This window comes from Heteronotia binoei, chromosome 4, assembly GCF_032191835.1.
Source record: "Heteronotia binoei isolate CCM8104 ecotype False Entrance Well chromosome 4, APGP_CSIRO_Hbin_v1, whole genome shotgun sequence".
NCBI lineage: Eukaryota > Metazoa > Chordata > Lepidosauria > Squamata > Gekkonidae > Heteronotia > Heteronotia binoei.
In genome coordinates this window covers 24,694,262-24,838,440 of record NC_083226.1, presented here as the reverse complement: position 1 = coordinate 24,838,440, position 144,179 = coordinate 24,694,262, and the positions used below count along the sequence as shown (strand labels likewise).

General features: G+C 45.0%; 2 protein-coding genes and 1 non-coding gene across 5 annotated transcripts; all 3 read left to right on the top strand.

Annotated features, from left to right (window-relative positions):
- The first annotated feature begins 30,060 nt into the window (after nucleotides 1-30,060).
- Nucleotides 30,061-98,877, top strand: MFHAS1 (multifunctional ROCO family signaling regulator 1). Of its 3 annotated transcripts, none has more exons than XR_009555316.1 (4): nucleotides 30,061-33,331; nucleotides 86,189-86,472; nucleotides 88,404-88,797; nucleotides 95,965-98,877. XR_009555316.1 is itself a non-coding variant. In XM_060236960.1 (2 exons), exons 1-2 carry the CDS (start codon nucleotides 30,073-30,075, stop codon nucleotides 86,317-86,319), a joined length of 3,390 nt encoding a protein of 1,129 aa, XP_060092943.1. In that variant the 5' UTR covers nucleotides 30,061-30,072; the 3' UTR covers nucleotides 86,320-86,491. The 3 variants fall into 3 exon arrangements, 1 of the variants encoding a protein (XP_060092943.1); XR_009555317.1 differs by having other exon boundaries at nucleotides 86,189-86,486; nucleotides 88,415-88,797; XM_060236960.1 differs by lacking the exons at nucleotides 88,404-88,797; nucleotides 95,965-98,877 and having other exon boundaries at nucleotides 86,189-86,491.
- TRNAV-GAC (transfer RNA valine (anticodon GAC)) lies at nucleotides 37,014-37,088 on the top strand. Its single transcript has one exon. It is a non-coding gene; the product is annotated as a tRNA-Val (tRNA).
- Nucleotides 98,878-110,624: 11,747 nt separating the features above from the next.
- On the top strand, nucleotides 110,625-120,346 carry ERI1 (exoribonuclease 1). Its single transcript, XM_060236961.1, has 7 exons — nucleotides 110,625-110,889; nucleotides 113,913-114,088; nucleotides 115,632-115,842; nucleotides 116,340-116,423; nucleotides 116,970-117,079; nucleotides 117,850-117,964; nucleotides 120,020-120,346. Exons 1-7 carry the CDS (start codon nucleotides 110,806-110,808, stop codon nucleotides 120,257-120,259), a joined length of 1,020 nt encoding a protein of 339 aa, XP_060092944.1. The 5' UTR covers nucleotides 110,625-110,805; the 3' UTR covers nucleotides 120,260-120,346.
- The last annotated feature ends 23,833 nt before the right edge of the window (nucleotides 120,347-144,179 follow it).

Here is a 144,179-nt window from a genome sequence, read left to right as displayed (position 1 = left end):
AAATGGATGTGCTCGTGGCCAGAAGCATCCTTGACACGCACACTCATAATGCCGCCATGCTTTTAAAAAATGGCAGTTGAGATGTTGCCATAGTGGTTAGAAAGGGCTGTCAGGTTACAGCTGGCTTAGGGTTTTCATGGCAAGAGGTGAACAGAGGCGGTTTGCTGTTGCCTGCTTCTGCATAGCGACCCTGGACTTCCATGGTGGACTCCCATCCAAGTACCAACCAGTACCGACCCTGCTTGGCTTCTGAGATCTCATGCAGTCAATCTAGCCTGGGCTATTCCAGGCAGGGTGACACATTCTATCACTTGACACTACAGGGTGGGTTTTCTTTTTTACGATTTTTTTTTTAGCCTGAAAAAGCCCTCCAGTGGCATGGAGGTTCTGGACCTGGTAAAGGCAGGGGGGGAAACAACTGTGTAAGTGCTCTGTTCCTCAGTGGCGTTCTCAGGAACAACACAGGGATCACTGAAAAACAGTTTCCTTTCAGAGATAGGCCTCCATAGTGGATAGTAAGGGCTGGAATGAGTGGTGGCAGGACCAGATTAACAATTAGGCCAAGTAGACACTGGCCTATGGGCCCCCACACCTTTAGGGGCCCTGGGCTGGTTCCCCCCGACACCCAGTTTCCTCCCTGCTTGCAGCCCTCCCAGCCTGCATACACAGCCAGCAACTGAGCTGCTCTTTGCCCAACTTGCCTGGTGCAGCTGCTGCTGGCGTCATCACCAAGTTTGCCTCTCTCCTGCTGCTTAGTAAAATGGTCTTTTAAGAAGGTGCCTGCAGGTCGCAGCAGGAGCCATGGGTGGTAGGGTGGGCTCTCTGATTGAGATAATTTGTGAGGGGGCCCCTGAGATTTCAACTGCCTAGGGGCCTCCACGGGGTTTAATCTGGCACTGAGTGGCGGAGATAGAGGGGGGAGGCTGGAACTCCCCATTTTTCTCTTTTCCTCCCTCTTTGGCCACTGGTTTGAGAGCAGGCTTTATGTTGCAGGTTGTCATGGATGCTGTCCAGGGCTGATCTGATCCCACTCACCAGGATGAAAGGGAGTGCTTTTAAATTTAGGCTCTTTATAATGTGTAGAATGCGTTGGCTTCTGCTGAAGAACGTTTTGGCTCCTGCTGAAGACTTCCCCATTCTCCCCTTTATGAATTATGCATTACTTAATGTATACAACCAGTTGGAAAACAGTGCAATACGAAAGCCGCACTGGAACCATGGGTACCGTTCCCTAGCGTGATTCCTCCCCCCCAACCCCCCTGCCATTTGATGGCTTTGTTTTCTTAGGTCAGTGCTTGACAAAGACTGCAGCAGCTGAATCATTATACTGGTGAATCTGCAATTTCAGCAGCAAGGCAATACCAATAATAACTGCTATTATAACACCCTGGGATGCTTCTATGCAGGAATGATTCTCCATGTAGCTCTCAATGCCACTGAGAATGCAGAGGCATTCAGAGTGGCGGCAGGGCAGTCACATGGACATTATCTCTTGCACTTCCTTTGTTTCAGCCCTCCATTTCCCCCGGTGCTAGTAAAAGCGCTTTAGAAAAATTGGCAATTACCTAGATTGCTTATAGCATTATAGCAGCCTGTTGCAATGACGTAACAGTCTCCAGTCTTTCTTTCTGTCTGCCTGTCTGTCTCTCCTCCCTTCCTTCCTAGCACTATTTTTAGTAGAGTTGTAAGAAAAAATATACAGCCAATACCTTTCCCCTTATAACTCTACAACAAAAAGAGCTAGAGATTTACTTTTTAAAAACTAAACGCTGGAGACTTGTACATTGTAGCAATAGATTATTAAATTTTGCACTGATCTAGCAATTCCTGATTTTTTAAAAAAGACCAACAATAGCCTACCAATGTGTAAGGACAACATGGTGACAGAAGCCAAGGCAACAAAAGAACACCAACATGGGCAGGAATTGCGATAACACACATATTCCTAATACACCCTGTCCAAAGGCACTTTTGACTGCAGTCTTTCCCAAAAAAGATTATACCAAACTAGGTTTGGGAGAGCTTGTAATGAAAGCAGGAAAACCTGGCTGCAGGACAAGCAGAGTATATCATCGTGTGGATGCTCCAGAAAGCAGCACAGTAAAACACAGTGAAGCCAAAGCACAGTAAAACATCTATCTGCATGGAAACAGACCTGGACAAAGTCTAGATGAGAAAGACTGAGAGCTGTAAGAATTAGATCTTTTGAAGTCCCAACCAGATGATGGCACCTGGTTTTTGATCACTGTGGTTTTTGGCCACCGTGTGACAGAGGGTGTTGGACTGGATGGGCCATTGGTCTGATCCATCCTAAGTGGTTTGCATAGGCAAAGGGGATGGGGTCTGGCTCAGGGGCAATGTAGGTCCTAAATTCAATCCTTGACATCTCCAGTTGAAAAGACCAGGTAGTAGGTGATGGGAAGGATCTCTGCCTGATGCCCCAGAAAGCAGCTGCCAGTCTAAGTAGACAGTAGTGACCTTGATGGACCAATGGTCTGATTCAGTATTAGACAGCTTAATGTGTAATGAGGGTTTGTGAAGTTCATGTAGTTTTGCTTTTAGATCCTAGGTCAAGTGAGGCCTCCAGGTTCCAGGGAAGCCTGTATTAAAGTAGCTACAGGACCTATATTTCCCAAGAGCCCTTCTGTCCCTCTGATTGGACAGGCAGCAGTTTTGGAGGGAAAGCTTGCCCAGAGGGGTGGGACTGAATGGAAAGAAATAAAAGGCCCAGCTAGAGAGGGATGGTGGTTCTCTCTGGAAAGGCTGGGTTGTGACACTCTCGGTCCCATTTTAAGAACATAAGAGAAGCCATGTTGGATCAGGCCAATGGCCCATCCCATCCAACACTCTGTGTCACACAGTGGCCAAAAAACCCAGGTGCCATCAGGAGGTCCATCAGTGGGGCCAGGATACTAGAAGCCCTCTCACTGTGCCCCCCAAGTGCCAAGAATACAGAACATCACTGCCCCAGACAGAGCGTTCCAACAATACGCTGTGGCTAATAGCCTCTGATGGACCTCTGCATTTTGTCAGGTCCCATGAATAAGATTGAGTGAAGAAGAAAATAGCTTATGTCAATCTTACATTGCACATTGTTGTTGGGATTTCTTTTGCATTTACATAATGCAATTGCATAATTTGTGCTGTAATGCATTATTGAGGAGAAGTTAAGTATCAGCAAAAAGGTGGACTTCAAATGAACTACATATATAAATGCACTGGGATGTCTTCAGCGAGCCGGAAATAGAATTGGGATGGCTCTGTAGTCCATATGCAAACTATTTGGGAAACTGGTCTAAGTCTTATAGCTTCCTCTTTGATGACTGTGGGCATTATCATTTTAGAGGGGGCTCAGAAAACTTTGAGAACACCCTTAAGACCCTTTGCCAAACAATCATCTGCAGGGCTCCTGTTGGACTTGGGAACTGTGCTAATTAAACTAGTCAGAAACTAGCTCAGGTTTATAGTGTAGATATGCCCCTGGATACTTTGCCAGAAACTCGTTTTGCTGAATATCTAGTGGCCCTGATGTGGACAGCCCAGTCTCATAAAACCTTGGATAGGAGGAAGCTAAGCAGGATCAGCTCTGGTTAGCATTTGGATGGGGGACAACCATGGAAGTCCTGGGTTGCTATGCAGAGGCAGGCAAGGGGAAACCACCTCTGTTCATGTCTTGTCTTGAAAACCCCACTAGGTCACCATAAATCAGCTGATGCTTGATGGCACTTCCACCACCAAATATCTAGTTGGCACTGATGTCCACTAGAGCTGGTTATGGGTCTTGGGATGGAATTCTAAGGGGCTGCAGCTGAGGTATCACCTCAAGGTCTCAGACAGCTACCTGGACCAGCCAACCTAGAGGTACCTTAAAGCAGGGCTTTTTTTGTAGCAGGAACTCCTTTGCATATTAGGCCACATACTCCAAGAGTTTACAGGGCTCTTAGTACAGGGCCTACTTACTGTAAGCTCCAGAAGAATTGGCTACATTGGGGTGTGTGGTCTAATATGCAAAGCAGTTCCTGCTAAAAAAAAAGGTCCTGTCTTAAAGAATATCAGGAGTAAGGCTGTGCATAGTTACACAGGAGTAAATTTTTTGAAAGTTTTTTTTTTGTATTTGTGTGTGTGTGCATGCCTGGAAGTCATGGCAACTTCTGGCAACCCCTACTGGGGCATGGAGGACACTCAGAGCAGTGGCTTGATACAGCCTACCCCTACCTCCTAGCTCTGGTATTCCAAGGAGGTCTCCCATTCAAGTACTTCCCAGAGTTGACCCTGCTTAGCTTCCAAGATCTGATGAGACTGAGCCTTCCTGAGTTATCCAGGTCAGGGCACACAGGAGTAAATTCCATTGGACAAGTTCATGCCAAGGCTAAGGATGAAACCCTTGTGCACTCTCCCTTGGGATTAATTTTACAATATCAAACTCCACCCCACCCCCACCCCCTGCTTTCTCCCCCTCCTAGTTTCATTGGCACTGCTGGGGCTTTAGCTTCTAGTCATCAATCAGCAACCGGTTGCATGGGAGGAGAAACCAGGCATTCCTCGCTTGCGGCAACAAAATACCTTGGACCCTGTCAGGCAAAGTAGAAGGAACTAGGGGTGCCAGCCTCCAGGTGGGACCTGGGGATCCTCCAGAATTACAGCTCATCTTAATACTACAAGGATCAGTTTGCTTGGAAAAAATTGGTGGACTCTGTGGTACTGTACCCCACTGAGGTCCCTATCCTTCCCAGTCTCCATTCTAGGTTTACCAGTCCCTGCATGGGGGATTCCCTACTTTTCTGGGCTTTGGGGATAAGCCTGGTGAATTGACAAATCTTGCCCAATAAAGCTTCTGAAAAGTGAGGGAAAAAGCATTCCCTTGTTTTTCAGGACCTGGAGGTCATGGAGATAAGTCAGGTTTGAAGGATGCTTGGCCTTGTTCTCTGCCCTGCTCAGGGTTGCCAGCTGTGGACTGGGAAATACCTGGGGGTGGAGCCTGAAGAGGATGGGCTTTGAGGAGGAGAGGGACTTCAATGAAGTACAATGCCATAAAGTCCACCATCCAAAGCAGCCATTTTCTCCAGGTAAATTGATCTCACCTGGAGATGTTGTAACCCCAGGTGATCTCCAGCCACCATCTGGAGGTTGGCAGCTCTACCTGAGGTGGTGGCCTCCTTGGCAGATGGGAGGTCACAAGGACTGGGCCTCTCCACCCTTCCATCCGCTCTTCTCAAAACTGGTGGGATTTCAGAGATGGAGCAATACAATTCAATACAGACTTCTTCAGACCTTTAGTTCGATCCTGGTTTTAAACAGGCAGAGTTCTGCTTATATTTGTTGGGCAAAGCTTGTCTGGCTTCAGTGGTGGAAAGTTCTCATCTTCCATCTTCAAGACCTGGGATTCCATCGCAGAGCCTATAACTCCATCACCCCAATCAATTCCTTTTCTATCCTCTCTTGCACACAAATTGCATTTTACAAAGCATGATGCCGCACTTTGCTGGAGGTTGGGTTTGCATTTTCACATTTCATAATTCATTTCAATATTTTATTAAAAACACTCCTGCCTAAGTGTTTTGACACGGCGCCAAGTCCATCCTTTCTTAGGCCTTCATTAATATCGAATTGGTTCTGGGAACAAACATTTCCATCTTCTGGATTGCCAAAGAGGATAACTGTCCTCGAACCATTGAACTGGTTTGCCAGAGACTGGTGGTGAGCACTAGGTGAAAAAACTCCATTCAAGATGCCTTGGTAAAATGGCTGGAATTCCCTGTATGTGAATGTTCAGGACTCTGAAGAGAGAGGAGGGACACAAATAGAAGCACAAACTGCAATTTGTGCTAAAGATGGCCAATTCGTGATGTTACAGATCAGTTTGGCAAATGGTGCTGCACACTAAAAACGAAAAGGCTTTTGGGGGCGGTTTGTGTCGTTATCAGCAGGGGATTCTCCTCACGTGCTACAATGTGCCTGGTACAATGATGTCATCTGGAAGTGATATTATCAGCCAGGCACATTGCCAGAGGATGCTCTATAACTTGGGGGGAAACTCCATGGTTATCATAGAGTTTCCCCCTGAGTTATAGAGCACCCCCCAGCAACGTGCCCGGTGCAATAACATCACTTCCAAGTAACATCACCAGACTGGGCACATTGTGGCACGCCTGTGCTTTCTAGCCCTCTTGGGGGCCGTTCCATGCCTTACCGAACTGAACAAACCAACAAACCACAAATTGTTTGGGAATTTTTTTTTTTAAACCATGAACCAAACCAAACCATCCCTATGGACCCCATGGGCATAGTAAGGGAATGGCTTAGTGGCAGAACATCTGCTTTGCATGCAGAAGGTCATAAGTTCCAATCGTGGCATCTCCATTTGAAAGAACATAAGTTATGTTGATTCAGGCCAATGGCCCATCCAGTCCAACACTCTGTGTCAGACAGTGGCCAAAACCCAGGTCCCATCAGGAAGCCCACTAGCAAGGCCAGAACTCCAGAAGCCCTCCCAAGCACCAAGAATACAGACCATCAGTGCTCCAGCCAGAGATTTCCAACAATACACTGGGGCTTATAGCCACTGACAGACCTCTGCTCCATATGTTTATCCAATCCCCCCTTGAAGCTGTCTGTGCTTGTAGCTGTCACCCCTTCCTGTGGCAGTAAATTCCACATGTCAATTGTTAATTATTCTTTGGGTGAAGAAGCAGGTGAATTAGGTAGTAGGTGATGCGAGAAATCCACTGAGATCCACTGAGAAATCCTGAGATGCTAGAAATCCACTGCTAGTCTGTGTAGGCAATACCAGCATTGACAGACCAATGGTCTGCTTTAGCAGAAGGCAGCTTCCTTAGTTCATGTATGTGTTGCACCATCAGCAGCCCCACCAATGACTGGTGCCTACACCATATAAGACAGTGTTAACATTTGCTTCTGGGAACTGGGCTGGCAGGTTGAGACTGATGGATTTCTCAAATCACACTGGAAACCAATGGGAAACAACAGTTATTCTAGTACCGTGATCCCCAACATTTTGAACCTGTGGACACCTTTGGAATTCTGACATCGGGGGGGGGGGGATGTGCAATCACAAAATGGCTGCCTTGGGAGGTGGAGCCAACCACAAAATGGCTGCAATGGGAGGTGAAAGGTGTTCCATCCACTCTTCAAGGAGGTACCACCTCGGTAGACTCGAATCCTATGCAGTCTCATCAGCCCTTTTGATTTAAGTGGGCTGAGGCTAGAGTAACTTTGCATAGGGGTTCATCTGCTAGTCTGTTAAAGAAGAACAACACACAAAAAAGGAGACATAAGGTAAGGGCCAAAGGATTTCGTGTGGCATGCACTTTGGTGGACAAGGGCTTGCTTCGTTATATATGTCTTTCTTCATTGAAGAAGATCAGCAGGCCACCCAGTGAGATTTTGAAGAGGCGGGCAGGCGTGGTTGCACCAATGCTTTCCAGGCTATCTGTTAATCTTTATGAAGATGTACAGCTGAACTATCAAGATCTCTCTCACCTCCCATTTTTGTTCCCCCACCCCCACCCCCTTCCCTTAAGGAAGTTTGTCAAGAATGCATATGAACCCATGAAGCTGCCTTATACTGAATCAGACCCTTGTCCATCAAGGTCAGTATAGTCTACTCAGACCAGCAGCAGATCTCCAGGGTTTCAGGCTGAGGTGATTCACACCACCTCCTACCCGATCCTTTCAACTGGAGATTCCAGGGATTGAACTTGGGACTTTCTGCATGCCAAAGAAGCTCTGCCAGTGAGGCACAGCTCTATCAAATAATCAAGTCCATGACAGGGCCTAAACCTAAAGCGTTTGATTCCCCACTTGTGCCGTGGCAGCTCGATAGATACCAGTCATACCCTCTCAGCTAATCTCACAGGGTTGCTGTGAGGATAAAATGGAAAAGAGAAAGATACGAGCTGGTTTGGGGATAAAGGCAGGGTACAAATGGAGGAAATACATAAATTAGAGCTGTGGTTCACAAAATTCTTGGTACTGGAAATCTACTGCCTTGAGCTCCATGGGATAAAAAAATGCTACCTCAGCAAATGTCCACTACTCAGGAGTAAGTCCTGTTGAAATGAGTTGATTTACCTTTGAGCAAATAGATCCAGGTGGGTACTGTGTTGGTCCGAAGCAGCAGAACTAAAGTTTGAGTCCTGTGGCACCTTTAAGACCAACAAAGTTTTATTCAAGGTGTAAGACATGAAAGCTTATGCCCTGAATAAAACTTGGTTAGTCTTAAAGGTGTCACTGGACTCAAACTTTGTTTTGAATAAGAAAGCATGGAATTAGGCTATATATGAGCTATACTTTATGGAGGTTGCAGAGAGAGGGGGGGGGAGAGGCTGTGTGTGTAGGGAGGAGCCCTTCCCAACTGTGAGAATCAAACGGCAATCTTGTCTGCCTCTAGCCCCAGGACAGGATTTAGGTGCCCTGTTCCCTAGTGATCCTTGTCAGCTGGCTTTGGACAGATCTCAGCTTGCCTTGGCTCCCGGCTATATCACCTTCCTGATACCCATGGCTTGGGCTGCAACTGCAATTCCCAACACCACGTGCCCACATGAAAATCCACGCCAATGCATTTCCTTTGTTGCTTGTTAGCATATGTGAGAAAATGCAATGCTCACCATAGACCTATGTGTACAAAATGGAATTATGACAGTAATTTTAAAAAGGTTAAGCAGGAGAGCAAAGATGTTCAAGGGTGAGGCGTGGAAACAGCAGTGAAACCAAACTTTTCATTTTGGTTACGGCGTTCAAAGGACAGAGGAAAGAAAACTGGGGAGCAATCCTAAAGCAGGTCTCTCTTAGATGGAAGTCCCATATTATTCAAAGGAACTGACTCTTAAGAAATTGTCCTTCAGAATGCAGATTTAGGCTGGTTCCACACAGAGAACTTTTTCACACAGCCTATGTATTCCGGTATGGAAGCTGGTCAGTTACTGAACAGTAACGGGTTTCTGCTGGCATTTCAGACAGACCCAACTCAGTAACTGGCTGCTACCGGAATACTGTCACCTTTTCACACAGTCCCACGGCTGTCCCGGTAGTGAGGCATGCCTGAGTCGTTACTAACAAAGAGCAGCTTCTTCCAGTTTTCAACCCCTCCTTCCAGGTTGAAATCGGTATGGGGCGCTGTGTGAAATGTCCAGTATCTAATCCGGGAGCAGTTTTCGCGCCCTTTTTTGCCTGCTAGTGTGCGATCGCTGGCTTTTTTTTTTCCTGGAATGTCGGGCTAAGATTGCTATAGCGCTATAGCGACGTATCACAACAGCATCACCATAGGGATGCCTGGGTTCCATTAAGATGCCAGAGATCGCCGCTGTTGAAACTTGGTAACTTACCTCAATGGAGCCTAGCCATCTCTATGGTGGTGCTGTTGTGATACGTTGCTATAGCGCTATAGCAATCTTTGCCCGACATTCCAAAAAAAGCGCTGGAGATCGCGCGCCAGCAGGCAAAAACGACTGGCGCTGGTGGAAATGAGATAAAAGCGGAACAGTGTGAAATGGCTTGCTTCAATCACGGAACCCTACCGGGAAAAAAAACATGTGTCTGAAAACTCCCATCCCTGTCTCGGATAACTGCAAGGCGGCACAATACCGACTCCCTTCCGGTTTCCACCGGTAAGTGTGAAAAGGCCCAGATTCTCTGTGTCTGGGTTTCCCAAACTTTTCTTTCCTGTGGCCTGGTTATTTTTACACTTCTCCTTCGTGGCCCACTAAAATTTGGGGGTGGAAATGAAAGACAGGAATTAAGTCATTCCTGCGGTGACAAGGGCCAAGTGATGTCACTTCCAGGGCACAGTGAACCAAACTCCACCTTTTCCTGTGATGTCATTTCCAGGGCAGTCCCCCAAACCTGCCTCTTCTTCTGAAGTAACTTCATTTTCAGAAAAATCTCTCTGAAACTCATGCTGAGCCAAAATGGGGGTGGAAAGTGGGCGGTCCTCTCTTTCCACTCCCACACCTGCATGCACCTATCATTCTTTGCTGGGGATGGGGCTAGCTTTGGCTTTTCTTGTGACCCAGTAGTGAGGCTTCCATGGCCCAGTACCGGGTCACAACCCTGCAAATGGGACACGCTGCTCTATGTGGTTTCCAGCCCTGGAATACTGTGAGTGCATGCGCATTGGTGATGGAGCTTCCACACAGGACCTTTTGGCATACCTTCATCCATTAAAAAACAAAACCACTTTTCCTTCTACACATACTCCACAATGGCTCTGAATTTGCTCAAATGGCATGGGCATAATGGCTGCTGTGATGTGCTACTTCACGCATGCGCTATAGTGCTGTATTGACATACCATTACTATCCCCATCAGCTGTCTTATAGCTTCCCCTCCCCTTTCCTCTCCAGGCACATAGGAGGAAAGAGCCTGCATCTTTCCCCTTATATCTCTGCAGAAAAAAGACATGACTTTTAAAAAAGGATAGAGACATTTGGAACAATGAAAACTTGGGATTCAAATGAACTCAAATTTGAAATTCTGATAGTTTGCCATAGCGCAACAGCAAGTATTTGTAAACAATTGCTCCTGTAAAAAAAAAGCCCTTTTGATGCCATGGCAGGGGGGAAAAGATGCCGTAATTGGCTGACAGGAAGGAAACGGCACTGATATTAGCGGAACTGTTGTAGCAGGAAAATGTACAACATTCCTTCCACATAGCATGTTAGTAGTCTTGGAGTGTGTTCTTTCTTAAAAATGTCAGAGTAAAGGCACATGTGGGAAAAAAACATACTGAGGACTGGGAAAACCTGGAAAGACGATGATATTAGAGCATAGTGTTATGTTGACATCCCCCCCCCCCCCACAAAAAAGCACCCCTCCAGCTTTCATTAGTTACTGCTCACTTCTTCAGGTATTTGATGAAGGTATCTGAAGAAGTCAACAGTGACTAATGAAAGCTCTTTCCCTGCCACAAATTTAAGTCACTACTGGACTCTTGCTCTTTGCTAGACCAGTGATCCGACTGAGCATAAGGCAGTTTTATATGTTCCATTGTAATGGTGCTTCAATAGCCATGAATGGTTCCTACAATAAGCAGAGAAATTTCTGTTTTCTTCCCTGCAAATGAGAATCTGTGAATTATGTTCATACTACCAACGCCGCCTTATTTCATTTTTATTTAATGGTTTCAACTGTTTAATTTTTAACTGTTTTAATGTTCAATTTTAACTGTTCTAATGTGTTGCAATCTGCCCTGAGCCCATCATGGGAAAGGGCGGGCTATAAATTTGCAAAATAAAAAAAATATATGTTGCCTACTGTAGGAGTGCCTGTTTGCCTTTGCTTATGCCAGGGTGGCCAAACTGCAGCCCAGGAGCCACATGTGGCTCTTTCACACGTATTGTGCGGCACTCAAAGCTCCCACCACCTTGTCAGCTGACTTGGAGAAGTCATTTCTCTTTAAAATCACTTCTTCAAGCTCTATCTGCTTATGGACGGCCGACCGGTCTGCGCCCCAGAAAATCTAGACCGGGCGTTACAGGCTGTGGCTGGGTGGCTCAGACTGAGCGGGCTGAGGCTAAATCCAGCAAAGACAGAGGTCCTTTGCTTGGGTTGTCGGGGGCCGGGGAGGGAAATCCCCCTGCCAGTTTTTGACGGTGCGCCGTTGATAGCGGCGAACAGGGTCAAAAGCCTGGGGGTGCTATTGGAGCCCTCCTTAACGATGGAGGCTCAGATAGCAGCCACTGCCAAGTCCGCATTTTTTAATCTTAGGCGGGCAAGGCAGTTGGCTCCCTTCCTGGAGCGCGACGATCTAGCAACAGTGATCCATGCCACGGTCACCTCGAGGTTGGACTACTGCAATGCTCTCTACATGGGGCTGCCTTTGTGTCGAACTCGGAAGTTGCAGCTAGTGCAGAATGCTGCGGCCCGGCTGCTGTTAGGGCTCCCAAGAAGGGAGCACATCCGGCCGGGGCTCCGGGATCTGCACTGGCTGCCAATAAGTCACCAAGTCCGGTACAAGGTGCTGGTTATTACCTTTAAAGCCCTATATGGCCTAGGACCTGCCTACCTGAAGGACCGTCTCTCCCCACATGTTCCCCAGAGAGTACTGAGATCGGGAACTCAAAACCTCCTTGTTATCCCTGGGCCAAAAGAAGCCCGTCTAAAGTCTACCAGGGACCGGGCCTTTTCTGTTATGGCCCCTTCCTGGTGGAACCAGCTGCTGGAAGAGGTGAGGGCCCTGCGGGACCTTGCTCAGTTCCGCAGGGCCTGTAAGACAACCCTCTTCCGGCTGGCCTATAACTAACCGGCACAAGAAACTAAGTGTGGTTCTACTAGACTTCTGCTGCTTTTAATGTCTTATTGTTTTAAATGTTTAATTATTTTAATTGTTTAAATGCTTAAACCCTATTTATGTGGGATCCTATGTTGTAAGCCGCCCTGAGCCGCTTGGTGGGAAGGGCGGGATAGAAATCATAAAATAAATAAATAAATAAGTCAGTTGACAGTTTGGAGAATGCATTTAAAGTTGCTTTCTTTCCATTGCTCCCTCCCTCCTCCCATCTATTTGCCTCCCTCCCTGTCATGTGGCTTTCAAAGATCTGACATTTATTCTATGTGGTTCTTACATTAAGCAAGATTGGCCGCCCCTGGCTAATGCATTGCTTGTCTATTTGCAACTAAAATGTTTGCAAAGACACTGTCAGCCCCCACTCATCCTAAAGAAACAAACTAGCTGGAAATAACTGGAACTTCTTGCCAGGCTGCGGAAGTGCATAACATGATTATTAACAACACCCCGAACTATTACAAGCATGATTTGAATTCTAAATGCCATAAGTGTGGTCACTGACTCAGTCCTGTAACTGGTGTTCTACAGATTAAATAAGAAACAAAAACCAGGTCTCTGCCCCAACAAACTTGCAGCCTAGATTTGAGCAACCATGGAGGCCGTAGAGCAGGGGCAGAGGAAAGAGCCAAGTGTGCAAGTGTAACAAGGGAGGGAGGTGACTGAATACAGCAATATGGGCTTTGTTTTAGCTGGAAACGAGCTCCAAAGGATTAAGATTATAAACTCTGCTGCTGCAGACAGTGAAGCATAAACTGCTGTCCAGGCACTTCCCAAAATCTCTTCCATTCTTGCCTGCACAAAACAGGAATGCTTGCTGCATATGGGTTTTCTTTTGCCACAAACACTACCCCCTCCCGCCTTTGTGTTTCACAGAGGCATGAATAATAGATCCCTGACTGTCTCCTGTTCGACAGACTCCCAAAGGAGGGGGGAGAAAGAGAGGAAATCCGACTGGTGTGTTGGGAGCAAACTGTTGGCTCATTAAAAGAAAAAAAGGATAGAGAAATCCCCTTACTGCTGTCGAGATATCAGCTTATATTAGCACGTGGGCCATTTATTGTCACAACTCTTGGATGCGTTGGCAAGCTCCTGTAACACCGATGCTTATTTACTTTGGAGTTGTTACGGAGACAGCTGTTGTCAGTCCACGATGCCAAATCCATCATCGCTTGGGAGTAAGTGAACCAGTTGCTGAAGTCATCAAAGCTACTCCCAGCCAGAACTCAAGTAGGGAATATCTCCTTGCATCTTCTGGATGAAGTCTATTCACCTGCGGGCCGAAGGGGAGGTATAGCTGATCTCTTAGGTCCCAGTTTAAATCGTAACTGTGCTATGAATTCTTTAGCGGATGGTCTCATAGTGCAATCCTAAACAGAGTTCAGCCCTTCTGAGCCCACTGACTTCAGTGAACTCAGAATGGTGTTACTCTGTGTCATGGGTCACTCAGAATGCTCGCCCTCCAGGGTCATTGAATGCAGTCTAGGGTTGCCAGGTCCTACCTGGCTGTTGGCGAGGGGAGTTACCAGAGTTTTATACCAAAATACTAGAGCGCCCCCCGCATGATGTGCTCGACACGATTACATCACTTCTGGGTGACATCATTGCGCTGGGCTTGTCGGGTGCCATTGGAACTCTTTGGGGGGTGGGGCTCCCCCCCTGGCCAATCCTGTGCCAGCAAGTAGGAGGCCCTGAGATCGTGGGAAACGCCACCCCCAGTGGGAGCTTAGGAACCCTAATGCAGTCATTTAACATAGGACACCTGGTACATTTGGGTGACTATCCATATAGTGCATCCCCATAGGATAGTCTCCTCCCATAACATGAATGCATCCAAGCTCACATGTCCCTTCGGGGATTCCTGTCTCCCTTGGTTTGATGAGTCTTCATTGTCCATTCTTTGGTGGTTTTGACTAGCTCATCTTCATCCCACTCTGGTTGGTTTTTTTCCATGCCAGCCCCTGTTCTGTCTGTCTGCCTTGCTTAAATCTGATTTTCCCTCACGACTACCTCCTCTTCGAGGTACCATGTGTTTTGCCACCTTCTGTTTAGGACTGTGCTGTGTGTTCTCCTTTCCCAGATATGTAATATAAGAACCTAGAGACGTGAGAGTGCATATCAAAGGTGTAACTCAGGCATCCCCACTCCAAAATGGCTGCTGCAGAAGGCAAAGCCAAACCCAAAATGGCTGCTGCAGGAGGCGGAGCCAAATGAAATATCTCCCTCCTCACTTTCCAAAAGAGATGAAGGGAAGTCTGAGTGGAGGGAGGGAGAAAGAAAAGGGGGAATAAAAACGAAAGCCTGAAGAAAGAATAGAGCCATCCACAGACTAAGGAAACCTAGGTGCTTACCAATCCTCTTGATCCTTCAGTAGTCGCCTGCAGCAGCTACTGCATCTGTAGGAAACCCTTTCTTTTGAATGAAGGCGGCCAGTAGCAAGCCCCAGTTAACAATTAACCCAACTACTTCCTGAAAAGCTTGGTAAAAATACTGGCAGGTGCTATGGTACCCATAGGCCCTCTGTTGGGGAACCCTAGTCTAACTTGTCCAGCATCCTATTAGCATCACGGTCCTTTTAGTCCACTTTTCTCACTGGGACCCAAGGTGCATTATGAGTATGATAAAAAAAAAAAGTCTCAGTCAATCAGTAGGCAAGTTACACAATATGATAACACCAGGCAATCAGTAACAAGGTATAATAACATTTGAAACATGCAACAAATATTCCTTGTAAGACAAAATAATACAGTTGGGCTGGGACTGTAGAAACACAGAATGCATGCAAATATATATATTTAAGGTAACAAGATAATCAGTGCAGGAAAGACTTTAGCCCAAATAAAAGTCATCTTCTGAGCTGAAGTCTTACCTCTCAGCTTTGCTTCTTCTACAAGAATGCTCTCTGAACAATTCTGCTTTGCACATCTGAGTCAGTGGTTTCATTGTGCTGTTTACCATGATCTCAGGAGCTCCTTCCAGGTTAGTCACTAGGATGATTATCAGCTCCTATCAGTATGAAGTCAGGTTGTTGTGTCTCACTTTACATTTATCTCACTGAACCTCACTCACCCAGTTTGGAGAGTTCATCTTGGAACTCTTCACAATCAGCTTTGTTTTCACCATTCTGAAAAAAGCTGATGCTACCCACAAACCTGGACCCTTCATAACCAACCCACCCTCAATTCCAAATGATTTATGAAATATACTGATACAGATCTCTGCAGGACTCTACTGATCATTTCCTTCCATTGTGGGAACTGTCCATTTACTTCCAACCTCCTCTTCCTTGTTGTTTAGCTGGTTGCTAATTCATGAGAAGACCCATCCTTTTATCTCATGTCTGCTAAGCATATTTATGACTATAAGCCCTTAGTAAAGGATACTGTTGAGAAGCCCAAGAATAATGTCTACTGGATCAGCCTAATCTGCCAATTTATTTAAAGTCTTGATGAATTCCAAAAGGTAGAACTTCCTTCTGCAGAAGGCATGCTAATTCTTTCTCACCAGGGCTTGTTCCTCTATATACTAATATTACATAAGATGTCAGGCTATCTAATTTGTAATTTCCCCAGTCCTTTTTTCTAGATGACATTTGTTTGCTTTTTCCCCAATCCTCTGCTAAAGAAGCTGAAAACAGCATATTTTTGTTAGGAGCGCCACAATTCCATATTTGGGTTTGGGTGCATGCCATCCAACCCTGGTGACTTCTAATATATCAGTTAGCCATTAATCTGTTTTCCTCTTTACTTGATTTAATATTTTTAAACTCCCTGGAGTTTGTCCAACATTTTTCACAGTGAAGATCAGTGTCAATTAATCCATTACGTCTGCTATCTCCCTATCCTCCTTTACAAATCCTTTCTCACCTTTTTTGTCTGCTGATCCTGGCAGGTTTCCTACTGTTTATTGTTCCTGTTTTTAGCAATACGCTCCCTGCACTCCTGTTTCACTTGCCTTATTGTCGCATTGCATTTGTTTTGCCAGAGCCTGTTATCCTTCCTGTTGTTATCATTGGGGAAAGGAAGTCTTTGTTTCCTTGGTTTTGCTGCTCTGCTTCTTTGACTTTGTTAACCTCAATGACATCCTCTTTGACCCAAATGTCACAGGCAGAGGTGACAGAAACCTGATGTGGCAGAAAGGAACTGTGCCACTTCAGACTACGGGTGAAATGTTGTGAAGGTTCATATCTTGGGATGCTCTCTTTTTAATATAAATTTCCTGGAAACAGATGATTAGTACAGCTTTCAAAGAAAAGGGACAGAACCTTTCCTCCCACTGTGCTTTTCTTTTTGCAGTGGATTATCTAATGCAAGGAACATTCAAACCTAGAATTCCTGACCTACAGTCTGAAGTACAATTTGTTCTTTGGCATCAGCATTCCAGCACTTTAATGGTATTATTAGGTCTCAAAATGGATAGAACAGTTCCTAATCCATAATATACATCACTATAGCCTATTCTGAACAACAGTTTTAGAGATTGGATCAAATAATCAGCACAATAGGGCCATGTACAGATAGGGTGTATTTCTGTATAACCCTAGACTGAGCCGCAGGATTGCAAGAAAAAAAATAGGAAATATTTAGAAAAATGAATAATATAGTTTTAACCTAAAGTTTAAAAAAGCTAAATAGATGTAATATCTATTCCTTCGCATAGTGAAGGGGGGGGGGGGTATAAATTCAATCTCTTTTCTTCTTCTCTTTTATAAAAGTATGCCATGAGCAATGTTCCCTCTAAGCTACAGCAAAAAATCTACTTTGTGAACTACTAGCATTAAAGTTGTGAGTGAGCAATTTGGCTACTGCATAAATTAGTCTCCTCTGGGGCCATCCTTCCTGAGCCATGACAAAAATCTGTGAGCTGGAGGCTAAAAATCTGTGAGCTAGCTCACACTAACTCAGCTTAGAGGGAACACTGGAAAGGAATGATATACACCGAATGCCATCAATGATTTGACTGTATTTTAAGGGTTTTATTCTATAAAATTAATGTATACTATTTTATGTTTTTATGATGTACACTGACTCAAGCCCTCTGGGGGAAAGCAATTTATAAATCAAAAAGACAAACCAATTGATCAGTTCTGTTTACAAGAAGAATAAGAATAAGAAGAATTGCAGATTATACCCTGTCCTCTCTGAATCAGAGACTCAGAGTGGCTTACAATCTCGTTTATCTCTTTCCCCCACAACAGACACCCTGTGAAGTGGGTGGGGTTGAGTGAGCTCTCCCAGAGGCTGCCCTTTCAAGGACAACTCCTACGAGAACTATGGCCAGTGCCGGCCTGAGTGTGCATAGTGCCCCAGGCAGGCTTCCTGCCCACCCCGCCACCCCCCACTGGCCCTCCGACTGACAAGGCTTGGCTCCCCTGCACTGCCCCCCCTGCTGCTGCCACCTGCCTTCCCGGAGCTGCAATGCAGCTCTGCGCTCCATCGGCCCCGCCATCAGAGTGCACCGTGCCTGGGCCCTACCAGCTTCAATGCAGCCGGAACACCATGTAATGCTTCGAAGCCCGCGTGGGAGAATGCTTCTCCCCCCTCCTTCTTGTGTTAACCAAATTTATTAAATTTTTGCAATATATTGAAATGTATTTCAAATAATAAAAAAGAAAAAAAAACAATATTTCAATCCTTATCAATACATTACACATTTTCTTTTTTTTCTCTCACTTCCCTCACCTCTTTTCTTTGACCTCCGTTGGTGCTTCAAGCTATTGAGAAAAAACAATTAAGGTACCATCCGTTTTAGAATCTTGCAGTATAAAACTTACATAAAATCTAATAACATCTCTATATCTCCATTTATAATTCAGTCTTCTAGCTTTCCTTCAGGACATTGTTAGCACATCCTGAACTTATTTATCTCAATATACTAAATCATATCACCTTAACCTTTTAGTTCACCCATAGTATTACACTTATCTTTCATCTATTATCACACCAGTTATAACTATTTAATTCTTTTTAAGTATTACACTTATCTTTCATCAATCTATTATCACATCAATTATAACTTTGTTGTAATTATCACAATATTTTCTAACTGCTAATAAAAGGAGCTATCGTATATTGATTCAGAAAATTCTTTCTAATCATCTGTCTCCCCCATTTCTTCCAATTTCAAGTTATACTTTCAAAAACCACCAAATGTCTCTTAACTCTCCATTGCTTTTCAATACAGTCTTGAAACTTCTTCCATTCATCTTTAAATTTTTCTGCATCACTGTCTTTCAAGATTCTAGTAAGTCTATCCATTTCACTCCAATGTAAAGTTTTTAAAATCCAGTCCCATTTATCTGGTATATCAGCTTGCTTCCACCTTTGTGCAAACGATGTTCTTGCAGCTGACAATATATACCACACCAAAGTCCTGACTTGCTTCGGAAAACTTTCCATTTGTAATCCTACCAGAAAGGTATCTGGTGCCCTTTTAACTGCATATCCCAAAATCTTCGACATCTCTTGTTGAATCATTTGCCAAAATTGTCTCGCTTTTTCACATGTCCACCACATATGGTAAAAAGAGCCTTCATGCTTTTTACATTCCCAACATCGATCAGATGCCTGCTTGTTCATTTTTGCTAGCTTCTTAAGTGTAATATACCACCTGTATTGCATTTTCAAACAGTTTTCTTTTATATTATTACATGTCAATATTTTCATAGAGTTCTTCCATAGATGTTCCCATGTCTCCATTGAAATTCCTTTATTCATATTTATTGCCCATTTAATCATTTGAGATTTTACTACTTCATCTTCTATAGACCATTTCAATAACAATTTATACATCTTTGCAATCAACTTTTCATCTTCCCCTAATAGTACTTTTTCCATTTCTGTCTGATCTTGCCTTATACCTGTAGTCCTGATATCTTTATCCACTAAACTTTTAATTTGTAGCATCTGGAACCAATTAAATTTGTCTTGCAGTTCTTCCTCCGCTTTTAATTCTACTTTGCCACCCTTAATTTTTAGCAATTGTTTGTATGTAACCCATTTGTCTTCCTGTGGGTCAGAAATCCATTTTATAACTTCCATTGGTACAATCCACAGTGGTTTCCTCTCATCACCATATTTAAAATATTTTTCCAAGTATTCAACAAACTTCTTCTTATAAAATGATGCCGGAAGAAACCATCCATCTTCTCCTTCCCATAATACAAATATGCATGCCAACCAAATAGATTTCCATGACCTTCTAACACCAATAACTTCTGCTTGAATAAGGTTATCCAGTCCTTGAGCCATACTAAACATACTGCTTCATTATATAATTAGTATTTTCCTTTTGTTTCTTGGTTTTTTTCCCGCCCATACAAATTCAGAAATCTTTTTTTGCCATCTATTGAATTGTTTAACATCTTTCACAATTGGAATTGTTTGGAAGAGGAACAACATTCTTGGTAAGACATTCATTTTTATGGCAGCTATCCCGCCCAAAAGAGACAAGTTCAGTTTATTCCATTTCAACATATCGGCTTCAATTTTACGCCAAAGTTTATCATAGTTATTTTTAAACAGATCTATATTTTTCATTGTGATCTCTACACCCAAATATCTTACTTTTGAGGTGACCACATCCAGTTGCATTTTGAAGTTCTTTCTGTTTGCACAATAATAAATTTTTACTTAAAATTTGCGATTTTTCTTTTTTTTATGTAAAACCCAGCAAGGTCACCATATTCTCTAATTTTTCCCAATAACAATGGTAATACTTGTATTGGATTTTCAGTAATAAACATCACATCATTTGCAAAGGCTCTATATTTATAAGTCCATTCTTTCAATTTTAGCCCCTCTATTTCCTTATCTTCTGTTATTTGCAACAACAAAATCTCATTATAAATAGCAATGGGGATAGAGGGCAACCTTGTCATACCTTTGCTGATAACCATTTGCTCCATTAAATCTGAATTAACACATAGCTTAGCTCGCTGTTCAGTGTATATAGTCTTTTCCCAACTCTACTTTTTCCATCACAGCAAACAAAAAGTCCCAATTAAGATTGTCAAAGGCTTTCTCCGCATCAGCAAAAAAGAGTGCCACATCTTTTTTTGGATGTTTTTCATAATACTCTACAATGTCCACCACTATTCTGATATTGTCTCTAATTTGCTTCTTCAGGAGAAAGCCTGCTTGCTCCTCACAGATAAACCTATGCAGGTTTTAGCCTTTCCGCCAAGATTTTTGCAAAGATTTTGTAGTCATTGTTAAGCAGTGAAATCGGTCTATAATTTTTCACATTTGTAGCATCTCTGTCTTCTTTTGGTAACAATGAAATAATTGCTTCTTTCCAAGTATTTGGCACTTGCCCATCCAAACAGATATTATTCATCAATTTTTGGAGCATTAGAACTAATATATTTATAAGAACGTTGTAAAATTTTATTGAAAAGCCATCCGGTCCCGGTGCTTTCCCTATTTTCATTGAACTGATTGCAGCTTCTATTTCACCTTTTTCAATTGGATCATTCAATGTTTCTTTCATCATTTCTGTTGTTGGATTTAGCTTCACATTTTGTAAATAAGCTTCTATTCTTTCTTTATCAACTCGCTGGCCTTTAAATAAGTTAGCATAGTACTTGTAGAATTCCCTTTAGATGCCTTCCTTATAGAATTCCCTTTTGATGTCTACAATTTCTTTGCCACCGGTTTTAGTCTTGTTTATGTATTTATTTTCCCTTCTTTTCTTCATTTGCCACGCCAAATACTTTCCAGGTTTGTTTGCCCCTTCAAAAGATTTTTGTTGGAGTCTTTTCAAATTCCACTCCACCTCTTTATTCAGTAAATGACTTAACTGACTCTGTAAAATTGTAATTTCTCACAAAATTTTCTTTTCCCCTGGTCTCTTTCTTAATTCAATTTCTTTTCTACTTATTTCCTTTTGTAAGTCCAACAATTGCTTTTCATTTGCCCTTCTGTCATTATTCAATGTAATTAATGTTCCTCTCATCACAGCCTTATAAGCATCCCAAACCGTTTGAAATTGTACCTCTTGGTTGTCATTTATTTGGAAAAAAGCTTAAGTTTATTTTTCTAGAGATGCCACTACCTCCACTTTCTGTAATAAGTCATCATTTATCCTCCACCTCCTCTCTTTTTTCCTCCCTTTAGCCAACCACATCAACGAGTTATGGTCTGCACCTATTTTCGGAAGAATCTCTACTTTTTTTGTGGTCAACCCCAGCTCTTTTGTAGCCCATAACATATCAATCCTAGAAAAGGTATTATGTCTGGCTGAAAAAAAAGTATAGTCTCGTACCCTGGGGTTGAATTTTCTTCACACATCTTCTAAGCTCTCTTGTTTGATTAGTTCAAAAAATGCTTTAGGTAGTTTCCCATCTGTATTTTTCCCCCCAGATCTATCTAAGGAGTTCTGGATAGTTCCATTAAAGTCACCCATAAGCATTATCTGATTGTATGTTACTTGATCCAGTTGTTTCATAATATCATTGAAAAAGTCACTCTTAGCCCCATTAGGAGCATAAAGTCCCAACAACAGAGTCTTTTTGCCATACATCAAAACTTCTACTGCCAAATATCTACCTTCATTATCTTTAAAAATCAATTTTGGCTCCAGCTCCTTCTTTATGTAAAAAATCACTCCCCTTTTTTTTTCTTTAGCCAATGAACCAAATTCTTCCCCTAAAAATTTGTTACGTAAAAATTTGTAATCCAATTGTCTAATGTGTACTTCTTGTAAACAAATTATATTACATTTTTGTTTTGTAATCCAATGAAATGTCGCTCTTCGTTTCTGCGGCGAATTTAGGCCATTAACATTCCAAGAAATTAATTTGTAATCCATAATGATTCTTCAATTAAGCTGTGTCCCCAAAATCCTTATTGTCCGCCAAAAACCATTCCATGCCTTGAATGTCTATTATGGAATACTTCAGCCCTTTATACTCAAAAAGTAAGTCCAGCTGGTAAAATCCATCTATATCTTGTACCTTTTACCCTTAATTTATCCGTCAAAGGTTTAAATTGTCTTCTGTCACTGGTGAACTTCCTTGGTAGTTCCTTCATTATTCTGACTCTGCTCTCCTCCACCACCAATTCTTTTGCAAACTGTTGGCTCAAGAGCCTTCCCACTATATCTCTAGTGGTAAATTTAATTACTGTGTCTCTTGGCAATTTACGCCTTCTGGCAAGATCTGAATTGACCCTGTACACGTAATCACATTGATCTTCAGTCTTCTCTGGATCTTCACCCAAATATTCAGCAATAATAGTCATGATATATTTCTTTAAGTCCTCTTGATTGTTTTCTGGCACCCCCCCTCAGACATACAAAGTTCTCCATCAGCTTACAGTCTTGTAATAGAACTTTTTCCTGAATCTTCTTTATTGTAACATCTTGATTTGTAACTCTGTTTTCCACCTCTTGCATCTTCTGTGTTGTTGCTTGTGACTCCTTCCTCAGATCTTCAATTTCTTTCTTGATCTCTTTCTTTACAGCTTCAGCACTGGAATTTTTTTCTTTTGTTAGTTCCTTAGTTATCTCTTTTGTTATTTCTTTAGTCGACTTTTTCTCACTTGTAGTTATCAAATCTTTCATTGCCTTTGTTAATGTGGCCTCCATAGTATCCAGCTGTTCTTGGGCAATCTTAGACATTTTGCCCTCTACTGAGCCAGCTCTTCCACGCGTTCTTAGTTCGTATTTTGGATCAGACAGCAGATGTCAGTCTTCCCATAGCCTATAATAAAACCCAAGTTGACCTCACCAAACTACAAACCAATAACAGGGTTCAATAGATTAGAGCATGCCCTCTTCAGCAAGTCCAAAATTGCTGTCCTCAGAGCTTCCTGGGCCAGGATATTAATATTTAAAGTTTTGTAAACATTCAAAATGGCGACTGCAACTTTTTCAGGCCCGAACTCTATGATTTTTTGGGCTAGAGTAGGCCTGGAGGTCTAGGATGTGTCCCTCTTCTCCCAGTGCTGTTTCCTGGCTCTCTGGAAATGAAGTCCCATTCTCAATGGTTTCCACTCTCGCGATAGTTCGATTGTCACTTCCTATTTCCCAGTTGCAAGCTGAGGCTTTGTTATGATGGGGGGATTTTTTTTGCAGAAGCCACAAAGGTAAACAAATCTTGTTTTTTTTAAGTTTACAGTGCCGATTAAAGTCCCAAAGTCACGATTTCACCCCCAGCCTCTGTAACACAGCTTTACTTCTTTGCAAATAGTTCCAAATCTTTGTTTCTTTGGGAGGGTAGGCAGCAGGTGATAAAAGCACCTTTTATGCCCAGAACAAAGGCATTGGTCCACTCCACGAAAGGGAGATGCATCAGTTCCCCATCTTTCCAACCCTGGAAGCCCTCCCCCCTCCTTCCTGGAGGGGGAGCTAAGCCTTCTCCCACGCGGGCTTCAAAGCATTAGATGGTGTGCCAGCCATATCGAAGCTGGTAGGACCCAGCCTCGGCACACTCTGATGGGGGGGCAATGGAATGCAGAGCTGCATTGCAGCACCGGGGAGGGAGGGAAGGCAGGCAGTGGCGGGGGGCTGCATTGGGGGAGGGGAGGCAGGCAGGCAAACTAGGTAGTTGTCGTGGGCACCGGGAGAGGAGAGCCCAGTTTGGTGCCCCCTCCTCCCAGCACCCTAGGCGACTGCCTAGTTTGCCTAGTGGGTGAGCCGGCCCTGGCTATGGCTAACCCAAGACCATTTCAGCAGCTGCAAGTGGAGGAGTGGGGAATCAAACCCAGTTCTCCCAGATAAGAGTCCACACACTTAACCACTACACCAAACTGGCTCTACAAGACTTCTAGGCTACCTTGGTGGCCAGTCAGGGTCACCAAGGTGATGGTATTCAGGTCTGGCATTTCTGCCCAAAGTTACTCAGTGGCAATTTTCATGCTTCACCAGTTTTCTGTTTAATTGGACTCTCTGCCCTCTTTGTGATACACAGCAACTCTGTCACCAGCAATACATCTTCCTTGCCCTCACTGTGGTATTCCTATAACCACATCCTGATTTTCCCCATTCCACTAAGTTTCTGAAAAACTCATTGTATCTGTGTTGTCATTTAGCACAAAGGTTTCCAATTCCTCTGTCCTGACTCAGACGCTTCTAGCATTTGCATATAACCCCCCTTGCCTTGTTTCCCTTGGCAGAGGCATTTCCCCTGTATTGTTTTTGTGTCCTTAAATGGCTGTCATATCCTTCCCCACAATCCTGGTCAAGTTCAGGCCTGTCCCCATTTAGATCACCTGAAACAACTGCATTATGAAACCCTCTGAACTGTCTTGAACCAAGTGGTTCTCCAGCTTCTCCTTGAGAGTCTGAAAAGCTGCTCTGCCATCCTGTTGATTAAATGCCAGCAAGAAGTTCCAATGAGGTTCCAAGATAAGGAGGCCCTTCTCTTTGCTACCAGATAGGGTTGCCTCAGGACATCCCCTAGGGTGGGTCTAACGAAGCTAAACCTTTCCTTCCAACGCCACCATTTCATCCATTCACTGAGACCCTTGCTGTGCTATCCTAAAAAGAACGATGCCCTTCCAAGCCCACTGAAGTAATCTCTGGCTGTCTAGCTGGCCCTGTGAGTAGGACCCAGAACTAATCTACCTTACAAAGATACCTCGGGTTAGAAATGTCTGTTTCCCTGTGGTTTGGAACAGAACAAGCTCTTTAGGCAGTGTGATGATGAGCATGTAGTAAACTGGGATCTGGCCCTGACCTTGATAGCCCAGGCTAGCTCGATCTTCTCAGATTTTGGAAGCTAAGGGTAGGCCTTGGCTCAGGACTGGTGTGTCCCAGTACGCCAGGTAGTTGGCTGCCTAGTGGAAAGCGGCTGCCAGTCTGAGCAGGCAATACTGGCCTTGAGGGACCAGTGGTCTGATTTCAGTTTAAGGCAAATTGATGTGACTATAGGGTTGCTTTCACACAAGGATTTCCCCCCTATATGTATCAAGTGTCCAGCTGGAGGCTCCCCCCATAGCTGCTAAGTGCCACCTTCAAAGTGAGAGTTAGTATGATTTAATGGTTAGTGTCAGATTAGAACTGTGGGAAACCAGGTTCGACTCTGCCGTGGAAACTCACTGGCAATCTTGGATCAGTCACACTCTCTCAGCCTAACCTACCTCACAGGTTGTGAAGATGTTGTGAACTCTCTGTCTGAGGCAGTGATGCTCTGTATTCTTGGTGCTTGGGGGGGAGCACAGTGGGAGGGCTTCTATTGTCCTGGCCTCACTGATGGACCTCCTGGTGATGCCTGGTTGTTGTTTTTCCCCACTGTGTAACACAGAGCGTTGGACAGGATGGGCCATTGGTCTGATCCAACATGGCTTCTCTTATGTTCTTAAGATAGAATGGAGAAGAGGAGGATGCGAACCATTCTGGTTCTCTTTGGGGGAAAAATTGGGGTGTAGATGAATTAAATCTTTAAAAAATACAATGGCAGAGCTAAGCTATCCTCCAGGTTCCAGCCCTTTGAAGGGCTTTTCCGTTTCTTTACTGTAGTGCTACTGAGTGGCTAAGAAAAAGAAAGAAATCCCTTCAAGGGAAGGAGTGGGCTGCTGTTATGGTGGGTGGGTACTGTGTAATGTGCCAACATGCCAGCCAAAAAAGCAATACCAGAACAGAGCATCCAGATGTTGTTCCTATCCATCCCTCTCTGTTGCTGTGACAGGGGCACACTTTTACACATGCCCCACCCCACCCCTGGAACCAGCTGAGGAGAAAACTCACAACTGGATTGGACACCGGAGTATTGTACTGCTAGATACTTCCAATTGGACTGGTTTTGAGTCTCCCTTTTCAGGACCAGTTCCGCTAAGGAAGGTCAATCACACCAGTTCTGAAGTTACTTATTCCGGACTAACTCCACCCACTCCCACCCCCATCCCAGATTTCTATTGATGCCTTTTTAGTTGCTGGCTGCCTTGAGGTCTCTACTAGGGTGGAGAGACGGAATTAAAAAAATGTTAAGTGCATACAAATCAAATTAATCAATGGTTGGATGATCCCATCTGAACTACAGCTCAGGTTTGAAACTGGTGCACTGTGATGACTGAGTGCAAAGAAAGACGAAACTCTTGAACTTGTTGTCAAGAGTATTTATCATTACTTTACTTCGATCTTCAAAAAACTGTTGGACTTTATGGATTACTCATATATATTTTAAAAGTTATCAAGGAGAGAGAGTTTCAGCACTGGCACCCCTTGTCAAAAAAGGAAATGCCGATCCTGCCCACTAACAGTCCCATCTTTTTACTGCAACATTCACAGCTCTCTCTGATGGCTCAAAATAGACAGGTCTAGTTTAAACCTACTCCTAGTCAGCATAACCTGAACTGCAGTCAGATCTTAAAGCAAAAGAAGAGATTGCTCCTATAAAGGTCTGCATCTCAGCACTATATATATAGTCAAGACTTGCAGTTTCATCATGTCTAAATAGGCTCTTTTAGCCGTCGGAGTGCTTAATGATTCACACAGCATTTTGCTGTACCCAGAGTAAGCCTGAACTCTCCCCCAAAAGATAAAATGACTAAGAGTCCCTGGAAAAGACGAAAATGCTAGGAAGAGTTAAAGACAGCAAGAAAAGAGGAAGACCCGCTTTGAGATGGATTCACCCAGTCAAGGAATCAACGGTCCTCCGTTTGCAAGACCTGAGCAAGGCTGTCGAAGATGGATTGTTCCAGAGGTCACTAATTCCTAGAGCTGTCATAAACTGGAAACCTTTTGACAGCACTTAACACACACAAAAGTAGGTGTGCTAATACAGGAGGAGGACAGAGGAGGGAAAAAGAGAATTCTAGCAGGAGCTCCTTTGCATATTAGGCCACACACCCCTGATGTAGCCAATTCTCCGAGAGCTTACAGGGCTCTTCTTTAAGGGCCTACTGTACGCTCTTGGAGGACTGGCTACATCAGCGTGGTGTGGCCTAATATGCAAAGGAGCTCCTGCTAGAATTCCACCCCTGTACATAGCTACTCTAAATCCTTGATTAGGATTTCCCCTTCAGATCAGAGGGAGTTCCTTGTTACCAAATGCTTCAGTTCCTGACTCCAGGTTATTTAAAGTGAGGATTTCCAATGCTGTGACCGCTTCCAAGATCAAGGTTACGACGACCTTTCCCATGGAAGCCCCTTTAAGCCTGGGGGAAGGAAAGGCACTCCACATATTCCCAGAGCTTCACATAAGCACTTGTTGGCCTTAAGGTGCTTTCTTTGTATTTCTCCCATGAGATCCATGGAACTGGACAAAGGAAGCTCTGGCACTTTTCTTCCTTCCGCAGGTGACCAGGAGGGGGAGGAGTCTCAGCCAATAGAAGGAAGAGAGGCTTGGCTCAGTAGCTCTGCTGTGAGATTGAGAGAGCCTGGCAAAGCAAGCGCTGCCTCCCCTCTTCCTCCCCAAGGGACGAGCCTCAGCCAATGGAGAAAATAGAGGCTTTGCTCTGTAGTTCTTGAGCAACTGAGTAAGCCTTGCAAAGCAAGCTGTTATGCAGAAGGAAGCAAGAGAGAGGGAGAACGAAGCAGATGACAGCCAGTTGCTCAGGGGCCTAATAGGAGCCCTCCGGGGGCCTGATTCGGCCCCCAGGCTACATGTTTGACACCTTTGCCATAGAGTTTTCAAGGCAAAAGACATTCAGAGACAGTTTGCCATTGCCTGCCTTCGAGAGAGCCAGGTTCAAATCCCCAGTTGCCATGAAACTTCCTAGGGTGATCATGGGCCAGCCATTCACTGTCTGCTGAAACTTCACCTACCTTAGAGGATTGTTGCCACAATAAAAGGAAGCTGGCCAAACTGTGCAATGGGTGGTTTAAAAAATTGAACAAATAATATAATTTATCTACTGTGGTTTGTCATTGCTTGCCTCCACGTCACACAACCCTGGCATTCTTTGGTGGTCTCCCATTCCAAATACTAGCCAAGGCTGAGCATGCTTAGCTTCTGAAAATCTGATGAGATCAGGCTATCCTGTTTAGGTTTTGGGAATAATAAATTCACCCTCTCACAATGGCAACTACTGTCATCTTCTTTTCAGCTGATGATTCAAGTGGTGATGGAAAGTGCTGACAAGCTGCAGACGGCTTATGGCGACCTTGTAATGTATCAAAGGCAACTGATGTTTCAGAGCTGGCTTGCCACCGACTACCTCTGCATAGCAAACTTGATGTTCTTTGGTGGTCTCCCATCCAAATACTAGCCATGGCTGACCGTGCTAGCTTCTGAGATCTGATGAGATCAGGCTAGCCTGGACTCTTCTGGTCAAGATGTAAAGAGGCCTACTTGCCCTGATCCTTTTCCATTCTGAAGTGGCAACCCTAGTTTAAGAGACCCTGGCTTTGGGGGATACAGAGGGGTAAGCTGCAGTACTGTAGTCCAAGCTCTGCTCATGACCTGAGTTCGATCCTGGAGGGAGCTGGGCTCAGGTAGCCGGCTCAAGGTTGACTCATCCTTTCATTCTTCTGAGGTCGGTAAAAGGAGCACTCAGATTGCTGGGGGTAAAGCATAGATGGCTGGGGAAGGCAATGGCAAACCACCCCATAGAAACTGCCACGAAAACATCCTTATGTGACGTCACCCCATGGATTGGTAACCCAGTGCTTGCACAGGGGACTACCTTTACCTTTTACCAATTTAAGGGGAGGGGCAATTAAGACAAAAGAGATGCCAGCCTCCAGGTTGTACCTGGGGATTCCCCCCCCCCCATTACAGCTACTCTCCAAACAAGAGAAAATAGAGTTCCCTTGGAGCAAACTGATGTTTTGGAGGGTGGACTCTATGCTTTTGTACCCCACTGAGGTCCCTGTCCTCCCCAGGCTCTATTCCCAGATCTCTAGGAGTTTCCTAACATGGATCTGGCAAGCCTCCTCCCTCTCCCCCCCCCCCCCATGGTGACTGGTCAGAAGAGACCTGGCAACCTTAAGAGAAACCTCCTGGTGAGCCGCTCCCATTCATTTCAATAGCTCTTGAGTTGTGCCTGACCATTTCCTCAGCTCTTGAAGAGCCAGCTCGTTTACGCAGGTGCATTCCACACCCACCCACCCCACAGCCACCGAAAAGACCAAGTTCTAAAGAAGCTTCGCTGCGGCCGGAGGATCGCGCCCCCCAGAAGGCTCCCTTCCTCTACGAGCGCGGTGCCGCAGAGCTTCCCCTCCCGCCGCATCGAAGCCAGTCTAGCCAGCACACCGCTATTCCCAATCCTTTCCCAAGCGCAAGGAAATGGAGACTGCGAGCATGCCGGCGCGGGGGTGGGCTGGCCTGGGGTGGGGTTTCCAGCGGCCGCCCTAGGCGGGAGACGCTTGTTGGGGCCGCGAGGAAGCGAAGCGGCCTTGGCGCGGCTCCAGCCTCGTCGGCGCGCCCTTTCTTCCTCCAAGGGCGGCTCCTCCAGCCAAAAGCGCGGTTACGTGCCGAGGGGGGCGGTGTCGCGGCCGCCGCCTCCGCCTCCTCGGCTCCTCCCAGCCCCTGCTCGGGAGAGCGCCGGCGCCGCCTCCGCCTGCTGGGAGCAACTGCCCAGGAGGAGAGGGAGAGGGAGAGAGAGAAGGGAGGATGCTCTGCCGGGCGCGGCGGCGGCGGCGAAGGCGCAGAAGACGGGACCTGCCTGCAGCGGCCATGCCTTCCTCCAGCGTCGCCGCCTAGCAGAAACAGCAGCAGCCGCCGCCCGCAGCTCCCTCCATGGCGAGCGAGGCGGCCGAGCCCCTCGCTAAGTTCGCGCGGCCCGGCGGCCCGGCTGGCAGGGGCAAGGCCGGCGGCGGTGCCCGGGCCCCTGCGGCTTCTTCTGCAGCCCGCGCGTCCTAGGGGCGGCGGCGGCGGCGGCAGCACCATGGCCGAGACGGAGCGTCCAGAAGAGGCGGCCCGGTTGTGGCGAGACGCCGCCCTGCGCGCCAGGAAGCTGGAGCTGGCCGCCCAGGAGGAGAGCGGCCCCGAGGCTGAGCCCAAATCGCCGCCGGTCGCGCCGCTGGAGACGCTGAACCTGAGCGGACGCGGCCTGGAAGAGGTGCCCGAGGGGCTGTGCGCCGCGGTGGGCGGCAGCCTGCGCCGCCTCTCGGTGCGCCGCAACCGGCTGGCTCGGCTGCCCTCGGCCGCCGCCCTCCGCCACCTGGCCCACCTGGCCGAGCTCGACCTGAGCCACAACCGCCTGCGCTGCCTCCGCGACGACGGGCAGGCGCTGGCGCTCCTCCGCGGGCTTCGCAAGCTCAACCTCAGCCACAACCAGCTGGGCGCCGACGGAGGGGGGACGCTCCCTGCCGGCTTGGGCGAACTGCGGCAGCTGGAGGAGCTCGACTTGAGCTTCAACCGCCTGGGCCGCTTGCCCGAGCACCTGGCCGGCCTGCAGCAGCTCCGCGCCCTCGACGTGGACCACAACCAGCTGCCCGCCTTCCCCCCGGGGCTCCTGCAGCTGGGCGCCTTGGAGGAGCTCGACTGCTCGGGGAACCGGCTCCTGCGCGCCGTGCCCGAGGGCATCGCTTCCTTGCAGCGCCTGAAGATCCTCTGGCTTAGCGGCACGGGCCTGACCTCCCTGCCCGAGGGCTTGTGCCAGCTGGGCACCCTGGAGAACCTCATGGTGGACAGCAACGGCCTGCGAGCCCTGCCGGCTGGCTTCGGCAACCTGCAGCGCCTCAAGATGCTGAACCTCTCCTCCAACCTGCTGGCCGACTTCCCTGCCGCCGTGCTGGCCCTGCCCGGCTTGGAAGAGCTCTACCTGAGCCGCAACCAGCTGACCCTGCTGCCCAAAGACCTTTGCCAGCTCGGCCACCTCCGCACCCTCTGGCTGGACAACAATCGCATCCGCTACCTGCCGGACTCCATCGTTCGGCTTTGCCACCTGGAGGAGCTGGTGCTGCAGGGCAACCAGATCGCCATCCTGCCCGAGGGCTTCGGGCAGCTCAGCCGCATCAGCCTCTGGAAGATCAAGGACAATCCGCTGATCCAGCCCCCTTATGAGGTCTGCATGAAGGGCATCCCCTACATCGCGGCCTACCAGCAAGAGCTGGCCCATTCCCAGCCTGCCCTCAAGCCCCGGCTCAAGCTGGTCCTCATGGGACTGAAAAACGCAGGCAAAACTCTGCTAAGAAAGTGCCTCATGGAGGAGGAGGAGGAGGAGGAAGAAGAACTGGGACAGAGAGATTCCTCTTTAACTGCAGCCCGCAAGGATTTTGGGAAGACCCAACTGAAGGGATGCTGCATGCAGCCTCTAAGAGAGTTGTCCCGGCCTCGGTCCCCGAAACCACAGCCAAATCATCTCCCTATCATCGAGCAACCGGAGGCTTCGCCCCTGAAGTGTTCCCGTTTAGGATATAGCTCCAGCGAGCAGCAGGGTATGCTCCTCAGCCTGTCCCCCAAAACTGCTAGGCCAACCCAGCTTGGACGTTCTGCCACTGAGCTGCAGGATGTCGTCCCGCGGCCTCCACCCCCGAAAGCGAACGGGGAGATGCGCTTAGGGTGTTACGCCCTGCCACATGCCGCCATGCTACCGGCTCCAGCTGCTGCAGGGTTGCTGGGCGGCAGCAGAGGCATAGAGGTGACGGATTGGACTGCTGACGTGGAGAGGAGCTTGACTTTTATCGTGTACGAGCTGGCAGGTGACTGCAGCTACGACGTGATCCAGCCTTTCTTCCTTTCTCCTGGAGCCCTCTATGTACTAGTAGTGAACCTGAGCACCTACATGCCGCAATGTTTCTACCCCTCTGTGGGACACTTCCTTCACTGGCTAGGAGCAAAAGTGCCACATGCCGTGGTGTGCATGGTGGGCACCCATGCAGACCTGTGTGCCGAGCGGGAGGTGGAGGAGAAGTGCTTAGACATACACCGGCAGATTGCCTGGCAGGAGAAACGGGACTATGAAGGTCTCCAGAACTTGGCTCAGCAAGTTGACGAAGCCCTGGGGCAAGATTTTGACCTGCGGTGCTCCAGCCCACATGTCGCCTTCTACGGCGTGTCGGACAAGAACCTCCGGCGCAAGAAAGCTCAGTTCCAGTACCTGCTCAACCACCGGCTGCAAATCCTCTCACCGGTCCTGCCGATCGGCTGCTGGGATTGCTGCCAGGTCCGTCGGTTGAGGGAGAAGCTCCTCTCCGTGGCTGAGCACAGAGACATCTTCCCGAACCTGCACCGGGTTCTGCCTAGGTCCTGGCAGGTCTTGGAGGAGTTGCACTTCCAGCCGCAGGCTCGACAGCTGTGGCTCAGCTGGTGGGACTCTGCTCGGCTGGGCCTGCAGGCGGGGCTGACCGAGGACCGTCTCCAGAGCGCCCTTTCCTACTTGCACGAGAGCGGCAAGCTGCTGTACTTTGAGGAGCACCTGACTCTGCGCGAGTACGTTTTCCATAACCTGCCTAGGCTCATTGACATCCTCAATGTCTTCTGCCAACGGGATGTGACCGTCTTGCTCCAGAAACTGCTCGGGAATGGCCCTGCAGATGAGCTGAAGGCCACACAGCTCCATCACTATGTGGAAGGGTTCTTGCTCCATGGGCTCCTCCCCACTCATGTTATCCGGCTGCTCCTCAAACCCCATGTCCAGAGCCGAGAGGACCTGCAGCTCATCCTGGAGCTATTAGAAAAGATGGGACTCTGTTACTGTGTTAATAAGCCCAAATCCAAACCCCTGAACGGGGCCACTGCGTGGTACAAGTTCCCCTGCTACGTGAAGAACGAGATGCCCCATGCAGAGGCCTGGATCAATGGGACCAACTTGGGCGGACAGTCCTTTGTTGCCGAGCAGCTGCAGATAGAGTACAGCTTCCCCTTCATCTTTCCGCCTGGCCTGTTTGCCCGCTACAGCGTCCAGATTAATAGCCACGTGGTCCAGAGATCTGATGGGAAATATCAGATCTATGCCTACCGGGGGAAGGTCCCCGTGGTAATCAGTTACAGGCCTGCCAAAGGTGCCCAGCAACCAGATACTCTGTCCATTGCTAGTCACGCCTCCCTACCAAATATATGGACGGCTTGGCAAGCCATAACCCCGCTAGTGGAAGAACTGAATGTACTGCTTCAAGAATGGCCAGGCCTGTACTACACTGTGCATGTCCTCTGTTCCAAGTGCCTTAAAAGGGGGTCGCCCCACCCGCATACATTTCCAGGTAAGAGATTTTTAATTGAGCATAGTGTTCAAGCGCAAAGTCTGTGTGTGAATGCACATGGCTGCTTATCAAGTGTTAAGGTTAATAATGCAACTGCTTTTTAGTTGAGATTTGTGTTTATTGGCGCAGTAACAGAGTCCCATCTTTTCCAAGAGCTGCAGAATGAGCTGCAGGTCTTCTTGTGGGGATGAACACAGATAATGTGTGTGGGTGAATGCAGATGATGATTTGCCTCGCATCTGCACTTGATGGATGGTGAAATCCTGCTTACTGCTTGGTAGAGCAAAGTGGATAACCAGATTTAATTTAAGAAGGCCCCAAAGTGAGGAGAGCTTGCCCCATGGCAAGGCCAAGCACCTGTGTAGTCCCAGAGAAACATGTCCTCAAATGTGAGAAAACATTAAAACGACCGTCTAGGCTTTGGACAGACAATAGGATTTCCCCCCTTGAGAACCAAAAGTATTTTGAAATGTTCTGTTTTCCTAAGTGATGAGAATATTAGCTCTGCTCTTTCATCTCCCTTGATTTCTGAACAGCAGGCCAAACAATAGGGTTGATAAGCACAGATGAACATTTACCACACATCAACTGATGTGAAGTAAAATTGTCACTTGGCAAGGTGGTACATATGAGTCTGTATATACAACTAGACTACCTCAGGATGAACTTTCTCTTACCTCAGTGTACCTTGAGCATCTATCTCTATTGTTAAGTGGTAAGAAGAAATCTTGCCTTTCAGGTGCAGACACACTAGTGAAATGTGTATTAAGGATGGTTGCCTCTGTGTTCTCTGAATAACCAAAATATCTGAAAATATTTTGGGTTGTCTCCATGGGCACCCTCAGCCAAGTTTGTCACGTGGCTATGTGCACACCATAGCAACTTACCATTTGGGAAACATTTGGCTGTGTTTGCTGTTCTTTAAGCAATGTTTCACTGCTGCACCTCTTTGTAGCCATACGGCACTTGCGTTCTGAGAGAATTCCCTTCTTGATAACATATGTTGTTGATATCCAAGTCAGAATGACCTTTGCTATTCCTGTATGCGTTTGCCTGTGCAGTTAATTTCATTCAGTCCACAAGAGCCCTACTCTCCCCCCGCCTTTTTTCTTCAAACAACCTTCCTTGTGTTTTTGCTAAGGTGTAGTTGCTCTAAATCCAGCTGACATCCTCAGCTTAAGTAGGCCATCAGTGATCTGCTGCAGCTACCTGCGGCCCTTGGTAACTCTCCACTCACACCCCTGTTTACTGTGCACCTGAGATCACCCCCCCCCCCTTTTTAAAAAGGGTGGTGGATTGTGGAGCTACCAGCAGGTCATGATACATAGCAAGCTGTGCGTGCTCAGTTTGGTGTGCTGCAAATTTTGATGAGTCATGCATAAAAGTATTTTTATGCTTTGGAACTGGGTATTCACCAAGGAAAACATCCTTTTAAGTCAAAAGCCCTAAAACTGGTACATAGACTGGAGGCAGACAGTAGGGTTGTTTTCTTCCCCAGAGAACTGGAGGTAAGTTGAAATGAAGACAGCTGCTTGTGGCGTGTACACTTTACCCTACTTTCGCCTCTGATAAACTGATGATGATATTGGATTTATATCCCACCCTCCACTCCGAATCTCAGAGCGGCTCACAATCTCCTTTATCTTCCTCCCCTACAACAGACACCCTGTGAGGTGGGTGGGGCTGAGAGGGCTCTCACAGCAGCTGCCCTTTCAAGGACAATTTCTGCCAGAGCTATGGCTGACCCAAGGCCATTCCAGCAGGTGCAAGTGGGGGAATCAAACCCAGTTCTTCCAGATAAGAGTCTTCACACTTAACCACTACACCAAACTGGCTTGTATGGTGTCGTACCAGTATAGGCCAGAGGTGGCTGCGGGATAGAATAAAGGTGTGTGTGCTACTGATGTGTGTATGTGGGGGGGAGGGCTACATCCATAAATGTTCTTGTTAGCTGTCTTCAGGCTTTGCCTGGCAATCCTCAAACAGTTTATTTGGGTGGAGTCCCAGTGCCTTGAACAGAGAGATGCTGCATTCAAATGGTTTTCGGTACTCAAATGACAAAATGTAGGGTGCCCTTCCCTTCTCACCGAGAGGCAGAGAAAGGTCAGGGTTCTCTGGGCAGAAGCTTCAGGAGGGAGTTTCCCATCCTTTCAGGAGCTGTATTTCAATTCTGACCTAAAAGCTATCCTGAAGCCTGAATAGGTGCAGTGCAGTTAATCAGCTTCAAATTGCTGTGAAGCTGCCCTGGGCCAGTCCCTTTCTGTCCACCTCACCAGGGGGTGGGACAGTCCTGAAAAAGGATCCCTCCAGCTCTCTCTTCCCTGCCCACTAGGGAGGGAGGAAGAGCATGCCCAGCAAGCCTTGACGGGAACATGCCTGGGCAACCTTAACCAGGCCCACGGCAAGGCCAGGGTTGGCCCCTCACTGCACAATTTAAGTCTAAGCTGGCGCCTCCTTTCTGCAGCCCCATCTTGCAGCGGTAGGAACTAGTGCCCAACTCTTTCAGCTGGGAGCCAGGCTGCTGTGAACCTTAGCTATTGGCTCCTAAGGAATTTTCCTGGTGGCCTTAATGGCAGATTCACTGCTGCTTTCTACCCCGCATTGTAAAATGTCTGGAGTGTAAAATGGGGAGTAGAGAGCCACATATGCCACCTTGGGTTCCTTGGGGTGAATGCTGGGATGAAAAAAAAATGATAGCAGAAAGAGGCAGCACACCTTTTCCTTATCCATTTAGCCAAGTTGTCCTGGGCAGCTTGGCTGTCCTACCAGTTAGTAAGTGGGGTTTTTTTCAGGCATAGATACGTGGGGGCAGTGCTCATCTCTGCCAGTGGTACCATGCCAATTAATGCTATCTGCAGCGCTGCCCCAAAGAGTTTCTGTTGTGTCCCCTGCCCCTTGGGAATAAATGACAGCCATTTACCTATATGGGCGAAAGTGTCAAAGAGAAGTGCATTCTGGGATACTGTCAGGTGAAGGCTGAAGTGGTTGTTTGCCCCAGTGGTTCACACAAGCAAGTGAATCAGGTGGTAGAATGGATAGCAGCACAGCTGCCAAGGCTTGATTCAGGTTCTGAGTGTTCTTTCATATAACAAGCTAACAGAAAGCTCTCAAAACAGGGGGAAAGCTTCTACTGCTCTTTTTCTTTTCTTATTGTTCCACTCCTGTGTTTGCAGGGACTTTTTTCACGTAGAAGTGCCTTCCAAAATCCCTACACCTGTAGTCTGAAATGGGGCAGGGCTTTTCATTGTGTTTAAAGTGCTGTCAAGTTGCAGCAAATTTAAGGAGACCCCTTATGGGGTTTTCAAGGTAGAGTAGGAATAGAGGTGTCCTGCCATTGTCTGCCTCTGTGTCATCATGACCCTTGGCAATCTCCCATGTAAGTACTGACCAGGACAGACCTGGTTTTTTCTCCAGGCCGGTTTGGCCAGGGATGCCATCTTCTGGGCATGGAACAGGAGTTACTGTGTGTGTGGGGGGCGGAAAGTAGGTGTTTCTGAATTTCCTGCATCATGCAGGCGATTGGGCTAGATGACCTTGTAGGTCCCTTCCAATTCTGTGACCCTGCTTAGCTTCTCCATAGTTGTTGTGCACATGTAGATTTGAATCTTCATGGAAGCTTCTGAGAAACTTGGCCAGGCTTCTGTGGCACAACCTTGTGATGTTGTGGCTGTTCATTGGGGCTGGAACAGATGTGGCTCAGTGGTAGAGCATCTCCTTGACATGCAGAAGATCCCAGGTTCAATTCCTGGCACCTCCAGTGAGGACCAGGAAGCGTGAAAAACCTCAGCCTGAGAACTTGGAAAACTGCTGTCAGTCTGAGTAGATGATACTGACTTTGATAGACCAAGGGTCTGTCTGATTCAGTCTAAGGCAGTTTCTTGTGTTCAGTCCTGTATGTTCTCAGTGTGATGCTAGGCTGTGGAGCTAGGATTCTGATGAACATTTGGGAACTATTATGGGGTTGCCAGGTCCAACTCAGGAAATATCTGGGGGTAGAGTCAGGAGCAAGGTTGTGACAAGCATGATTGAACTCCAAAGGGAGTTCCGGCCAGCACATTTAAATGGACCACACACCTTTTAAATGCTTTCGCTCCATATGGGAAGAATGGAGGATGGAGGCACCTTCTATTGGGACTCACAGAATTGGACCCCCTGGTCCAATCTTTTTGAAACTTGGGGGATTTTTTGAGGAAAGGCACCAGATGCTATCTGAATGTTTGGTGCGTCTACCTCAAAAAACAGCCCCCTGAGCCCCAGATACCTGTGGATCAATCCTCCATTATGCCCTATGGGAACCAGCAGACATTCAACTCCCTCCCTTCCGCTTTCTGATAACCCTGAAGTTGGGGGGAGGGCCTCCATACCAAGGGATCTCCTGCCCCCAACTGGGATTGGCAACCCTAGAACTATATAAATTTCCAGATGTTCCATATAAAAGGAGGGAGTGTTTTTAAAATACTCAGTGATTAGCTGAATTGTACTGACCTGGTTTCTTCATAACCTCTGAAAAGTCCTCCAATAAATGCAGGCCCTTCTCTGTAATGCTTAAGAATGACTCAGAGTCATGCCAATTTACAGTGGGAAGGAAAGCCCATTTTGTTTCTCCAGAATTTCAGTTGACTGTGAGAGAACAAACCACAAAGTCCAGATGTTGGCTGTGGGGTTTGACTCATTTCAGGGGGATTGCTCAAGACATATTCTGATAATGGTTTATTTTGCATTCTTCGTTGGCCCGCAGCTGCCTGACGCTTTCCCTGCCTTGCTAATGCCGACTTGAGTCAGAGCGCCAGGAGAATATTTTTGGCAAACGGAGCATTAGGCTGGCATAAAATCAAGTCAAAACTCCTGACCTTAATAAGCAATGCATTGCGGGACTTTTCTTCCAGTGATCAAAGTACTTTGGAGTATGTTTATAAAGATGATTGGGGAGGGAGATGGATCTGATTTTTCTTTTGTCTTGGACGGTGTATTGATGCTTGGCTCATGAGAAGTTTTCACAGATGGTGGTCTTCTGCCGGCTGCCACAGCCTGTTTGTGCATCTAACTGCAATCGTAAGTGCATATGCTGGTGGAAAGCGCAGTCAAGTCATAGCTGACTTATGGTAACCCTGTAGGGTTTTCAAGGCAGATATAGATTTCCATTGCCTGCCTCTGTTTAGCAGCTCTGGACGTCCTTGGTGGCCTCCCATCCAGGGCTTCTTTTTTCTTTGCAGAAAAAGCCCAGCAGGAATTCATTTGCATATTAGGCCACACCCTTTTGGCATCACCATTGTTTCACACAGAGCTTTTTTGTAGAAAAGGCCCAGCAGGAATTTGCATATCAGGCCACACCTCCTGACATCACCATTGTTTTGCACAGCCCAGCAGGGACTCATTTGCGTATTAAGCCACACCCCTAACACTAATCCAGCCAGAACTGTGTTCCCGTGCATTGCTGCTCAAAAAATCCTCTGCTCCCATCAAATACTAACCAGGGCTGATTCTGCTTAGCTTCCAAGATCTGATGAAATCAGGCTAGCCTGGGTAGGCTTGCCATTCCCCAGTTGGGTTACAGACCAAGAGACAAGGTGTTCTGTGAAATTGACAAGAGATACTTAAAGAGCCTTACAAGCTTCTAATTCATTACTTTAGAGCAAGTTTACTTTGGAAACTAATCTACACTTTCAAGAAGACATTCAGTATAATTAATAAACCTCATATAAAGAAATGCATAAGAAATTTGTAAAGTAATATGAAAATAGAAAAGTCCGTCATACAAAAGTCCACTAGGACGCACTACTCCAATGTAGTGATGTTGCGATATTGACACGCAGACCTCTCCGAAGAAAATAAATGTTGAAAAAAGCTTTGAAAAGATTCTTATCTCATTTGATGAAAGGATTCAGATGTTAGAGAAGTATTATCGATTACACGACTCCTAGGTAAACTTCGTGTTTCGATTCAGGACTTCTTCTGATCAATATACTTCCTTGTTCTGGAACTAAAAAATATTTCGTGCAAAGATGATATATTGCTGGACAAAAACATAAGTAATTACAGAAATTTATAAACAACATTTTGCTCACCCAATGCTCAAAATAATTTACACACAGCAGTTTCATTTCTTACAGCGGCATTAGCGGTTATCAGAAAGGAAGACGCTCCAACTCGGCTTTATATGCAATCAGGTGATGTTTAACACATTTCTTAAAGGCAGAGTCATAAGCCTTTACAAATGAATATATTACATATGTGCAAATCATAAGAAGGGAGTAAAGTCCAAAGGTGCATTTAAGCCAGAAGGTGCAACTGTATTAAATTTCTGAATAAAATATGTTTCCTTTTGCAGTAACAGTTTATGTAAGTCTTTCACATCATGCATTATTCTGCTGCACCTTGTATATAATGCCACCTCTAAGTTGTTTAGGATCGTGACCACACTCAACCATATGGCTAACCATCAGAGCCTCCATGACTTTCATTTTAACACGAGACAGGTGTTCCAAAAAGCGGACCTTAAAGGGTCTAATTGTAGAGCCTATATAGTAAAGCATATAGCTACAATGCAAATAATAAATAATTCTAGAAGAATCACAATTAGAATAATGTCTTGTATACCATGTGAAATTATTTATACACACCTTATTCGACTGTATAGTGTGTTGACAAATAGTACATTCTTTACGCATTTAAAATGTCCAGAGGGTAAGTTCTTGGAGATGGAGTCTCTCTTAAAAGTCAAGTCCGAGTGCACAAACATATCTTGTAAGTTTCGTCTCCACTTCCAACCCACTACGGGAAAATCCAAGCCTCCTAAAGCCGTCTGCGCTACGTGCCAATGCTTATGCAGGACTTGAATTACCTGCCTGCCTTTTGGAGAATAAATCACAGAAACAATCATATTGTCCTGTTCTTTACTCTTACATTTTAAAAGATCTTTCCTGGAGACACAGTCAGCCCTGCTTTAAGCCTGTTGTATTACCTCAGACAGATAGTCACGACTTCTAAATACATTTGTCAGTTTCATGCTGCTAGTCTGATAGCCATGCACAGAGGTTGAGTTTCTTTTTAAACACAGAAACTGGCTATAGGGTAAGTTTTGCTTTATGTGCTGTGGGTGAAAAGAATCAAAATGTAGTAAAGCATTACTATCTGTTGGTTTTTGAAAGACCTTAACTCCCAAAGTGGTGGAACTGCGGAAAAAGACAGTGGTATCAAGAAAATTTATTTGTGAACCAGTGCTGGAAAAGCTAAATTTAATGGTCCGGTGAAGGGTGTTACACCAATTGACAAAAGGTTCAACTATTGAGGAATCACTCACCAGGTAAAGATATCATCTATGAACCTATAATAAGCCACAATGTGATGAAAAAAAGGATTAACATCCACATGATAAAAATTCTCAATCTCGAATTGCTCCATGAAGAAATTGGCAGTAGAGGGCACTACATGGCTGCTCATCGATACCCCACAGACCTGTACAAAAAAGTCAGCCTGAAATCTAAAATAGTTATGTTCTAGAATAACATCCAAAACATCCATTAAGAAATGAGTCGGTGGCCATTTCTCTGTTCTACAATCCAGATATTTTTCTATGACAAGCCTCGCTTACTCCTGTGGAATGTTAGTATATAACGCACCAACATCCATAGTTAAGAAAATCAAAGAACTGCCTGAGACGGTAAGAGACTCAACGATCTGAATGAAGTGTGCCGTGTCCTTAACATAGGATTTAATTTTAGGAACAAAAGGTCGCAGGAACTGATCCAAATATCTAGATAGTGGTTCCAATAAAGACCCTGAGCCCGAGAGAATAGGCCTGCCAGGTGGATCAGAGGGAGACTTATGAATATTCAGAAGGGCATATAAAACAGGGCATCTTGGAAATTTGTTCATTAAGAAATTAGCAACCTGCATGGTAATATATCCCTGTGTCACGTTCTCAGGGTGCAGACAGGCAGGAGTCTACAGGAGGAGTTTAATTTTGGTGTCAGACAGCTGTTAAAAGCAGGACCAGTAAAATGATGCCAAGTTCATAGAACCATCACTTCCAGTGCTGTTGAGATATACAGCAGTAATCTCCAATAATCTCTTTCTGCCCCACACCTCTAACTCTCACTCACTCACACAGAAATCTCATAGAAAGGCCAGCTGGCTACAACTGGGGGTGCCAGTTTTTCATTGACAGAGCTCCTATGTCTGCAACAACAGTATGATGAACAGAAAAATTTCATCCAGTAAAAATGGAAGGAAAGGAAAAGAAAGGAAAAGTAAGCCATGAAAAGAAAGAACATGAGAAGCCATGTTGGATCAGACCAGTGGACCATCCAGTCCAAAATTCTCTCACACAATGCCCCAAAAGCACCAGAATGTCCACCAGTGGGGCCAAGGCACTAGAAGCCCTCCCACTGTTGCTTCCCCTCACTCCCAGCACCAAGAATACAGACAGAGCATCCCTTGCGTACGGAAAAAGAAAGAAGGGGAGACAAAGGGGATCTAAAGTGGCAGTGGATGCCAGCTTGTCTCTCAAACACTGGGAGAGGGGGAGAAGAAAGGAGAGGCAGCCCAGCTCCTCTCTGCACAACACAGAGATGGGGGAAGGAAGGAAAGCCAAACAGAGCTCAGGCTTTGCAGCCTGTGTCAGTCTTCAAGGCTGACTTTTATTTGCACAACGGAGAGATGGTGGAAGGAAGGAAGTAGAACAGAGGTCACGTTTTGCTGGGAGCATGGCTAGCTTTGGCTTTTCTTGTGACCTGGTAGTGAGGCTTCCATGGCCCGGTACCAGGTCCCGACCCTGCAAATTGGAAACAGTGGTGTAGACGAACAGCCAGCGCCCATCTGGCAAGCCAAGTGTAACCGGTATGAGGAACGGGCCCTGGCCGATAATGTAGAGTTCAGGGGACCTGGCTAGGTGCCCCAAGTCGGGGGGGTCCATTCAGACTTGAGGCTGGTCTTTTACTGGCGGTTGTGGCATGGTACTGGGCTGGGTGTGCTTGGCGGGGCAGCCGGAGGAGATATGCCCTGCCCCTCCACAGTACAGGCAGAGATTCTGTGAGCGGCACTGTGCTTTTTCCTCTGGGGTGAGCCGTGGCCATGCAGCCCCGAGTTGCATGGGCTTGGGGTTGTCAGTCTCGGGACTGGTGTGCATCGGGGTTGTCACCATCGCTAGGCGATGGGGCAGCTGAGAGGGATGGGTGCTGCTTCGCGCTTGGTGGTAGCTTTCCAGATAGCCATTGATGCGGAGACACAGTGTGATTAGGCCTTGCAGCGTGGCCGGTCAATCTACTCATGCCAACTCATCAAGGACTTCGTCAGCCAGCCCCTTCATATACTGGTCCATGAAAGCAGCCTCATTCCAGGCCAGGTCTTGGGCCAGAAACTTGAACTCAGTGGAGTACTGGAAAATAGAGTCTCTACCCTGCTTCAGGGTCCAGATCTTCCGATTGGCAGTGGCTTCTTGCTGGGGGTTAGCAAAAGCTACCGCCATATGATCCAGAAAGCCCTGGTAGTCAGTCAGCAGGGGCGATGGGGCTAGAAGCAAGGGGCTAGCCCATTTAGCTGCCTGCCACTTTAAGAGGCTGACAATGAAGCATACCTTGGTCTTGTCATTGGGGAAGTCTCTGGCACGTAGTTTAATATACAGTTTGCACTGTGCCAGGAATGCAGGAAACTCCTCCACCTTCCCAGCGAACTTCTCTGGGGGAAGCACCGGGCCCTTGGGTGGGGCAGCGACAGTGGCTTGCTGCTGCTGTTGCAGGTGAGCCACCATTTGAGTGAGGTGCTGTACCTGAGTGAGCAAGGCTGCTAGCTGCCCAGAGCCTCTGATTGCCTCCTCATCCATCTTGTGGAGTGAGTGTGTGGGTGGAAACAATTAGTCATGTTCTCAGGGTGCAGGCAGGCAGGAGTCCAAAGCCAGTCCATGGTCAAAGTCCAGGAAGTCAAGCAGGAGCCAAGTCACCAATGCAGAATCACAAACCGGAATCAGAAGTCAATGTCCAAAAGCCAGAAGGTCAGGGTGCCAAGGAAATCAAGCAGGTCAGGATCAGGAATCAGGCAGGAGCATGGATGCAAGCCAAAGAATAGACTTGTTGCTTCCACAAGGTTACCAGGTTCTGGGTGGGAGCTATATGGGAGTTTCAATCAGCCTGCTCCCTAGGTGGCAGTGACTCTGCTAGAACTCAGGGCCGAGAGATCTGAAGCATCGGCATGCCTCATGTCTTCGCTCTGAAAGTTCTTTCCGGAGCCTGCTTCAAACTCTTGAGATGGGAGGAGGAGAGGTTGGAGGAGATTGATTGTCAACAGCTGACACTGGTGCCTGGAGAGTGATTGATTGGCCAGCTGCTGTTTGTTCAGCTGAGGAACTGGCTGGCAACTCTTCCAGGTCTGTTAACCCTTCCAGCTCCTCCTCATCAGAACTCATGACATCCTGCATCTCCGCTTCTGTCACCATTATTTAAATAATATTCAAAATATGTTGAGTCAGGTCTAAAGGAATCTTTTTATAATGCTCTTCAATGCTTAGCAAGTTAAAGACCATTTCAATATATTTAGATGAATCCATAATTACAATGGAGCCACTATCAGGAGGCTAAATTACTATTTCATTATTTGACATCAGGCTTTTTAAGGCACCGTTTTGTGCTCGAGTTAAATTATGTCTGTGAGTAGACCCAGTCCTCTCCAACTTCTCAATATTTCATAGTACCAGGTTTTCATAACTCAATAAGAGGGGTTCAAAAACATTTGGCATGAAGGAGGATTTACTTTTAAATATATCCACATGTTTTTCAAAATCCTTACCAAACATGAATCTTAATTTCACGTTCCTAAAAAACTGAAATAAATCAACCCTGGTATCAAAAGAATTATACTGAGTTACCGGGACAAAGCCTAAACCGAGATTGAGAACTTCAATTGATGATAAAACCTTACTAGATAAATTTACTACTATATTTTTCCTCTGCTCTTTTTGCTGCCTTGTTGATTGTCTGTATTCATGGGACGTTTCTTGGCACCTCTGTCTAAAAAAGGAAGTCCCTTGTTATTACCAGAGGGACCCTCATCTCCAAAATGATAATTTGTTTCATCTGTCTCACCCTCTGAGTTGCTTACTGTCAGGTCTGCCCAGGGGACACGTTTCTTATTTTGGAACCGTGTCAATATCGCAGCATCGCTACGTTGGAATAGCACGTCCTAGTAGACTTTTGTATGATGGACTTTTCTATTTTCATATTACTTTATAAATTTCTTATGTCTTCCTTTATATGAGGTTTATTAATTATACTGAATGTCTTCTTGAAAGTGTGGATTGGTTTCCAAAGTAAACTTGCTCTGTAGTAATGAATTAGAAGCGTGTAAGGCTCTTTAAGTATTTCTTGTCAATTTCACAGAATACATTGTCTCTTGGTCTGTTATCCTCCAGTGTTCTTCCCTGTTTGGTTTGCATTCCCCAGTTGGGTGCAGGGGATCCCCTGGTTTTCTGGGCTCCTGCTCACTTCTGGCCAGCTGGCTGGTGGAAGGAAATCCCCCCCTCAATAGCAACATCACAAAATGTGCCTATGTCACCCAGAAGCGATAAAGGCACTCTGGTTTTGGGACAAAACACTATGGTTTGAGGGTGATTTTACCATAGAGTTTTGCCCGAAGACCACAGTGCAGCACCCAACATGCCTATGTCACTTCCAGGTGATGCAGAGACAATGTGTGATGTCACTTCCAGTGATGGTACATCAGAGGCAGTGCTTCCGGTTCCTGGAATGTCCCCACCCTCATTGGAATCTCAGATGTACCTGGCAACCCTAAGTCTGGGGCATCCAGTAAATCCATTGAATTCAGTAGAGCTTACTTCTAGGAATGTGTTTTTAGGATTGCACTGGAAATTAATGAAACTGTGAGTGGCTGCACAAGATATAAGACTACTGGGGAGAGGGGCAGTCATAGTAGGCAGAAAGGTGGTATATTATTTGCCCTTCTGTCAACTACACTGGAATGAAATCTTCTGTGGTGTTTTCTGCTGTAGATGTAAATGGTATAATTTCTTGAGGATTGCTGATATGTCTGGTTCTGTAGATGCAGAGATTTTCCCTTGTTGTGGATATGTCCCATTTGATCAAAGGAAATCCTTCTGAATGGTAGTTGCATAAAGTGGAGTTAAGGGTTTGTAATTTTTGGTATGAAATGAAGGGTGGAATTGGGCTGCTTCCTATTTCCCATAACTGTATAGCAGTTTTACTGCTAGGGCACAATAAAAATTTATTTTACTTCGTTTATACTCCATGTTTCTCCCCAACGGGTACTCAAGCTGGCTGTGGGCCTCTCCTCTATTTTACTTTCTCTCCTCTATTTTACCTTCTCACAACCCTATGAGGTAGGTTAGGTTGAGACTCTGTGACCAAGGTTACCCAGCAGGCTTATATGGCAGAATGAGGATTCAAACCCAGTTCTCCCTGATCCTATTCACTTTAAGTCTGCATCACAAAGAAAAATGAAGTATAAATGAAGCAAATAATAAGTGCTGAATTGCCTTAATGTCTGTATCTAAATTACAAACTGTTGTTTTTAAGAAAGAAATCACTGCAGAGGTGGTATGGGAGAGAGCTCCCAGTGCCTGTGGAGTTAACTTGCTTTTCTAAGGGCCTTTCATTGTAAGAATTAGTATCTGTTCATTAGTGTCAAGCATCATCCACATTACACTTTGCAGCATAACACGAAAAAAAAGAAAAAAAGAACAGTCCTTTCCTCCAAGGAGCTTGCAGTGAAGAAGACAAAAAAAAAAAGGAAAGGAAAGGAGGGGGGCAAGGATAACAAGGGAAAGGATCAGATGTGAGAAAAAATGCAGTTGGGTGTATATGCAGTTCCATGCTTTAGCATCTTCTCAGAGAGGTCTTTGCATCCTGATGCTAGCTGCTCCTTAGAGCTGTCAGTTTTCAGATCGCTTGTCCTCAAAAAGCTGTTCGTCATTGGTTTGTCTGTTGAGTAAAAGTGCGTGCGTGTGTGTGTGTGTGAGAGAGAGAGAGAGACCCATGTAATTCCAGCCCAAGTTGCAAAGATGTCTGGGACAAGTTCTGGGGTCTACTTCCCATTATGGAGGGCTCTTCCGTTGAGCAGGTGTGTTCTCTGACCCATTGTCTCTGAGAGTATGTAGAATACATCCATCGTTTCCCAGCAGTTGCACATTGCAAAGGAAGAGTTAGAAATAATGAGCAAGATATCCAGTTGCCATTTCCCACTGTTTCTAGTCTTCTATCCAAAGAACACTGATAAATTTGAGGATCCCTTGTGGTGGTCTTAGGGGTGTTTCTCCCCTAACGTTAAAACCCCACTATTTTAAAGAGCTGTTGTTGTTTCTTTTTGTGCATTATTTTGATGATGCTGGGACATTTTATTCCCTTTGATTGCGCCTTTTCATTGTGACCAGTAAAGCAAAACATGACTCGTGATGCTGAGATGTTCTGCTGCTACTGAAACCAATGCCGGAGGTGATGTGAAAAAGAGACTTGTGCAAGGAGTCCTTGTATACCATTTTATTTAATTTGCTTTTATTTTATGCAATACTGGGGGGTTTTTTGGGCCATCAAAACAGGAGATCCTTTGCTCAGATGATTAGTTCCATTCATGAGTTTGCTTTCTCTGCCGCAAGAAAAACTGCTGGAGGGAGTGAGAGTCTGGAGCTTATTCCTGGGAAGAAAACTTCAGAGGAAAATTTTACTTTCTTGGTTTGTTGAATTTGTGTTTTCTTCCATCCTCCAGAGTGCTCAAAGTGAGCTTTTCTCAGTTCCAGGCCCAGCACTGTGATCGCTGTTGTGCAGTGGTACTCAGTGGCTCGAAAACCATGTATAGCTCTTCTGAGCACTACTCCCAATATGGCAGTGGCCCCAGGTTTCAGGAAAGTGGACAAGGCCCAGTGGGGCTCGTAGTTAACAGGTGTTCCCACCTTGAAACAGCCACTGCTGGAGGCATGAGTAATCTGCAAGTCTCTCTGGGGTGCAGGTCTCCACATGTCAGGGCTGGAGGTAAATGTGGCTCTTCTGGGGTGATGGTAATTGCGAATGTGATTGTCTGTAAACCACAGAATGAGTATCACTGTTATAGTGGCTTTCTGTTGTGCATTAGCTGAACTGGCACTCTCATTTGATTGCCCATCTGTGGCCAGTGGGTAATTGGTTTAGATCATGTTCACATAAAGGAGTTCAATTTCCCGGTCCAGGCTTTTGATCTCATTTATTTAGGTGCCTTGCCACCTTCATTTGGATTTTTTTCTTTAATGTACGTAGCCTGAAGATTATTGTAGCCAGAGTACTTTTTGCTCCTTTATACTTTGGACTCTTTTATGAAGAATCACATTCAAACCCCATGATGTCCTTTCAAGCTATAGCAAATTAGTTATCATCAGGTAACAAACGAGATCTTGGGAGGAAGCTGCTTATGACTCCTCAGATGTCCTGAGAACAGACACGTTCTGGGAGGTCTGTGCCTGGAACTTAATTCCTAGGTATGTGGGGATATGACTGAGATCAGGACTGTACCAAATGGAAAAAGGGGCCAGCCTTCATCTTCTCCCCATCTGAAAAAGACCCAGGAAGGTGTTATTTCCCCTCCCCCATTCCCCAGCAGGGCAAATAGGGCTGTTCCATATGGGGAAATGGCATAGGAGTCACAGTCCCATTCCAGATCTTCCTCCTGTGAACCTGGGAATTAAGTTCTGCACCAGCAACTTCCAGAGCACAGCTGAGCAACATGACCAGGATAGACATGTGGACATTGTGTGTGAATTGGTCTTGAGTCAGCATAGTCTTCCAAGGCTTTGAGATCTTTCTTCAGAGCCACTAGCTTAACATCCTTTTTTAAATTCTGGAAGCTGATGCTAAGATCTTATGCACACAAAGTGTGCTGTGGCTTTTCTCCTCTAATAGCACCCCCTTCTTTTCCCTAAGCTGCACATGTCTTGGACTTGGACTTGGGATTTCTGGCACCTTAAGCGCAAATCACATCGCTGTCCTTGCAAGCCAGGGTTGAAAGCACCAAGGCAATAAATTAAGGCACTGATGGAGTGCTTGGGGTTTTAGAGGATGCTGCAGTTACCCTTTGGCCGCAATTTATTTTTTAATGGAAAAAAATCTTCAAAGTGTGTGTGCGTGCATACACGTACTGATGTGTGTATTTGAGCAATAAAGCAGATATACATATGCATGAGTCTTCCAGAGAACAGCTTAGGTGAACTCCAGTTCCTAGCAATATAACAATAAGCTTTTATCATTGTTGTAATTGTTTGAAAGGCATCTGCAGATGTTATTTCAGTAATCCTCCGAAAGGCAGGCAGGCAGGCATGTGGGGCTGGTTGGGCACATTAAGCTGGCCTGTACTGAATCCAACTGTTGGTCCATCAAGATCCATATTGTCTACAGTCTGGTAGTGGCTCTCCAAGGTCTCTGGTTGGGGTCTTTCACATCCCCTCCTACCTGATCCTATAACTGGAGATGCTGGGGATTGAACCATGGACCTTCTGCATGCAAAGCAGATGATCTCCCACTGAACCAAAGGGCCTCTAGTGAGAGTTGCACCAGTGAGGATTTTCCTGCCTTTCAGCTCATTCCAGGACTCTTTTCACCAGATACACCATTGCGCATGTGTACCCTTACAGGTTGCATCCGTCTGGCTAGATCTGTTGCCATGGCAGCATGTGTATACACCACCGCTTTAGAACCCGAAGGGTGAAGTGGTGCCACTGCTGTTACCATGGCCATCAGCTGCCTCCCCTTCCCACCATGTATGCTATGAGGTGACCTTCAGGGCCAAGCAGCCCAAGTGCCCTCATTCCTTCTCTTTTCTTCTCAGCATGGTGGCAGGGTCTGGGCTGCTTATCTGGGAGGGGTGGGGAAAGGATGACCATGGCAACTGAGGACAGACTTTGTGAAGGGGGGGAGCCACATTTTACATTCTCATCTCTTAATTGAGGAAAAATGCATGGTCCATAGGAGCAACAGGTCCAGGACTCATCAACCGGATAGGACACTTGTGATAAACTTGTGAAATTGCGCCTGGTTAGCTTCATAGTGACCAGTACTGCTTAGCGCACTTTTATCTTACCCTTGCTTCAAAAAAAAGTCCAAGTGACACATGTGGTTCTCTTTTCCCTATTCTAGCTGTCATAGTGGAGTATGAAAATGGGCCTTCCGGATCGTCTCTTTTTTTGGGGGGGGGGGGTGTATTTTGTGTGTGCGCACCTGGAAGTCATGGTGACCTCTGGTGATTGACCCCTGCTGGGGGCCTGGAGGATATTCAGAGAGGTGGATGAATAAAGCCTGCCCCTGCCTTCTGGCTCTGGTATTCCAAGGAGCTCTCCCATCCGATACTTGCCAAAGTCAGCCATGCTTAGCTTCCAAGATCTGATGATACTGGGCTTGCCTGGGCTATCCAGATCAGAGCAGCCTTCCAGATCTTGATGCTTCCCCCACAACCACTCTGAAATCACCATACCAGTTCCTGGAAACAGCTCACTCTTTGCCATGGATGCAACTGCAGAGATGCATGTCTGCTTCAGGGAATGAATTTGCAGGAGCATGTTAATGTTTTAATGAGGGATTTTCAGTGTTAATCTGTGCAGAAGATGGCAAGAGGAAGAAAGTGGAAAGGAATGGCCGGGTGAGGTAGTTGACAGATAGCCCTGCTGAAATCCTTTTTCCTGTTCGATAGCACGTTGTCCCATAATGCTTCCAGTGTTTGCATTCCTTATGAAGACAAATAAGAGGGAAGGTTGAAGTCTAAAGTTGTATATGAGCCAGGAAATCCCTTGTTCAGAGCTGAGCTCTACCATGATGTGGCCTTGACTCTGAGCCTTTCCCACAGAAGGAGCCCTGCTGGATCAGACCAGTGGTCCACCTAGTCCAGCATCCTGTCTCACACAGTGGCCAACCAATTCTTCTGGAGGACCAACAATAGGGCATAGAAGCTGAGACTTTCCCTTCATGTTGCCTCCTGGGACTGGTATTTGAAGATTTTTGCTGCTGCTTGTGGAGGTTCCTTTTAGTCACTGTGGCCAACATACGTACAAGGGTAAATAGTACAGGGATAGCACAGTCAAAGTTTGTAGATACTTTATATTTGCATTGGCTGAACAATGTTGAGCAGATAATCATTTGTATCAGCTTTCAAAGCTCACAGTACTGAGGTGACCATAGCAGCTCAATCCCAAACACTTACAATTAAGAAAAAAGATCAGGTAGGTGACATCCTGACCTGGATAGCCCAGGCTAGCCCGATCCCGGAAGCTAAGCAGGGGCAGCTCTGGCTACTATTTAGATGGGAGACCTCTAAGGAATACCAGGCTTGTAACACAGAGACAGGCAATGGTGAACCACTTCTGAACATCTCTTGCCTTGAAAACCCCATGCGGGGTTGCTATAAGTGAGCTACGACTTGACAGCACTTTCCGAAACTGCCAGTAGGTGATATATCTGTACCTAAAGCCCTGGAGAGTTGATGCTGGTCAGAAGAAACCATGGTACTTGAAGATCACCTTGATCAACTAACAATCTGATTCTATATAAAGGAGCTTTGTGAATCTAGTTATAACCCAGCAGGGATTTAACTGTATTCTGTTCAAGGCATCAGCTAAAAGGAAGCGAAGAACTGTTAGTAAGCAAAGCTGCTTGTCCTCTTTAAGTCAATGGTGGGAATTGAGTCCTTGTCTTGTTTATTTTGCATTTGTTCTGTTTAAAATCTGAATTTGGGTCATTCTTGTTTAGCGGCAGGCTTATCTGGCCAGCAGGTTTGGGGAGGATGTTTAATATAGATAAATTGCCTGGGGGTGGGAATGCAGAAAGGATGTGGAGTCAAAGATGTGGAATCTTTCAAAGTCAAAGTAAACCCACTGGAAGACAGTGCTGTGTTCAGGCTGCCATCATGACTGGATTATAGAAAGAGGGAATTCCTTGCTAGTAAGAGATTAGCAGAGTCTTTCAAAAATCATTATGGGTGTGTTGTAGCCCAGGACTGAATGGCTTTGCTAGTGAGCACTGTAAACAGATAAGAGAAGGGAATGGGTTTTGAGGTATGCTAAAGGGCATGCCACGTGGTACAGCAGTGGCTGTGTAATAAACCTTACACTAGCTGTTTTGTTTTAAAAGTGTCACTTTGGTACTTGGGGCAATTTGGAAAGGCAGCGGGTTGTGGGTAGTTAACACTTTTGTGGCTGTCATTTTGTTGTTAACACACAAACACCCTGTTTCCCACCCACATGGTTCCATCTGTGTTTTTCAAAAACACAACTGAAACCCTGAACAAGGAGTTTTCAGAAGCGTTCTGACTGCTGACAGTAAGCACATAAAGTTAGTTGCTCAACATCAGGGATTGGTCAAGATACAGCTCTGACTGAGGTTCAGGCACCAGTGAGGCAGCACTCAGGGCTTAAAGTCTGAAGGAGAATCCAAGAACAAGGTTTCCATGACACAGGCCAAAACTGAAGAAATCTATTCAGAATATAGGCAGCAAGGTCAGTAGCTCAGGCAAGTTGCTCCCATGCATCTACTCCCGTCTCAGTTGCTTTTAAGCCCCCTGTGACGGTAATGAACAGGTTAACAAGAAAACTAAGGACGCATGGAACCTGCGTCAGGTGATCTGAGGGTGGGGGCCAGAATGCTCGGAACTCTCAGAGGTGATTGACAGCTAACGGCTGAGGGCAGTTAGTGTCAGACGAAGTATGAGGGAGACTGCTGAAGAGAACAGTTGGTCTGAGAAGGAGCTGAGACAGGAGCTGAGGAGAGTCTTCGAGAAAAGCAAAGCTCACTGTTCACTCTATTTAGACAGCCACGGGGCTGTGTGTGACTAGAGAAGAGTCACAGTAAAAGACCTGAGAGGTCACAGACACAGAGACACTTCTCTTAAGAGCTAAAGAAGTGGTTGAGGGAACAGATGTGGGTCTAGAAGTCTGAAGGGCTGGGAGAAGAGACACCAGTCGACTTAAGGGACTTGGCACATTATACCCAAGAAGCCAACCCAGAATAGTGTTGGAGAGTGAAAGCTGTATGATCTGTGAAACCTGAGAGACCTAAGTGAACTTGATATTATAAAACCTGAACTACGAAGAAACTGTTAACTGCTTGAGATACAATATAGCCCATGTATATATATATTTCCCATTCCCCAGCTGAAGACGGTGTGTGTATGTTAATAAATTTCTGTGGTTTACTCTAAAGTTCTCTGGTGCCAGTATATTGGGAAAGCTATCAAAGCTGCTGTGGTCCCCTACCTACAAACTGAGTTTATATCCATCTGAAAGCAAAACAAAAACCCCGAAGAGACTAGTAGTGAGAAATCCATATTACACCCACCCCTTGAGTTCCATAGTCGTGAGGTAAAAATTCAAAAGGAAGAACTGAGGCGGAAGAGGGGCTGGGGTAGCCATAAGCCGCATATAGAAGTGATCCAGTGAGACCGCGAGGCGTGCTGTTATACCCCCACACTGCTAACCACCTGTATTGTATCATGCATCTACAGGTTTCCTCAGTCCTGCTCCTGCAAGCACTCAGTCTCATTGTTGAAACTGAGCCGGTGCTGTGCTGCTAGTCAGGCACTGCACCTTTTGACTTGAAGGTCTCTCCTCATCTCATTCTGACAGCACTCCTGAGTCTCTGGAGATGAGAGGGGTGAACTGACTGGCAACTGGCTCTCTGTTGCCAGCCCAGGGTTGGGAAACTGAGGGGCCAGTGTACCGGTTCCTGGCTGAGAATCTATATCTGATAGGGGTTGCCAGGTCTGTGTTGAAAAACACCTGGAGACTTTGGGGGTGGATCTGGGAGAAGGTGGGGTTTGTGGATGGGAGGGGCCTCAGCATGGTGTCCTAGAGTCCACCCCTCAAAGCAGCCATTTTTTTTACAGAGGAGTTGATCTCTGCCAGCCAGAGATCAGTTGCAAAGGCAGGAGGCCCCCAGGCCCCACCTGGAGGCTGGCAACCCTATCTGCCCCTTTAGAGACTGCCTCCTCCATGGGCAGTGGGCTTGGATCAGGTATGCTGACCCCCCCTTCCTCAGAGGAGTCCTCTGTGTCCTTTTGCTCTGCTGAGTATGGCTGACCCACGAAATAGCGGCATGGTGATAGAACAATGGTAGGTGAAGAAAGACTGAAGACACTCCCCTTCCCATCCCATAGTATCTATCAGCATTTCCTCCTGATAGTCCTCTTTTTAAAAAATATGGCCATTGCAGCCTTGCTGCACTCGTCCGCCTGTAGTATGCAGCGGGTCTCCCCAGCCAGGACAGTTCTGGTTTCTGAGATCTCACAAGACTGGGCTAGACTGCGCTATCCAAGTCAGGGCCACAGTCACATAACTGATGGCAATTGTGATGTTTCAGAATCACAGCTCTGTGCTCCTAAAGCAGTGAACAGTAGCAGCTTTTGTGAAACTGCTTTATTGTTAGACTTTCCCCTTTTCAAAATGAGCTGCCTCTTTATGAGAAGCTCTCGTCTGTTCCCTCCTGAAACGCAAGGAGTCAGTGATGTTGTTTGCGGGTTTTGTTACTAAGAGCTCAGCTCATCTTTGGCTATCGATGGAGCTGATTATGAGACTGAATTAAAAACATGTTCTCTGGAAATGTTTTGTTCCTGCTCGTGGAAGGCACATCGGAGGGAGGAGGGACGGACAGTGGTGAAAGAACAAAACCGCTTTTAAGGGCTTCCATAATGAGCAATTGGTCATTATAAAGCACAGGAGAAAAGCCTCAGTGGTATAGAGTCTATTCTGCTGGCAGATGGAATATTCTGAAATAAAAATGATGCTGAGCCAGTCCATTATGTTGAAGATGCTCACTGTGGCCCTTTCAGAAGGCTCTGCCAAAGCACAGTTTAGAGCATTTTCGTTTTCAAGCATCTCATCTCCCAGTTCAGAAAACAATTGCTGTCATGAATGTAAACTGTCTTCCAAATGCAGCTGGTAGATGGTATGATTGCTCCCACATTTAGAAAACAAAAAACCCTACTTAATTGCAGGTAGGAAAGTGTCTAGCTGTTTTGTGGTGTAAAAACCAGGAAGTATAAGCTTTCAAGAGGCAAAGCTATCTGGAAAGCAAATATCCTGGAGATCTTCCTGATATTTAAGGTGCGACTGGAATGGAATCTTGCACTACTTCTGCAGGCCAACATGACCACTCAACTAGATCCAAAGCCAGAGCGGGAACAGGCTTGCTGGCGCCCTAGGCTGGGAGGCTGGGGGCTGCCCCCTCCCTCCTGATTTAAATTGTGTGGAGAGTACCCAGGAGCAAACAGTGCCCTTTCTGTGCCCAGGAAAGTCCCCGCCAAGGGTTTTGTGATGAGCCCAAGGTCACTCAGTGAGCTTTTGTGGTAGAACTGAGGATTCAAACCCAGTTCTCCCAGTTTCCTAGTCCCACATGGTATCCTGTGTGGCACATTAAGGTCCCTACTGGGGGGAGAAAAGCAGGGGAATTGAATTACTGAAATGAACAAAAACAGGGACACCCTCAGAGGTATGCAAGAGAATTGTAGGTGAGAGTGTTTTCTAGGCTCCATGGACACTTCCCTCAGTCCCTCTTCTTAATTCCCTAGCTGCTGTGGATGGGAACTCTCTCTTATGCCTGCTTAATGAAATGGAGCCTTGGGAGGCTTCCTGCAGCCTGTATCTCATCCAGCATGAGCCAGGCACTTTGCAAATGGAGTGGCTGCCCCTAGCCCTGGAAGACCTGGAACCCAAGCCCCTCTCAGACTGTGCTGAACAGGGGTGAATGTTTGCCCATTCCATGGGTCCTTTGACTTGTTTTATTTATTTTATTTTATTTTATTCGATTTATATCCCGCCCTACCCCACCCAGGTGGGCTCAGGGCGGCTTACAACACAAACAAAGTCAATTTAAAATACATTAATAATACATTAATAATTATAATTATGCAATAAAATACATATAAAATACATAAAAGCACGCTTCAGTATGTACTATGCTACCTTCCTTAGATCAATTCTTCAATATTCCAATATTGAATAATCTGATGTTCGAGATTTGAATGTTCAGGCACTCCGATAACAATTAATTATATGCCAACCGGAAGAGGGCTGTTTTGCAGGCCCTGCGGAACTGTTCAAGGTTCCGCAGGGCCCTCACCTCCTCCGGGAGCTGATTCCACCAACAGGGAGCTGCAATCGAGAAGGCCCTGTCTCTGGTCACTTTCAGACAGGCCTCCTTAGGCCCAGGGATTATAAGAAGGTTTTGAGACCCCGATCTCAGCACTCTCTGGGGAACATGTGGGGAGAGACGGTCCCTAAGGTAGGCAGGTCCCAGGCCATAAAGGGCTTTAAAGGTCATAACCAGCACCTTGTACCGAACTCGGTATGTTATCAGCAGCCAGTGCAGTCCCCGAAGCCCCGGCTGAATGTGCTCCCGTCTAGGGAGCCCTAACAACAGCCGGGCCGCGGCATTCTGCACTAGCTGCAACTTCCGGTTTTACTCTAATCTCTGTCAGGAATTCATTAAGATGCAAAATGATTTAAAGAAAATTAGGATGAAACGTGTGCTGTTTTTGGTACACGTGTTTATTTGCATTTGGCTGTTGCACAGGACATCCTGCCCTGGATAACCCAGGCTAGCCTGTATTTCATCCAGTCTTGGAAGTTAAGCATGGTCAACCCTGGCTAGTAGTTGGATGGGAGACCACCATGGAAATCCAGGGTTACTGTGCAGAGGCAGGCAATGGCAAACCACCTCTTCTGAATGCCTTTCTCAAAAACCCCACAGGGTTGTCATAAGCCAGTTATGACTTAATGACAACAACAAAAAGTAATAATTGCATAGGATTGTTGTGAGTCTTGTAAAATGAAACCTTTGCTGCTTAAAACATTACAAAGGGGTCCGCCGTACCCATTCCAGGTGCTCATATTTGCTTTTCTTTTTTGCTCTTCGTAAGGCGCTTCTTCACAGCATGGACAAGACCTTTAGCAATGAATCATTTGCCCCCCCCCCCCTTTAATGGCATGTACCCCACCCATCCCACGCTGGGTCTGAATATTTCCTTTGGCTTGATTGGGTCTTCTCACAGCAGGAGAGCCACATCTGTGAGAGGAAGTCTCTTTAGGCTGAAGGACAGCTTCCAGCTTTGCTGAGTGGAGTGGGTAGGCGACATGCCAAGGAATGCCTTTGCGTAGTTGCATAACTTAATGAGCTCCTGTTAGCTGTCATAATATGTCTATGTAGTAATAGTGAAGTTGACCCAATCTGAGGATACTTAAATGTGACTGGAGCTGTAAATCAGCAAGGTAGATCTTTCTATAAGCCTGAAAGGGCCCCTGGTATGCAGAAAAATGTGAAATCTAAAAAAAATAAAAATTACATTGTGTGCGTGTTTTTGTTTTTTGTTTTTTTTAAAAAAAACCAAATGGTAAAAGGAGTGGCTATAGCTTTAAAAAGAGACTTTCAAGGAAGGGAAGGAGGAAATAGTTGGGGAGGAGGAAATGATACCTCCCACACATCCTGGTGAGTCCCTGCCGATAAGTATCTAATGGGGAACTGCGCAATGCACCTGGTGACAGAAGGCTGCTGGTTGGTACAGTAGCCTTGTTGACAGATAGTGAATTGGAACAGGATCCAGGATCCTCCTCCTTCAGTGTTAATTCCCTGTCCTCAAAAGCATTGATAGCCTTTATGGCTGGGGCCTCTGCCCCCCTCCCACCTCGGTTGCTGAAGCATCTCATTTTCCGGTCTGTAAGCAAAGGCTATATAAAGTGTTGGCACTTATTAAGCAGTCCCTGATATAAAGGATAGTTGCAGAGGGAAGCTGTGTTGGCCTGCAATAGAAGAACTAGATTCAAGTCCAACAGCACCTTAGAGACCAATATGATTTTGGAGTTATAAGCTTTCCCTTAATCAGGAATTCTAGCTGTGGCATTTTTATTTCGCGCTTGTTTTCTGGTCTCAGTATTGTTATTTTACATTAGGCAGTCTTGGACTTTGATTTTTTGGTTATTTAGCACTGCCTTCCCTCTGTTTGTTAAATCAGATTCTCTAGTGTGTTAGATTAGCTTTGGGGAGAGTAGGGTCCTGTCAAATGAGACCGTTGGTAACATGGAGTCTGGGGGTTGGGCACGATTCCAATCTCCCTTGCTCACCCATGTGTTCTTTTGTACCCACACTTGAGCATCCACCTGCAAGAAAGGCAGACTATAAACAAATAATAAGCTGCATCAGTATTATTGTATTAACTCTAACAGAAGAGTTAGCCCTGACTTCGAGAGCCTGGGCTAGCCCAATCTCATCAGTGCCTGGAAGCTCAGCAGGGTCAGCCATGGTCAGTACTTGGATGGTAAACCCCCAAGGAAGTGCAGAGGCAGGCAGTGGCATACCACCTCTGTTCATCTCTTGCCTTGATAGTCCTATAGGGTAGGCATAACTAAGTTGGCTGTGGCGGGGGGGGAGGTTATTTAGGCGTTACAATAGCAGGAGCTGGATGCATGCTATCGTGCAGACTCATCCATCCTGTTTGCACTGAACTTCCTTTTTCCTCAAGGAGGAATCCCTTTTGTGGGGTTGGACCCCTCTCCCACAGCAGTCTCTTCCCAGGAAGAAGCAGGGATGCACCCACTTCCCTTGCCTCTGTGACTCAGCAGCCAGACTCTTTCCCCTGGAATGTGCAGGCCTAGCTGTCAAATACCACAAATCTCAAATATGAAGCTAGGATTTCAAAAAAACCTTACAGGAAAAGGTATTTATCATGTATTGATGCCTCAGGGTGCTGCTGTTGTGCAGACTGATTGAAAGAACAGGGAGGTCCTTGGAAATAACTATTGGACAGAGCAAAAATAAGTCTAGCTCACCACTTAGTGGTGCATTCTCTCGGCTTGGCTTCGCGAACGAAGATTTAAGAAGGGTGCAATAGTCCACGTCTGCTGCAGGCTCGTTGGTGGCTGACAAGACCAATGCGGGACAGGCAGATCCGGCCACAGTGGCTGCAGGGAAAAGTCTGATTTAGGGTTGGTGCTGTAGCAGTGCGATTCTTCCTCAATCTCCTTTTGTCTTCAAGACCAGCTATGCGTGCATTCTCAAAAGAAGAAACAGCCTGGTGGATGGTGTGCCTCCATGCTTTGCGATCTGAGGCTAGGTCAGACCACTGGTGATGGTTGATGCGACAGGTGCCAAGGGATTTCTTCAAGGAGTCCTTGTACCTCTTCTTTGGTGCCCCTCTATTTCGATGGCCGGTGGAGAGTTCGCCATACAGGGCAATCTTGGGAAGGCGGTGGTTTTCCATCCTAGAAATATGCCCTGCCCAGCGCAGCTGCGTCTTCAACAGCAGTGCCTCGATGCTGGTAACCTCTGCCCGCTTGAGAACTTCAGTGTTGGTCACAAAGTCACTCCAGTGGATGTTGAGGATGGTGCGAAGGCAGCGCTGATGAAAGCGCTCAAGGAGTCGCAGGTGATGACGGTATAAAACCCACGATTCGGAGCCGTAGATGAGGGTTGTCATCACAACCGCTTTGTAAACATTGATCTTTGTGCCTTTTTTCAGATGCTTGTTGCTCCACACTCTTTTGTGTAGTCGGCCAAAGGCACGGTTTGCCTTTGCCAGCCTGTTGTCGATCTCCTTGTCGATCTTAGCATCTGAGGAGATGATGCACCCCAGGTAGCTGAACTGCTGGACTATCTTCAGAACTGATTCACCCACAGTGATGCAGGGAGGGTGATAATCTTCCTGGGGTGCAGGCTGGTGGAGAACTTCTGTCTTCTTCAGACTAACTTCTAGGCCGAATAGCTTGGCAGCCTCTGCAAAGCAGGACGTCATATGCTGCAGAGCTGATACCGAGTGGGAGACGAGTGCAGCATCATCAGCAAACAGTAGCTCTCGGATGAGTTTTTCCATTGTCTTGGAGTGGGCCTTTAGTCGCCTCAGGTTGAACAGGCTGCCATCGGTGTGATAGCGGATGTAGACACCATCGTCATCATCTAGATCTACTGCAGCTCTTTGAAGCATCATGCTAAAGAAGATCGTAAAGAGAGTTGGCGCGAGAACGCAGCCTTGCTTTACACCTGTGCCTATTGGGAAGGGCTCCGAGAGGTCGTTGCAGTGTCTGACTTGGCCTCGCTGGTCTTCGTGTAGCTGGATGATCATGCTGAGGAACCTTGGGGGACATCCTAAACGTTCCAAGATTTGCCACAGGCCTTTCCTGCTAACGGTATCGAAAGCTTTGGTAAGGTCGACAAAAGTCACATACAGAGCCTTGTTCTGTTCCCTGCATTTCTCTTGGAGCTGCCTGAGAACAAATACCATGTCGGTGGTGCTCCTGTTAGCTCTGAAGCCGCACTGGCTCTCTGGGAGGAGTTCTTCTGCAATGGCGGGCACCAGTCTGTTCAGGAGTATTCTGGCAAGGATTTTGCCTGCGATGGAGAGCAGGGTTATCCCCTGGTAGTTGGAGCAGTCTGACTTTTCCCCTTTGTTCTTGTATAGGGTGATGATGATTGCATCACGAAAGTCCTGTGGTAATTTGCCTTGTTCCCAGCAGGTGACAAGTACTTTGTGAAGTGAGCTATGTAGTACTGTGCCCCCATGCTTCCAGATCTCTGGTGGAATTCCATCAACTCCTGCTGCCTTGCCACTTTTCAGTTGCTTGATGGCTTTAACAGTCTCTTCTAGAGTGGGGATCTCATCCAACTCTGTTTTCACTGGTTGAAGTGGGGTGAGGTGAATTGCTGAATCTTGAACTACGCGGTTGGCACTGAAGAGAACCTGAAAATACTCCGACCACCGGTTCAATATGGATGCCTTGTCTGTGAGGAGCACTTGGCCGTCTGCACTACGCAAGGGACTCTGAGTCTGATATGATGGACCATATACTGCCTTCAGGGCTTCGTAGAACCCTCTTAAATCACCAGTGTCTGCACACAGCTGGGTTTTCTCAGCAAGCTTGGTCCACCACTCGTTCTGAATGTCTCAAAGCTTGCACTGGAGGTTGCTACATACAGCGCATAGTGGTGCATAATGCTGAAACATATTGATGGTTGCCAGGTTGCCAGACAATCTTAGGATCTCCTGGCCATACCACACACAATGCGATATGATTATTATCATTACCACCACCAATTAAATAACAATGGAGACTCAGCGACTGTCTGAAATGTGCTAGCTCCTCGCAGTGCTGCAGGTCTCCCATCGGATGAAAGAAGCAACGGACAATGCAAGTTCTGAACATTTCCTTATGACGTGGCCGTCCTTTTCTAGCTTACAAAGAAGATAATGAAGTGCTTGCTAGTAATCCTCAAGGTTTTACGATTTACTTACTAAGCCCTCATTAAATTTAAAATAAATGCTGATGATGCCACCAGAGCAGATCCAGCATTGGTAAAGAGAGTTCTCTAAGGGCATTTCTCAAGCAGTTGTACCCTTCTATGTCTAAGCTTAGAAGGGTGTAACTCTATTTATGATTGCACTATTAAACGTGTTTCAGATTAATTTAAAACACTGTAATGAGTTACTTCATGTGTTGTTATTAAACAGTAATCTGCCCTTCTAAATGGAAATTAACAGAATATGGTGATAGAATGCAAGTAATTTGAAATAGTAGAACTTTTGCCTCTTAAAATTTGCTCTATTGAAAATTAAAAGTTTAGTATGTGACAGAACCGGTGTGTGATGATGTGCAGGGAAGGCTTGGAGGTGGTAGATATAGTGATTGCATGCAGGTATTTCAGTTCACTTTGGGGTTTAAAGTTGTGCAGTTGACTTCAAGGAACACCTTGTACAGTCTGAAATTAAGCACCTCCTTCTCTGGCAAATCTTGTGGACCCGTTGTCAGGTTTAACTTCCATGACACAGCTAGGCAATTACTGCCGTTTCAAGACCAGACACATCGTGCAAGAAGTGCTTTCCTGCTGTTCGGCCTATTTGAAGGGAAAGCAGTTAGAGGCTGAATATCATCCTAAAAGTGCTTCTGATTCCATTTCTATTCTGTAGCAGCTGTGCCATGCATGACGTCGTTAACCCATTTGCTGTAATTGTGTAATTGAGTTCATTTTAAACCAACTGACTGTTTAGTGGGCATCTCTTCCTTGCTTTTCCTCCAACAAAACATCTCAGAGAGATGATCCGGGACTGGTGAGAGTGAATTGGTCTTTTCCTTCATGTGTGAAATAACCAGTAGTCAAGTTGAACAGCGAGGCTGGCACGCTAGTTTACCTGTTCTGGAGTCCTAACTTCATTCATTCATTCATATCCCACCTTTCTCCCAAATAAGTATCCAAAATGGTTTACACATCATTCTCCTCTCCTCCATTTCATCCTCACAACAACCCTGTGAGGTTGTTCCATGGTACAAGTGGGAATCTGAAACTGGGTCTCCCAGATACCAGTCCAAATGTTCTTAACCACTAGCTACTCTGATAACTAACTTGCAATAACAGAAAGTGTAAATGACTTCAGAGGATGTGATTGATACATGCATGCAGGTCTATTCTGCTCATATTGGTGGTTCTGCTCCTATTGGACAAGAGGGGTGTTCAAGAGATGATGGGAAGTTTTCTCATTCAAAATCATTCCTCTCTGGTCCAGCTTAGTATTTACATCCTCTTATATTTCAGTATTTATCTAGCTGTGCAAAAACTGGGATGTGTGTATCCAACAGATGTGTCTGTACAAGAGGTTCTTTTATTTTAGATTATTGTTGCATATAATTTCATGCTCACAAAAAAGAAAAAAATATAGGTAATATATCCAAACCCCAAAAGAGAAAAACTCATAACAGGAAACTGAAAAAATGACAACAGATTATCAATGGCAAATGGGTAAATCTTATTGCTTCTTTTCTCAATCCAGATCATAATAAACAGTATCCAGCATTTATTAAATTTACTGTTTTCTGATCAGTTGCTGAACAGGCTTTGTGGGCATAAACTGGACCCTGAAGCGCAGCAGGCAGTAGCAAGACCTGGCCAGCATGGAAGTGTCCTTGTATTTGTATGAGGCCTGGCCCATTAAGAAAGCTCCTGGCAGTTGCAGGAGTGAAGTGGCATTCTGCTATTATCTTCTGTTCTGGGAGATGATACCAAGCCCTTACAGACCTGCTTTTGGATATAGCCTCAAAACAGTTATTTACCTCCATTTATCCCCTGCCTTTCTCTCCAGGGCGAGCCCAAAATGGCATATGTTGTAGGTCTCTCCTCCATTTTATCCTTGAAACAACCCTGTGGGGAAACAACCCTGTAGCTGAGTGTGTGGGTGCAAGTTTCCATGACAGAGTGGGGATTTGAACATGGGTCTCCCAGATCTTAATCCAACACTCTAATAGCTTACAGCGCACTGGCTCTCTACCCGAATGTAAGGTTCTTAGCTCAGGTCCCAGAGTCCCTGCCAGTTGTCAATCCATAGGCATTCTGCAAGTGCATACAAAAAGGCAGCTGAGGCTCCTTGTGATGAGAGGATGAAAAGCAGTGCTTATGCCTTTCCTGATCAAGCTGAATCAGCGATGGTTGGCAGATCTGTTGGTCATTTGATGTGTCCTTCTTTTCAATGAGTCGGCCATTCATCAGTAGCATTCAGGGCAATAGCAGAGGCTGTTGGATCAGCAGTTTCACTTCCAGAGAAAACTTTTCAACCTCTTACTCTCTGGTGTGAACCTGGTTTTCAACCCTTCCTATCTGGGGTGCCTTTGAAATCTTAAGGGTGTTTAAAGGCTCTTAATTAGCAGTCATGGGACAAGAGAACAATCTTGTGGATTAAAAACTGGTTAATTAACAGGAAACAGTGAGTATAAATGGGCATTTTTCACAGTGGTAAGTGGTGGGGTGCCACAGGAATCAGTACTGGGTATGGTGCTTTTTAACTTGTTCGTTAATGATTCGGAATTGGGAATAAACAGTGAGTGGCTAAATTTGCAGATGACACTTAGTCAGGGTGGTTATTCAGGGCGGTGAGAACAAGGGAGGACTGTGAGGTGCTCCAGAGGGATCTGTCAAGGCTGGGTGAATGGGTGTCAGTGTGGCAAATGAGGGTCAATGTGGTCAAGTGCAAAGGAATGCACATTGGAGCAAAAATACCCCTAGCTACAAATATATGTTGATAGGATCCAAACTGGTGATAACTGACCAGGAAAGAGATCTTGGAGTCATAGTAGATAACTCACTGAAGACATCGATTTAATTTGTGTTACTGCAATAAAGAAGGCAAATGCTGTGCTGAGGATTATTAAGAAGGAGATTGAAAACAAATCAGCCTGTATCATAATACTCAGGTATCAGGCCTCATTTGGAATACTGTGTACCGTTCTGGTCACCATACCTAAATATATATTAAGAACACTTCAGAAAAGGGCAACTTCAATGATTAAGGGGACAGAACACCTTCCCTATGAAGAAAGGTTAGAGGTTAGGGCATTTTAGCCTGGAGAAACTATTGGGGGACATGATAGAGGTTTACACAATTATGCATGGGATAGGGAAGGTAGAGAAAGAAGTACTTTTCTTACAGTACAAGCACTCACGGGTACTCAATGAAATTAATGAGCAGTAGGCTTAGAACAGATAAAAGGAAGTACTTATTCACACAAAATATCATTAACACATGGAATTCACTGCTGCAGGGTGGCAGCTACAAGCATAGACAGCTTCAAGAGGGGATTGAATAAACATATGGAGCAGAGGGCCATGAGTGGCTATTAGCCACAAGTTATAGATCAGGGGTGGCCAAACTGTGGCTTGAGAGCTACATGTGGCTCTTTCACACATATTGTGTGGCTCTCAAAGCCACCACCACCCTGTTGACCAGCTTGGAGAAGGCATCTGTCTTTTGAAATCACTTCACCAAGTCAAGCCAGCTGGTGGGTTGGAGAATGCATTTAAAGTTAAAGTTGCTTTCTTTCCACCTCTCTTCCTCACACCTATTTTCCTTCCTTCCTTCCTCCCTCTCTCCCTTGAAACATCTGACATTTATATCTTGTGGCTCTCAAACATCTGATGTTTATTCTATGTGGCTCTTATATTAAGTAAGTTTGGCCATCCCTGGTATAGTTGGAACAATATAGATGGGGCAGTGATGCTCTGTATTCTTGGTGCTTGGGAGGGGTAACAGTGGGAGGGTTTTTGGAGTTCTGGCCTGCTGGTGGACCTCCTGATGGCACCTGGGTTTTGGCCATTGTGTGATAGAGTGTTCGACTGGATAGGCCACTGGCCTGATCCAACATGTTCTTATTGTTGTTATCTGCTGTACTGCCAGTGGAGGCCTGGGAGTTGCAGGGAATGATGTTGCACACACTCCTGTTCCCTTCAGTGCAGGGCACAGCTGGTACCCTGATCATATTGGGTTGCCAGGAGGTAAAGTGTATCAGTACTTCATGGCCCGCGTTAGTTCCCTGTTTCACCCTGGGTGTGATGAAGTCCCTGGGACTTGATTACTTCCTTCATTTATACCTCACTTCTCTCCACAAGGAAGGCACCAAATGGCTTACAACTACTTTGCTCCTTTTTATCCTCACAGCCAACCTGTGAGATAGGTTAGGCTGCGAGCAGTTGACTGTTCCAAAGCAAGTTTCTATGGCAGAGTGTGGATTTGAACCCAAGTCTCCCAGATCCCAGTTCAGCATTCTAACCACTATACCACACTGGCTGTGACGCAGTGCCTTGGGATATTGACCCCTCGTAGCCCTGAATAGCCTGGACCCCACATACAGAAGAAATTGTCCCCTCCCCTTCTTTACCACTGTGAGCCTTTCAGCCTGCCAAGAGCTCCTTCTGGAAAGGTGCCCTTGATACATCCAGCAAGAATTATTGAAGGTGCCTAAGTGTCCTTAGCAGCTGCGATATCACTTCTGGCTCCCTTTCTCTGGAAGTTAGCCAAAGTCTGATCTTGGCATTTTCTGGAAATGATGCAAGACATTTTAATTTTAGCCAGCTTTTTTAGTAGCAGGGGAATAAGGATATTGTATATGTGAGAATTTGTATTTTAAAATAGCTGTTGCTCACCTTGTCTCTAACTGACAGGGTCAGAAAGCTAAATAGATCGGAAAGGTGTGGATAATAGTAATACAGTGGTAAAGTCTTGGAACACCAATATGAATTGTAAAACATGGCATTTGTAAAGTGTGCTTTTAAGTGTTTCAGTACCTTCCTATACACAAGGTCAATACTGTTTAGAACAAATTGCAAGGGTAACTCCTACATACATGAATACATCAGTGCTTCTCTATGCTAATGAGTTCATAGGGAAGCTTGCCCTTTACAGCTGTGTGACACTTGGAATTCTCCACGGGAAGAGAATACAGGACAACGGTAACACAGACACATACACGCATATTGTACTTGGGGGGAAAATTGAAATGTGCCGGTGCTTAATTTTGTCCCTTTAGTCTCATTATAGGAAATATCTTTCTACTCAGCACTCTTCCAGTGTAAACAGATCTAATCTTTTAAATCTCTCTTAAACCTCAGAGTTTCCAATCATTTTACTGCCATTTTTAGACTCCCCCACCCCGCTCCGCTCCAGTTTTTCATTGCTTTTGCTGGCAGGGAGGGGGTTAGCTCAGTGTCCAAGGCAGTGACGCATCTAGCAACTGCAGGATTTTAACATTTGCTGTGATGTCTGGCATACTGTAATATTGCAGTCTTTGATTTTTCATTCATTCCACTCATCCGTGCTGGATTCAAAAAGCACAGTCTTCTTTAACAATGTCTTGGTTATTCATCTGGTTTCTTTAAGCCCATCTGTGGAAGCACAGGCAGCGTAAACAATTAGTTCTGTTTCTATCTTGAAGGGATATTGTGTGGCTTTTTGTTTTTGCATATCCTCTATTATTCACTTCTGCCCTGCTTTGAATAGCTCAGAGTGTTGGGCATATTGATCTGGGTGGCTTTTCATCCAGGCAAGTTAATGGATCAGACCTCCTTAACTTCAGCAGTGAGACAGCATTCAGATGCCTTCACCAGTTTGTTTCCAGGGCTTTTGTGCTGCCATCACCAGAATTAGCATCACTGCAGTTTTGGTTATCTTCCTTTATGATAAAATCCTGAGTAAAGTCCTGACAGTTTTCATGGCTGCAGTTCAAGGGATGTGGGCAGGATTTTACACCTTGCAGTGCAGATGTCAGATGTATCACCTCTTATGTGGCATATCAGACATTTGAGCCTCTTCTTATTGGTGATCCAGAATAGGCTGTTTGCATGAAATATAATGAATGCCTGTATTGAGTAGTAAATCTCTCTCCTGTTGGAATGAGGGACTCAACATGCCTGGATGTTGGAAGGCATTGTAAGCATGTATAGTTCTTATCTCCTTGAATGGGATGCCTCTCCGTATCTTAATCTGAGAGCTGACCTGTGACACCTTCCCTTCCTCCCTCTCTCTCTCTTTGTGCATTTTTTCTCTCCCCCATGCTCACATGGCTCTTCATGGAGTCAAAAGTCTTCTGTAGAAACAGTGCCCTCATACTTCCACATATGTGATGCCGGATTATCTGACCACTTGCAACAGGAGCAGTATTCTTTAGATTAGGCTTTTCTCTCTCCTTTTGATTTCAACTTGAAGGTCAACTGAATTTACTTGAATAAATAGAGCCAGCATGGTGTAGTGGTTAAGAGCGGCAGGCTCTAATCTGAAAAACTGGATTTGATTCCCCACTCCTCTGTATGAAGCCTGCTGGGTGACCTTGGGCCCATCACAGTTCTCTCAGGACTTCCTCAGACCCACCTACCTCTCAGGGTGTCTGTTGTGGGGAGAGGAAGGGAAGGCGCTGAGATTCCTTCAGGTAAGGAAAAGTGGGGTATAAATACCAGCTCATCTTCTAAATGTTTTACTTTTGCACTGTGCTTCTTGGGATTTTATTTTACTGTATGCCATATCACACTTCTATGACTGGACAAACTTTAATAACCAATATCCCTATATCTCCTTCCTAAGAGCATCACAAGCTATACTTCCATAGTCAGAGGTTAGACGGATGGAACTAGTCAAGCCAGCAGCAAATGCATAGAAGGAAAGGGCCTGGGAAGTCCTGAATTACAAAGCAGTTGAGCATCTGTCTTGTTTGCAAGCCTGACTCTGATGTTCCGCACTGTGCAATGTTGCCTCCATAGACAATAGATTCCATTATGGGAAATAGTATTGGCTTTTTGCTTCTTGGATGTTACCGACTAGAGACAGATAATCATTCTGAGAGAGCTGAGAGTGGTTTGGCCAGAATGTTTGCTTCTTCCCACAATGGGTACACACATTTGTCTTGCTCCACCATCACTTCTGATCAACACCTACACTGACACTATTCTAAAATTTACCCATTGTGTTTACTGGAAGGGAAAGTGGGATGACTGTACCTACCATAAGCATCAGTCTTCCATTCAAGCTGCTAGCAGCTGTTTGGGGGAGGGGTGTGTGAATTCTGTTTCCAGCCAATTTTGAGTAGAAATCAAGGAGATTCCCCATTCAGGATCAGTTTTTTTACTGTTTCCTTCTACAGAGTTTTTAGTATCAATAACAAAAATCCCTGGCTTTATCTGAAGACAATGCGTAAAGATTTGGTGCACTGTATTGTTCTGAGAAACATGGATTGAATAGTCAATATAATAAAACATTTATAACCAAGTACAGTACAAATCCAGCTTGACTCTTGTCTGAATTCATAAAATGAATGAAGGTGAAATTGCTCTGTTCTGCTTTCTTTGAACACTGCTGCTTCCCCCCATCCCAAAGCATTAATTTTGTGTGCGTGGGTGGCCAACAGCCGCAACTTCTGCAATTTAATGCCGGCTGCACATTATTGCAATGGGTTCCTCCCTACCTTTTTTGGTATTTTTGTTTGTCTGTGTCTCCACCTGGAAGTCATGGTGACATCGGGTGACTGACCCCTACTGAGGGCCTGGAGAATATTCAGGGAGGAGGCTGAATAAAGCATGCCCCCCCTTCCCGACTACTAGTATTCCACGGAGGTCTCCCATCCAAGTACTTGCCAGAGTCAACCCTGCTTAGTTTCCAAGATCCAACAAGATCGGGCTTGCCTGGCAGTGTTTGTTTAAAAAAAAAAAAAAAGTTTGCGCTTCAGGGAACGCTTTCCATAAAGCAATACAAGACTCTTTCGCCCTGAGATTCCTTCAAGTAGTGAAAAGGATATAAAAAACAACTCTTCTGCTTTTTTTACTTTTGCAGTGTACTTCTTGAGATTTTATTTTATTGCATGCAATAACCATGCTTTTATGATTGGACCATCTCCGCTATATTAACCAAATGTATGTATTGCCTTCCTAATAACATCTCCTTCCTAATAACTTTTGGCCTCAGGGAAAACTTTCCATATTGCCTTATCTGCCAAACAACCCATGATATTAAACCTCTAGCGTGTCTGTGGAGGATTCTGGGATATATCCTAGGGGTGATGCATAACACAGCTCAGGACTGAGGAAAAGTTGTGGTGGATACTAGTCATGGTGTCTTTGGAGAATCTTATCTGCCAGCATTTTTCTTACAAAGTCCTGTTAGGCTTCTTAGGGTTTTGCTATTTCTGGGTCAGGACCCAAAGTCTCTGAAAGTGGGTTGTGGGCCATCCATCCTTAATGGTTGCCCCTTGCCCTTTCCATTGCTGTCTTTTGTATTTTGGAAACCAAGATCTGATGCTGGAAACTGTATCTTCCATGTCATCCATTAGTTGGTATTTTTTCTTCACAGCTTATACATGTTGATCAAGTAAAGTGTATCCTGATGGTTACTAGAGTTTCTTAGACTCTTAGGGGGGATTAGAGGGAGTCATGGAGAAGGTGATCAAAAACTGGAGTATAACCATATATAAAGGCCAAGGCTTTTTTGAGCAGGAACACAGGAAATTCAGTTCTGGCTGGCTTGGCATCAGAGGTGTGGCCTAATATGCAAATAAGTCCCTGCTGGGCTTTTTCTACAAAAGAAAGCCCTGTGTGAAACAATGGTGATGTCAGGGGTGTGGCCTAATGTGCAAATGAGTTCATGCTGGGCTTTTTCTAGAAAAAAGTCCTGACAAAGGTTGTGTAGGTCGGAACACCACTTGTTGGGGTTCACACTGGGGCAGCTTGCCCTTTGTGTGATGTTTGTTTGTTTCTCAAAAACATCTGGTTAGCCACTGTAGAAAACAGAATGCTGAACTAGATGGGTGCCAAGGTCATTGTTCACCTAGGGTGCCAAAAACACTTGGGCCAGCCCTGGATGGGTCACCATGCCAAGTGAATCTGGGCTCGTGGGTCACCATACCCAAAAAGGGGTTTTTGGAATTGTTTGAAAACACATTCTGCCTCTTGTCTTGTATCTAATAGTAGCCAATGTAATTAAGAGCAAAAAGTTTTAATTCCCCATCAGCTCTCCCAAGCAAAAGTGAAACACTACCTCTGACCGAATTGTGATCGTCCCAAGAAACACATCTATTAAAATTTAAATAGTTGCAAGTGTTAACATTTCACAGCTCACTATAACATCCTTTGCTGGTTCAGGGCAGCTTAATAGCAAGCATTTCTCTTCCCTTCCTTTATACATCAGAACTAAAAGGCAGGGATTGTATGTGAGAAGAGTTTCTTACATGGCCAATAAAAAAAGTCTCCCCATTTCATTAGTTAGCAAGCCGAACATCTCCTAAGACCTCACCACAAGTTTACATTTGAGTTCTTCCAGAACTCTTGGATGTATGCCATCTGGGCCTGGTGATCCATCAGTTTTTAATTTGTCCATCACTAGTACAAGCTCCTCTTTCAGCTCCCCTCCTAAAGTTGGTGGTTCTGGAGTAGACAAATCTTTCAGAGTGAAAACAGGCCAAAAAGTGCATTTAGCCCCTGCCATTTCCCTATCATCTTTTAGTAATCCCCCTTGGCCATCCAAAGGCCCCTCTACCTCCCTGGCTGGTTTTCTGCTTCTAATGTATTTGGAGAACTTTTTCTTGGTTTTATGGTTTTTTGCAATTTGTTCCTCATAGTCCCATTTTGCCTGTCTGATTACTGACTTACATTTTATTTGCCAAAGCCTGTGCTCCCTTTTATTTGCCTCGCTTGGACTAGCCTTCCACCACTTAAAGGAATCCTTCTTATCTTTTGCTGCTTCCATTTCTTTGTTAACCATGCAGGCCTTTTTCAAAATACCTATGCATACCTTTCTTAACCTGTGGTATACATTTTATCTGAGCTTCCAGGATTGTAGTTTTAAATAGTCTCCAAGCTTTCTGAAGGAATCTGACTCTCCTTAACCTTTCCTTTCACTTCTTCCCAAGCCACCTCGCTTCCTGTTTAACTTCAGGTTTGCTGTTACCATTGCTAGAGGCTCTTGTGTGCAAGTTGCCCTTTGTATACCCAGTTGTTTGCATTTCACCTGTGCAAGGTACTTGTCTGCAAGCTACTTGGCATTATCACATTCCCTTTTTTTGTTTTGTGTGTGTGTATGCACCTGGAAATCATGGCAACCTCTGGTGATCGACCCCTACTGGGGGCCTGGAAGATATTCAGAGAAGTGGCTGAATAAAGCCTGCCCTGCCCTCCTGACTCCTGGTGTTCCAAGGAGGCCTCCCATCCAAGTACATGCCAGAGCCAGCCCTGCTTAGCTTCTGAGATCTGATGAGATCGGGTTTGCCTGCGCTATCCACGTCAGGGTGGCATCCCGTTCTTTAACTTCCATGGGACCCCATAGAGTCTGCCCTCCGAGTACTAACCATGCTGAAATCACCTTACTTGAAACAGTACAACAACTCTTCTGCCCTCAGACCATCACCTGAGTTTATAGAAAATCAACCTCCCTTTCAAAATTATAATGTGCCACAAGCAGAATAAACTGCAGTGCGGAAAGATTCATGCAGAGGGATTGAATGGTGTAGCAGTGAACTCCTGAGCTCCCTGCTGAAGGCAATATCTAGTGGCAATGTGGAGTGTCTGAACAGTATTGCTTTCATAACAGTTTCATAACGGAGTTGATCTTGAGGCCTGTGCCAGCTTCTGTAAAAAGTTTATTTAAATTTACCCATAAACCCCTTGTGGCTTCAACAGTATCCATAAAAAAAAGAATGAATAATGAAAGCAATTAAGCATCATGACAAAATTTTGCTGTGAGCACATTTAAAAGCTTGTTTGAAACAGGGGTGTTGTATGTTGTCTCCAACAAGCAAGCAAGGGAGAGCAATAATAAGCTACTTTGGTATGCAGAGTCTGACAGAGCTGGAGTCACCACTTTGAAGACCCCGCTTTCCTTCCTCGCCTGGCTGATTTTGTTTCACAGGGGAATTGGCATCTGGAGTCACGGTTTCTGATGACCTCACTGCATAGGAGCATGGGTGGAATTCTAGCAGGAGCTCCTTTGCATATTAGGCTACGCCCCCCTGATGTAGCCAATCCTCCAAGAGCTTACAGAAAAGAGCCTGGAGGATTGTCTACATCAGGGGATGTGGTCTAATATGCAAAGGAGCTCCTGTTAGAATTTCACCCCTGCATAGGGGGCTTTATTTGCGAACCAATACTTAAAGAGTGCTGTGTATATATTTGGTTCCAGTACTGCTCTCTTATTTATAGACCAGCTTCCTTTTCAAAGGAGGAGAAGCCCTAGTTAAGCCTGTTGGCCATGAAATCCTATCATGTCATATGCCCATCATGAAATCATGTCATATGCCCCTTTCTTTGCTCAGTTATCATTGGTGGCCATCAATCTGTTTGTATTCTTTAGAAATCTATCAGACAGTACCACCAGCTCTGACGTGGTTGTCAATAACAGTCCACACCCCAGTAGCTTTGCCACAGGAACAGTAAATTGAACCAGTTTTTATTCAGATGGCCTATATTCTGATGGCAGGTAAATGTACAAATGTCATTGTTCTGTTTTTGACTCCGAGCACCATAAAGAGGTTCCTGGGTTATGTAGACTTTCAGGCCGTTCATAAATCCCTCCTCCTGCATTGATTTTATATTCCCCATAACTCTTTGCCACATTACTCTCTCCCACACAGAAACTCCTATAGAGCAGAAGCTATTAACTTGAAGGTTTCTAATGGATTTGCTGAATGGTCAGCGTTAGGTACTTCCATTCTTTTAAAATCACAAATGCAGTTGCAGAATACATTGTCAAAATGGGCAACTGTGTAGCCAGGCAATTCCAGCTAAGTCTGTCCTGTGGTTTTCCAGATAATAGTTATTTTCATGCATCAGTTTATCCACTTAACTCAAGAGTTTGTTGGGAAAGCAGGATTAACCCACAGATGCCTCTTTTAAGCAGCAGTTGCAATGAGTAACTACTGAGTGAGTCCTGAAAAACTGTGTGTGTGCAGGGGCGGCCCGACATCCCATGGCACCCTAGGCCAACTTGCTGCCTGGTGCCCCCCAACTCTGCGCCCCCCCCGTGCCTCCTCCTCCCTCCCTTCCTCAAAGCATGTTAATTTCAAAGCTGGAATGGGCTCTAGTGCTGCATTCTGGCTATCTAAATCCTCTTCCTCCTCTCTCCCTTCCCCACCAGCGGGCCACCGCATGTTAATTTCAACATCTCCCCCCCCCCCCCCGCAATTGGAAAGACCGGGCCACAGCCACACTCCCAGTCTGTCAGGAGCAGCGTTCTGAAAGGGTGGTCCCGCTGCTGCTGAGCTGACTTCTCTTGATCCAGGAAGTGGGGAGGGGAGGAGTCAACAGCAGCAGGACCGCCCTTTCAGGACACTGCTCTTGACATGCAGTCCCGTGGTGCGGTTTTTCCGATCGTGGGTGGGGGGGGGGCTTTGAAATTAACATGCAGTGGAGAAAGGAGGAAGAGGGCTTTAGATAGTCAGAACGCGGCGCTAGAGCCCGTTCCGGCTTTGAAATTAACGTGCAGGGGGGGCAAACTAGGTGGTTGCTGGGGGGGAGGCTGATTTTGTGACCCCTGCCCTGCTGGCATCCTAGGCAACCACCTAGTTTGCCTAGCGGGAGGGCCGGCCCTGTGTGTGAAGGGATTGCTGTGAGTGAGTCTTTCTTTTAACCCTGGGTCCCTGCAGTACGGTTGTATCAGATGGTGGTTTCAGGCCTGTGGTTTGGATTCCACAGAAACTCTGCTGGTGGAAGGAATTTCTGACTACAGTGCAGAACTTCCTCACGTTCCCCCCTGCCGCTGTATCCCCGGATTCCCCCTGAAATGCTGCTTCTGGTCAATGGGAGGGCCTCTGGGAATAACAAGGAGGGGATTCAGTGGATATCACCCTCCCACCTGGCGAAAATTCTCCACTGGATCCAACTGTACACTCATACATGTACGGTGCAAGTTCTGTAGAGGTAGTCTTTGGTTTTGTTTTAAAAGCACGTGGAAGAGAAAAAAATATGACCATGATAGCAGCCCCTGCAGCGTCCCTTTGCCTGACCCCAGGCATCAGTGGGAATGCATGGATGCATTTTGTACCTCTTAGTTTTCTACTTTAAAAAAAAAACAAAAGGAATGTCAAGGCTGCTTTACTTTTAATATGGAGCAAACTCCCAGCAGACATTCTGATCAACATGGGAAAGAGAGGAGCCTGTTGCTATGATTGCAGTTCCTTCTCTTCAAGTGTACAGCGACCGGCTCTGAAAACATCTATTGCATCTCCAGTGCCAGGGCAGATCTATTTCTGGCTCAAGTTCAGATTGATCTGTGACTCATTCATGCTCACAAGTCCTCTGTTGGTGGCTGCAGATACCAAGCGCTGAATATGCGTTTGTGATTGGGGCCAAGAGGCCGACATCCAGCCTTAAAACTCTTTCCCCAGTTTGTGTATTTATAGTTGAGTCATTGCTCTTGCCTGGAGGCTGCTAGAGCGACACACAGTGGTTGAAAAGCGACACTGCAGTTTAATTTTGCTTGTTTCCATTAGCGCCTCCTGTTTGTTTTAAAACAAAACGTTTCCTGGGAAAATTTCCTTTCTTGTATCTTTTTCTCTTTATTTCCATGAAATGCTTTGCTGTTGTGGGGAGGGGTGCCCCATCATGTGCATTACTTGCCTCTGAAAGAATGTGTTATCCAAACACAGACGGGTTGGAAATGGTAACCAGTTGAGTAAAAGCAACAGAGTGGCGGACGTCTCCTGTCCACTTTCTTTCCAGTGTTTTTGAAGGAGGAGCCAGGAGTTCACTGAGCAGCCTGACCTGACCTGACTTCAGAGCCTGCAAAGTAGTCCTCACTGGGTGGTACTGGGGCTTCATTCAGCAGGAGAGGAAAGTGACTTTTTGGAAAGTTGAACACATGAAGCTGCCATACTGAATCAGACCCTTGTCATCCTGACCTGAATATCCCAGGCAAGTATGATCTCATCAGATCTCAGAAAAAACAGGTTTCCTACCTGTAACTGATGATCTTCGAGTGGTCATCTGTGCAGTCACACTTGTGGGAGAAGGCGCCTGCGCCGATCTCGATCGGTAAACTTCAAAGCTGTGGATTTTCGCGGGTCCGACCCGGCGCGCATGCCCAGGCGCCCTACTGCGCATACCCACCGGGACGGCCGCGGACATCCCGCCAGTTCCTTCTGGCCGCCGCGTCAGCCCCACGGAGGGACCGGCTGCAGCGGGGAAGGTGGGCGGGTAGTGTGACTGCACAGATGACCACTCGAAGATCATCAGTTACAGGTAGGAAACCTGTTTATCTTCTTCGTGGTCTCTGTGCATCACACTTGTGGGAGATTAGCAAGCTCAAGCCTACCTGGTGGAGGGTCTGCTGGTCCATCACACTGAAACAGACTGCAACACTGCACGGCCCACCGAGGAAGCTTGTCTGCGCCGCAGGTCCAGGGCGTAGTGCGTCACGAAGGTGTGCGCCGAGGACCACGTGGCCGCCCTACAGATGTCCTGCAGGGGAACTCCCTTCATGAAAGCCTCAGAGGTAGCTACTGCTCTTGTCGAATGGGCACGCAGCGGACCTGGAAGAGGCTGCTTCCGGAGAAGATAACACAAGCGAATTGTCCCTGTAATCCACTTGGACAGACGCTGAGACGAGATGCGCTGCCCTAGGGAGGGCTCCGCATAGGACACGAACAACCTGACGTCTTTCCTGGAAGGGCCAGTGCGATGCAGGTAAAAGGAGAGCGCCCTCTTAACATCAAGGGCGTGTAACACCCGCTCAGAGTCATTTGCTGGAGAGGGAAAGTAGACTGGCAAGTGAATATCTGAATTAAGATGAAACAAAGACACCACCTTGGGGAGGAAGGTGACGTCTGGACGCAACGTGGCCCCGTCAGCTGAGAACACCAAGTAGGGGGAGTCGCACCTGAGTTCTGCCAGTTCCCCGACCCGCCTCGCTGAAGTGATTGCCACGAGGAAGGCCGTTTTCCACGCCAGGAGGTGGGACGAGCACGTCGCCATCGGCTCAAACGGTTTCCCCGTCAATGCTTTGAGAACCAGGGGAAGGTCCCAGGCTGGCGCAGGGGCCCTAACTGTCGGGTACAGCCTTGCCATGCCCTTAAGAAAACATTTAGTGTCCGGGTGCGTGAAAGGTGAATGGCCGTCTATCGGCCTGTGTTCTGCGGAGATTGCGGCTAGGTAGACCCGTACTGAGGAGGGCGCCAAGCCACCGTCCAACAGTGAGACTAGAAAGTCTAGTATCAGCGATAAGTCCGCCCTATTGGGCACCGCGGAACGGTCTGCAGCAAACTTGGCCCATTTGGCCGCATACGATCGTCTCGTGGATGACTTCCTGCAGTTCATGATGACGAACTGGGTCCTGTCTGAGAATCTGGGTCCAGACGCCAGGCTGTTAGGCGCAGATGAGGAATATCGTGGTGCAGGACCTGCCCTTGGTGAGAGAGCAGGAGATTCCGCACTTGAGGAAAACGATGGTACTTCCCCCCCGACAGACGAAGGACCACGGGGAACCAGGACTGCCGGGGCCACCACGGTGTCACCAGAATCCCCCTCGGGCGTTCCCTCAGGATCTTCTGAACGACCTTGGTGAGGAGCGGTATAGGAGGAAACAGGTAGATTATGTGATGCCTCCACGGCACCAGGAGCCCGTCCCCCAGTGCTAAGGGGTCCGCACCTCCCCTGCAGCAGAACAGGTCGCATTTTGCGTTTTGCCTGGTAGCAAAAACGTCCAGCTCCGGAGTCCCCCAAAGGCGGAAGACTGTGCGCAGGAACTCCCAATTGAGCTCCCACTCGTGCAGGAGAGCTCCGCCCCGACTCAGAAAGTCCGCCTGAGAGTTCATATCCCCCGGGAGGTGTGTTGCCCGCAGAAACACTCCCCGAGAGATGCACAGCTCCCAGACCCGGAGGGCCAGCTGACAGAGCCTCTGAGACACTGTTCCCCCCTGCCGATTGATGTAAGCCATCGCAGTGGTATTGTCCGTCATCACTGCTACTGACCTGCCCTCCAGGAGCGGTAGAAAGGAGCGAAGGGCGTGAAATATGGCCAGCAACTCGAGGACGTTTATGTGTTGACTGGCGTGGTGGTCCGGCCAGCGGTCCCCCACACACATACCCCCCATGTGGGCATCCCAACCCCACAGGGAGGCATCTGTGGTGAGCGTGCGTGTCGGCTCCGGCTTGTGAAAGGGAGCCCCTTCCGTCAGGCGACTCTTCAAGCCCCACCAGGACAGGGACGACAGGATCTCTGCCGGGACCGTAAGCAACCGGGAAGGGTGTTCTACGTTGCACCTGAAGCTCCGCAGGAACCAGAGCTGTAGGGGCCTCATCCGAAGCCTCGCAAACGTAAGGACAGAGGTCGTCGCCGCCATAAGTCCCAGAAGTCGTTGGAGTGTTCACGCAGGAACAGTTGGATTCAGATGGAGAGAGGACACCAGCTGCACTATGGCATCCGCCCTGTCTGAGGGGAGGAACGCCCTGCACACGCGCGTATCCAGGATCGCCCCAATGAATTGCACCTTCTGAGAAGGCGTTAGATGAGACTTCTTTAAATTTATCTGGAGCCCCAATTCGTCCACCAAGGCCAGGGTGATCGTGATGTGTCGCAACAACTGCTCCCTCGACTCCGCCACCAGGAGCCAGTCGTCGATGTATGGAAAAAGTGTCACACCTTGAAGCCGTAGGTGAGCGGCGATGACCACCATGGTCTTGGTGAAAACCCTTGGAGCTGTACAAAGGCCGAATGGTAGGGCTCGGTACTGGAAATGGTCGTCTCCGACCGTGAAGCGTAGATACTTCCGATGCCGAGGGTGGATGGAGATGTGGAAGTATGCGTCTTTCAGATCGAGAGTCGCCATCCAGTTTCCGTCGCCCAGGAGGGGAAGGATGTACGGCAAGGATGTCATTCGAAACTTGTCGCACCTTATGAAGGCATTCAGAGCCCACAGGTCCATGATCGGTCGGAGGCCCCCATCCCGCTTGGGGACCGCAAAGTAGCGGGAGTAGAACCCCTGACCCTTCTGGTCCCTGGGAACCTTCTGGATGGCGTGCTTCTGACGGAGCAACCCGACCTCCTCGCAGAGGGTCGGAGAAGGAGCTGTAGAGACAAACCTCGGGGTATACGGGCGGCGGCAAAATTCTATGTAGTAACCCAGTTTGATTATCGATAAGACCCACCGGTCCGAGGTGACACGGGACCAGGCAGGGAAAAATTTGGCGAGACGGATAGAGTCCAAGTCCTGTGGGCCAGAAGCAACGGGAGGAAAGTCAAAGGCCCTGCTTGCCCTGCTTCGCGCCCTTCTGGCGGACAGGTTGGGTGGAGGATGGGGAGTACTTATGCTTCGACTGGAAAGAAGGTCGAGTGAAAGAGGCCGATTTAGAGCGCCACTGTCTGTCGGGTGACTTGGAGTATGGCTTCTTCTGCCAAGTTTTAGGCCACTGACGCTTGGGTGGAGGGCGCTGCCCGGACACCCCCAGGTTTCTGGATGTTTTGATACTTTTATCCAGCTCCTGGAGAACCGAGTCCGTCGTGGAGCTGAACAGTCCCGCTCCATCAAAAGGAAGATTCTCGACGTACGCCTGTGTGTCGGGTTGAAGTGCCGTGGATCTCAGCCATGCATGTCTGCGCAGGGAGATAGCCGATGTGAGGGCTTTTGCGCACGTGTCTCCTGAGTGTCTGGCAGAGTTTAGCTGCTGCTTTGCCAGGACCATACCCTCCTTCTGCAACTTCCGTAATGCATTACGGCTCTGCTCAGGAAGGGACCCCATGATGGTGGAAACTTGGTCCCAGAGGGCGTATTGGTAACGGCCATAGCATGCAGCGTAATTGGCTATTTTAACCCCCAGGGAGCCGGCAGAGTATAATCTTCTCCCCATAGCGTCCAATTTCCTGCCCTCTTTATCCGGGGGGGTGGAGTGCGTCTTTCGTGCCTTGGAGGACGACGATACGACCACCGAATTGGGTCTAGGGTGGACGTAAAGGAATTCCGCTGATGCTTCCTGGATCCTGTACATATGATCCAGCCTGCGAGAGGAGACAGGCGTGGAGGAGGGTTTGTCCCAGGAAGCCTTGGCTGTCTGCAGCATGACGTTCGTGAGCGGCAAGGCAATCGCTGTCGAAGTGTCCTGCTGCACTATATCAAAAACCATGTCCGTCACTGTAGGTTGAGGCTGAACAGTGGTGAGGGAGAGGGTCTGGGCCATTCTCCTTATAAGATCTCCGTAAGATTTAAGGTCTTCAGACGGAGATATCGGCTGCTCCTCCGAGGTCTTTCTAGGCGGCGAGGCTTCGCCATCAGAGGTTCCCGATGAGTCCTCCACTGATCTGGAAGATGGCTCGGGGGAGTCGGAGGGTTCAGATCGATGCCGGGGAGGAGGCTCCTGGAGAACTGGGGTAGACTCCTTCACCGGTGGAGAACACTTAGGTTCCTTCTGGACTGGCCTGTCGAGTTCCGGGGGCTTCGATACTGATGCCGACGGCGCGTTACGTTGCATCCTATGAGACATTCGAGATCGATACGAAGTCTCGGAGGCTTGGTCCCAGTCCCTCTGTGGTTGTTGGAGCCACGGAAAGGGGGTTTGCATGAGGTAAGCCCCATACAGGTACTGCCACTGTCTCTGGTCCCAGGGGACCTTGGTCAGCTGACGTTGTGGCGAGGGATCGTCATCTCGACGGTGAGGGGAACGGCTGCCGGACGATCAGTCCCGACGGGGAGATCGGTGTCGAGCAGGAGAGCGGTCCCGACGGGGAGATCGGTGTCGAGCAGGGGAGCTTCGGGGCTGAGAGACCGATCTGTCGAGTGGACTATTCCCGGTACCGATGCGTTGGGCCGATTCAATCTCCGACTCCGAATTGGAGATGATAAGTTGAGTCGGCATCGATGCCAGCTGAGAGTTCGGACGCTTGACCGGCGACGCGAAGAGCTTCAGCGGCGGAACTATCGGCGTGGTCGGATCAACCGGGGATGCTGGAGAGGACTGAGACTCCGATCGCTTTGACTTCTTATGCTTCTTTTTCTCCGAGGGCATCCCTTTGTCCTCTTTAGGCCTCTTTGTCGACACCGAGGACTCCGAAGCGGCTACCGAACCGGATCGCTTCCGGGGTTGGTCGGTAACGATGGGCCGCTCGGCATCGACCGGGGTCGATGACGACTGATCCGCCTGGCCAGGCCCGGATTCAGTCTGGTCCGCTCGCGGGGAAAGCGCTCGCTCCATCAGGGCCGCTGCAAGTCGAGCCGCTCTGTTCTTGCGCGTCTGTTTCGAAAATTTTGCACAGTGCGAGCAGGAATCAGGCCTGTGCCGTTCCCCTAAGCACAGCAAGCACAGCGAATGGCCGTCTGGTGGGGCAATCTTGCTCCCACACTCGGAGCAGCGGCGAAAAAATCCCCACTTCCTTTCCATACGAGGGAGGAAAGCGGGAAGACGAAAACGAAGAGAGGGGGGGGCGTCCCTACCCCGAAGGGCGGGAAACGAAAGGAAGCCCGCTCTCTCGATAGAAATAAAGGGAACCTATGCTATCTAACTATCTAAACTACTATACTAACTATATACAGCTAACTAGAAAAATCCGAAAAAGGATAAAGTTCACCGACCGTGGCAGAGAGATCAACCGATCAGCGCGGCGGTCAGAAGAGAACTGGCGGGATGTCCGCGGCCGTCCCGGTGGGCATGCGCAGTAGGGCGCCTGGGCATGCGCGCCGGGTCGGACCCGCGAAAATCCACAGCTTTGAAGTTTGCCGATCGAGATCGGCGCAGGCGCCTTCTCCCACAAGTGTGATGCACAGAGACCACGAAGAAGATCTAAGCAGGGCTGACCTTGGGAAGTTCTCAGAAGAGAGACCTCCAATGGAATCTCAGGGCTGGGATGCAGAGGCAGGCATATCAAGCCACCTCTTTCAAAAATGTCCTAGCCCCACTAGGGTCACCAGAAGTCACCATGACTTCTAGGCACGCAAGCACACACACACTCATACACACAAAATACTTTTTAAAAAATCAGTGTTGTCTCCTCAGACTGGCAGAGGCTCTCCAGTGTCTCAGGCTGAGGTCTTTCACCTCACCTCCTGCCTGAACCTTTTAACTGGAGGTGCTGGGGATTGAACCTGGGACCTCCTGCATACCAAGTGGAAGCTCTACCTTTAAGCCACAGAGGACAACACACTTGTCATGGATTATTCCAGCACGTGGCAGATTTGATACTGTCCTGAGAAGAAGTGCCTCCAAAGAAAGTGAGGATGATGGGAAAATAAGGGTGATCCATGGAGGCTGCACCACTGTCATTTAACCAACAGTGGAAAAGAGTGGCACTCTTTTAGAGTGGCTGCCAAGACTTATGAGGAAAAGGTGGCAGTGGTGGTAGTTGGAGTGCAATAATTCACAAGGGTGGAGAGGTAGCTGAACGTCCTGCACCACTCATAACTAACTTAGGCTGTGTTTAGGTATATGATAGGGTAGGCTGTACTTGTTCAGTACTAGGAAAAAGATCAAGTTCTGCTTCATAGGTTGTACAGGTTTTGCTAACTGATCAAGATTCTTAGTTTGCATAATTCATTCTGTCTTGTTTGTTTAAAATGTTTCCTCTCTCCAGCTATAAGATTTCCAACACATCTTGCAAGCAAATATATATATATATATATAAATTCCATACATTGCAAGAATCCTCTAAAAACCCACACACAAAAATTAATATCTGCGGTAAAGTAGCAAGAGGTTATAATATGGGAATATCTGAACATCTGGAGAAAATAACTCTTAAGAATATTTGTGAACTCACATTTCTGAGGTGGGTATTCCAGAAAGGCAGAGATTTAGAGATTGTTGTGCATTTCATGTGCTGCTATAGAATCACAGCACATGCTCAGCTCTAAAGGGCTACAGGAAATGGGGGCATGTGGGTGATTCTGTATATCTTCATTGCACATGTGGTTTTCCTTATAACAAGAAAGAACAAAAGAGGATGCCTTTTGCAGATGTGGAGAAGAACATGTCAGTCCTCGACAGCAACAAGAATGCTGATTTTTTATAGTGGCAGTTGCATGCAATTTGTATGTAATATCCCTCTTAGGCGAGCCAGTGTGTTGTAGTGGTTAAGAGTGGCGGACTAATCTGGAAAGCTGGGTTTGATTCCCCAGTCCTCCATATACATCCATCTGGGTGACCTTGGGTCAGTCCCAGTTCTCTCAGAGCTCTCTCAGTTCCACCTACCTCACAGGGTGTCTGTTGTAGGGTATAATGTAGCGGGTTCAATGCATAGAGGAGGCACGGTTGCAGCGATCATAGTTCTTTATTGAGTTACAGCATGATAACTAGTAGCTAAAGAAAACTGCCTAACTGGGCCAACTACATACAGTCCTGGGCTCCCACGCTAGAATGCCATGGGATTGTCTGAACCAGCAGGGGGCTTCTGGTTGGGCCAGGGCAGCAGGGATTTGGATCCTACTGCCCATTGTTCTAGAGTCCCCAAGCTCAGTCCTCAAGGCTCCAATGAGCCAGGTGGGAACACTAGTGAGGAATACACACAAGTCCACATACACAACGCAGGGAGAGAAAGCAAAGGCAATTGCAGGCCGCTTTGAGACTCCTTCTGGTAGTGAAAGGTGGGATATAAAACCCAACTCTTCTTCTGCTATTCCAGAATGGTTTGTTGTATTTTCTTCCTCAGCTTTGTGTGCAGTGAGACTGTGAGAGGTCCATTTAGGACTGCCTGTGCTTGTTGCTGAAGTCATTCCCACCACTTTTTAGATTTCTCAATGGGACTCCAGTGCCCAGGCTGTGACCACAATCTGTTAACATATGCATTGGCTTCAAGTATAGCTCTTTGGTGCTATGGCTGTGTAATTGTACCAAAATGGGGCAGTAGCTAAGGATGCAAGCAAAAAAACAAGACAGGTACTTGCATAAACCTATTATCTCAGAGAAGCTTGGAAGAAAATAGTTAAGTGTTTTTTGGGGGTCGGGGATTAACAAGGGAGTACCATGGATTTCCCCATCTTTTAAAAACCTTTAAATTGTTGATAGATACTTCTTTCTAAATAAAGTAGTTCAGCTTTACCCAGGAAGTTGTGGGCTAGCTGCCAAAACTTGCTAAAGACTTTTTTTTTCTAATTTGGTTAGTACAGAACATAAGAGAAAAGCTGTGGTAAGAGGAAAAACTGCAAAGAGCAGTGTCTTCCCTCCTTAGAATTCTTGAATCTTTAGAAACTGAACATTAATGCTGTAAATGTTTTTGCCCTTTAATATTCCTTAGGGTGTACTAGAGGATATGGCTTCTTCTTAAAACAACTTTATTTATTTATTTATTTATTTATACATACCTTTCCCTTCCTCTTAAGAGTCTAGGGTAGTATATATGTCATGTTTCTCTCCTGTCCCCATGTTATCCTTACAGGAATCTGTAGGGTAGGAGAGTTGGCGTAGTCCAAGGTCATCCCACTAAGCGTTATGGCTGAATAGGAGTTTGGACTTGAATTTTCCTACTTTAACTCCAGCTAATCACTGTGTTATAACATGTGTTCTAATGCTATGTGAAGTCTTTTCCCCGCAAAGATACATTACGTGCACATGCCTCTTAGGGCCATTCTTTGTGAACTGGGTCAACCCAAGTTCCCCCAGAGTTTTTGAGCAGATCTTCAATGGGACATTAACAGTGGCGAATGAGCTTTCCTTACAGCCTGCTTGCTCTGAACAGCTGATCTTCCTCTGCAGTGGGGACAGCCATAAGAGAGGGCCATGGGGGGGGGGGCAATTATGAAAGAGTGGGAAGTTTCAAGCCCAGCATCCTCTTGTGATAGGGGAAGCTATTTGTACACAGGTGCTTCCTGCAGAGGCACATATGATGCCTACTGAGGTTTTCTTAAGTACTTCCTGCTCCACTGAGATGATCAAAGTCAAGATTGGCCATTTGCGGGGGTGGGGGGGGGCAGCAGATGTTTGTGGGAAGAAATAAGTGGCTGAAGAAGAGTACACTCCGTCTATTTGGGATGGTCGTCCTCTTCCACTAACCACACAGCTTTGGGTAGGATGCACATGGAGTGGTTAGGGAGGCAGCTTGTCACCCATGAGCTCCATGTTGAAGACGAACGCTGATTTATACCCTGCCCTTCTCTCTGAATCAGAGTCTCAGAGCAGTTTACAATCTCTATCTTCTTCCCCCACAACTCTGTTGGGTGGGTGGGCCTAAGAGGGCTCCCACAGAAAGCTGCCCTTTCAAGGACAACTCTTGCAAGAGCTGGGGTTGACCCAAGGCCATTCCAGCAGCTCTGAGTGGAGGAGTGAGGAATCAAGCCCAGTTCTCCCAGATAAGAGTCCGCACACTTTACTATACCAAACTGTTGTAGGCCGTTGATGTAACAGCTTGATTTTAGACTGCAAGAAACTGGGGAGAGAATGTTTATATAGTACAGTATTTATTTAAGTTCTTTCCACACTGTCACAGACTGGATGTCCCATAAGTGTGATTTAGTAAGGCTGCAACCATATCAGTTGTTAGTAGTAGCGGTGGTGAAACATTTGACTTCTGATACTTGTCAGGTGATTGACCAAGGAGTTCTTGCTTCTGCTGTGGCACAAGCAGAGGCACAAACTGTACATTGCTATTGTTGGCCTCGGCCTTAGAATGTGCAAATGCATCTCAAAGTAGTCGCTGCCTGAAAAAATTGATCTGAGTGCGGAATGAGCAAGCAGTGAGCAGCCTGAGGCTCTGTACTGTATGAAGCATGAGGGAGCAGCCACCTTGAGATAACTGCATCCCAGAGTTTCAATTTTTAATGACGCTAGAAAGTGGCTGTTTGCTGTTTATCCAAAAGGTGGATTTCTCTTATATTCCTCCCATTCCATTTTTATTGACCCCTTTCACAAGGGGATCATTTCTGTGCCTTAAGCATTTTCCATTTGAGGAAACAGTCATCCTCGTAGTGGGAGGAATGCAGAGTACTTAGTGTTATCAAAGATGGGGGCAACTGGGTGGAAAGCTGTTCCCAAGATAACAGTAAATAGAGAGGCTAGGAGAAATACCACACTGTGCTTTGTGAGGATCTGTCCTGCTTGCTTATCTGCTTATCAGCTTCCTCCTTAAGCCATAAAGGATGATGTGCTTTTCATGTCTGCAAATGATGCAAAGTTGAAACGAAGTGCAAATGTTGTAGAAGACAGGATTCATATTTCAAATGACTACAGCAATAATGTCTGCAACTCGTTATACAGTCTAAAGAAAACCAAGGAGAAATACGGAATGGGTAAGGATGTGAAACAAGCCAGGTTGAATCACTTCAGAGATCCATCTAACCCAGTATCCTGGTTCCAAGAGTGGCAAGTCACATGCCTCTGGGAAACCCACAAAATGGACACAAGATCACCCTGTTGCTTGTCCCATTTGATTCTGTTCACCCTCCACTTCAATAAGTTGGCTTCCATGTGTTGCATAGAATAGAAAGCAGCGAAAGAGCAGTTGGAGGAGAAAAAGTTGAACAAAGGATTTGGAAGGTGATGTGTAAGGACAAGCTGTAAATGTAGAATATGCTTAAGAGTGATGATTGGGAAGTAGCTTCAAACATCTGAAATGCAAGGGAAAGAGTTATCTATTGACATGGTCCTTTGGAAAAACTCCTCCTGTATTTGGCCCTTCGGCAAAACCTAAATGAAATGATAAACTGGTATGCGTATTGCTGCATTTGCCCACCACATCTATCTTATTTTATTAGATTTCTTATCCCATCCTTCTTCCATGTAGTTCACAGCAGTGTTACATGCTTCTTTTCTTCTACCCCAACCCCAATTTTATCCTTACATTTATTTATTTATTTATTTTATTTATATCCCGCCCTCCCCACTGAAGCAGGCTCAGGGCAGCTCGAGTGGTGGATGAGGCAGTGAGTGTGATAGTGACCAACACAAGGTCACCCGATTAGTTTCATGGCATGGCATTGCACGTCCTTCCTTTCCCACTGATTCACCCACACTAATGAAATTTATTATAAGCATCATGGGGCAAGGATTTACAGACTGGGATTTAGGTTGAAAATAAAATTGGCTAGGCAGAGGGGAACTTTTTCTTCTGTAGGAGGCTTCAATAGAGCATTGCCTGTGTTTTGAGCATTACGCCACTGGGGAGAGATTAGATGACCCTGGAAAGAGGCCTCTTCTCTCCCCCTCCCCCATTCCGTTTAGGTTAATAAATACTGCAGTGCATCTAGACAGCTCTTGCCAGTGCTGTTAATGGTAGCCATAGTTCAAATCATTTATTCAGGCCTTTGTTGAAAGGCCACTGAGATAAATCTCCAGCCCCATCTGCCCCTGAGTCGTAATTGCAAAGGCTTGCATTCTCTGCCCTTTTCCTTATTAGACTCTGGGAGCACACATGTTAATCTTGATAAAGATCTCTAGAGCCCGTCTGCAGTGATGTAGGAGGTGAGAGGGGGAAGGCTGTGACAGATGTGTGCTTTTGTCGAGGGCGGCTTATAATCCTCTAGCTGTTCAGTTTTTAAAATTGAGAATTGTGTTGGGTAACAAATTTTGTACAATGTTGTGTCTCTCCAAATGCATAATGGAGACTTCAGTTACAGCTGTCTCGTCTCTTTGCAGAAACTGTCTGTCTTGTGAGTCTAAAGATACATTACTGTCTCTCTGATCCCACCAACCTTCCCCTTCTTTCTCCCAGGAGAATTGCTGAGTCAGCCCAGGCCAGAGGGAGTGACTGAGATCATCTGCCCCAAGAATGGAAATGAGCGAGTGAACGTGGCTTTGGTATATCCACCAACACCAACAGTGATCAGCCCTTGTTCCAAGTGACCTGGAAATTGCCTGCCTTGGCCCCTATACATAAGGACACTCCAGCACCCTGTAATCAAACAAGCCCTTACCAAGCATTTTTGGAGATATACAGCCCAGAGATTATTCTGATTTGTTTTTAGGGGCCTGGACATCGCAACTTGGGAAATAAAGGTATAGTGAAATCAGTGTATCTTCTTGTGAGTAGAGAATATTTGACCTTGGTGGTCTTGTTCTGTGTAGGCATTGAAGCTAAACTTCAGTGTTTCGTGAAGGTTATTTTCTTTTAGGGAACTTGTACCTTCAAAGTAGCTGTCTATCCGTGGGCTACAGATGTATGCTTGTACTTTCTTTTTGATGAAACGTCTCAGCTTGCCGTAATTCCACATGCTCTGAGATCTGCTTGCAACATTTGCTCTGAGCAAACAGTGACAGGGTGGGATGACCTAAGTGACAGCAAGTTCAAAAGCTACTGGTGTTGTCATAACCAACATAACTCTGCCATTCTAAGCAGAGTTACACCCTTCTAAGCCTTCCATGGACTTAGAAGGTATAACTCTGCTTAGGATGGTGGTGATTGTGTCTTCATCATATCTTACTGGAGTACAGCAGAAAGAAGCTCCTCAGATGTTGTCATTTTCCCCACTAGGTGGGCAAATTCTAGTACTCAGTTTTTTAAAAAAAAGTTCCATCTGGGATAAAGGAGGATGGGGGCAACCAAAAGGGTTTAATGTGGGGTTGCCAACCCAGGTGGCACCTGAAATTTGCTATTGCAGTTGATCTCCAGACAATATCAGTTCTCCTGGAGAAAATGGCTGCTTTGGAGGGTGGATTCTATGGCATTTCGCCCTGCTGAGGTCTCTCTCCTCTCCAAACTCCACCCTCCGCAGGTTCCACCCCCAAAATCTCCAGGTATTTCCTAATGCACAGCTAGCAACCGTAGATTAATAGGAACTAGTGTTTTGAGTGGGACATGCTCCAGAGAGGTTCATATGTTGAAAGGGATTAAAAAAGGTAAAGGTAGTCCCCCTGTGCAAGCACCAGTCATTTTCAACTCTGGGGTGATGTTGCTTTCACAACGTTTTCATGGCAAGCTTTTTTACGGGGTGGTTTGCCATTGCCTTCCCCAGTCATCTACACTTTCCCCCCAGCAAGCTGGGTACTCATTTTACTGACCTCAGAAGGATGGAAGGCTGAGTCAGCCTTGAGCCGGCTACCTGAACCCAGCTTCCGCTGGGATCGAACTCAGGTTGTGAGCAGAGGGCTCTGACTGCAGCACTGCAGCTTTACTACTCTGCGCCACAGGGCTCTTTGGATCCTCAAATTAATTGTATTTCATCATTAGGTGTAAACTGGTTTGGGAATTCTTTTGGATTAAAAGACATGATAAAAATCAAAGACGCAGATTCTATCACTGAAGAAAAAAGAGTATAGTAACCTGACAGTGTATTAAAAATGTTCAGGACATTGAACCACAAGGACAGACTTTGTTGTAAACTTGTCCGGTACATATAAAACAGCAGATGTCTCCTGGTTTTCTTTTGTTCTCTCACAGACTTCACTAAAATTAGTAGAATTGTATTGGCCACAACAGATATATTTCAGGCTGAGTACAAGCAAGATGTTACCATCATGCCCTTATAGCAGGGGTGGCCAACAGTAGCTCTTCAGATGTTTTTTGCCTACAACTCCCATCAGCCCCAGCCATTGGCCATGCTGGCTGGGGCTGATGGGAGTTGTAGGCAAAAAACATCTGGAGAGCTACCGTTGGCCACTCCTGCCTTATAGGATTACTTCCTTGGGGCATTTTCCCCACTAGGTGGACAAATTCATGAAGGTTATTTTCTTTTAGGGAACTTGTACCTTCAAAGTAGCTGTCAGAATGTGTTATCTGTCAGGTTGCTGTAGGACTGAGAAAACTGTACCTTGGTCTGTTTCAGCAAGAAAGTGGTTCACATGACAAACATGAGACATGGCTTAGTTCTACATACTTTTGTTTCGAGTTACTTTTGTTTCTGTCAGAGGGAATATAATAGAATGCATATTCAGCACTGTAAGTATTATAACCCACGGGAATTTTTCCCTTGTCCTTTTTTAATGTGCAGGCTAAAGGTAGGGTGTGTTGAAAGCTACACATTGGACTGGGCACAGTTCTAAAGTCTGGCTGGAACTGATCCTTAACACCATTCATGGGTTGGAGTTGTGCATCCACAAGAACTCTCTGCAGCAGTTTGCTGAAGCAGGCAGTGCAGTGAAGAGTCCCCATCCTAAACTTTCCTTGAACTTTTGCGTTCACTCTGCTCTGAAGCCTCCAGATGGTTGTAATAGCCTCGCCATGGCGGCGATGCTCTGGGACTGAGAAATCTACAGACCTGTATTGTGCACTTGTTTGGACCTGTTGATGAATGTAAGATTGTGCTGTTGTCATTCAGATGTACCCGAAAGGAATATCTACTGAAAAGGAAATATTAAAAACTTCCTATGGCTATTCCCATGCAGGTAAGTTTTTTTAAAAAATGATTGCAGGATTCCTCAGGGCTAGCTTCTGTTTTTTGTGGGCTTCTTGCCTCATCCTGGGCAAGTGAGAACATCCTGATCCTCCTTAATGTTGTCTCTCAACTGGCTTCTTGAGCAGCTGAGAAGGCGGGCTGAAGATTGCATTCAGTCCAGACCATGGAGTTGTCAGCCCTTCAGCTCTTTTTGGACCCCAGCTTTTTGTGGTACAGTGCCAACATCTTCTGGTCATTCCAAAAGGATATTTATACAAAACTTATTTAAAGACCTCGGTCCCACATAATATACTCATCACTCATGGACCATTATGTATGAATGAGCCATCATAGAAAGAAGTGGCTACATATTTTCCAATGGTCCAGTGTCAACCCCAGTAGTAATTTTCAGTGTTGATAGTTCACACTTTCAGCTCAGAGTTTTCAAGTGTTGGTAAAAAGTGAGGAAAGAATAAGTAATAGACACAGATGTGTGAATAAGCTCCAAAGGACAGTGACGTGAAGTGGAATGGAATCTGTGTAGCAGCAGTTAAATCGAGTTGTCCAATTAAAATCTTTCTTCTAGCAAAGTTAACTCTTTCATTTGTTTACAGGCTCCTTTCCCCCACCTTAGAATCACAGAATCATATAGCTGGAAGGGACTCCCAGGGTCATCTAATCCAATCCCCTGCATAAAGCAGGAAATTTACACATACCTCCCTACACACTCTGAGTGACCCCTTCTCCAAAGATGGCAAAAATAATAATTTAAAAACCTTCCAGGATCCCTGGCCAAACTAACCTGGAGAAAAATTGCTTCCTGACCCCAAAGTAGCAATCAGCATTTCCCTGGGTATGTAAGAAAGGACTATGAGAACTAAGCACTGATGCAGCCCTTCCTGCTCTCTCTCACAATCTGCCTAAGTTTACACAATCAGCATTAGTGTCAGATGGCCATCTAGCCTCTGTTTAAAAATTTCCAAAGAAGAAGGGCCCACCACCTCTTGAGGAAGCATACAAAAACAGGCAGTAACAAAGCGGAATCAATTTTCAACATGGAGTGTGCTTCTGTTTAAAACTATATGAGAAATACATGTTTCTCCAAAAAACGTTTTAAATTCGTGAACAGCTAAATTAAGTTTAAATCTCATGCATTCCTAACACCACATATCATTAGGGCCATCAACAGAGTCAAGAAACTTGCTTAATAATCTTCCTTTGAATGGATTATCTGATCAATTAAGCAAGTTAATCAACACTGCCATCAATTTATAGAACATTGTGCAAAACTTAGATAGTCTGCCCAATAGCTTATAAACATCACTTTAAACCTGCATAATCTAGATGCCTTTTTTAGATACTGAAATAATCATAAGAACTTAAGTAAATGTTTATAGTTCATTAATAAAAAGGACATTGAATGTTTTCTTTTTAATTGACTATTACGTAACTCACTAACTCCAAAACAACCTTGGTCAGATTGGGATAGCATGCTCTCTGAAGAATAGAGTTCCCAACTACCTGGAGAAAAAGTGTCCTGTCTCTTTAATGGAGCTTAATGGGATGTTATTTACCATGTGGCGGAGTTTACTTCCATGCCATGAAAAACTTCACCTGCCCATTTCTACAAATTAAGCCTCTGTTATTAAGGTAGGGGACATTTTTCTCCTGGCCTTTGGGCAGCCTTGCTGAACTAGCTTCACAGATTGAGTGTGCTGTATCTGGCAGAGCTTTTGGAGAAACACACTGCAGAAGTAGCCACAAGTCCTCCCCCCACAATTGTTTAACAATTTAAATTGTCCAGTATTTTTCTGGCAATTTTTCTGCTTATCTGTTTATGTCTACTGTTGCCAAGGACAGGTTTATGTATTTATTTTTTATCTTAAATTTATTTCAAATTTAATTTTTAGATTTATATCCTGCCCTATCCTGCAAGCAGGCTTAGGGCAGCTTACAACAATAAGAGTTAAAATAATATCATAAAAACAGACATTACAAAACAGGAGCAGCACAGTAAACTGTCTTACAGACATAGGCAGTAAACAGCATGTGGCTGATGGCTAGTAGCATAACATAACACCATAATGGTGAAATGCTGGGGGAAGTGATGACTTTCAAAGGATGCCTACTGGATTAATTAAAAGCCTGGCGGAAGAGGTCTTACAAGCCCTGTGAAACCTTGATAAGTCCCACAGGGCCCAGCTCTCCAGTGGGAGCTCATTCCATCAGGTAGGGGCCCGGACCAATAAGGTCCTGGCCCTCGTTGAAGCCAGCCAGGCATCCTTAGAACCAGGGATTATGAGAATATGTTGAGCAGCAGACCTCAGAGCCTGGGGGTGGGGTGGGATTCATATGGGGAGAGGCGGTCCCAAAGATTTATTTAAAATTTATTTAGCTAATTTCCATTCCACCCTTTCCCACAAAGGACTTAGGACGGAGTACAACATATTAATAGGAACAATAGTAAATCATAATAATTAGCTAAGAAAAACAACCATTAAAATAATAAAATCCATTAACTATAAAACTATACAATTTCAGCAAGAGGCAGCTCTGGTGCAGCAGTGGGCCCAAAAGAAGATGGGGGACACAACAAGGGAGGCTAGATTAGATGTATTATGGATGCCTGGTTTGACCACGGTTACAAGTAAACTTAGTAACATTCCAGTTGGACTATTTTAATGTCCTCCATAAAGAGCTCCCTTTGTGTAATGTCTGGAAGCTATAAATTCAAAATGTGGAGGCAAAAATCCTAACAGAAACCTACTTCAAGGAAAATATAATTATTATGCCAGCTCCACTATCTGCCAGCTTGTTTGTTTCCAGATACAATTAGAAGGTCTGGTGCCTGCTCCCTTAACAGCCTTACAATGACAGGGCTAGAGACTTGCTTTAAAAAAATGAAATCTGGGCATCTAAAGAACCTGATAAGATTGTTACAACATCAAAACAATTTATCAATTTCTTTTAAAAAATGTAAGCTCCCTGGTGGCATGGAGTGAGAAACCTGCCATGTGGGAACCCCACTGCCGCTGTGCTTTATTGGCAACTGCTGCAACAACTGGGGAAATACACCATCTCATCCATGTATGGAAAACACTCATGTCACAAAGTTCTCCTTTAGGGAATAGTTACATGACAAGTTCATAGCTGAGAGAACAGAGATAAGACTTTAGAGCACTCCCATAATTGAGCTGGCTCTTCTGATTGAAACAGCTAGTAGGCCTGTTTTCATTACAGCACAGCAAAGCCAATTAATGCCGTCTTGAAGATTCACAAAAGTTATGAGCCCCATGAACTTATCTGCGCTCAAAAGGCTTAGAAGAAAGAGCAACGTCCCTCCCAAAATACACAAGCTTTCCTGCCTGATCAGCTGGAGACAGTATTTGCTCACCCCACATGAATAGCTGTTATATAAAAGCCTGGGTTAATACAGTGCCAAGCCTCTAATATTGTAAATTATATCATGCTCTTTGGGACAGATTTCACAACCCCATGACATTGTTCCCTCCCCCCGGCATCTTCCACACTTCAGTTAGTGGGTGAGATGCCTCTTCTCCACTCACAGAGCACCTACCACCTCCTACACCTCTCACTCTCAGGTTCAGGGTTACCAGTAGGTCAGGCTGTCACACTTCACTACTTTTCTAGTCTCTTTTAAAACCTCTAGAAAGTCATGACCATTTCACCTCTCAGGTCTTTCCTCTCACTCACAGAGCCATCAGCAGAGTAGCCAGCCTCCTTTAATAAACGGGTCCTTGTTCAACCATTTCACAGAGTTATTGTGGTTCGGGACTCATACATTGGTTGATTCACATGCTGCCACCATTTATTCTATCCTAATTATATGAGAGAGGGGGGAAGACTGAGATCTTCACTGGTGTGTGTGTTTCTTTTCCTCAGACACACAGCCCAGAGAGTTTAAAAAGGAGTTAACATTTATTTGAGGTTTGAACACAACATTGAAGAAAGGTAGAGGTTACAATGTTTCTTTCCCTTCTAACTTCAGAACGGTTTCGCTGTTGAAGCATTTGGGGATCTTTTGTTACAAATTGACTTTTCTTTCCATTAAGCTTTAAGTTGCTCTTCACCGCAATATCACTCATCCGATTTACCCTCTAACTCCCTAACTGCCAAATCTCAACAGCTGTTTTCCAACTGTCAATTCACCAATATTCCCTTCGTTCCCATTGGTTGCTCCATGGTAGAGACAGAATGTAACCTGTCACACTGGGGCTGGGGGAAACAGAATGTTGGATCTTCAGACTGATAGGGCTTCAGCTTGCTCTAGGGCCAAGAGATGTGTGGATCATTGTGTAAAGCTGTTGATCCTGCTCATCTTACTGTTTCTGAAACTAAAAAATAATGGGAGCTTTAGTTTGCCATGGACTGTTCATCAGTTGTTTAGATAGCAGTTGTTCTATAATCTTTGCTTGCATTTGCCACCTGTATTCAGTTTACTATTAAGCAGGGGGAAAAAACCCTCTCTTCCTGTAGAAGTGTTGTGTTTCCTTTTTTGCTTGCTTAGAGGCAGATTGGAAGGCTGAATCCCACCTGTATCTTCAGTGCAACTGAGAGGAGGAGGGGGCAGGAAAGGTAGATAAATCCTTCATGCTAGAATTGTAATACTACAGACTACTTCTTTAGAAGGCTTGGATCAGGAATCGGCTTGGATATTGAATGTAAGTTTCCCCAAAGCTCCTTGAGGTTTTCTTTTTTTACCCCTGGAAAGTGAAAATAATTCCTATGGGATGTGAAGGCAAGTTGCTTTACAAGAAACAGGAAATGGGCTTCCCTACTTACCTTCCTCGTTCTCATTGTTTAGGTTAGGTGTGGAACTTGCCAATGATGGCTCCTCCTCTCCCATCTGCTCCCTCTGCTACTTTGCTTGTTTTGCTCAGAGCATTATAATGATTCTCATGGCCGCTGGTTTTGTGAGGGCTCCTGCTTGAGTTAACTGCAACAGTGGTTCATCTGTAGTACAAAGGCAGTAGGCCAGGAAAATCTGCTTGCTTAGATAACATGTAGAAAAGGAAAAACTAGGATGATGCTGTCATCTCGTCCTAGTGGCTATATTACCCAAAATTGGGGGAATTAGTGAAACAGACAAAGGCTTATGAGAGAGGAGAACAGCAAGATAGCCACCTGCTTTTATGGGGATTTTCCCCTTGGAGAAACTCAGAAATAAATCAGGCAGTGGTTTAACCAAGGAAGTTTTTTTTACTGAAAGAGGAAAAACCAATAAACTGCACACATACAGAAGTAAAAGCACACGGTTAAAAAAAATACACAAGCTATTAGAAATACAGGCTGGGGTGCGAACGAAAGGAGTTTGTTGGGGAAATTATAGTTACCAGTCCAGAACAGCTGAGATCAATGGATGAGGGGGCTATGAAACAAACCAGTGTATCATGGGAAGGACCCAAACATATTTTCGGGTAAATTGTCAATAGGTGCCCAAGATACACACTTTGCATGGGGCAAAGCCTGTCCAGTTATAGGGCAAAACGCAACCTCAGGGCATGGGGATGTGCTTGTCCCTCAGAACAATGATATGATGGGACTAGCTGGAAGTAAATCAATGCATTGGGAAAAGCTGAATGGGGTTCCCAGGAACTGATCTGGAGGAACTTGTGATATTTTGCATGAGTGTAAGTAATGGCTGTTTGATAAGGTTATCGAGTGTTGGTATAATCAAAATAAAGGTGTTAATATTTGGAATAATGTCTTATTATCCTTGTGCAGAGGATGGGGAAGGCTATTAGGTTTTGAATAAGCTATTAACTTGGGCAAATAAACCAGGAGAGAAGTGATGAGATCATGTCCTGGTAGAGACTGTTTCTTCAGAGAAGTTCATTGTTGTCATGTGCATGGATTGCAAGGTGGGGAAAGGTTGTTAGTAGTCATGAACATTTCACCTTTGAAAATCATTGCCCAAACATGTCTCTGGGCTGTGTTTGTTGGACTCCATTTTCAGTGACACCAGAACCATTTTGGTTCTAACTGCAGACTGGGTAGTTGCCCGAAATGTGATTGTGGGGTGCTTATTAGGATGAAGGGTGCTTGGTCTTTCCCTCTCTGGGTGCCAAGCTCTCCCTTCAGCAGGAATAGGGGCCTGGGGCTAACAATCCCCCCCCCCCCATGAAGGAGATACGATGCAGTCATGTGACTTCATTTCATTACATAGTTAAGAGATGGCTTCTCCAAAGACTGAGAAGACAGGGGGGTGGTAAAGGAAAGAGGAACGAGTCTGAAGGCACTGTTAGATCTGGGGGTTTCAGAGCTTGTTGTGCTGCAGAAGGTTACATGTACAAGGACATGAACCAAAAATAGTAAAAATGACCAAAAAGAAAGCCTTTTAAAAAACTGTACTGCCATGGCTATGCCCAGAGCAGACTGATGACAGCGGTCACTGTATCTGTTGGGGCTGTAAAAAGAGCAGATGGGGTGGAGAAAGATGTCAGCTTTATCTATTGGGGCAGGTGAGATTCAAAAACAAAAGTCAAAGAACAGAAAAATGAAAACAAAGCTAAGAAGCAGTGGAGGTGAGCAGCCAAGTCTGACCCAGGCTTGCTGTATTTTCACCAGTTCACTTGAATTTCTAGTCAGCAATTTGGCATCTCCCATGCTGTGTTAAAAAATTTAAAAATAAAATTCTTCATGGGGGGCAGAAAAGGAGCAGCCTGTCACTCAAGCACTCTATTCTAATGGTAACTCTTCACTTCCCATATCTAATTCTGCTGCACTTGGAGAGATGGGTTTAAGTGCAGTCCATCACAACATCTCTTTCTATTTTCAAGCTAAGAAACAGCAACTGTCCAAGGAAATGGTGGGAGGGATGAAATGCAGGATCTCCCTCCTCAGCTCTGGCTCAACACTCTGACCACTACATTTTGTTGGCTCTCTGCAGTCACTTTACTGATGAGTGCATTTGAGCAGCTACTGCATCTACTTAGCTTGAGTCTTAAGTGCCATGGATAGCCAAGGAAGGACGTTAACAAGCAGGGAGATATACTAAGAACAGACCTTGGCGGGTGGGAGGAAGCTCCTAATCTTTTTCATGAGGTGAAGAATCTTGCTATTCAGAGATGGTGCTCCTGTGCTAACAGTGCTGGCTGGAGAATGTTTTTGATTTGAGGCTTCTTTTTTGTAAGCATACTCTTTTTTTTCTTTTTAGTTTTCCCATAGGAAGAAGCTAACACTTCTGTGGCTGCGTTGTGCTGTAGAAAAGGACACAGGATCAAAACTGGAAGACACCTCTTCTTCTGAAGGATACTTTCCCAGGGACTGAACACATAACTTAACAAACCCAAAACTGAAACAATTTTTAAAGTAATATATTAACATGCAGAAGAAAGATGGACTTGGAAGACTCATCGCTTGACCTTCAGCCTCAGGATCATCCTCTAACAAAGAGCTGCTTGCCAGCCAACAGAATGGGTTGAAATGCTTCTCAGGGATTATGTTCATTGTGTAGTTGAAAAAGCAACAACTGCAGTCACAATCTGGGGTACTCCGTTTTCAAGTCTGTCTAATGTGAAAAGAGGGGTCACTTTGCTAAGTTCACTGCTGTTCAGTGTGGTTGTTTGGGTTTTTTTTAAAGCATCAATCTTTATTTTTGTAATATGCAAGTTTTTAATTATCTATGCAGTTTAAAGTTTGAGTTCATACTGGGTACAAAGTGAAGCATGGAGATTGTGCTAGACCGCTGCTGGGTCCTTAACTTTGTTGTCAAAATAACGCATGTATGTATCATCACCGTTAAAATATCACACACCCTTACACAATATATACGTCAGTTTTCACTGCATTTATTGTACAGACTGCTTCACCAACAGTAGCACAGATTCTTCTGGGATTGCCTTCACGTTCCCAGCTGGAAATTCCTGGTTTGCAAAGGTTGAGATACAAAATCTAGTATGGCAGGCAGTCCACTACATCATTGGCTGGCTTTTTATAGTGCTAGATTGGAGGATGTCCTTTCGTTTGAGAGCCACAACACAACAGGAACGAGAAGGGCTGTAGCACAAGTTGAAAACTAATTTGTGGCAGATCCATATGGTGGAGAGCAGCAAAGCAATCCTGAAATCATGCATTCCAGAAAGTCCCCCTGGGAAAACAAGCCAGGGAACAAAACTGAGCCAGCAGCAGGATTGAAGGCAGACATCTCTCAGCACTATAGTGCCACTGACATCTTTAAGAACTGTTAAGTTTCAGAGGCTATTTGCAAATAATGGGCAGCCCTGAATCGGGGGGTTACCATGGTAAATTGCAACAAAGAGTAAGCTTTCTCCTGAAATGGACTGGGCTTTGTTTTGGTATATTTAAATCTGGAATCAGAAAACTAGCAAGATTAGCATTTCTGATTATAACAGATTTTACCCTCTCCAGTTGTTTGTTGCTCTTGACCATGAATCACATCAACAAGTCAACTGATTTGAATCATCCCAGGGTTGATGATCCATGTTTTGTAGAATGCTGCAGCTTAGTTTCAAAAGACGAAAGTCGGTGCACCTTCAGTGGTACCTGAGTAGTGGAACTTCTGATCTCTCATAGTGGTTTTACAGCTCTCTGGTAACATTAACAACTTTGCCCACTGTGGTTAAAGGAGATTGTATTAATGCGTCCTAGACAGGAAAGATGGAAGTGTGATACGTGCCATTGCGATTCTATGTAGCAATGCATTTGGAAGTGTTTAACCTTAATAGATTGGTTTGGAACCAACTATAGAAAAGCAACAATCTTATGAATAGTTCCACACTTAAAATGTTAAGGTGTTACTCTGACACTTAACCTAAACAACCATTGTGTTTGATTTAATGAGATCAAAAATGGAACTTGCATAATCTACAAACATGTCTTAGGTCAACAATGAGATTTTAAATCCTAATAGTTAATTTCTGTTGTTGAAATCTGGTATTTTCTCTAGGGCAGTCCAATTGACAACTCTGCAGATTTCTGGCTATTTCTAATTGCACTTTTCTGTCTGTTGGATCTTGTGGGTGATTTCAGATCTACAGTAGGAATTCAAGTGGAGTCTTCTGAGAGACTGGTTGGCTTTTCAGTTTGCATTCCTGATGGCTAGTTAGTATTAAGGATTGATAAGAGTTTCACAGATTTCAGTGAACTTCATTTTAATGAAACTGACCAAGCATCTGAAATACACTGTTTTAGATTTGTCTTAAATTGGATCCAACCAATTTGGTCATTCTCTGGTAAAGTGCCAAAACAGTAATACTGGTGGTGGTTACCATTTTCAGATTACTGAACTTCTGCCAGAAACTTTATGGGATAATCCATAGAATTAAGATGAAGTATCCAGATATACTCCTCCTTTGATACAACTTTCCAGATAACGTTATGGTCACCCTCAATTTGTCATGTCACCCAATCTTTGGGCCACCTGCAAAGGCCAGTTTTCACCCGTGATTCAAGATTTATCCATTCCCTACTGGAATTCTAGAACTTTGGTTCCTGCTTGGTTGGGGACCATAAAGACATTCGGCATCATTGTGCAGTAGGGGCAGAGGCCAAACTTTTGTTTCCATATATGAAAACATTTAAGAAAACACAATTAAAAAATCCTTCTTGGCTATGTGCCCACCTGGAGAGAGGAAGGATGGCTAGGTCACAATGGGATCCTGCTGGGATGGCATCAGTGGAAGGCCTTTGCCAATTTTCCTGAAAAGAGGATGAGGTTTTTGCTTCATTAGGTGCACACACAGACACACACACAGTCATTCAAGCAGTTCCTTTTAAAATGGCTGGAGAACTGCCCTTGGAATCAGTCATGTTTTCTATTCCTAGGTTTGGTGGCAGGAAAAGCAGTTTCCTGGATTTCCATTGCAGTGCTGCCAAAATGAATATTGGTATTCAGTTCCTCAAAAGGTTTGACCTGACTTTCTGATTCACTTCTGAAAGGCCGCGACAGGGGTGTTCGTATTACACAAATGAGACTTTGGTCAGCAAAGGCTGTGGGACTTTACTTATGGCTGTCTGTCACTCCATATTACAGGCATTTTTTTTTTACAAATAAAACCCCCTATTCTCACCAAACACAAACCTGAGAATAAAAATAATCTTTAAATTTGCCTAATTGCTTTCAGTTCCTTTGTACCACAACTGTAATTTTCTTTCTTTCTGTTCATTCTTTCCCTCTGATTATTTTGGCATTAGAAAATGAGTCACTTGGGTACCACTGGGTATTCCTTCTAATTCCTTACCCATGGATTCAGAAATAGCACACTGCATTTTTCCTGTCCTCATTCTCATATCAGTCAGCAGACAGAACAGGCTGTGCCTCTGAATTCTATAGCAGAGCTAAATCAAAGGGTTTTTAAAAGTACCTTATTATCATGTCCTAACAGAAAGCAATGCCCCCCCCCAGCTTATTTGTGGGGAAATGGCTGAGGGTACTATGCTGCCCCACCCTTTGAGGTCCTGATCCAAATGCCTTCTTATGTCAGATTTGTAAAACCAACTTGCAGTGGTTTCCTGTCTTTCCTGCCAACCTTTACAGTACAAAACATAAGAGGCAAGAATAGCATTAATTCCCTCCATAGGACTGGCTCAAGCCATGCTGCAAACACACAATATATAAAGAAGTCTTTTCAGGGTAGCATCCTCAACTTTTTCTGGGCCTCTGGAGATAAGAGGAAGATTTTTTGAATTAGTCACTACTTTCCATCCTTACAATTGGCTATTTATGGAAATCTGTATCCTAAGCAGACAACTACCTCTTCTGATTAAATATTCACACCTACAATGCTACGTTAGCAAGTCCAAGCTTTCCATGGGTAGTAAAAATGCCAAACGTCATGCCCATGTTTCACATAATGGAGATATTCTCACAAAACATCCACTAGTAAATGAGAACTGAGGTCTGTATCACTAAATATAAACACAAAATGCTTCAGATTTTCTAGCTGTCGTTACAGACCTATAGCTACAAGGAGTGTCTGAGGGCAACTACAGACCCCTGATTTACCAGCTTTTTATATTTAAAAGAAAGTCTGTATCCTTTTTGTTTCAGGAATAGACATGAAAATGTGCAATGAAATTTTGTCCTGAATGCCTGGGAAGGAATGAGAGCAGGGAAATTACTGGTTAGCAGGAGCTGTTGGCTCACCCCTTCCTGCCCAAATCGATTATCTTCTGCTCTGTCCCATCACCTTTTCCACCTAGGCCTTTTTCTCCTGTCTTATTCTCCCCTCTTTAATGTCCACAGTGATGAGAGAGAACATTGCGCAGAAAGCTGGAGGCAGGTTTATTCTATTTGGGGTTCACTTTTTCTGTTTGCAGTAGGGTATTTGCCTCAGGAATGTGTGAGGCTGGGATGGGGAGGAGCAGAAATATTACAGCCCAGTCTCATCCTGGTACCTCTTTTGAATCGGTAATTGCAAACTTCCTTGATGCACCTTGCCTGTATAAAGGAAGGCATATCTCTGAGCAAGTGCAGATTGAACAACCACTGTTAAACTCCTGTCTTTCTTTACCCCTGCTTCCTATACATTTGGGTTTAGAGCTAAAGAAGCATAATGCTCAGGTAGGTTTAAATTCCAGAATGTTTTACAATGGGGGAAAAAACTTCACCATTTCTGGCTAAGATCCTATATTAGCGGTATACCCAGTCCAGGTCTTCATACCTTAGGATTTCGAAAAGCACTGTGTTCAATGCTGCAACCTGGTCAGGGGATTCCCAGAGGCATCAGTAGCTGCTTTTCCCAGGTGTCTGGGGTGGGGGGAACTTCATACAGCCAACCTTGTCAATTTTGGCAGGAAAGTGTGACTTAAATCCACCCCCACCCCTGCATCACAAAGTCTTACCTGTAAATTTGAGGTAGTGGGAAACACCATTCCTCCAAAATGAGACAATGAGAGCACATACTTGCCCTGCATGGAATTTCAAGGCCTGGCATCCAAGAATGGCTAAGAAATGAACCATATGATAGAATATGTGCTATGAAAACAGAGTATAATATCCCAACATTTCTACAATATTCCCTGCAAGTGTCAGTCAGCTGATTATACTGCCTGCAGGGGATGCCTATATTATACCAGCCATTAGGAATAAATAGCAATTGTTAAGGAACACACATCATTCTAAGGAAATACTGCCTACAACAAATACCACCAGGTCTCTTGGCTGCCTTGGCAACATAAAAACATGTTGCTAGGGAAACTAGGAATGGAATTCTTCAAGAAGCTGCCATTTCTACATCAACATGCTACGTGGTAGCAGCTTGCGGCACCAAGTAAAACCCATTGATGAGGCAGTCATGGAGGGGGGAGAACTAGAGGACTTTTTCTGGAATCCACATGCTCCATCCCTTGACCTCCCACCATTAAATCAGACCAGGGAGACCTTCTAAAAGATTTTTAAGGGGTCCTGATGAAAGCAGTAGGAAAAACTTCAAGCCATTTCTTTAAGGGATTTCTCTACAGCTTAATATTAAAATACTAAATAGGAGTCAATTGCACCTTTAAGACCAACTTAGTTTTATTCAGAATGTAAGCTTTCATGTGCATGCATACTTCTTCAGACAAAGAATGAGGTACGGTAAGCAGAGCCACATATAGCTGGTGGGGTTTGGAATGCCACTTGGCATTCAAACACCACCAGTTATATGTGGCTTTGCTTACCGTACCTCATTTCTCGTCTGAAGAAGTGTGCATGCACACGAAAGCTTACATTCTGAATAAAACTAAGTTGGTCTTAAAGGTGCAATTGACTTCTATTTTGTTCTACAACTTCAGACCAACACGGCTGCCTATTTGGATCTATTAAAATACTAAATTATCAGTTTAAAAATAAGCCATCAAAACTAGTTGAGAGGATTACCAGTTGGGAAGAACACCACAGAATTGGGCAGGGGAGTAATATTGTCACTGCATAGTACAGGGGTGGCCAAACTTGCTTAACGTAAGAGCCACAAAGAATAAATGTCAGATGTTTTTGAGCCACAAGGCATAAATGTCAGGTGTTTGACAGCCACAAGACAGGTGAGAGGGAGGGAAGAAAGGGGTGGAAAGAAAACAACTTTAACTTTAAATGCCTTCTTCAAGTCAGCCAAACGAGGCAGTGGAGGCTTTGAGAGACACAGTTTGCCCACTCCCTCTGTAAACCCATTGGAAGATTATTCAGTTCAGCATTTCTGTGTGTTCTGCCACCACTGAGAGAATGTGCACTCTCTGCAGTCCTTCTAGCCAGTGACAGGGCAAAATGGCCATTTCCTTTGGCTCTGGCTTATCTAATTTTATCAGCAATCCCAGTCAATCAATTTGCAGTCACTCAGGGAGGTGGATAATAATGTGTTAGATAATAACTTTTCTCTATGAAACTGGCTGTGACTTAAGAAACTTTCATCTCCTGTTTTTTAGGTCCCGGTTCCAATTGATTACCCCCTGGTCTTTTGCAGTTTGGTGATAAATGGATTCATTACAACAGGAAGAATAAAAATGGGATACCCTTGCCCTTCCTCATCCCATTCTAGCACAACAGATACCAAGTTTATTATATAAGCAAGAAGACTGAATGATAAAGCCTTTTCACTACTTCAGGCTCCAAGCAGAGTTGCCATCCTCCAGGTGGTGTCTGGAGATCTCAAATTACAACTGATCTCCAGACTAAAGCGATGAGTTCCCCTGAAGAAAATGGCTGTCCGGGGGTGTGAACTCAATGGAATTATACCCTGCAGAGGTCCCTCCCCAAATTCAGCCCTCCTCAGACTCCACTCCCCTAATGTTCAGGAATTTTCCAACCCAGACCCGAGAACCCAAACTCCAAGTAAGGGACTGCATATGTGAATGCTGGCCCATCAACATTCTCCATATTTATCGACAGAGGATTAAGAGTCAAGATGCCATGTTTGTTCCACACAACAGCTCCATATCTCTGCACTGGTCAAACTTTGCTTCTACCCACTTGAGCTTTTTCCATCACAGCTCTTAAGTTTTTAGAAGGGAGTTCTGTGGGTGACACTTCCATTCAGTCTTTCAGAATGCTTGAAAGTGTATTTTTCCTTGACAGAATTTTTTGCTGAGGACCCTAAGCTCCCTCCCCCTTCACAGAAGAGGGGAGTGGTGATTTTTGTCAATTCCCTCCATCTTACTGCAGCATTCCTTTTTACTCCCCCCACCAAGGCCCGTGATGTACTTGATGGTGCACTAACTCTCAGGGCTACAGTTTATACTGCCTAAGATCGAGGTTTCAGATTTTAATAGTAATCATTTATTTACTTCATTACACCCTGCCTGTCTCCCCAATGAGGACCAAAAGTGGATTACAGCAGCCTTGACCCCATTTTATCCTGCAACAACCCAATAAGGTAGGTTAGGCAAAGAGTGTGTGTCCAGCCCAAGGTTACCCAGCAATCTTCCATGGTAGAGTGAAGATTCATATCTGTGTCTCCCAGAAAAATGCTGCAACCTGTTAATCACAACACAACGACTGTCTCATAATCTCATAATGAGATCTTCTTTTGTTGGCACCTGTTGTGGATATGATAAGTGTTTGCTGTGCCAGCTTGTTTTTAACTTCCGTGTAATGTAAGCTGCTTTCAGCTATCTGGGAAAGTGAAGTAAAAACCAATATTTTAATAGCTATCAGGAAGAAGGGTTCAGCCTAGCCTGTTCCTTAATGGTGGAAAGCGCTGTCAAGTCATAGCGGACTTATGATACCCCATAGGTTTTTCAAGGTAAGAGATGTTTAGAGGTGGTTTGCCATTGCCTGCCTCTGCTCACAACCCTGGTATTCCTTGGCGGTCTCCCATCCAGATACTAACCAGGACCAACTCTGCTTAGCTTCCAAGATCTGGCAAGATCAGCCTAGCTTGGACTATTCAGGTTAGGGATAGCCTTTTTCTTAAAATGCTGTTTTCAGGGAGGAGAAAAATATAAATTCACCCACAGACATCTACAGAACTACTGCAGTAGAGGGGGAAAATACTGTTTGATTCTACTGCCTGTGCAAACTGGCCCTTAATAATTGTTTCTGCTTCCATGACTACCACAACAAACAAGTTCAGATACATTCAGTGGGACTAAAGGAAAGAATCATTACCTGGTCAGTCCTTTGTGGGGCCACAGTGAGGCAAGAGCAATAGGAAGGGAAGGTGAAAAAAGCCCATGGATAGCTTTCACTGGTAGCTTCTTGTACTGCTGTCACCCATTGAGGAAGTGATGCCAATTTCTTCCGGAGCTAAAGGACACATTGGAGTTGGAGTCAACACATCCATCAAATGGCTCCCTAAAGGAGGAAATAAACTTTATATGCCACTGACTTTCAAGGTCAACTCCTATCTCCAAAGGTAAGGTCTTGGTTAAAAGCAGAGCATTGCAGAGAAATAGCCAGAAATTGTTCTTTCAGATCTGAAAAACATGCCTGTGAATTATTATCTCTAAAATTTCACAACCGTGTTTATAAGTACGGTAAAAACTACACTAGATACTACATTCCTTTGGTCCTGCCTAGAATTTTTGAGCCACAAGGGGGTGATTTTCACACACACACCAGGGAGGCCCAAAATACCCCCCAGAAATGCTGCTCCTGGAGGACAGGAGACCCTGAGGAACAGCTTGGGAGGGAATTAGAAGTTTTCTGCAAGAAGGGGGAATTGGCAATAATCCCATGTACTCATGGAAATTCTAGGTGGGATCTAAGCCATTGTTTATACCTATCAGTATTTGTTTTCTAAAAGGTGGTAGTCTGAAGGGCCATCTCTGGTTATGTACTTGTGCTGTCAGGTTGCAGCAGACTTAAGGTGACCCCACAGGGTTTTCAAGGCAAGTGATTAAGCAGAAGTGGTTTGCCAGTGCCTTCCTCTGCAAAGATCAATAGCCGTGTTAGTCTGTCTTGCAGCGACAGAAAAGAGCAACAGTTCAGTAAAAAAAAGGTAAAGGCAGTCTACCCCTGTGCAAGCACCAGTCATTTTCGACTCTAGGGTGACGTTGCTTTCACAACTTTTTCACGGCAGACTTTTTACAGGGTGGTTTGCCATTGCCTTCCCCAGTCATCTACACTTTCCCCCCAGCAAGCTGGATACTCATTTTACCAACCTCAGAAGGATGGAAAGCTGAGTCAACCTGGAGCCGGCTACCTGAACCAGCTTCCACTGTTCAGTAGCACCTTAAAAAATAGTGGTAGGGTATGAGCTTTCATGAGTCACTGCTCAATTCTTCACACAATTTTTTTAGTCTTTAGGTTGCTATTGGACTCTTGCTCTTTTCCTCTGCAAAGTCTTCTTTGGTGGTCACCCATCTAAATACTGATCCTGCTTAGCTTCTGAGATTTGACAAGATTGGGCTACAGATGTATTTACAACAAGAAGAAATAACCCTTTAAACAAATCCAGCTGCTTAATTAATGTCCTTCATGACAATGTCTTCAGGAGAGAATTTTTGCTATGTTACCCAACAACAGGACACCAAGCTTCATTTCTCTGATCTTGATACCACCTTATAATATGCTCTTCTCCTCCATTATCCGAGTCCCATCTCAGAAAAGTCAAATTCATGACAGAGAAGCTTCTATTTTATTTCTGAATAAATGGATGGTATCAGATAAAGGGCTTGCAGCCTCACACAGGCCTCTTTGTACTGTGCTAAAGTTAACCCATCCTCTCCCTTTTCCATGCCTGGATTCTGCCTAATGATAACTGGAGCAATAAGACACTGCATTGTAGGTTAAATCTAACACAAAAGTATTTGTTTTTTTCCCTGAACAGATACTTAAACTGCCACCCAGAAGCCAAAAAGAGATGTCTTGCTGAGCAGCCAGGAGTAAGTGGCACTGTCTGAGGAACAAAATAACCCCATCTTTTTTTCTGGCAGCCTTTTATTGTAAGACCTTGTAGACTGCTGTTTCTTCACAAACAGAAGAAAGAGTATTGCTCAGGCCCCAATGGAAAGGTGGAAGGAAACAAAAGTAATAGAAAACATCCCTAGAGTTGCCACTTGACAATATAGAAATAAACAAATTCTGCTTTGGGGAAATTCTGGCCTAACCCAAACCAATAATCTCTTTTAAGGGTAAGTGTGGAACTGTGTAAAACTGTGCATTTGGCTGCTCTATGCAAGAATACATGGGTTAAGGGAAGGGAGATTAAAGATTTCCCACTCTTACACATTTACTACTGAGCTTAGCCTGACTCACATAAAAGAATTCAATGTTCCTCCAGTTCTGGAGGTCAGAGGACCTGCTTGGCTGCTCTGGGCATTGACCTAACAGGCAGGAACTGAGCTACTTCTCCCTTCCAGCTGCTGCTTGTGGAGTTCCCGTCCCTTTTGAGCAATGACTCCAATGAAGTTTGCAATCTGGTTGGTCTCATCCGCATAGCATTTCCCTGGAACTTGGCCTTTTCTTCCAGCTTCCACATTAATAACTAGTTTGCTATCATGGAAATGGCCAGAACCCACTGGGATTTCCCTCATGGCAGCCTTACTTGACAGCAAGCTGGCACATGATCCATGTTGGAGACTGCACTGTGAAAACTCTGGTTATGAAAATCACCTGAAAGAAGACCCATTGGCTAATATACTCAAATTATACATGATGTAGGTTGTGCTTCAGTGTTTCATACACATAACCTGCAAAGTACCAATACATAGATAAGGAAATAATATGACCTTGTAATAATCCAGGGCCTTTTTTTGCAGAACTTATTTGCATATTAGGGCACACCCCTGGTGCCAAGCCAGCCAGAACTGCATTCTTGTGCGTTCCTGCTAAAAAAAAGCCCTGGTTATCAGGATAATACCTAGCACTTTTATAACACTTCTAAGTGTTCAAAGTGATTCATATGGTTTGAGTTTCTTTTCCAAACTTTTCCAATCTTTCTGTAGATTGATCCCAGTAGATTGTTTTGTAATCTTTTACAAACAACCCTGTATGGTAGGCTAGTAGAACCCCCATATTGAAGATGGGAGGGGCTTAGATTGAGAGGCTGTAGCTTTTCTAAGGGCAAGTACATGTCATGATTCAAACTAAGATATAAATCAGGAACTGCCCAATCTCTTACACTGTGCTGTCTATTCAGAAGTAAGCCACTATATTTTACTGTGCTTACTCCTAGCTAAATTTCCATAGGACTGCATTGGAATGCTACAGTCTGATTGTTACTTCATTCTAAATGCATTGATTCCACATGGTTTAGACAGGAGTAACTCTGCTCAGGACTGTACTGTGAATCACTGCTAAATTGTGGTTTGTTGTTACAACTTTCACTCCTGGCTGCTTTCTCTTTGTTAATTGTTTCCTTTCCCTGTTGTACAATTACTTAATGCACAGAATTGTTTAATAGTCATTTAAGTAATCTTGGTATATTTTCTTTAAGGAGCTCCGCAGCATAGAAAGAAAGCCACAGACTGTCCAAAGAAAACTATATTACCCAGAGGAAACATGTATAGTAGGTAAGCAATATTCTCAACAGTAACAAGTGGTTAGGATGATATCAGCCATTTGAAGTAACTAGTTGTTCTTATTGTAGCATTTCTGAGAGAATTACAGTGCAATTGTAAACAGAGTTACAGTCTTCTAAGCCTACTGACCTCAATGGATTTAGAAGGGCGTAACACTATTTAGGGTTGCGCTGTTAATCTCCACCTTCACAAGCATTCTGAGGCAATGTATGTGAGCACACATATACAGCATAGCACTTGAACAGAATGGAGAAAAGCTATTGTTATCAATCCAGTTAACAGTTATGACTCCTCCTAGCATCATGAATCCTTTTGCAGCATCCATAAATAATGAAGCAACATTTAATAGGCATTTAGCACTATTTACTAATAATTACTGGTAATAATTAGTATATTAATCAACAAGTTTATGTTGATTAATCAGAGTGGACCATTTTAAAAAGGGAGAATGACTATAAAAAGAGCCCAGCTGGATCAGACTAATGGTCCATCTAGATCTTCTCCATCAGTCCTGCTAATCCTCTTTAAAAAGCACATATGCCAGGGCCATCACTACCACCCTGGGCGGTGAATTCCGTAAATTGCCCATGTTTAATTTTTGAAGCTACAGGTCTCATGCTACTGTAACTGGGAGTGAAAGAGTAAAATTTCAATATGACTTTCCCTTCTAACAAGGACTGATTTATCTTCTTTATTAAATTGTGAGCTATTGTACTTCCTTCAGCATTTCAGAAGGGTATTTATACTGAGCAGCTGATGATGTGCAAATGTTAGCCAACATCTTTGTTGTCTCCTAACAAATTACTGAATTCGTTAACAGATGGAAAGCCAATGCAGAAAGGTCAGCAAGAAAGTGCAGTGCCCCCCAAAGGAAATGGGTCAACTGTTCCAGCTACTAATAGCACACTACTTGCTGATGAAAAGACTGCAAACAAAGATGCCAGACGCAAAGCTGCTGCATCCAAATCATCTCTCTGCGCCCTCTTATAAACATTCCTATAGGAGCTTGATGAGATAGAAACAACTATGGGATTATAATGCATGAAGATTTTTTAAATGAAGATTCAAAGCAAAGTCCCTCCCTGTTAACTACAGGCACCCCCAAGCCTCTTTACAAAAGAATATGAGTGGACAGTTTTGTATTATGGCCGTAGCTAAGTTATAGGGATGTAATTAAACAGCTCTGCTTGGCCTGAATATTGTGAATTATTCTGGACAACCCAGTTTGAAAAGCTGGAGAGAGTTCAAAGGATATAAACCAAAATGATGAGCAGAAGACATAATTCCAGTGAATAAAGAGGGAAAGGACTGGAAATGAATACTGCCCAATTATATCCAAACACGTCAGAGTATGAAGTACATGTGCCCTCTCAAGCACCTGAATGGCATAATTTGGGCTCTCTCTCTATTACAACCTTGGGAGGAAATGGACAGCTGTTACTGAGACAATTAGCTTGTTCTGTCACATTTTTAGCCTACCCTTTCTCCAAGGAAATCAGGATGGCCTTCATGGCTCTGTGTTCCCTCCTTTTAGCTTCACAACTACCCAGTGAGGTAGGTTCATCTGAGACAGTGACTGAGCTAAGATCACTCAGTAAGCTTCATGGCAAACTGGGGATTTGAGGTCTTAATCCATGACCATTTATGAGTCCACCCTTGCCATGTGCATGTATTTTGTTTCATAAACAAGAATCAACCCTTGTTTCCAATAGGTTTGACATAGTCTAAGCCTGGAGATCTCCTGGATTTCCAGACTACAGAGGCTAGTTCCCCTGGAGAAAATGGCGGCTTTGGAGGGTGCACTCTAGGACAGAGGTGTTGAACTAATTTGTTATCACGGCCAGATCTGACAGAAATGTCACATTTATTCAAATATACAACCTGGTTTTAATATGTTGATGGGTTAGGATTATGGTTATATTTAGTTATTTTTGACAGGTACTAGAGATAGGATTTTCTTTATATTATATTTCTATATTTGTACATTGTGTCATCATTCAGATTTGGAAATATTAGTTGTTTTGATAACTAGATAAGTAGATACTGAATTTGTCTCATCTAGAGCATTACATGAGAAAAGATATTTTCTAAAATGTTTACTTGGTTCGTACCCTGCTTTTCTTCCCAAAGCAGTTTACAACATTCTTCACTGCTCTACTTATCAAAGCAGAAGCCTGGAAAAAACAACTTGTCTGTATTTCTGGTAGGCGCCAGTGCTTCTCCTGGGAAAATGGTATGCTTCATTAAGAGAAAAGCCCTGAAACTGGCGCCTTTGAAAGAAGACGCGTATAACTGTCAGCACATCCCCTTGTAAGGGTAAGTCAGCACCAGTGTTCTCTCTAAGCTGAGTTAGTGCGAGCCAGCTCAGTTTTTTAGCCTCCGGCTCACACATTTTTGTCTTAGCTCAGGAAGAATGGCCACACAGCAAACTAATGTATGCAGTTCACAACTTTAATGCCAGTAGCTTGAAAAGTAGAATTTTTGCTCACAAGACTCCACAGCTTAGTGTGTGAGGAAACCAAAGGGCTTTATTCAAGTTGGAGTTGCAAGCTCTAGGTTGAGAAAGAACTGGAGATTCTGGGTGAGGAGCCTAGCAAGGACAGGGTTTGAGGTGGGGCCTCAGCAAGATACACCACCACAGAATCCATCCTCCACAGCTGCCATTTTCTCCAGGGGAACTGATCTTGATCAAATGTTCTAGCAGGACATCACTAGGTGTCACCTGGAATTGGCAACCCTAAACAGAGGAAAGGGGGGACGGCAGCATTTTACTTAATTAAATGAATGTCTAACTTTACTAAAACAAATACGACTACCAGGCCTCTTCAGAAGAATAAGGTTACCAACCTCCAGGTGCGGCCTGGAGATCAACTAGTATTATTAATTGCTCTCCAGGCCAATGCTCCCTCTAAGTTACGGAGACTTGTGAGCAAAAATTCTATTTCATGAGCTAGGGGCATTAAAGTTGTGAGCTAATGCATAAATGAGTTTGCTCTGGGGCTATCTTACCTGAGTTAAGGCAAAAATGTGTGAGCTGGAGGCTAAAAATCTGTGAGCTAGCTCACACTAACGTCTGAGAAGGAATACTGCTCCAGACTACACAGGTCGGTTCCCCTGGAGAAAAAGGCTGCTTTGGAGGGCGAGCTCGATGAGGCAACCTCCTTTCCTCAGGCTCCACTCCCCAAATCTCCAGGTATTCCCCTATCCGGAACCATGCTCCACAGTAAGACTGAAATCACAAGAAAAATTATTCTTTCAGAGATGACAAACACAACTGCAAACTTCCACAAGCCACACATACCCCCAATCAGCCTTCCCGACCCTACTGCGCGTGCGCACACTCCGCTTCCACGGTCACTAGATGAAGCCTCTCCCTAAAATTCCCCGCCTTTCCTTAACGTCCCGCCTCCTCCAGTAATCAATCACCGGCGAGAGAGGAGGCGGAGCTATGCGGGACTCACTTTCTGCCTAGTCGCATCACTTCCTCCATTCCCGCCTTCAGGGTTTGTTTTCCCTGGCTTTCTCCTCATAACTTTTTAATTTTTCGGCGCCCGCCCGCCCCTGGATTTTCGCGTTCGGACGGCGGGGAGGGAGGGCAACGATGGGGGACCAAAAAGAAAACGTCCTACAGCCGCCGGCGACCGAGAGGGAAGAAAAAAAGGCCGGCCGCACTCCGAGCCTGCCGGTAAGTCTTGCTAGGAACCCTCTCGCCTCCCTTTCTCCTCCCTCCCATTCCGTCTGCTCGTCTCGCGGGTGAAACCCGACAGTCGTGGAGCCCTGTTTGTGTCACGTGATCTCACGGGAGCCGTTGGGCGACAACTGCCGGTTGGAGAGGGGAGGGGTTTAAGGAGCGCGCGCTTTTCGCTTTCAGCGCCCTCGCGCTGCGCGGGTTATCTTCAGTGAGCAGCGTAACGTGCGAAGAGCGTATGCCAGATTGCGACTTCTGTGTTGGGGGCGGTGTACATTTACTTTTATAGACTTTGATAAACAGATTTTAACCAGCTGTATTACATGAGCCAGGGGCTGGAGCGGCAGCAGCTGCTAAATACGTCTGTGCGGAGTTTTTTTTGTAGAAAAAGCCCAGAAGGAACTCGTTTGCATATAAGGCACACCCCCTGACATCACCATTGTTTCACACCGTACTTTTTGTAAACGCCCAGCAGGAACTCGTTTGCATATTAGGCCATGCCCCCTGACGTCACCATTGTTTCACACAGGACTTTTTGTGGAAAATGCCCAGCAGGAACTCATTTGCATATTAGGCCACACCCCTGACATCGCCATTGTTTCACACAAGGCTTTATGTGGGAAGCCCAGCAGGAACTCATTTGCATATTAATCAATATAAATAAATATAAATAAATTTGCATATTAGGTCACACCCCGATGTCAAACCAGATGGAACTGCATTCCTGTGTGTTCCTGCTCAAAAAACCCCCTACGTCTGCGTGAGTGATGTTTCCAAGTACGTGTCTTAATACCAGAGGGGTGGCCAAGCTAGCCTGAAGCAGCAACACAAAATGAGAGCCCACTGAGCTCTGGCCTACAAAAACTTGTGCAGGAATGAATTTTGCTAGTCCACAAAGTGCCACTGGACTTCTGTTTTATTAAACAGGGGTCTGTTGTATGTAGAGTTGCCAGCCTCCAGGTGGGTTGCAAACCAATACTTGTCTTGTGGTTTACACAGCCTCCAGGTGGGGCCTGGAGACCTGCTTTTATAACTGATCTCCGACTGGCAGAGATAAGCTCCCCTGGAGAAAATGTCTGGTTTGAAGGGTGGAGTCTATGGCATTGTTCCATGCTGAGGCCCCTCCCCTCCTGAAACCCCACCTAGATCCACCCCCAAAATCTCCAGGTATTTTCTAACACAGACCTGGCAAACCTAGTTGTGTGATTCACTCTTCATGTGTGTGTCTGGGTGGGGCACTTAGGTTTACACCCAAAAACAACCTGGAAAGAAGCCCCCAAATCTGGAAATGCGTTGATGGCAAACTATTCTGTCAGCTATGTATTTTAATTATTATTATATGTTATTCAGTTAGTTGTGAGGGATGTGCATGTTACCAGTGTGAGTGGTGGGGATATGTTGGGAATAGCTCATTGGCATGATTGCCAGCCTTGGGGCCTAAACTCTTGGAGATTTAAGGCTGGAGCCTGGGGAGGGCAGGGTTTTGGGGAGGGGCAGGACCTCAGCAAAGATGTGCAAAGGTAGCATTTGGAGATCAGTTGTAAAGTCCGGGAGATCTACAGACCCCACCAGGAGGTTGGCAATCCTACTAATTGGAGACCCTACTATATAAAGAGAAACAAAGGTGTGTGTTATTGCATTCTGAGGCATGAGAATGGCCAGCAACAATCCTGAGATTCCCTCATGGAAGACCAAATGTGCAGTTTAGCTTTAGCATAGTAGTCCTTTGCATGCTTGCTTATGTGTTAAGACCAGTTTAATGCAGTGAGGCTTCAAATGTGCACAGGATTAGGATGCATACATTATAAATGGAGTCTGGTTCATGATCAAAGGACTTCTTTATCCAGAGAATGTCAAGCAAAGAATAGCCATTAAAGCACACATGGCAAACTACAAAAAAGAAAAGTATGTTGTGTTTTGTGCATCATGAAATGCAACAGGTTTCTAGATCTAAAAGTAATAAAAATACATAATGCTTTATTAATTTGTTTACAAAATTGGTATGCTGTATTTTTCTGTGTGGAGAAATTCTTAAATTCTGGATTCCTATCAGGGAGGTGGTTTCATAGTGTGCTTAAAGTGTCGGAGTGGAATATAGAAGAACCAGAGTTCAGATCCCTGGTCTGTCATGGAAGCTCCTGGGTTACTACCTCACAGGGTTGTTTGAAAATAAAATGGAGAAGGTGAGAATGTTGAAAGCCACTTTGGGCTCTTGTTGATGGAGGAGCATATGAGGTATAAATGAAGTAAATATATTTTACTGAGCAATGACTTTTCTGCATTCTCATTTTTCTCATCCTTAAGTTCTTGTTTCTTCAGGGCTTTCCCCTGTTCCACATGTGTTTTATTCCATTTAGTGGCTGATCTGACATAAAAGCAGGTTTATTTCCAGGATGTCTTTCTACAGATTTAAATTGCAGGGACATAAACTTGAAATAAACCTGTTTTATGTTGTATCAACCACTAGAGGAACCAAACACCTGTGGAACAGGGAGAAGAAACAGGAGCTTAAGGAGGTTTGAAATGGTAATGCGGAAAAGCTTCTAGACTCAGCCAACAGGTTATTTTAAACCAAGGTTATGTTGGAAATCGGTAGACCTTATAGTATAATATATTGATATAAAACATAGAGCCCTAAATGACATGATCAGTCGCTGCAAGACTCAAAGGGGACATTTTTTCCATCAGTGACAGCCAGTTGGCAGACAGACTTGGCCATATTAACTGGACTATGCAACAAATTTTAATCTGTGTGTAGTCAAAAACTGTCCCATAATTTAAGTTGTAACAAACAGTTTCAAAACTTTTACAAGAGTTGAATGTATGTGGGTGAGAAAAATCCCATGTTTTGATGCTGCAGCTCTGGCTACCATATCAGTTTTGGGGCCACTGTCTGTCATGTTCATTTGTTTGTAGACCAGTAAGCCAGCAGGTTGAAGCATTTTGAGATTGATGGGGGATGGAGATGAGGATGTTCATCTTAAAAATAATCTGATCTTATCATATGGCCTCTCTTCCAGGGCAAGCACCAATGTAGGCTTGATGGTCAAGAAGATAATAAAAAGAAATCCACAACCAGTTCAAGTGACTTCAGTGACCCAGTATACAAAGAAATTTCTTTGACAAATGGCTTTATCAATAGAATGAGTAGAGATGAGCTTAGAGCTAAACTTGCTGAATTCAAGCTGGACACCAGGTAATAATTTGTCAGAAGACTGCATTCTGTAAGGTCAAAAGGTTCTGTCTGTGAGCTGTGTGTATAATGCATTAATGGCCAGGCCACTCTCATCAGATCTCAGAAGCTAAGCAGAATCAGCTGTGGTCAAGACCAACTAGGGTGCAGAGGCAGGCAATGGCAAACCACTTCTGTTCATCTCTTGCCTGGAAAATCCTGTAGGGTGTCCATATGTTAGCTGTGATTTGGTGGCACTTTGCTCACACATGCAGATCTGTTGTGGGGTTCCTATTCTAAGGGGTCTTCGTAGCCTGAAGAAGGAAAATATGAGAAGACGTGAAGAGAAAGCTTGCAGCATGAAAGCGATTTAATATGAGCAGAATGGCGCTTAGTTGTGGACAAGGAAATATTGGCACAACCTAGTTAGAACAAGCTGAATTCCATATATTTTAACACCATTTTAAAATTCATATATCATATGTCAGGGTTATACTATAAAGCAGTAATTACAAATATATTCTAGAATTCTGCAGTGCGAGTTGTAGGCGAGAGAAGTCTCTTCAGAGTGCCTGAAGCACTTCGATGGCAAAAGAGAATTCAAGGGAGAAGTGCCGCTGGTAGGATACTTAAATGGGTTGTACAGAAAATGTAAAGTGGAACTGGACTATCTGAATCTAAGTCCTTCTTCAGATGGATGGGAGACATTTGTTCAGTTCTGTTCCCCCATTTGTAAAAGGAGGAAAGCTGTACTAAACCAGGTAGGAAAGCTGTACTAAAAAACCAGGGTGATGTAAAGGTTTGTTTCAGACTAGGGTCTGCAAGGCCAAGGTTCAGATCCAAACTCTTCTGGGTAGCCCATTGATTGGGTCACACTCTCTCAATAGCCACAAGTATAGATGGCTTTAAAAGCGGATTAGATTAATTCATGGAGGATAGATCCATCAATGGCTTCTAGGCAAGGTGACTAAAAGGAACCTTCACATTCAGAGGCCATAAACCTCTGAATTCCAGTGCCAGGAGGCAACGCTGGGGGAAGTCATGACCTCTAGACCCTGCTTTTTGGCCTTCTATGCCAACTGATTAACCTCTGTATGAGACAGGATGCTGGACTAGATGATCCTGCAAGGCTCTTTTTAAGGTGAGGATAAATTGGAAGAGAAAAACAGAATTCTCCCCTGAATTCCTTGGAGGAAAGGTAGGATAAAACTGTACTTTAAAAATAAGGCTTTTAAGTAGGCAAAATAAAGATGATGGAGTACTTGGCAAAATCAACGTGTTATATAAATGATGCTGTTAATGGATAATGGTATTTTGTGTAGCTTGTATTTCTGTTAAGTCATTTTGTTTTGGAAGTAGATTTCAAGTGTTCATTGCCCTTCGCACTCCTTGCTGCTTTCAGGAAGAAAAAAAAGACCCAATTATCAGGAAGTTTGATTTGAATTGTGTGGCATTGTTGATTTGAGTTGGAAGGTATTTTTGGGAGACAATGTGGCTATAAAGTGGAATGTGAATGAGAGAGGTGAACAATTTGAAAGGACTTTGTGGTTTCCTTTTGCTTTGGTAGGGGAGTGAAAGACGTCTTGAAGAAGAGGCTGAAAAACTACTATAAGAAAGAGAAATTGATGTACAAACAGCCTGCTGATGGAGAGAATTATTACGATTACATCTGCATTATTGACTTTGAAGCAACCTGCGAAGAAGAAAACCAGCCTGAATTTACACATGAGATCATAGAGTTTCCTATTGTCTTATTAAATACTCATACACTAGAAATAGTAAGTGGCTCTGTCTTTTCAAGAAGTAACATCTGCTTTAAATATAACATGAGAAACAAAATGGGTATTGGCCGTGTAGCCTCTTCAGAAATCTAAAGCATTTTTCTTACTTGTTTAATGTGGGCTTATTATTCAGCTTAAAGGAACTTTTCCAAGCCAGAAGACTGTATTTCTGTCTTAAAAGCAGGGCTGTTTGTCATTAGGGGAAAAGAAAACACTACTGGGTGGGGGTTTGTTTGCTTCTGAGGATTTAAAGAGTTACATAGGCTATTGTGCAGAATGACTATAAGTATCCCAGTCTCGAAAAGAATTTGTGCTTCATGATGACATAGGATGTTAAGATTTCCATGTTTAAAATCCTGTTTAAATATCAGTATATTTTTTCAGATTGGATTGCTGTTTGTTTACATTTTTTGTATACTAAAATGCCACCACAAGAACATACTGTTTCTCAAGGTTGTTGCCAAATCACTTTTTCTTTTAACTTTGTTTTGTAGGAGGACACATTTCAACGATATGTGAAACCAGAGATTAATCCTCAGCTTTCAGATTTCTGCGTTAATTTGACAGGAATCTCTCAGGTAACTTCATGACATTCCACAATCATGAGTACAATTGTAACAGATTAAGGCTACCAAATTAGATTAAGCTTTGTAAAGACTTTTGTTCCTGCTAGTATTGCTTAGTTCTCCGTTCCAGTGTTTAGGATAATCTATTCTCCAAGGTAACATGGGCTTGTTTTTGGTGCCAGGACTTCTGCAAAGTAGAAGGTACAAGTAAACAGCACTATCGTTGGTATCATTATTTGAGTGATGTAGACATGCCCTTGTTCTTCATTTTCATGCTGCTCAGGAGCAAATGAACATGTTATGTAGCTATCTAGAAAACTTTGTTATCAATATATTGTAGCATGGAGAACTGCTGTGAACATAGTTCCTCTTCAGAGCATGTAGTAAGAAACACATAGAATCTTTGGTGCATGCTGCTAGCTTTGTTTTGACAAACTTTTCAGCAAATAGTCCCAGATGATCTCACCTCTCATCATTTATACTTTAGTCTTTCTTTACTATAACTTATAGTATGCACTATTTGTGTTTTAATTAGCTGCCAGTATTTCTTATTTCCAGGACCTTGTAGACAAAGCAGATACATTTCCTGTGGTTCTTCAACACGCTATCGATTGGATGAAACAGAAGGAACTGGGAAGCACGTACAGTTATTCTATATTGACTGATGGGTCAGTAAAGTGTTATGTATGTGTACTTACTGTCAATAGAGATAGATTATCTCAAGAAAGAGAAATTAAGCTACCTGGGGGGTATTGCAAATAGTTTAAAAATGTTATAGTAGGAACCAAAGCTTTTCCTGTTTGGTGTAGTGGTTAAGTACACGGACTCTTAACTGGGAGAACTGGGTTTGATTCCCCACTCCTCCACTTGCAGCTGCTGGAATGGCCTTGGATCAGCCATAGCCCTCGCAACAGTTGTCCTTGAAAGGGCAGCTGCTGCAAGAGCTCTCTCAGCCCCATCTACCTCACAGGGTGTCTGTTGTGGGGCGTAGTGGTGATGGGGAAGGTAAAGAAGATTGTGAACCTCTCTGAGATTCAGAGTATAGGGTGGGATATAAATCCAATATCATCATCATCTTCTGTAGTTTTGAACTGTTAAGGATGTTGTGATTAATAGTTAAATTCTCAAACACACCCACTTTTCACCTCTGTATTACCTGACCAGAACAATGTTATGCCTGCAATAAGGAGAATTGCATTTCTGGGAGCAGTGTGAGAAGTAATCATCAAAGAGAATGCATAAACACTGAACCTGCATATACTATTGCACTCAGCTCTTTACAGCCAGCAGGATTCAGTGGGGCCACCCATAATTATGTAAAACATCTCCGCTTGTTTCTGTCCCACCCATACTTAACAGCAGTATGGCAACTTCAGATGCTCTTCATAGCAGGATTTCTTTTTACACCCCAATTATGTATCTCTTTTCTTTCTTTAAGATCTTGGGACATGAGCAAATTTTTGAATATCCAGTGTCGGGTTAGCCGTCTTCGATATCCTTGTTTTGCAAAGAAGTGGATCAATATTCGCAAATCCTATGGGAACTTCTACAAGGTCAGTGCTAGAGTCTCTTAATTTTATCCACACGATTCACTCTAGTGGTAAAATGGAAGCCTGGAAGATGATTCTTCTCTATGAAGATAGTGCAAGGATCCTAACTATATGCTGAGACTAGTAACCAACTAGCCATCCTCTTCTGGCCTCCATGTTAATTGGTATGGCACATGAGATATAGTGCACTTCTGAAATTCTGAATGTTTTATTTTGTTCTTGTGCTTAAAACAAAAAAAATTATAGCCTAAAACGAAATGCTGGAGCAAGTAACAGAGTTAGACATATAACTTAACCAGCTGGGGGTAGGGGGCGGGGGTGGAGCAGGATGAGCACGGAAGCCTGTATATGATGGTGTAACATTTGCTTTTGAATGTTTTCCTTAGGATCACTGTTCATAGCACTGTCCGATCTTCCAAAGTGTAGCACTATATGTTGATGTGCATGCTGCCTTTTGGTCCTCTCTGAGGTCTTTTGAGGTGACTCACAACAGTCATAAAAACAGTTTAAAATATTTGAGGTTAAATGAATGCAAGAAGACCAAAATCTTGAGAAAAATAACACTGATTTATTATACAAATAAAATTAGAAGTAATGCAGTCTCTAGAGTTAATTAGAAAAGGAAAAATAATGAAGTCTACCTTTTCTTACATTTTAGTACCTGGCATTCACTGATCCACCATTCACAGTTGCAGAGTCCAGGCTAGAAGCGTATGTGTCTGTCCCATGGGATCAGAAGTTTGCATAACATCACCCTTATCTAAGGCCCAATTATAGTTCCTTGCTTTCAGCGTCAGGCAGTGTTCAGAATCCAATCAGGTACTCATTCCCTGGAGTCCTCCAAGAGATGATGCAACCTGCTCCTGCCGCCCCCCCCCCCCCCCTAGTTACTGAACTGAGCATAGGTTTTTTCACTTGGCCAGTTACCACATTCTAAAATCAGACCTTGAAAGAGATACAGATCGTGTCTAATTACAAACACCTGCAAGCTGAAGCAGACCCAGTGTTCATGTTCACCCTTGGTGAAACTAGACTGCTTTGCCTCACAACTTCTCTGATGAGAAATGTTTTCACGTTCTCTGGATGGCTTGAAGAGACCTTGCAAGGATCTCTGAGCACTAGCACTTGATAGGGGTTATTACTTCTCTCCTACTCATTCACTGCACATTACCTTATTGTGGGCCTTCTTGGCTGAGCTAAGACCGGCTCACCTGATAATGAAATCCCGCGGGGGCATTCCCTAGACTGCAGCCCCAGTTTGAGCAGAGACCCTGAAAGTCTGTTGTGTACAGAACAGCTTCAGGTAAGAGAGAAGAGAAAGCAGCTGGCAAGAGGAAGCTGATTCCAGACATTACATAAGCTGGTGCATCAGGACAAAGAACAGATTCCTGAGATGTTTCATTCATTCTTGTGTTTACCCTAAGCCAGGGGTGGCCAAACTGCAGCTCAGGATCCACATGTGGCTCTTTCATACATATTGTGTGACTTTTGAAGCTCCCACCACCCCACTGGCCAGCTTCAAGACAGCAATTCTCTCTTTAACTCACTTCTCCAAGCCTAGCCAGATGGTGGCTTGGAGACTCCTTTAAAGGTTGCTTTCTTTCCACCTCTCCCTACCCATCTATATTTGCCTTGCCTTCCTTCTATATTTGTTTGTGGTTCACAAACATCTGATGTTCATATCTTGCAGCTCTCAAACATCTGACATTCATGTCTTGTGGCTTTTACTTTAAGCAAGTTTGGCCACCCCTGCCCAAAGCTAACCTCCCAACTCCTATGCTGCTTTCTGCCAAGACCACAGTCTTTCATCCACTCCTGAAGTCTTATCAATATGGCCAAGTTCCATGAAAAGCAGGCTACAGCTGCAAGAAGGAGAAATGGAAAAGCATCTTAAAGAAATTATAACTGTGGAAATACCTGGCCTGGAAAGCCCAGGCTAAGCAGGTCTCAGAAGCTATGCAGCTTAGGCTCCGGTTAGCATTTGGAAGACGTTGCTGCACTGAGGCAGGCAATGAAAAACCACTGATTTCTGTAACAGGATCTTTTTTTTTTGGACAGGTTCCTAGAAACCAGACTAAACTGTCAATCATGCTTGAAAAGCTGGGGATGGACTATGACGGACGTCCTCACAGTGGACTCGACGATTCAAAGAACATTGCGCGAATAGCTGCGCGGATGCTTCGTGATGGATGTGAGCTCCGGGTGAATGAGAGGCTGCATGGGGGGCTCCTCTTGTCCATCTCTTTCTCTGCTCCACTAGAGGGAGCTCCTGCTCCACAGATGCCCAAGCCCAGATAAAGATTAGAAAGACCCGCTGTCTTTCAGATCTTGGCCGAGACCACCTGGGATGTCAGAAGGCCATTGCAGGGGACTTCAGGGCTTGTTTCCCAGCTAGCAACTTGCTGATGTTTACAGTTTATCACAGCACTGTTTATGTCATTAATAAGGGTTGTGAATTTTATGTCCTTATTTGGTGATCATGAGTTTGGTTTATAAACTCTTGGAGTATTTGGTAAGGTGACTTGCTATAAAATAACCCGACACTGGCTTCTCAGGAACAAATCACTTAACACTTGTTGTGTAGTTCTGCCCACTCAGTCCCAGACAGAGACGCTGGGTTCTTTATTACTCCGTTTCACAAGTCACAGTTTCTTCAGTGGTATAAGCTATAACAGAACAATATGCATATTCATACTAATTAATATCTTTACAAATATTTATGAAATGTCAATTTTCAATTTCTATTTTTAGGCTGACCTTCAATCAATAAGTATCCAGATGTGATGTATTGACTCAGAATTATTTTCCAATTCTATAATAAAATCATATATCTTCATGAAATACCTCATTTTACAAATCAATTTATAAAAATTTTTAAATTAAAATAAAATTTTTATTTTTATTTTCCATGCTTACCAATATTATTTTCTATCACCTCTATAAGTTGAGGTATAGTTTCAATGTATTGTTCATTCTATAACAAAATCATAAGTGTTTATGACATAACTCATTTTAATGATCAATGTAGTTTATTTAATAAATCTTTTTAATTTATAATCCATGCTTACCAATATTATTTTCTACAGCCTTTTAATTGGAATCAAGCCTCATTCAATTCTGCGTCTTAAAACAATCCCATGTACTCCTACTCTTATACTGTATCCCATTCCTTAAAGAAACATGTCAATTACAGAAAATAGCTGAAATTAATCAGTTGATTCAAACTATGTGGAATCAAAGTTTGTAAACGATGAATGTAAAAGGAGTCTCTCCTTAAAAGTTAACTTCCACTTTAAAATTTGCCGTTAGTCTCTTAGATGACTTACAAGTAGCCCAACAGTGGGTCTCTCAGTTTTCAGCCTCTGCTTTGAATCCAACTGCCAAGTCTCAAGCCTGCTATACAAACACCTCTGTCTCCCTGGAGCTTTGTGATGCTGGCATTGTGACAGCGGAGGAAGTAGGGTCCAGCAGCATCTGGGTCACAGGGACTGGTCTCTGGGCAGTCCGGCAGATGAGGGAGGGGGAAGGAGGACAGGGCAACATTGCTGGGAATCACATTATCATGGCACAAAGCCAGGGCTAAAAAGCAGGGCTTTTTTTGTAGCAGGAGCTCCTTTGCATATTAGGCTACACCCCCCCATGTAGCCAATCCTCCAAGAGCTTACAGTAAGTCCTGTAAGAAGAACCCTGTAAGCTCTTGAAGGATTGGCTACAGAAGAGGGGTGTGGCATAATATGCAAAGGAGATCCTGCTACAAAAAAAGCCCTGGGGGAGGCTGAACTGCGTTCTTATTTTGTACACGAATGTAGTGCAGAACTCTGCCAGAGTTTACTAGCAGTAACTTTTCTCCTGATTAAGGACTGCCCTGTCAATCTTGACCCTAAAGACCTTATTTCTAGGAAATCCTACTCCCTTCTCTAGGACAAATGAAAGGGTCCGACCAGAATTACATGGGCTTTGGAAAACACGGTTAGAGCACATGCCATTAAAAACATCACTAAAAAGAATTGGGACATTTTGAAATTAGTAATTTTGGGATGTAACCTACCTCCGATTATAGGATTTAGACACACGAGAAATTTGAAGGAACTTTGGTTAGAACAGATGTTACTCAGGTCCGCAAAAAAGAGTTTTCCGTGAAAGGCCAAAGGAAATAAGGACGGTGCTCCATCTGCGCACAAGTGTGGTTGGTAGAATTAGTTTTCTGGAATTAAATTTTTATAAGGAAATAAATGAAATATACACATGTGCCACTAAGGGATGCATATATTTATTAATTTGTGATTGTGGTCTTAAATATGTAGGATCGTCTACTAGATCCATCAGGACACGCATTATAGAACATAAATCCAGGATTAGAAGGGGCGTGGCAGACTGCTCTTGTGAGTCATTTAAATGAGAAAGGCCACACTGGATGATTTTAGGTTTGTGATCTCAGAAAGATTTCAACAGCGTTTATATGACAAGTAATGTTTATACCAAACTTTAGAGGAGAGAGTCCTTTTACATTCATCGTTTACAAACTTTGATTCCACATAGTTTGAATCAACATTGATTTCAGCTGTTTTCCGTAATTGACATGGGATTATTTTAAGACGCAGAATTGAATGAGGCTTGATTCTAACTAAGAGGTTGTGGAAAGTAATATTGGTAAGCATGGATTATAAATTAAAAAGATTTATTAAATAAATTACAATATACATTGATCATTAAAATGAGTTATTTCATAAACATTTATGATTTTGTTACAGAATGAACAATAAATTGAAAGTCTATACATCAACTTATAGAGGTGATAGAAAATAATATTGGTAAGCATGGAAAATAAAAATTTTATTTTAATTTAAAAATTTTATAAATTGATTTGCAAAATGAGGTATTTCATGAAGGTACATGATTTTATTATAGCATTGGAAAATAATTCTGAGTCCATATATCGCGTCCAGATACTTAATGATTGAAGGTCAGTCTAAAAATAGAAATTAAAAATTGATATTTCATAAATATGTGTAAAGATATTAATTAGTATATCATTCATAATTTAATATCTATATTGTTCTGTTATAGCTTATACCACTGAAGAAAGTGTTAATTGTTAAACAGAGTAGTAAAGAACCTAGGGTCTCCATCTGGGACTGAGTGGGCAGAACTACACGAGTGTTAAGTGATTTGTTCCTGAGAAGCCAGTGACAGGTTGATTATATTATATTGTACTGTTGTATACGGTCTCTCTCAAGTATTGTTTGCTATAAAATAAAACAACTTTGGTCATCAGGTACACAAGTGAAATAGATACAGCTCTTTTCTTTGCCAGGTACTGATTTTTATGGCAGGAGGCATCTTAACTTCTTGCCTCCCTTCCCCAAAAGTGTGTTTCATACGGTAATCACAAGATGTCTTTTTGGACTTGATGCAGCTAGGGGTGAAGCACTTTGAATTCTCCTTTGATTTCAACAGGAAAGTTAAGCGCATGATTAGATCCCTTCCACAGAAAGTGCAAAGTACTTCTCTGGCTTGGTCATGCCCATTCCTTGCCACTGCTTTATGTACAGAATTTCTGCTTGGTTTTCCTCCTTCAGCTTTATTGTAACAGTTGTAAAGAGCGAAGCATGGTTCTGTAATATTTTGAAAAATCCATCTTGGGTTTTGATACAGCTGTTGTATTCATTCCTGTGACCAAAGATAAACTTGTTACTTCCGTGTATATAAATAACTGTGCCAAACACCCAGTCATCTGTTTCAACACTGTTTTTTTAAAAAAGGGACAAGTCTCTAATTCAGTATGAGATCTGCCTTAATAACACCTCCAATTTTGTTTGTATTGGCATGTAAAATAGGAAATATTTTTCAATATTTGTATTAATTTTGTAATTTGTGCAGTGTTGGCATCTGGATACTTTTGACCTGGCTTGTTTTTATCACTTTTTTTTTTTTTAATCCCGGCCTTTCTCCAAGTAGTTGTGGGTAGCTTTTGTTCCTGTTTTCTCCTCACAACAGTCTTGTGAGGCTGAGAGACTGGGCCATCTGTCACGTTCAGGTTTCCCCTATCTAACATCGTTCCATTCTGTATAGTTCTGTGTATAGCTTATGTGGCCTGTATGTGCATCAAAGTTTGGCACTGTATAAGCCAAATAAACTTTTATTTCCAGGAGCCGGTTACCTTGTATAAGTGTTCCATCCTGTACAAAAAAAATCTTGGAAACAGAGATTTGGGATCACCCACTGCAGTAGAAGGGTTATCGACATTATTCACTTTTATTTTCACAGAATTGGCTTCCTCTTCCGAACAGCCCTTTCAGGTGCGCCTTTCATTATAATACGGCATTAAGGCTCAGCAGTTACTACTGTTACTGAGGACAGGTCTGAAGCTGGTATGCCTGACTAGGCAACCTAGTAACTGGTGGTTTCCTAAATCATATCTCAGGCTCTTCTCCCTCCCCATTTCTGCACCCTTCAAATACCACTTTGGGGGGACTGCACCATTCTAAACATGCTCTGGTCACCCTTGAGTCAACAAGCAACTTTCCATACTTGGCTTGTGGCAGTATTCTGCAACTATTGGGCAGGACCACCTTGCTACAAACAGCATGATCCTGCCCCTGGGATAGTGCAGGCCATAGAAGAGGATTTGCTGACACCGTGGGCAAGCATGGTCCATTAAATGAGCATTATGAACTAAATCCATGGCATCCCAAGGAAATCATTTCCCTTATCTTGGCAAGAATTCTTATCTCAGAATACAGTGATCTCTTTTGGACTTGTTAATGTTTCTCATGTTTATCTTGGGTTGGATGCTTCAGCCGTTTATTGAGTTATAAATAACACTGGAGTGAAAAGTTCATTCTTGGTGCCACTTTGAAAGAAATACCTAACATTTTTTGGCATATAGATTAATGTTAAAAGGGCAAAGTCTGCAATATACATCTCCAAAGTAGGCATCATGCTGTTTGGCTTGATTAATAGCTGAGCGCACCTTGTGACTGCTTAATGACCTTGGGAAAGGGACTTTCTTACTGCGCCGAGATCCATTTGCGGTCTGTTTTCTTGCAGTCTGATTTGAAGAACTGCATCTGTAAATACTTCTTAGGATAGGGGGCCGGCAAATAACTGTTGTGCTGCTACCACCTTAAGCTTGTTTTGCTGGATTCCTAGGGAGGCAGAAATGTGCAGCAGGCTCTGAAGCATGTAAAAATCAGCTCTCGTTGCATAACATTTTGATTCAAAAGTGATGTTCCAGGTGCCACAAGGAGACCTGAAATGCCTTGCAAATTTTGTCTTCATGTTTCATGCAATTTAGTGCTCTGTCGTCCAGAGCAGTGTGCAGTTCTGATATCCTATTTTGATAGCAGTGCCAACATCTCAGTGGGTGGAATAAAGATTTCCTAGGACAGCAGCCCTGACCTGGGTAGCCCAGGCTAGCCATATCACGAATGCTAAGCAGATCAGCCATGTCCAGTATTCTGACAGGAGATCACCAAGGAATACCAGAGTCTGTGCACAGAGGCAGGCATCTCTTGCCTTGAAAACCCTACCGGGTTGTCCTAAGTTGCAACTTGGACAGTGGCTTGGGAGCTGCAAGTGGCTCTTCCCCCAGTGTGGCACTGGCACCATGTTCCAGAAAATGGGCATGGCCTTTGCCCAGTGGGGCTTGGGGTTGGCAAGTGGTTCCCAGCAGCCACCAGCAGAGGGACAGGTAAGCCGTCCATAAGATGCAGCCCTTATGCCAAAGATGGAAGTAAACATAGCTCTTTTGGTTGATGGCAATCGTGTATGTAGCTCTCTCCTAAGCCACTGAGACAGCTCAGCTGCCCTAAGATTTCTTGACTCAGTTTATGCTATTGTGGATGATTGTGTGGGAATCCCAGAAGCATCACTGTTGTCTCTAAGAAATGTCAAAAGAATACTGGGAGTTGGGATAGCCTGCTGTTGCAAGGATTAAAAGTGTGAGAGATCATGGAATGAAATGGAAAAATACCAAAATACAACTGTCATATAATAATTACTTATAATGCAATCTTGAAAGACTCATTTGCTTTTTACAAAAGTCTCGATATATAGTTTTCTTTAACAATTATGCCAACAAGTTAATTAAATGTATAAATTTGTCTTGGGAAGCTGATGGAAATAATATAAATATGGAAATAATAATAATTAAAAAATAGTATAGCCTTTTCAAAAAAGCAAAGGAGTCCATTAAGATTGCATTATAAGTAATTATTATATCATGGTTGTAATTTTGGTATTTTTCCATTGCAGAATGCCTGCCTGCCTACCTGTCTGCCTGCCATGTGGGGAATTAACTGAGAAATATTACTTTTAAAAAAATCTTTTGTATAGAATGACATGCATCCAATTTTAACTTTGAAAAAAATGTCTCTGCCAACGTTTGGGGAATGCTGTTATTATTCAATATACCCATGCCAGATACAATATGGATTAACCACCGTGTAGAGCAAAGTAGTTTGAAACCAGAGGTTTTCCAGTTTTCTGTCTGTCTGTGAGAACATCTGCCACAGAACCCCTGAAATTTGCAGAGGATTCCAAAGCGCGCACAGTTCAGAGAAGATCCTATGTATGTGGCTTAGAGGGTAATGTCTTGGTCTCAATTCAGGGAGAAAGCAGTTCAGTTGCCTACTTTGTTGTGATCCGCACTGGAGAGCTGAGGCAATTGCAGCCCCTTAACCTAATCTCCATCACAGCTTCCTGAGGATAAACTAAGTTGACCTCATGTATACAGCTCTAAGCTCCTTGGAGGAAGATGTGCAGGCTGCCCAACTGGCCCAATAGTATGTGGGTAGCTGCCAACAAAAGACCCTATAGTCAAAGCTATGGTATTCCCAGTAGTAATGTATGGCTGTGAGAGTTGGACCATAAGGAAGGCTGAGTGCAGAAGAATAGATGCTTTCAAGCTGTGGTGCTGGAGAAGACTCTTGAGAGTCCCTTGGACTGCAAGAAGATCAAATCAGTCAGTCCTAAGGGAAATCAACTCTGTTCCCTGGAAGGTCAGATGCTGAATCTGAAGCACAAATACTCTGGCCACCAAGTGAGAAGGGAGCACTCACTGGAGAAGATCCTGATGCTGGGAAAGACAGAAGGCAAAAGAAGGGGACAGCAAAAGATGAGATGGCTGGACAGCGTTACTGATGTAACATGATTTTGAGCAGACTTCAGAGGACAGAAGACAGGAGGGCCTGGCATGACTTTGTCCATGGGGTTGCAAAGAGTCGGACTCAACTGTGGCTGAACCATAAAGCTGTGAGCCAGCTGCCTTCCTGCTGGTGTTGCTATTGATCCTTGCACTGAGGCCCTTCTGGGTGATGGTTCCTCAGAGCACTAGGTTCTTGCATGAAGGGACACTTGCCTTTGCAGGCTAGATTGTGGCAGCACACTCTGTAACTTGGGGACAACAGCCAAGTGGCAATGGGCAGAAGAGTCCCCCACGCCTTGTCATGCACAGGGTCAGCACGAGGTTATCGGACTTCAGTAAACAAAGTGATTGGTTGCCAATGGGCAGTTAATTGCCTGCTGAATGCTTTGCAGGATAAAGGCTATAAAAAGAGGCTTTGCCCCAAGGTAGCCTCCATTTAGCTTTCTGGTTTGTTGCAAAACCCCTAGTACCTAGGGGTGCGATCCCAAGGGAAGTGTTTTACAGTTCTGTTGATTTCAGCGAAAGGGAGACATTTGGATGCTTAACTCTTCCATTGAAATGTGGGGAGAGGTTTGAGAATGCAAACTGTACTCTGCGGTTTCAAAGCTGTGCAAATTTTATTGCCCTTGTGGATAAGCTCATCTGAGCTCTACAGAATGCTCTGGATCCATCTTTTAGTTGAAATGGGAATGAGCGTCTGGCACCATTGATGGGCTGCCCACAACTCAGTCTAACTTCTAAGCTATTTTCTGTTCCTGGAAGAAGTGGGACTGCTGGAATGCTCATTTTTGTCTCTTACCTAATTTGTTTACTGTCAATGTCCTAGCTGTGCCCAATTGCTAGTGCAGACAAACAGCCCTACTGGATTTTATGTGCTGATCTCTTACAAAATTGATAAAGTATTGATGACATCTGTTAATAAACACCACTTCACCATTACAGCCACCAAGGGCCCAATCCAGTCAAAGTGAAGGTCTGTTAGGAATCACTCATTTCAATAGAACTGTGTACTTATCTTCCATTGCAATTAATGAAGCTGCAAAGTGCTTTTGTTGGTTGTGCCTTAAATTAGTGTGTGTGTGCATTCATGCACTTATTCTGTTTCTTTACGTGTGTTTTTGTGTGTATAGATAACTTTTCCTCATTCTGTGTGTGTTTCCGTCTTTCTGATTGTCTACACTGACTAGCGTAACCTGGGAAAAGGAACTTGAGATCATGGAAAACTGACTGCAAAATGACCACATGGTATGTGTCAGCACTGAAGCAGGTCAATTCAGGGTTAGAAATTATTACAAAACAGCAAATATCATAAAGCTACAATGCATCCACATGGGAAATATAACAAATCATCTGATGAAGAGAGCTGTGTTTCTCAAAAGCTTATGCTACAACAAAATTTGTTAGTATTAAAGGTGCTACTGGACTCTTCACTATTTCGCAGCAACAGACTTAACACGGCTAACTCCACTGGATCTAAGAAAATCAAAATCACCAAGATTCTGATGACTACCAAGTTTCATATTTCTAAGAAGAAGAGGGGATCTTTAATATTTCTCTGTAAACAGATCTTTTGGCCAAGGCTTACGGTATATCTTAACCTAATAAGTGTGTTGGATTTTCTCCTATCACCTTGCTGGGACTTGTTCTGCACTATGCCCTGTAGGTACCCTCCATCTGCTGATATCATGGTATGCGCCATGTCCTGTGAGCCGCCCTGAGCCTGCCTTGGCGGGGAGGGCAGGATATAAATAAAAGTTTATTATTATTATTATATTTTTGCCACTTTTGTTAACATGCCATTGAAGGATATTTTTGCCACTTTTATTAAACATGCCATTGAAGGATGAGTTCAGTGAAACTCAAAAGCTTGTCTAGTGCATTATAAGTCCTGGCTGGTCCTGGTTTGGGATCTCTCTTTTAATTCTTACTTGTTTACTCTGAATCCATCCTTGTTTACTCTGAAAACTTGAAAACATCCTTGTTTATTTTGAATCCATTCAGCATGTTGGCATCTTGTTGCTAAGTATATACAAGGCAAGCAGTAAAATGGTAGTTTTAATTCTCTGGTGGCCCTGTGTCAAATGATGCTGAAGTGTCAACCGTTCTAGAACAACAGAAAACCCATCCCCTCCCCCCCCATGCAATGCATGATAAAAATGGAGTTAGCCAGCAGAATATGTGGTGAAGGCCATTCGTGCAGCAGCCAGCTATAAAAATGTATTAGATGCATTTAGGGGTCATTTTGCAGAAAAATAGGTGGTGGAGCTCATCCAGGGATTGTTATGCAGCTGCACCTATTATTCAATGGACAAGGAGGTGGAACTCTCAGAAAGCTTCAGGAGCTGTGCTCCTGTGAGCTCCCACTGAATCGGAGGCCTGGATGCATTTGTGGAGAAGATGTATAGCAGCAGCATTATAGCACCTGGTCCAGTGGGAATCAATTTTCCATTTCATGCTGCTGGAGCTCAAATGTACCACACTCGGGAGCTTGCTGGCCGGGGAGGACGTGCAGAACTCCAAACCCACCTCTGACCCCAGCAACCCAAACCCACCCCTGTCCTCACCTACTGATTGATCTTTCCTCTGAAGGGTAAATTGTTGTTTGATTTCCTTAGGGGTATATTATTTTTGGCAGAACAGATCATCCCCTGTGTATCTTTTTAGCTGCTTTTCCCTTCCCCCCTGTTCTTTTAGAAAGGTGTTTTTTCTTTTGTTTTGTTTTACTTCACCATTTTGATGTTTTCTATTTCTTCCCATTACTATCAACAGCTCTCTAAAGGAGGGAATAGTCTGTCCTGGAAGGCATTCTGCTTTTCAGTAGGTCAGTGGCCAGAAAAATAAGTCTGTACCTTCTAGCCAAAGGATCTTCATGGTTTTTGAACTTGAGCATTAAGGACTAGCCTGACCATTACACTGCAAGATTGGTGAAAGGAAGGCTGAATAGCTTGACTAAGGCACCTTCCCTCTCCCTGATTGACATGTGGTGTGATAGAGCCTCAGATTCACTGGCTCTTCTCTCGGTAAGGTTGGTTGCCAATCCCCAGTTTGGGGCAGGGGATCTCCCAGTTTGGAGGCCCTCCCCTCACTTCAGGATTTTTAGAAAACGGGGAGAAGGGAATGTCTGCTGGGGCCCGTTATACCCTATGGAGACCAATACAGTTAGAAAGAGCATTCATAATATCAGGTGGTGAATCACCAGGTACTGTGCCATTCAATTAAATGGATCATCCAGATTTGCTAATGAGGCAGAACTGAACACAGTACAAAGGAAAGTGTTCACTGGCTCCAGCGGCAGATTTCTCTAGCCAATGGCTACCTCAGGGCAGCTACTATGGAGAACTTCCCAGGGGAGGGAGGGATGGTAGGAGAATGGAGTCAGCCAGAGGCCTCCCATTCCATTGGTTCCTCTTGGGAAACAATGGAAAGGGAAGTTTGTAGTGGGCATGTCCCTGTTTCCCTTTCCTTTGCCACCTCAACAACTCCCTATTCCACTCCCTCTACCATCCCAGCCATTGCTTGGGGCCATGGAGGGACTGGAATAGGGAACGGCAGGGCTAGTGGAGGTAAGGGAAGTAAGGACAGGGGTGGGTAAGTTAGTGGGGGTGGAGGAGGAAAAGGCAGAAGGGATGGTGAGGGTATAGAGAAGGGAAGACAGGATAGGAGGTAGAAGAGGAAAGAAGAGCAGCAGGAGTGGTGAGAGAAAAGAACACACAGTGGGAATACAGGAAGTTATGAAGGCATGATGGAGGTAGGGGTTTGGGAGACATGGTGGAGCTAACGGGTTAGAAGACACACTGGTGGTGGTCAAAAGAGGGGAAACAAAGAGCTAGTGGAGGTAGAGACAGAAATAGAGTTAGTGGAATGGGGGGGTGGAGGAGACAGTGGGAGACCCCAGCTCACTGCCTCTTTGGCACACCCTTCACCAATCTTGTAATTTCTGGAGCCTCTGAAAAAGTAGAAATAAAACAACTATTATAAAAACCCTTTCGAAGTCATAATGAAAAACTCCAGTTTGCACTGCCAGTCATTCAAAATGAAACCTGTCGAAGGCAGTCTTCAGTAAAACTGGCTTTAACTGTCTCCTACCCACCTCCTGCTTCTCCATCTCTTGCCTCCTTCCAACCATCCTTCCCCCCCACTAACTTCCACTTTAAAATTTGCCATTAGTCCCTTAGATGACTTACCAGTAGCCCAACGGTGGGCCTCTCAGTTTTCAGCCTCTGTTTTGAATCCAACTGCCAAGGCTCAAGCCCGTGTATACACCTCTGTCTCCCTGGAACTTTGTGATGCTGGCATTGTGACAGCGGAGGAAGTAGGGCTCAGCAGCATCTGGGTCACAGGGACTGGTCTCTGGGCAATCTAGCAGATGAGGGAGGGGGAAGGAGGACAGGGCAACATTGCTGGAAATCACATTATCACGGCACAAAGCCAGGGCTAAAAAGCAGGGCTTTTTTGTAGCAGGAGCTCCTTTGCATATTAGGCTACACCGCCCCCCTCATGTAGCCAATCCTCCAAGAGCTTACAGTAAACCCTGTGAGAAGAACCCTGTAAGCTCATGGAGCATTGGCTACAGAAGAGGGGTGTGGCATAGTATGCAAAGGAGATCCTGCTACAAAAAAAGCCCTGGGGGAGACTGAACTGCGTTCTTATTTTGTACACGAATGTAGTGCAGAACTCTGCCAGAGTTCACTAGGAGCAACTTTTCTCCTGATTAAGTACTGCCCTGTCAATCTTGACCCTAAAGACCTTCTTTCTAGGAAATCCTGCTCCTTTCTTTAGCTCCCGCAAGAAGGTCACACATGGTTCTGCCAACAGCCTCCAGGGTGAGATATGTCACTTTTGCATCCTGTTGTGTTTCAACTTGATGGTCATGCAAATAAATAAATAATTTCTTTTATTTATATATATATTTGCATACATATAATTTCTTTTCCAGTTGGCCTCTGGATGAGAGACGACAGAAGCACAATGGAGAATCTGGCCAGGAAGCATTCCAGCTCTGGTGTTTGCCAAGCAGCAACCAGCTGAGCAGGTTGGATGGTCTGTGTGCAAATCTTTCTCCCTTCTGTTTGCCTGCCAGGTCTGGCTTTTGTGTGCACTGCCTGTCCTGTTTGCTTTTTGGCTTGCAGAGACTTTGGCAGAGACTAGCTCAAATAGGAGGGGTTTTTTTCCTCAGCCACAAAAGTGGCTTCCAACTCTTCTGTGGGCAGGGGCAGATTGACCCGCTTCTTTATAGAAAACCTGGACTCCCGGAGTTAGCCTGGGTCCAATTATTTATTTTGTGTTTAGCAGGGGTCATTTTGTAGAAAAAGAGGTGCTGGAGCTCATTAGCACAACGTATTTGCATATGGCACACACTCCTGATATCACCAGAATGTGCACTAAACTATATCAGCTCAGCATCTACATTAAGATGTTTCTTGAACTATAATTGTCATAATCAAACCTTACTCCCATGAGGTGTTCCATCTAAGCTGAGTTAGCGTGAGCTACCTCAGAGATTTTTAGCCTCCGGCTCACACATTTTTGTCTTAGCTCAGGAAAAATAGCCCCAGAGCAAACTAATTTATGTAGTAGCTCACAATTTTAAAGCTAGTAGCTCACAACTGTAATGCCAGTAGCTCACAAAATAGAATTTTTGCTCACAAGACTCTGCAGGGAACATTGTATGATACTTTTTAAATTATGTTTTCCTTTGTGGCCACAGTGGCATGATGAAGATTTCCATCTGTCTTCTTGATATGTGTTGGTTATATTCCCATTTTTTATGGGGGGAAATATTAGAAAGTTTGTCAAATCTTAGAGTTGAGCAAAATTTTCACAGGGAGTTTGAACACTGAAGCCCAGAAGCATGTTTTTTTTGGGGGGAAGGGGAGGTTTAAGAAAGAGCACAATAAAATTTAGAGGTTCCGTAGTTTCGCTCCTGTGAGCTCCTGTCCAAAATGAGGCCTGGTGTCTGGTATCGCAGAGTGGTTCAGCAGTTAGCTCCACTCTACAACGTGCACCTGTTCCAGCCTTTTTGCTTTCCTGCCTCCCCCTACTCTCCTTCCTCCACAGCTCCTTTCCAGGTCTCTGCTCTCCTCCTCCTCCTCTGTCTGTCCTCTTGACAGTCTGCTTGCTTTGTTTTCCTCCTTTCTTATTTTCTTCCCTGTCTTCCTCCTCATTCTCCATCCCTATCTGCCAGCCCTCTTCTGATTTCTCCTCCCTCCTTTATACCTCCTTTGGACCATCTAGCCCAACTCCCTGCTCCATGCAGGATCAGCCTAAAGCATCTCCAACAAATAATCATCCATTTTGAAGACTGCCAATGAAGGGGAGCTCACCACCTTCCTAGGCAGCTGGTTCCACCTCTGAACTACTCTGCCTGTAACAATTTTTTTTCCTAATATCCAGCCAGTACCTTTCTGGTTGTAATTTGAGCCCATTGCTTCAGGTCCTATCCTCAGCTGCCAAGTGGAACAGCTCCTTGACCTCCTCTAAATGACAGCCTTTCAAGGTCTTTCGTCCCAGTCTTGCAAGACCTATAGCCACAGTGTCCCCAGGTATGACACAAGATGCAGCAATAGATTTTGAGTGCTACCAGACCGTTAGCAGCATGGGAAAGAGATCTGACTCTGCTGGAAATGTGCGCAAGTCCTCTGCAATGGATGCAAGCTGCACAAGGATATGGTGGGGAGACTGATCTTTACTTGTGCAAGGGGAGAAGGAACAGCAATGTTCCCAGGGAAGATATTGTACATGTTTCTGTTCCTGCTCATTCAAATGAGTGGAAAGGATGCATGCAGTGGATCGTGGGACAGAGTCAAGACAACTCAGCATTCCAGGGAAATATTTCTTCTGGTGCTTATATTCTGCTGTATCTCAATTGCCTTCATTTGTCATCACCCAGCCCGATCAGACTGGCCAACAGTACAGTTGTAACCAAAGCTGCTTAATAGGCTTTGCATGGTAACTCTTCTTAGTACTACACTGTGTAAGCAGTGTAGCAATTGCCTGCCATTCCGTGCATGATCTCTGATTGGCCAGCATGATCTCATGTTCACAACATGGTCTCTGATTGGCTAGGATCACTTACATATTTGTTTCATTTATGCCCTGACTTTTTCCCCAGTGGGAACCCAAGGTGGCATACATTGATCTCTTAGTCTCCAGTTTATCCTCACAGCAACTCTGTGAGGTAGGTTGGGCCAAGAGTGTGTGACTGGCCCAAGATCGCCCAGCAAGCTTCCATGGCAGAGCAAGGATTCGAACATGGGTCTCCGTGCAGTGTTCTAACCAGTTCGTCAAACTGGCTGTCACTTGTGTGGTTTATCCCGTAAGGAGAAAAAATTGTAACTGAGGGGGAAATGGCATCATAGTAACCACCATTAGGTGAAACAGGAAGCTATAAAGATTGCTGGGAATCACATGATTATGGCACAAAGCCAGGGCTAAAAGCAGGGCTTTCTTTTTTTGTAGCAGGAACTCCTTTGCATATTAGGCTACACCCCCCCCCCCAATGTAGCCAATCCTCCAAGAGCTTACAGTAGGTCCTGTAAGAAGAGCCCTGTAAGCTCTTGGAGGATTGGCTACGTCGCGGTGTATGGCCTAATATGCAAAGGAGTTCCTGCTACCAAAAAAGCCCTGGCTAAAAAGTAACTTAATGAGGCTGAGATCAAAGTTGCTCTCTGCCCTGTCCAGAAGGATTGTCTTTGATTATTAACAAACTCTGAGACCTTTTAATGGTGGATCCTCTGCTCAATTCCCCTGGAGAAAATGACTGCTTTAGAAGGTGGTCTCTATGGCATTAAACCCAGAAGTCCCTCCCCTCCCCATACTCTATGTTCCCCTGTTTAGAACCTGTAACTCTACAGGCCATGGTAACCAGCTAAAAGATTTGCTGAGGGGCTGGATTCTCGGAGCAAAGCTTGCCAGCATTCCACAGGGAAGCAAGGCACTTTAATTATTCAAGCCCTCCCAAGTCATTAAGTATCCATAATCGCAAGCAAGCCCGAACGCTGCTGTTGTCCTTCATTATTGCTGCTGCCAAGTAAATATTTCTGCAGCGCTTTCACCAGGGTGACCTCCAGTGGCCAGCCAAGTTAAATGAGCTCTTGCATGTCTCCTTTCTGCTCATTCCAGAAGGGGTGTGGGCATCAGGGCACTGGGGGGACAGCCAGCCTGTCAAAACCCATGGGAACTGCGACCAGACCCCTTTGTCTCTCTTGGGACTCTGAATTCCATTCACGAATGCAGGCTCTGAACATCGAGGCCAGAGAGAAGTGCATTTGCACGCACCTTCTCTTTTCTACAGCATCTTGGGTTTGATTATTTATTGGATATCTGATGGAAGGTGTCATTATTTTAATTGTTTTTAAATGTTTTCATTGTCCTGAGCCACCCTAAGCCCTGCATGCAGGAAAGGGCAGGATAAAAGCCCAATAAATAGGCCAAATCTGTATTCTAGAGAAGAACCAGCTGCCAGCTGATTGCAAGAAAAGTGTGTGAAGGAAGCGATGGCTGTGGCAATAGGGTTTGCTGGTAACAGCTGGGGGGCTTCGCTAACTGCTTTCCTTCCTTCCCCTAAAGCGGTTCTCTTAAAAAACCAGCTGCCACTCTGGGGTTGTGCAAGATTGTACTGTCATTGCTCTGGCAGAGAAATAATTTTGTCAGGACTGAACTTAGCCACAAGTCCAAGGCTGGAATCTCACCTACTTGGAAATAAGTCCTCTGGAAGTCAGGTCTTACTTCAGAGGAAGCCCACAGAGCTGGTGCAGACATTATGGTTGCCAGGAAGAGATTCCCCAAGAATGGAAAGAGAATGGCACCAGGTACAGGTGGGGACTTCTGAAACTCCAGACCTTCCTGTCCACATAGTGACTAGACACATTATACTAATCATTATGGTTTTGAGGTTGTTTTAACCATTTTACGTGGTCGTTGAGTTGTAAGTTGGCTTGCCAGTCCTCAAGTCCCAGTGTGGGATCCCTCAGGTTTGCAGGGTCCTCCCCACCCTGCCCCAATAGCCATCGTGTGCCTTTAAAACTGTGCAGGTTTAAAAGAAGCCTGCAAACTGCCTGTGTTTTGGACTGTGTTGTGCCTTTAAATCCAGTGGTTATGGAGACCAAGGGGAAAGCTGAATGGGTGGGGTGACTAGGCAGAGTCACCTGGGACTTCCTGTGAGTGTGTGAAAGGAAGAGAAGTGAGCAGAGTCCTGCTGTTTCTTTGGCAGAAAACTCCACTCCCTAGTCTGCTCTGCTTTTGTTTTCCTGTTAGTCTGAAGAAATTGGTTGAAATACAGCAGAAGGTTACATTCAGCAGCTCCAGTGAGTAAATTGCCCCAGTGCAGAGCCGTAGCCAGGATTTTACAAGTTGGGGGGCTTTTTAAAAAGTCAGGGGGCACCATTTCACATCCACTGCAGGGCTTGCTGCTTCTCAGAAGCTTTCTGGGGTAGGGGCAAAAGCTGCAGGCTCTGAATGTGGTCAAATTGAGTCAGCCAGCCCTAAAAATTTGGAGCAAAGAAGAGACTGCACCTTGTGTGCTAGTGTGTGTGTGTGTGTATGTGTTTCCTTCCACTCCCTCTCTCCCACTCTGGCACTTTGCAGCCAGCAGCTCCATCCATCCCCAACCTGTTCCATATGGCTTCCTCTGCCTCCCTCCTCTCTACCTGTTGCTTTTGCTGTCACCATTAACTATGCCCTGCTCTGGCTGCCACTGATGATGCTACGCCGGGTCAGCCATTGGAAAAAGAAAATGGAAAGAGCAGACTGTGTGCTGGGGGCCCCCTGGATGCTGGGGGGCCCTGCCAGGATGCCAGGGGGCAGTGCCCCCATGGGCCTCCCTGTGGCTACAGGCCTGCCCCAGTGAGAGAGATCACAAAAGTGTCTCCTTGCAAACTGTTTATTCTGGCTGCTTTGTAAGAGTGCGTATGCATGTTCCTTTTCATTTAGTGGAAATGCAGCTGTTGGGGGCTGAGGAAATGAATACAGTATTTAAGGGAACTGCACTGTTGTATTTTTATTTATTTTAGGGAATGGGAAAGTCTCCCGGCTCCACTCCCAAAGTTCCCAGGTATTTTCTGAGTTGGACCTGGCAACCCTAGTTGTGAGTTTTAAATTCTGAAAAGAGGCCAATCAATTTTACAAACACTTTGCCATCCAAACCTGCGTTGATGTGATCATTCTCAAAATATGTTTGGTTACCATGAGGATTGGAAGGTCTGGAGTTTCACATGTCCCCACCTATATCTAGTGCCATTGTCTCTCTATTTCTGGTCATGCCTGCAACCACACCACCACCACAGAATCATAAGAGTTAGAAGGGGCTTCTAATCCAATCCCCTGCACAATGCAGAAAATTCGCAACTTCTTTTCCCCCGTTCCCGGAATGACCCTTGCTCAATGCCCAGAGGAAGCCAAAACACCTCCAATATCCCTGGCCAATCTCACTTGAAGTAAAATTCCTTCCTGACTTTTTTTTTTCCATCAGGCAGTAAGTAGTAGTTATATTGCTACAACATAATACTATAGCGATACAACTGCAACTGTTTTTTTTTTAAGTCAACAGAGAACATTCCAGCAGCAGGGGGGAGAAATTACGGACATGGGGAATCCCATAGGGACCACCTCTGCACACGGACCCTCCATTGTAATTATTATTATTACTTATTAAATTTATGAATTGCCTCATCCTGGCCAATGCCAGGCTCTAGGCGATGTACAACAAAAGGTACACATAAAATCAATAAAACCAGTCATTTACAACAGTTGCAACCCAATACTTCTGTTACCAATTTTGCAGAAGCAGTGAGCAGGGCCGTAGCCAGGATTTAAAATGTTGGGGGGCTTTTAGAAAAGTCGATGGACACCCTTTCCCATCCATTGCAGGGCTTGCCGCTTCTCAGAAGCTTTCTGGGATAGGGGCAAAAGCTGGAGGCTCTGAAAGTGGTCAGGGGCCCCCAACAGCCCCCACTGTGACTACGGGCCTGGCAATGAGAGGACAACTGGGAAATCGTGCCTCTGTAGAAGACAGCCTGTTTGGTGTAGTGGTTAAGTGCATGGACTCTTATCTGGGAGAACCAGGTTTGATTCCCCACTCCTCCACCTGCAGCTGCTGATGTGACCTTGGTTTAGCCACAAGTTCTCTCAGAGCTGTTTTGCTCGAGAGCAGTTTCTGTGAGAACTCTCTCTGCCCACCTACCTCACAGGGTGTTTGTTGTGGGGAGGGGAAGGGAAAGGAGATTGTAAGCCACTCTGAGACTCCTTCAGGTAGTAAAGGGTGGAGTATAAATCCAATCTCTTCTCTTCTTCTAGCTGAGGTGTATGTATTGGGTGTGGAAGCAAACATGATGAGGGAAGGGAGTGATTCTGGCAGCAGAAGTCTAGGTAGAGGCAAGAGGATTGAAATGGGAGAGAGCAAAGCCAGAGATAATGTATTACACGTTGACTGGATAACTGTACGCTTCCCAGCATGCCTCATTACCAAACTGATCAACATCAAGTTTCCAATTACTGCCAGACATTCAAGCAGCTGCCACTCAGGGGGGGGGGGGTGCTTTTATCTATGGGTCACCTCTTAAAATGAAAGGGACTGTTAATGGCATCGGGCACAGACCTTTGTGAAGGGAGCTGGTTCCCTCGGTAGCCGAGCCATGTTGTTAAATAACAGATAGGCCGATGGTAATCTCCAGTAGTCCAAGAGTCTAAAATTGGTTTGTCGCTTATCCTCTGGCCCTTTGACTGCGTGTGAGGCCCTCTGACATGCCACAAACCAGCTGCGGTCACAAGGTTGCCACTGAATACCTAACGCTGCCTGTGTGGGCGCCACGTGCTCTCTCTGGTCTTTGCAAGGGTCATGTTACCCCCTCTTGAGTTCAACGGGGTGGCCTCAGCTGCCTTCAGTGAGTTGAACCTCCCAAAGCTTGCAGACCCAGTTCTTATCATGAGCAGGAAATGCTGTTGAACTGGAGATGATAATGGAATAACAGGGAGGGGGGGATTGATGTTGCGATTCTATCATCTCTCCCTGTGTTTTAACACATGGTTATTGCAAATAAAAAAGGATGACTAAAGATACTGATTACTCTCCATGCATGGGTACAAAAAAATAGACTAAATTCATAAACAAATGCCAGAGAGCTAGGCTTGGGAAATGCTCACGTACGATATGGTCTGATTTCTCTCTTCAGTGTAGAACCAGATAAAGCCAGGATCGGCCTTTTTCTTTGCTTGTAGACATAGAATAGTCTGCAGTTGACTTATGCTTGGGAAATGTCAGGATCTGATTCTGGCATTTTGGGTTTTCCTTGTTTTCTCTGCCGTTAAATTTCTGGTAGAACTCAACATTGTCTGAACACAATACCAACAAAATCCAAAAATTAGTCATACAGTTGTACTACAAAGAACATTTCAAGACAAAATTTTCATGAGTCTTGTACTGTTACCAAACAGTCCGTCAAGTTCTCTCAGAGCTATTCTCTTGTCGATGCTTTCCTCTGGTATATTTTGGAAATTGACTTTACTGGAGGAAAGCTATCTGAAGTAGCAGCATTGAATTGGTGAAATGTTTTGGAAAAGCTCATAGAAGCAAACAGCGAAACATGGGATAAAGTACTACCGCATCACATATCACTTTGTGCCTAGCTGTGCAATTGAACATAGGAGCATCGGTCTCCGTGGAGAACTGCATCGTCGGAATCGTGACCCGCACCTTGTTGTTAAGAAATTATGTGCATGGACTTTCATTTTAAATGACTGTGGCCAGGGTCATAAATGTTCCTTTGTTTGCAGTTAATATTTGTATTTATTGTGTATGATTGAATTATGCCTATTTGGAAATAAACTTATATTTTGTACTTGATAGGAGGCCAGTCTTCGCGGAGGTTTTTACCAATTTCCCTGCACCACCTGGAGACTGGCAACTCTACATTGTCAATTTTCCTCACTTGTACTGCAGGTACTGGTGCCTTGCAAATGAATGGATCCTGGTGGGGGGGAGCTTTAATTCTTCTTTTATCCTTTGTGGCAAATGTCAATGTTTGTTCATTTAATATAATAGCTGTTATTAGAGCCTCAGTCCCACCCACCCCATCCCTTTAAATCTTCCTTGCTTCTGTTGAATTAAGCCAACATCTGATTCTTCCGTAGTGCTTCATTAGTTGATTTCCCAGCTTCCCCTGAATGTATTTTTAGGTGATTCTTTCCCCCCAGGAACAGAGAGAATTGACTTCAGGCATTTTTTTTCCCTTCGGCTACAAATGGTGTGTGTATAAATGACTGTAATTTCACAGTTGTGTGATTAAGATAATGAAAAAATGTAAGAAAAAAAAATAATTAATGAACAACAACTGTTGCCGCAAAGGGGAAAAAAGGAGTAATTAAAGCTTCGACTGATTAAGAATCTATTCATGAGTGAATGGGATGTAATTAATTAAGCAGCTGGGAAGAAAGTTTAAAGGGAGACTCATCGGGAGATGCAGAACTTTTGCTGAATATGAAGGCGGAAATGGGTGGATGAAGGTTTTCAGGGCATGGGAGGTCAATCACATCCTCTGGTAAACATTTATTTATTTATTTGGTTGATTTATATTCCGCCCTTTCCCATACGGGCCCCATTCAGCTTCTGTTAAAAGGGAAGAGGGATGTTGTGTACTGGACTCAAGTGAAGACTGCTTTAGGAGTTCCTGCCTGGCTCATTGGAGCCATGCGAACGGAGCTTGGGGACTCAGGAACAATGGGCAGCAGAATCCAAATCCCTGCTGCCCTGCACCAATCAGAGACCCCCGGCTGGTTTGAATGACCCAATAACGTGCTTGCACGAGAACCCAGTGTTGTATATAGTTGGCCCCATTGACCCAGTTCTCCAGTCGTTGAGTGCAGCCACCTACCATGCTGTATCTAATAAAGAGCCTGTTATCACTACCACCTCGCCTCTGCAATGCATAGAACCCATTATATTATAGGAGCAGGCCATTTTTCTCCAGGCCAGTTGGCATTCCTGCTGGTAATAAAAGGATCCAAGTCAGGACAGCCTATATCTGCCTTAAGGGCTAATTAATGATGAAAGGGATTCTTTGCCAGAAATACAATCGGCTATAAGCAGGGGTAGCCCTAGGCTATCTGATACCCTAGGCAAGGCTAACTTCTGGTGCCCATCCCTCGCACTGATAACCCCGGGGCGGGGTACCCAGTTTGGTGCCCCCAGAAGGCAGGTACCCTAGGCAATCGCCTAGTTTGCCTAGTGGCAGTAGCTTTAAGAAGTCCTTGCACTTCAGTAGTCCTCCTGAAGCTACCTCAAACCTTGTATAGGCACATCACAGGCACATCAAAGTAAGCCTAACAGTCTTGGCCTTTAGGGCAGGCGTTGCCAGGGCAATAGGAGCATTCGTTTTCACAGAAAGAAAAAGGTGATCTAGAAGTATTTTTAAATTAACCAAGACACATCATGAACTATGTTAAGAACTGATTGTGGTGGGTAGGCAGCAGAACAAGGTTTGAGTCCAGGGGGGCACCTTTAAGACCAACAGTTTCAGTCAAGGTCTAAACTTCAGATATATGGAATACATACGGTGACCGTATAAACTAAGCTTGTCGTTCTAATTTAGTTCTTACATCTGTTAAACACCTTTTTTTGAGCTGTAGGCTAATTTGCTGCTTACCCTCTACCTATATGCACAGACCGGTTCCAATTCAATGTATCTGAGGAAGTGTGCATGCCAGTGCCAGATTAAACCCTGTGGAGGTCCCTAGGCAGTCAAATCTTGGTGGGGTCTTTGCAAATTATCTCAGAGTTGGAGTGCCCACCCTGCCATCTGTGGCCCCTGTGCAGCCTGCAGGCACTTTCCCAAAAGCCCCATTGACAAAACTGCGGGGGAGAGGCAGAGAGAGCAAACTTGGCAATGACACCACCAGCAGCTGCACCAGGCAAGTTGGGCAAAGAGCGGCTCACTTGTTGGCTGTGCGTGGAGGCTGGGAGGGCTGCAAGCAGCTAGGAAACCAGGGGGGAAAGCCAGCCCAAGGCCCCTAAAAGCGTGGGGGCCCATAGGCCGGTGCCTACTTGGTCTAATTGTTAATCCAGCTCAATTCCACTTGCCGATGAATGCCAAAAAGGGACCTTTCAGCAGCACAAAAAGAGTCACCCTGAGAGCACAATTTGAAACACTTCCCATAGTCTACAGAAGGATCAATAGCAGAGAGCAACCTGCTTTTCAGGAACACATGTGGAATGTTGCTGGTCTTCAGGAGCTAGTTTAGATCAATGTTTCATACCCTCTGGGCTGAGACCCAAAAGTGGGTCATGAAGCCTCTTCAAGTGGGTGGCAGGACAGCCCTCCTTGCTGGCTGCTCTCACCCTTTCCGTTGCTTTCTTTTGTGTCCTGGAAACCAAGCTCTGACCCTGGAAGCGGTATCTTCCTTCCCCGCCCCCACTCCCTTCATTGCATATACATGCTGTAGCAGGGACTCCTTTGCATATGAGGTCACACACTCCTGAAGTAACCAATCCTCCAAGAGCTTACAGTAGGCCCTGTAAAAAAAGCCCTGTAAGGTCTTGGAGGATTGGCCACATTGGAGTGTGTGGCCTAATATGCAAAGGAGTTTCTGCTAGAAAAAAAAACCCTGCTGGGAACTGTGGGTGGAGTTTGGCAGATTGTGTTGAGGATGGCTGGTCTCGGGACAGAATCAACAACTTTTGCAGGGCTGGCTTTGGAAAGCACAAATCTGGCTGTCGACGTCCTTGCTCAGACGACCATCGCTGTAATGTACTGGATCGCTTTTCCAACATTGTATTTTCATTTTATTGAATGGGCACCTTGGATTCCAAGAACCACAAGATGAGAATCTGATTTTTTTTTTCCAAAAGGCAGAGATCCAGTCTTGTGCTACCAGCAAAAGTCTGCAATAAGATAAAACCCACCCAAGTCCCCCTCCTGGAACCACAGCAGTGGCAGCCCGTAGCTTGCTCAATCGACAATGAACCTTTTAATTTGGGTCTCTGAGCTGGACGCTTTCCCATCCCATCTAATGAGAGCCTTTCACAAGCCACAATGGAGATGATCTGAAGTTGTCCCACATTCTGCTGACTAAGCAATACCATTGCTGTGAACGTGCTGCTAATATGGTACAATTGTAGAGAGACGGGTCCAGTTATAAAGCTGGCAAACCATGAGGATCACCCTGCTGCAGAGAGCCAGTGTGGCATAGTGGTTAAGAGCAGTGGACTCTAATCTGGAGAACTGGGTTCGACTCTCCACTCCTCTACATGCAGTCAAACTGGGTGACCTTAGGTTAGTCACAGCTCGCTCAGAGCTCTCTCAGCCCCCAAATAAGTCTTACAATAGCACAGGTACCGGTTTATTAAGCACAATATATCCTTCAAAACCTCACCGGTTGAATTATCACTCACATACAAAAGTGCGTAAACAAACATTTAGTGCACAGTTTATAATAAGTCCATACAGCAAAATAATAGAATAATAGAATGAACACCCACACGACGCTCTCCCAGACTGTTTTCTAAAGTCACGTCTCAGAGGCACTGCTTTCAGCTGCTTCTTGCAGTTCAGAATCTGGGTGGAGACAGGGGCGTAATTCTGCACAACTTCTCACAAAGAGATCAAAAGACCGTATTTCCTACGGTTTCGTTGGTTTTACCCTTCATCAGTCTTCTCTCAATGCTGTTTTAACTGGAGCCACAGTACAAAGAATTCAATCACGGATCAACACGTACATGCTCAAGTCTCTGATCTGTGATTGACTTCTTTGTACTGTGACTCCAGTTAAAACAGCATTGAGAGAAGACTGACGAAGGGTAAAACCAACGAAACCGTAGGAAATCCAGGAAATACGGTCTTTTGATCTCTTTGTGAGAAGTTGTGCAGAACGATACCCCTGTCTCCAGATTCTGAACTGCGAGAAGCAGCTGAAGGCAGTGCCTCTGAGACGTGACTTTAGAAAACAGTCTGGGGGAGCGTTGTGTGGGTGTTTGTTCTATTATTTTGCTGTATGGACTTATTATAAACTGTGCACTAAATGTTTGTTTGCACACTTTTTGTGTGTGAGTGATAATTCAACCAGTGAGGTTTTGAAGGATAT

Bases quoted from the DNA above. Each gene is read 5' to 3' on its own strand.
- MFHAS1 (XM_060236960.1), top strand. From the start codon at position 30,073: ATGGCCGAGACGGAGCGTCCAGAAGAGGCGGCCCGGTTGTGGCGAGAC. The intron at 33,332-86,188 runs GTAAGAGATTTT...TCTTTCTCCCAG, and splicing joins CCACCCGCATACATTTCCAG to GAGAATTGCTGAGTCAGCCC.
- ERI1 (XM_060236961.1), top strand. From the start codon at position 110,806: ATGGGGGACCAAAAAGAAAACGTCCTACAGCCGCCGGCGACCGAGAGG. The intron at 115,843-116,339 runs GTAAGTGGCTCT...TTTGTTTTGTAG, and splicing joins ATACTCATACACTAGAAATA to GAGGACACATTTCAACGATA. The intron at 116,424-116,969 runs GTAACTTCATGA...TCTTATTTCCAG, and splicing joins ATTTGACAGGAATCTCTCAG to GACCTTGTAGACAAAGCAGA.